We start from the raw sequence: 124,069 nt of genomic DNA on the forward strand, positions 1-124,069 counted from the left end.
TGATTAAGTTCTTGCTGAAGTCTTTTCCTGGATGAGTAGAGATGGGCAGAATGCAAGAGATTAGGAGCTGTGAATAAAACAATGCAAATTCATAATCCTTATCTAAATTTTCCTAGACATCTAGACAAAAAGAAATTCTGGAGCTGTGGGGATACCTTGCACTGTGGAATTTTTAATGATTCCTAATGTTCTGCTATTGATTGCACTGAGCTAGAGATGACTGCTGGGGATATTTCTCCTCAGAGACACCTTTGGCTCGCAGGCAGTTGCAGTTGGGCACTCGGAATGGGCCCAGGCAAAGCAGAAACTCAGTTTACCTCTAGTGGAAAAAGTTCAGGTGATGGTGAAGAGAAAGAGAGCGGGTTCTGCCGGAGGGTTCAGTCCAGAGTTTATTCCAAGGTGACAGAGTTCTGAATCTCAGTACTGCTCTGATAGACCCCGACTGACCGCATGTTTCCAGCACCTTTTTAAGCCCACAGGGAGGTGGGAGGGAGAGGATAGGTGAGCCACCAACCAGGTGGGGGGGGAGGGTCTCAGGGGACAATGACACCTGGACAGGCCAATGATCCCAGGTCTGAGAAGCATCTTTTGAACTTCTGCCAATCACACAATGCCCTTGCTGGAATGTGGAACTTGACAGACAGCAGTTGGGAAGAGGGCAAGGGGGAGGCAAGGAGGAAGCAGAGCTTCACACCGTAACATTCTGCAGATAATGGCTTTTCAAAATAGACACTCACTTGGAAGTATCCTAATATTCCATATGGATAAAATTTGTGATACAAAGGGGAGAGGGCAGGGCAGAGGTCCTTAGCTTGCACCATAACAAGAGGTGAGCAGTGATCATAAACTCAAGAGTCAAAAGCCAAAATATGTACCATTAACTTCATCTTCTATCAGAACGTTTTGTCTGTTATCTGCGAGTTTTGCATTCTTTTCCAAGAAATCCTTTATCTGTGCTATATTCTACCTGAATTCTCCTGTTCGAACCGCTGAATAACACCAGGCTGGAAGGAAATTCAATTACAAGATCAACCTAATCTTGCTGCATCTGACCTCAGGGCAAAGTGAGTAAACACAACCACCAAAGAGAACACAGATGCAGCTCAGAAGGAACAGCATGCAAATCATCTTTAAAGGCAAAATAGGTCTTATTTTAGGGAAAGGATTTTTGTCTTTCCAGTAGCTCTCAGAAACAGCTTCAGATAGCCCCTAAAATATTGCCAACTCTTCTCTTGTGAGGAAACAAGAGGCTTGCCATTCTTTTGCTTTGTATTCAGTCTTATATTCTCGTAACTTCTGAACTGCTGTTCTACTTCCCACACTTTTGCTGAGGATATGTGACCCTGTACTTTCGGAATTTAATAATAATATTTCAATAAGTTCAAACAGTTAGTGATTATTTTTGAAGGCAGATGTCCCTTGGCCCAATTTCACATCTAAAACTACTTGTCTGGGGAAAGGTGGGAACAAGAGAATACAGCTTTTCTTTCACAGCACTTACCTGGTTTATGCAAAAAACCCCCACAATTACAACCCTCAGAAATACAATAAAACTTCAAAGAAAATAAATTCCACAGACTTGTAGTTTTCTTCAGCTTAGGTGATCAATAATCTATAGAAGTGTTCTTCTGATTCACAAAAATTTAATTCTGACTTTTCAGAAGGAAGTGAAAACTGAAGGATTTGATACCTGGTCTGCCCTTGGGGGCATTTACCTGTGACTGACACATTTATCTGTGTAACTTGTATAAAAAACATACAACTGCTGTTCTGACTACTCAGGGTACTTATTCTCAAATGCCACACAAGGAAGGCATACAGTAGTAAATGGCCTAAAGATAGAAGGAGGTTCCACAGCAGTGAAGGCAGTCAGAGTTCTCTGGTTTGCCTTTCTTAGGGCTGCATTGAGAAGGCCCTGATGAAGAAGGAATGAGAAATGATGCATCTGACTCCATCATATCAGAAGGCTAATTACTCTATTATACTGTATTATTCTGAACTACATTACATCACATCTAAACTGAATCTGCCAAGCACTCAACTCTGCACACAACACTGAATCTCGTGACTGTCAGATGACAATCCTGACACAAACACACTTGGCCCTGATAGGCCAAGGAAACAAAACACCATCACTTTGGGCAAACAATCTCTATATTGAATTCTACTTTTGCACAAGCACAGGCACAGCAAATGAGATAAGAATATTCTTGGGAAGAATTGTGCCTTGCTTTTCTCTGTGAAGAGAAATGTGACTACACCTTCTCTGTGAAAATACAAGTGCAACAGTTGGGCTAGGATGAGAGAGAAAAATCTCTTTTAGTTTTGGGTTGAAGCTTAGCTGTGATCCCTCCTAAGACACATACCAGCCCATGCCTACCAACACCAAAAAAGCCTCAGAAACATAAAACATCCCTGCTTAAGGTTACATACATATTTTTGTGGTTGCAGCTTGGGCTAAACACACTTTGGGGTGATTAACTTCCTCAGTCATATTTTCAATGCCTAATGCAATTGTAGACTACATTGTACGGCTGAACAGGAAAGCTCCAATAAGTTCTTCATGAGGAGACACATGGAAATTCAACTTTTCTGAGCTCTGCTACAAAAACATCTTTTGCTATTTCATTACACAGGCGGTGCTTCCCTCTCCTTTTTCCTCCTGCCAAGCCCAGCAGGGACTTCTCTTCTACCTGTCCTATATTGTCCCTTTCTTCCTAGAAACAAAGTGGAAAAAGCATGGATGACAAACATAATGAAAAATAAAGGACTGTGTCACAGTCTGATAGAAATTAAAATTACTGAAAGCCCGGTTCTCCTTTAAGAATGAAAAGCTGTAATAAAGAAAACATCCAGAAACTATGCAAGCTCCAACTGTAAGTTGAGGACTCTGTTAGGAAAAATGACATTGGGATATAAATGCAAACATTATTCTTTGATGTCTGGACACAATTCAAAGCACTTAAAAATTACACAGAGTATTTAGGCATTAAAACCCATTTTTTAATAATACCTGAATTCTATTCAGTCACATTTAGACCTATCCAGGATGCATTAAAATGTGTATTTTATGACCATAGCCCATTCTACCATGTAAAGTTAATCTCAAAAGCAATTCACATTAACAACCATTTCCTTCTTGTATTAAAAACGGCTTACTAGTTCCAGTTTTCATTGCTTTCTAGGACTGAGTCTTTCCTTTAAAGTAGAAGAAATCTGTTTTCCATAGGACCCAGCTTTTCAAGCAGTTTTCTCCATCACTGCTTTGTCTTTCCAGGGCTTGGGCATGGGGACTCTGGAGTTCGTGTTCAAATTCTGATGTCCAGTTTTTTCACTGGAACACCCTCCAAGCTGCACTCCACCATCTGCACCACCTACTTTTTGTTTTGGTCTTCTCCTGGATTCCTCACTGTCCATTTTGACATGAATGGAGGAGGACCACAAGGTTTTCCTGAGCCTGCACATCTCCTGGGGCACTGGCTCTAGCTCTAGGTCCTCAGAAAAGACAAGTTCCAAGGAGGTCCTGCAGAGCATCTTGCTTTTGTGGCAGATTTAGAAAACAGCATCTCCATTGCAAGGACAAGAAGATGGACAAGAAAGAGAAGGCACTGTTCATCAGTTTTAAAGCTCCACCAGAAAAGGGAGATAGAGCTGAGCAATCACATTCTGTCCTCTCTTTGGCTCATCATTTCATTATCACAGTAGGCACTTAAAGAGTAACTTGGGCAGAATTTTGGTGTCCACAAGAAAAACATATGTTCCTTTAAAAGCAATTAATTTTACATTAAGACCCAGGATTGCACAACTTGAAAAACCAGAAACTGTGGCAAAGGAATTCAGGAGAATGGGGAGAGATGATTTTAAAAAGCTTCAAACATCCATCTCAAATGTTTTAGACTACACAGTGTGACAAGAACTGATTAAACTATATAGAATACTTTTTGGCTAACCGAAATGGTAACATTTCAGGAACTTGTTCAAAAATATCTTGCCTGATAAATGTCAAAATTTCCATGAAAATATTAAAAGGGTGCTGAAAATAAAAATTCACAGGCAGCTTATATTGCAAAGATAAGGTTCAGCAATTTTGAAATTTTCAATGGAAAAAGCCTCATTAAGGAACAAAACTTAATTCAAAAGGGAGAAGATAAGTCTGGACAGTTTGAAAAAAAATTGCAGCTAATTAAAAGAGAAACTGGCTACATGTAGATTTTCAATACCTTTCCCAGTGACCCATTTTTTAAAGCTCTGCAGTTACTCATGAAGATACTCTGTTTGAAAATAGTACTTCTGTCATTAAGCAACTTAAATTAAACCTAGCATTTCCCCCTCCTCCATTGTCTATTTTCTAATAGAGCCCAAATTGTGATTTGCTCCTGTCTCTGGTAAGTTATTTTGAGCCTTAACCACTACCTCAAGGGAAGGTAGTGCTGAGTGTTATGGGTCTGACCAGTGTCACACTCAGCTCAAACTCACCTTCAATCCCATCAGTTTTGGACTGGAATCTATTCCTTGAATGAATATATTGCTCATAGAAGACAGGAAACCTGAGCATCTTTGTCTTGTCCTCCAGGAGATTTATGTTTTTATTAAAGCTGGACAACTAGAAAGACTCCAGAGCTTTTATTACATTTCTGCAAGGTGATGTTCCTTTGGGCCTCAGAGTAGACTTTGGAATCATATGGACACACCTGAAAATACAAATGGTGTTTCTCCTCTCCCTGGAAAGTATGCTGCACCATGCTCAAGTGCAGAGCCATGTTGATAATTGCTGAAAGGTGCAAAATAGAGTTTAGGGAGTGAAACCCAGAGGAGCAGGAAGAGAGCTTGGGACAGCCTCAGCAGAAACCCAGCCCACAGGAATGCCACCAGACCACCTCACAGCATCTGTGGCCGGAGCATTTGGAGCTGCTTTTCTACTTGCCTTCAAACAAATGCATGTACAGAACCCTAAACAGTCTAACCCTAAGCAGGCATCAATACCTAGCTGGCAGTTATCCTCCTAAATTACCTGCGCTTATTGTTCTTAGCAACACTAGGATTTTATATGTTGTTTCACCCCAAATCATGTGTCAATCAATGTATCAAGTGGTGTTTTCATGCATTTAAAATAATCCCTTACAAACCTGGTCATTTTTTGAGTGGTAAAATGAACAAAATATTATTGCCTATAGAATTGCAAAATTGCCATATTTAATAAGAGTCGAACTCCAATTACCATCCTTGCCACAAAAGGGAATTTTAATAACATCCTGTCTCATCTCCACATTTGTTTTCACAGAAATTATGGGAGCTTCATATCCTAGAAATCAAATGTGTTCAAATTAATCATCATCAAATGTGTTCAAATTAATCCCTGATTTCTAGTTATTAGAGAGGAGACCAACAGATATGCTCACAGACAAACAAAATAATTCCCTAAGTCTCATCTCCTTAGGAATATAGGTTTTCAATTTATACTGAAATCAAGCCAATCAAGCAAGTTTAAAAAAAAAAAAAATATGTGGTAAAAATTAAGAAATTGTAGCAATTGTCTTGTGATGTGATCAGGTTGGAGACAATCTCGGTGTCTAATCTCACATTTCCTTCCCATAAAATCTGGCCCCAAGTTTTGGCCCTACTTCAAATACCACATGGGAGAAGATCATTGGGGAATAGGACCAAGTATCTCAGGATTTTTTCTTCAGTAAGTGCCCAAGAAAAATCCAGCCTTGTTTCAAGGCACAGGTGCAGGAAGAACACAGAGAGGTGTCTGCCATGGCCTCCCCACCGATCCAGAGGCATGACCACTGGAGCTCAGCCCTGCTGACCACCCTCCTCTCCTCCAGCAGTGTTCCCAAAGCAGGGGGCCTGGGAGACAAAATTGTTTGTGTTTCCAAGAGCTGCTCTGCCTGGGTGACACCACTGCTCCAGCCACAGCTTCAAACTCGGCTCTATAACCATGGAAAGCAAACCCTATCCCATTTTTAAGGAGCAATGAAGGTCTGATGGAGCCATGGAAGTGCAGATATGAGGACAAACACCAGAAACCTATGTGGGCTTACTGGGGAAAATTAAGACATTTGTAATCATGCACCTAAAACAAAGAGAACAACAGTATGTTTAAGATGGGGTTTGATGGAATTTTTTCCTTATATTTCAGTGGTTGGTAAATGGAACTATTGTATTTCAGCCATCTTAGTGGGATCTGAAAGAAAATATTATTAAAAGCATCATAGAACTTCCAAAGCTCGGGGCAAAAAGATCCTGTATTCACAGTGAAAATGTATTAATTTTGAAAAGATACAAACCCCAGTGTCTGAGAAAAATCAGGCAGTAGCAGCCACCATTTTTGCTGCTGGAAATTGAAACAAACTGGATTTTTCAGAGAATATGTTCAGAACCAAGGACTGTATAATACTGTATCTCCTGTCCATTTAGACCAACCTGTCTTTCCAGTCATCTGCAGTGGTCTTTCAATGGTGCTAAAAAATGCTATATAATTTCAGTAATAGGTTTCCACAACTCACTGGTTTACAGTCCTCCACATACACCCTAATTTCACTAAAGTATGTCCCTGGTTTTAGAGGTTTTGCAGCTGTTCCAGCTACAGCTGTCCAGTGTCTCTGAACATTTCTTGAGTTTTTGGGTTTTTTTTTGCCTAGATCTGCCAGGGTTAATTGTTACACAAAAAATCCATGCAGGACAGCCCTGGATGTAAAAGGAATACAGAGAAAAGTAGGAAACACCTCACCACAATGATCTCCCTCTTCAGTCAGAAGATACTGGCATGAACTCTCTCTCTCACAACATACCCACAACATGTTTAAATGTACCAGCACCACTAAACAATCATTTGCATTTATTATTATTATTGTTACTCAATTCAAAGGCTGATGTCAAGATGTCTGAGGCAAGGAAAGTACATGGTGCATTTTTAAAAAGTCCTCAATTTGATTGGAGTTTTCTGTTTTCCTTGGGGTTTCTCTACTTTTTTTTCTTTTTTTTTTTTTTTAAGCTCTGTTCTAAGAAAAGGAAAGCGGGGGATTTACTAAAAGCAAGGCAAGTCGGTTAGTTATGAGTCACCTTCATGACTTATAAAGGGTCTCAAGTTGTTTGGAGCGGGCTTTCTTCACCTAACTCATACTGAAGGGATATCAGGAGCCAGCCAGACCAACACTTCTCTGTGGCAACTATTCCTGACTCGTTTTCCATTTACCTTCTTTCTCTCTGTCTCTCTCTTTTGCTCTCTCTCTCCTTTAAAAGGAAAAAAAAAAAAAAAAAAGCCAAGCTGAGTGATCATGGTTAACCTGTGAGATGGAACAAAGGAAGTCTGTGGCCTTCTTGCTGCATTGGTTTTGCTTGTATCTCTGTGTGCAGACACTGCCTCATAGCAGGTAGGTTTTTTTAGCTTGGCTCTTTGGTGTTTGTTTATTTTTGCATGCGCTCTATTTTAAAAATGAGAAGCTCGTGTGCTAAAGGAGATGGGAGCAGGCCGAGGGAGGGGCCCCCAGGGCAGGGCTTAGAGGACTCAAGAGTCAGAGAGGCTGAACTTCAAACTTTTGCACACATGCAGAAGTACTCTAGCAGGCATCCTTATGGAATATGCCTGCAGCCATCCAGACTCACACAGCCTCCAGGGAAGGCAAAGGCAGTTCCTTGCTAGTTGTGAATTCACCTTCCTGGTGAGCTCATTGGCCAGGTGGGACAGCACACACAGCAAAGGTGCCTGCATGCTGCTTGTCAGCTCATGCTCTCCTCCTTTTGCTCTGAGGTCAAGAGTTTAGAAGACCATCCAGCATGGAATAGAATTTCTACAGCATTTCAGTTGCCTGCTTGGAAGAGTTTCATGATGCATCTGCAGTCCCTGTCTTGCCTACAGCCTGTCAGAGGCATTTTGAGGTGTGGAAAACTAACTGTGTGACTTTTTAAATTTTGACCAAAGAAGTAGTTTTGGATAATGTGTCAAGTTTTTGTCCTCATTTCATAAATAAGCAGCAGAGAAATGCCTTCTTTAAAATATACCCATTAGACTTGCATCATTTTCTATGGTTTGTCTTAATTCTTTTTAAAATTAACATTATTCAAAGGCTGATATAAGAACTCAACATAGCTTTCTTGAAATCCCTAATCATATCCAAAAAACAGGATCTCCATGCTCATCATTAATACCTGTCTGGTGAAAACTAAGGTTTTATTGGATGATAAAAATTTCCTCTGGATTTGCTGCAAAATTTTGGCAGCAAATATCTAGGATCAATAATTTATTCTACTAGTTTTTCAATATGGCAATTCTTAATTTACAAAGGAGCAAGCAAAGTAGCTGAAAGTTAGTGTTATCCAGCTACTGAGCCACAAAGTGGAGGCATGTTTTATAATACAGGAACATTTCTGGCAGAGAAAAGCTTCTTCTATCTGCATACACATCTTTGGAGCTCTTCCAGTATCTTAAAAACCTGAATTCAATATTTTTAAAAATGTTTTTAAAAGAACAGCTTTGCTTTCTGAGAAATTAGATGGGAAGCCTTAAAAACCTCCTGAAAATGTAAACAGGATATCTGAAAATGGATGGTTGTGTACTGTTCATATGTAACAGCCTTTTGTAGGTGATCAAAACATTCATAGAATTGTTAATTGTATTAACTCTAATTCTCTTTCAGTCAAAATTAGATTTTTGCTATTGAAAGCTAAAACTGGTACATTCCATTTTGGTCTTATTTTTTTACCAAAAAATGGGGTTTTCCATGAACTGCAGAACAATAAAGATTCAAAAGACACTCTCACACTACCAAAGCATCAGGCTTGGGGTCTACCACAGTCCAATTCTTCCAACATGACTGTGATACACACTTATACATGAGTTTATATACTTAGACAATGCAGATTTCTGGCCTTTGTGAACTGCCTTTCCTCCCACCAGAAAAGGACTTGGTAGATGTGACAGCACAACCCTAAGCATCAGCAGATAAGGCTTCCTAAAAGGCAAGTTCTGCATTATTTCTGCTGTTTGGAGAAACTCCTTTTATCTTTCTAAACTGGTTGAAGTTTGCAGAGTTGGCATTACTTTCCTAAGCTGCACATGCTTTTCATTAAAAAAAAAAATATTGGGAAGTACTACCAAAGAAGCTTGCATGTCTTCTTCCTATCAAGCCAGGGACAAAAAGTTGATTTTTATTCCAGATTTGTGACAAAGAAGCCCCTCCAGCTGGGCAATAAGTAAATGAGAATTTGGTCATTGGAGCTGGAGAGGCAAAACTGGCTAAGATTCACATAACCTGACTAATGAGCTAGACACTTCTAATCCTTCAGTGGGCTACTGTAAGTCCCCTCAGAGCCTTTAGGTACCACACAAAAATGTCCAAATGTACAGGTGGGGAAAGAAGCCTTTGTCACAGTTTAACTAAGTACTTTGAACTATACTTTTGATGATGCTTCTGAAGGGAATCTGACTTTTTAATTGGACAGCTTCCATGGAGGCAGTAGCAGTGAGAGCAGATATGAAGTCTGAAAATGAAAATAAAACACACACCTATGTGAGGTCACTGCAACAGATGAAGGAACAGAGAAGCAGATGAGTGGATGAGACCTAATGACCAGAGGTCAGCAGATAAGATGGGAAAAATCCATGTTTTATTCTGATTACAGGGGAAGAAAGACAGTGCTGGAACAGGGAAGAGGAAAGTCACGCCAGATCTTATGAGCTTTTTCTTTATTAATGTTGCAAGGGAAATAACAGAGGGGTTTTTTTTCATTATATTTAAACCTGAGGAGATGGTCACTGTTTCCACTGATGTCAAGGCCACATTTTTAGAGCTGTTTGAGAAGACAGCAGGGAGCAACACAGGTATTTGTTCATGTAGAGGAAACTTGACAGCTGTACAAAAGGCTGTTACAAAGGTTCAGCAAGAGGAAACACGTGTCATTTCTCACCACTTCCTGACAAAGCATGATTTGTATTTCTGCCTTTAGCACACAGAAGCCAGACAGTTGGCAGTGTTGGAGATGCTATGCAGCTTTTAAATCCAAAATTGAAATGCAAGTATAGCAGCCTAGCCAAATTATTCCATTACATAAATCCAAGATCATGGGAGTTGAAAAGCCCCAAAGTAAATTCTCATCTGTGGTTAAGGCCTTGTGCTTTTGCCAGGAAGGGCTGGCTCTGGAGTAAAGCTGCAGAGACCAAGTGTTGCCCAAAGTCTCTCACTTCTATCACTGCTCAACAACACTGCTGGAAGTTGGCATGGGCAAGCACAGCACTCATTCAGCTTCTAGAGAAACAATTATTAGATTATTTATGTGATCAGTTTCAAAACTATCTCTTCTCCAAGTCTGAACACAGGCAGACTGAAGAGAAAAGTAGTCAATCACAAATGGCTGCTGCAAACCACAGGCAAAATCATTTGCTTTTTAACAAAACCCATGTAAGACATTAAATAATTAGAATTTGAAAGCATGATGTAAAGAATAGCAACCTGGAATACATTTAAGAGAATGCAAATTAACAAACAGATTCTACAAATATTCTAGGGGCAGTAGACTTGGAGGTGACAGAAGTTTTTGGTATGAAAACTCTTGTTCTTTTGCCTAAAGTGATCTTTATCCAAAGCTTAATGAAGAGAAATTTAGTGTTTCCACAGAAGGAACTGATGTTTTGCATTGAGCCCTTCATACACACCTTTGCCCACTGGGTGACATCAAGTGAATAAGGACTTAGGGACTTAGAGACATTAAAAGCACAATAATAAAATTTGAATTCAAGAATAATTTAGATTAAAAAGATTCTCTGAAGATCATCAAATTCAAAGCTCTGCTCAAAGAAGGTTCAATGCATAATGAATTTAGGTAAGACAATAACCTTTTGTTGACAGAAATTACAGGTTTGCTTTCTTCCTTTAAAACAAACAAGCAAACAAAGTCCCAAACCAAACCAAACAAACAAAAACCCACTAAAAATTAATACCTTAACTTGGATCTTTTATCCTTCTCCCCTGGCCTTTGTCCCTCATCTTACAAACACATACCACAAATAGACATGCAACATTTTATCACAGGTTTAAAAACTGTTCACTTCACTGCCCACAAATGCAAATCTTACACCACAGCTCTCTGTGCCCAGCTTCAGTGGGAGTTTACTCTGAACACTCACCAGAGCTCTGAATCATCACTTTAAACCTGAGGTTTGGAAATTTCTAAACCGCTTTTTTTCTGCCTACCAAAATTTTGTATTCACCTTGGAATTTTTGCTTGCCACTCACACATTGCAGCCGTGCACGAGGCTGGTTTCATTTAGAGTGGCACAAAGTGAAAGGTAATTTCCCTAAAATCTCTAAATTAGATCACACTCTTACTATGACATTTTAACTTCCCCTTAAAACATGTGTTAGTAACAGTAAGGAAGTTATAAAAGTACATCAGTTTCTTTAAATTTACATACACAAAAAGATCTCACAAAACTGCCTCATATATAATGTCTCATTTCTCACACAAGCTTTCTTGTTACTTTTTGATTAAACAACAAAAAAAGTGGTGGGTGGTTTTTTTTTTTTTAAGCTGTTTCTGGGAGACCAAAGAAAAAACAAACAAGATTCAACTATTTATGAACTCTGCACAGGACCTGATATTTATTTCAGAAGGATAGATAAAGAAAAATATATTTCAATCAAGACATACTTAGCAGAAAACTATATGGGCATTGCTTAGGCCTTTTTAGAACTGCTTGGAAAGACTGTCTCAACAATTCAACCTTTTTTACTGATGTAAGTAACAGAAAATTGTAAAAATAGGTAGTTTAATATATAATTATGATTCTCTACCCTTGCTTTTACTGAGTGTATTTCTATTTCATTATGTGATTTCTTTGCAGATATTTGAAATTGCTGTTTTCTAAAACTGTATCTCCTTGTTTGTTTCCAGAGGAGAACTGGTAATAGGCTGAAATAAGTTAAAAAAGTGTTCAACTTTGGTCAAAAAGATTCAGCACATAAATTTTATGGTCAAAGCATAAGTTAATGGACTGGCTAATATTATGGAGCAATTAGCAAATGGTTCAACCCAGGCAATTATATTAATTCATCTCATTCTAGCATGCTGGTTAGAGGTAGGTATGTAGGAGCCCTGCATATGGATTCCAGACCAGCAACTAAATCTGTCCAAAAGGTTTTCTTTCTACTTGCTCATTTATACCAGAATCCAAAGGAATATTTGTTGCCTAATCATCGACCTTGTATACTGATGAAAGTATGATTGTGTTTTAGCTCTGTTTCACACATCCTGTTAAATAGTCAGCTCTCCTGAGAGGCATTTTTTCTTAGCTAAATCAGAATAGATCTAGTCATTTTTGGTTTTGGTTTTTGGGGAGTTTAAAACATTTTGAGGAACTGGGTTTGTATTAGAAGTCTTCATTAACTGATATCTAAAGGGATGCAAAATTAAGCAAGACCATGCTGCAATCTGTATTCTGCCTGCTCACAGCAAGCTCAATGCACTCACTGCTCAATGCACTCTGGTTCTCTCTCTAACTAAAACAATGGCAAGTTTGACTGGGTTTAAATGTACAGCAGATGGTTCCTGTGTATTTAACTGCAATAATTCCCTCTCTGATATTTCTCCATCCTCTGCCATAATTTCTTGATATGTATTTTTTTTTCCTTTCATTTTTTTTTCTTTTTTTTTCTTTAGGTATGTCAAGGGGAAAACCCAGTGCTTTGAGTTCTTTATGTCTCATACTCCAGTCTCTGGAGTTCTGCTGGCTGTATGTTGTTAATGCTAATCGTGATAGGGGTTTTTACCTATGACTGACTCCTACACGTTAGCATTAACACTGTACCATGCCTCTTACCAGAATTCACACGGAACAAACTGGTGCTGTGGGAGGAGAACAGAAATCATGAATCAGTCAGTGCTATGCTGGGAAAAACCTCTGCTCTACATGTAAAAACACATGTTGTTCTGCATACAGGCATGCTTGCTAGGTATAGAGTCTGGAAAAGCAGTGAAAAAAAAGCAGCTTTGTGTATTAGCAGGTCCTTACCAGGATGTCAAATGTGTAACATTTTCAACACAACAACCTGTGTTTTACTTTATCACTTTTTAGCTGTTTTGGTTTTACTTCCTACACAAATATTTAATTTCTTCGTTTTTATTTAGGAAAGAAAATTTATGGATTAAACTTCTGGCATGTACCACTTCTATTAATTTCTATAGAATTTGTTATACATAAGAGAAAAATTGACAGAAAATGTTTCTTTGAGATTCCATTGTCAGTTCTTTAGGAGAAATGGGTCAATGGGTCATTAGGAGAAAATGAAAGTATCTTTAGTTTACTTTAGGATTACCTGTGAATTACAAACTTCAAGAGGTCTTAGAAAATTGTAGAGAAACAGGAAAATATTGTTATACTTATTTTGTGGAAGGTCAAAATAGTTCCTGAATATCCACCATCACAAAACCTGAACGACAGAGTCAGTCCTTAATACTCTCTCTTATCTCTACTTAAATCTGCTTGGGGAATAGTTTAGCTATGACGGGAGAATTTGACGGGAGAACAAAAGGGAAAACTAAAAAACTCAAAGTACTCACCATAAATTAAGAAATATGGGTAATGTTTGTGATGTATCAATATGAACACCTCTTTCTGTTAGCAGTGCTCTGCCTGTGAATCCCCAGTACAAGGAATGATCACAGAGCACTTGAGACCACAGAAACTCACAAATCAATGGTCTCATAAAAAAGTCCCATACAAAGAGTCTCACTGAAAGTGATTTTTACATTCAGACAGAACTGCTGCAGGGCATAAATGTTTTCCAAATCAGGCTCTAGGTTAAGTGGCTCCCCCAGGATGCATACAGCTGAGGGGGCCATAACCACCAAAAAGGAAAAGCTACTTTTATCCCTTCCAAAGTCATAGCCATAGCTCTGAGAGGGAACTCTCAAAGTGGTGCAGCATATTTTGGTAAAGAAAAGCATACTCCTATTAAATTTTCAGAGAAAATGTCTTTAAAAGCAGGAAGAAGATTGTTGCAAAAGAGAGGAGAGTCCAGAGACAATCTCATTTCTTGGGTGACACTGAAGCTCAGTTGGATTTCCCTGTGCATTTGAGGCCACATTCAGCAGCCTTGGTTTGCTGAAGCAAAGATGATCCTAGAGCATCTATGCTGTATAGACACGTGTCAATAGAAGGTGTCTTAAGGAAGAAAACAGATCTTTCCCCTCACCATCCTGATTCATAGTCATGCCATAAAAATCAAGTATTTGTTTCCTCACATTTTCTCTCTTTAAAATGTGAGTAACTTGCAAACTTAAGAAATAGATAGCTGTTATAAATATGGTCAAATGTTAGACCAATTATGTGTGTTCTTTCTGCATAGCTGGTTCCCCAGAAAAGTGGACATAGTTAGGTTGTGGATATTATATTAGCAGATACTAAAACAATAGGTTTTCTTTTCACTCTGAAAAAATGTTAATGCTGTCCATGACTGGGGTTAAGTCTTGTGAAAAACCACAGCATGATAGCATTACCATTTTCAGATGGTTGGTGTTCTTCAAGAAATACCCACTGTCATCTCTTCCCATCAAACACCTTTAAGCTGCCAAGTTCCTGTGTCTGTAAAAATTAATAAAATAAATGTAGCAAGTTCACTGGCTTCAAACATAACAAAATATTGTGCTGAGTGGAGTAGTCCTAGATAAGTTACCAAAAAGCAGTAGAAGATTACTCCTTGACAGAAGTTAAAATTGAAAGGGAAACTTGTTCCGGCTGCTGTCATGAAAGGACTTGATGCCTACTGATGATTGTTTTCATCACTTGCATGTGTTCAATTTCCCAGGGAAGACCTTTACTGCCTGGTAAGAAAAAAAAAAAAACCAACTCTTTCTTAGAATTTAATCCCTTCTGTTATTAAATAAGTCATACTATATCCCAATTGCCTTTTCTATCTCCAAAATCCATGATAACATGAAATACAGAATATTTCTTTGGAAAAAAATTTCTCAGTTGGTTATATGTGTCAGCTGATACTTTCAACCTTCCTACTGCCACCTCTTTGGATCAAGACACCATGTAGCTTTAACCTTAATTTAGGGGTTTCTTTTTTTGGATAAAACCTGTAAAGAAAAGGGAAAAATTAAAAGTTTCAACTCTTTCAAACAAGATGCAGAAGGAGGAACAACTTGAATGTGAGAAGTCATGAAACTACTGCTGAGATGTGCAACAAGGAAGAAGGCTTCAGGCCTTGTCCCCTGTCACTATAGAATCCTGGAATGGGTTGGGTTCAAAGAGACCCTGAAGATCCTATTCCAACCCCCCTGCCACTGGCAGGGACACTTTCCACTACATCAGGATTCACCAAGCTCCATCCTGACCTTGAACATTTCCAAGGCTGAGGTACTCACAAGTTCTTTGAACAACACGTTCCAGCGTTGCACCACTTTCACCACAAAAAATTCTTATTTATTCCATATCAGAATCTGGCCAGTATCAGCTTCTGCTCATGTATGCTGGCCTAAGTGACCCTGCCCTCCCCTTTCCCCACTTTGCAGCATTGTGTCCTCCTAGATACTTCCTCACTTTTAGCTAGTTCTGCAGTTCTTTTGCTGAGTAAAAATGGCCTCTTTACACACAGAAATTTAATAAAAAGAAATAGCCAAGAAGGGGACTTGGCTAAATTCTGCAGTCTCTTTTGCCCATCTATCCACCCCTAATCCCTGCAGTTTCCTATAGCGTTCAGTATAGAAAATAACATCTACTTTCTTGTCTGTTTTTGAACTGATCAATGATGGTGTCTTCTGACTATTTCCAACAGAGAAGATTGGGCCAGGCCCCAGGGAGGGCAGGAGAGAGCACAAACATCCAGAATCCACACTCATTCAGAGCTTCACCATGCCCCTTTTGGTATTTTATATAAACCCATATCTTTAAGTTAGGTATACAGTGATAGTTGCAGGTATGTGTATGAGCACAGCCCCAAAGAGCCAGCCAGGCTGGAAATTCAGTTCAGCTGAAGTTCAGAAAATCTAAGTCAAAAAGAGAAAGGAAGCATCACTCTGGCTCACCTGCTGCTGAGCCTTCTCAGCAGACAATTTCAGCATTTTATGCACCAACAGTCAATGGTAAAATAAATGGACTTGAGCTCAGGGTGGTATCTCCCTGCTGCTCTGTGGCTGCTGAGGGCACTGAGCACTGCTTCCATTTGTTCTCATGTTCGTTTCAGAAATGTTTAGGACTTTTCTAGCAGTGCCATCACTTAATACAGATCAGGCAGAGAGTACTCAAAACACCATATGAGCCATCCCCCCAAAAACCACAGATGTTCTCTGCACATGTGGCTCTGAATCCCATATTGGCAGAACAGACTTCAATCTTCATTCCTTGTTTCAAAATCTGCTACGGTGAGAAAGAAATGAACACTATTGCCCAGTTCTCTGAACTATTGCTGTGCTCTGTGAGGATCCTGGTGCTTTTCAAAGGCACCCTCCAGCTACATCTCTCCCGAAGGAAGATCTCTCTTCTGGACTCCATGGAAGCCAAAGTGTGAGATAGCACAGAGTTCTATGGGAGTTTGAGCTTCCAACATTTTATGCACGACCTCCAGGGAAGGGTCTGCTACAGATGTCAACAACATTTTCAGTATTGTAGTCATGTGTGTGACTACACTTGCACTTGAATCCCCCTTTTGTGGGGATTCACCTGTGGGGTGACTTTCCTGCTGCTCCAACCAATAAAATTCAAACCCCAAATACAACAAACAAACAAAAATAAAACTCTCTCCCCAGCTGCCCAAAAAAGAACATGCCAGGAAAACTCTGAAATTCCAGAGAGGGTTAAAAAAGGATACTCCTAAGTGATAGCAGCCATCTCACCTTCCTCTGCAGCTGGTGGAATCCAGGAGGAATTTTGGATACTCAAAATGGCAAGCAGACATCAGGGGGCTTTCTGGATTGTAATAGAACAAGATTAAGTTTCAAAACAGACCACCTGGATTGGATCCCAAAATTCAGATTGCAAAATTTCACCAGTCTTGGGTTAATCAAAGATGGCAAGTACTGCATTATACAACAAACAAAAACCAACCAACCAAGCAAAACTAAAAGAAAACCACAACAAAACCCAAAAGAACAACACAAACAACAAATTTCTGTGTTTCTTAAGACCATAAACAATGCCTGCTTCTTCAGCAGCATTAGAACAACAGGTTCAAAGCCAAAGTACACTCCAGCAAGTTCAATTTAATGAAAATATACAGAATGTGTAAATGCATATGTGTGCATTGAAGGTAAACTTTGAATCAACAATCTTACTTAAAAAAATAAGCATCTGATACCATTATAAACAGTCCTCTGCAACATTAATCAAGAGGAAAAAGCACCATCCATTTTCCAAATATCCTGAGAAGACAAGGGTTATACCTAAATGTATTTTACTGAACTACTACCCTGCTCTCATAAAACTGTGGTATCAACTGATTAGGAACCATGTGATGCAGTTAATGGTAAAAATAATAATTGGGATGGAATTCAGAGAAAATATTTGCACTTCAAAAAGTAATAAAAATTTCCTCTGGTATAATGAGAACAGTCCTAATGAGTTAGGGATGAAAATACAAAACATCTGAAAACATCATCTAACAAAAGCCCCTTGCAAAATTTAATTGAAGTCACCATATTTAAATATCAAACAAAAAAAGCATAATAAATCTTACTACACTAGGAATCCAAGTAATGAACTAAATTCTTGGTATTATTCTGGAAAATTATCTTTAACAGCACTTGTGCAGCAGAGAGAAATCATTGAACTCCAAGAACTTTCTGGCTTTTACATTCTACTATTTTTGTATTGGTAAAGCAGGGGCAATTACACCTTTACATACTTTTAAGGGAATCTTTTTAAGATACTATTTGTCTCAACTTTTGGTTACAGTAGGCAGCAACATATGGATGGACACATGCAATTACTGTTGTCAAGATAAGGACAGGGGCAACTTGCAAGTTATTGCAGATAAAAAATTAACTTCCCTCCACTATGGGGTTCGGCTGTCCGTCTCTGCTCCCACACACGCTTAGGATGGTTCTGGCACTCTGGGCCTCAAAAGATGAGTCTGGACTCTAGGTTTTTTCGGTCTTCAGAATTGTTTATTGTTTCTTATCTACAAAGTCCCTTCTCTGCCTGATCTGGATCTGACCAGCACGGCAGCCAAAGGCACTCTGACCACCCCCGAGGCGGGCACATCTTTTATAACAAAAACTACGTATATCATATTTACTTTTTATCCCCAATACCTATCACCCTCATCACCAAGTGCACCCTCACCCCAGACCAATCCCCAAGTGCCAACACCACAGCAGAAGATGGACAACAAGAAGAAGAAAGAGCCTTGTGACATGCCCTGATTCCTCCATCTTGTCTCCACAACCCCCCTGTACCAAAACCCCAAAATCTGTAATTTACCCTATAACTATGTTTTCCCTTCACCATTCACACCCGAGTGATTCCCACAGGTTCCATCTCCTCACACATCGGTGGCACATCCCTAGATGGATCAAAATCAAGCCACCAAGTCCTTTTGGCAACATTCCAAGGATCCCGAGCCCACCCCAAGGGTTCTCTTGGTAGCTCTGGACATCAGGAGTGATGTGCTGAGTTCCCACACTCCACCTGCCTTTTTTTTCTTTAAGGGAACCTTTAAAATGGACTGAAACACTTTGTGTATGCCTGTGTCTATACTTATCTATGATTTATGTCACAGAATTCAAATTAGTTACCCAAGACATTTTTGTAAGAGGCACAAACAAGTCGTGTAAAAATACATGTTTTATTATGTACATTTAGAGGTTCAACTTAATTTAAATTGATACGTTTTCCTTCTTCAGTTCCATCTTTTGCCTCAAGACATTTTGCTGCTGTTTCCAAATATTCTTCTTCAGTGACCTGCAGAAAGATATCAATTTTGTTATATTTTTAAAAATTATTTCACTTTCCTTGATTCTGAAATTCCTCCCCTCATTCTGTCACTGTAACAAGAAAGGACAACCTACAAAGACTATCATCTTCTCCAAAATTAAACAACCCAAAGGACAAGAATATTCAAACTAAGTTCAGGGAAAATGCCATGGGGCAGGCCCAGAACATATCCATGGCTAACAAGCTTCAGAAGACATGAAGTACTTTTTTTTCTGTCTCTTGCCAAACAATTAAGTAAAATTATTGATTAAAAGGCTCTACCATAGCTGATCTTTAAATTCTTACAAAGACTTCCTATGTTTAAATATTTCTTGATAGTGGTTATTTGGTTATATGTGTGTTAAAATATCTTATAGTTCCATTTACCTTGAAGTATTTTTAATTGGACAAATCCTATCAATCAAATAGTGTACTTTTTTAAATGGCGCAATGCTTTTTAATAACAGACCTCAGAAACAGTGCTACCACATCCTTTAATAAACAAGCAGTTAGATTTCTGATTTCCATTCACCTGTGAATATTTCCATTCCTAAATATATGTTCTTGAGTATACTACCTACCACTAATCATTCAAAGTGTCCTCTAACACAGAATACCTTTGTATTTGGGAACCTGTACTTTACCACTAGTGAGACTTACCAGCCTCTTTGATCTTTCCAGCAGTTTGTGCCACACAGTGTGGTGAGCCTGTGTGAAATGTCATTAAATGATGTTAGCAGAGGTAAAAAATAATTTATCATAGAACAGATTTGACAAATGTATAGAAGTGATGGCACAAAACCATAATAATGCCCAGTTCAAATGTTCTGTTTTACCAACTTAAAATTCTGGTGTCCAATTTGCCCATTTTCACGTGGGGGACTTGAATAAATGTCTACCCATCACATGCGCCATCCCTGAAATGTTCATGGCCGGGTTGAATGGAGCTTTGAGCAACCTGGTTCAGTGGAAGGTGCCCCTCCCCAGGGAAAGGGAATTGGAATTGTATGAACTTTAAGGTCCCTTCTAACCCAAACCATTTTATGGTTCTATGATTCATCCACTGTGTGGAATCCTTCAGGAATTAACTGGCAAAAAAAGGAATTATGCTTAAGAAGGGAACACAGAGATAGCTGAGGAACCCTTGAAAACTCCCCAACTAAGACAATAGTACATGTCCTAGATCACAAGGTCAAAATCATGTAAGCAAACACTAATGGGAATAAAGACTCCTGCCTCCACCGTCAGTTCTTTGTTTAAGACTCATTAGAGTTAGGACATTTTTTGTCGTTGCTACTTTTTACTTTGCTGTCATGAAATTCTTTGAATGGTATATTTATCATGAGTATAAATACAAAGTTCTGCTCTTTTAAGCACTGTCAGTAGCTTGGATGTCAGAAGACTGGCATACACAACTTAGGCAAGCAGAATGAAATATCCATGCAGGAATTACACAACCGAAACAACACCTTCCATACTGAAAAATAACATCATGGGCCTTCTCATGCAAACTTTTCTAGTTCTGACTGCACATCCACAACTGTTTCAGGATAATGAACCCTAAATATCCAACACAGTCACCATCAGGGGCCCTCCTTTTCTACAGCCCTCAACTATGAACTCCATTTAGCTACCAACACAGCACCTAACAAAAATGGAAACACAGGTAAAATGCTCTAATTTAAAGAAAGAAAACCTGTGCAAAATGGATTACTTACCTTCAAATGGACTGGCAAGGACACACCCTGGAATCTCCTTATCAATTCAGACTGGTCAGTCTGAAGATTATGGGCTGCTGTTATCTCATACTGGAAACAGAAACTTGTCCTTGGAATATGAGGACCTTCACTGACATCTACAAAGTCACCAAACCTGGAGGGATGAAAAAAAACCCAGTTTATATGCCAAAAATATTTCGAGCAAAATACAAGGAGATTAGGTTTTATTTTTGATTAGCAAATTCCAATCAACAGAAAGATAATTCACAAAAATCCCAAACCAAATCTAAACAAACCTCCAGCTCAGCATTTTGAAGTTTCCTAAACCAAAAGTACAGGTCACACAATTTCCTTAAATGAACTTCGAAAATTTAAACCTAAAGTCTAGTAAAGGATCTTAGGTTTAAAAAGTCTTTGCTGCCATGTTGGCTCTAAAACTGGGATGTCATTTGCCAGAAAAAGATTTGTCTCCAAGATCACCTGTTTTCCACTGTACAGTGCTTACAACCTGCACAGTTATTTCCCTTTCCAGCTCTTGGAAAACTGCAAATCAATTAAGAAAAGAGAGACAGCATAGTACAGCAAAGAAATACTGAGAATGAACCTCTCCCAGAAAGCCATGGGTAAGCCCATTTTCCCCTTTATTGAGCAAATCAGAATGGGAGGAAGGAAAGAATGACACAACATTGTTCTAGAACTTCAAGAACCACCACTGCAAAGACATCTGTTCCTTTAGATAGATGATGCCTCTTAAGATAGAACAAAAACAAATTAGGAACTCTTTAGACATGTACACAACTGAATATCCTATAACAGCCTAAGACAGAGAACTGCCTGAGATACAGGCAATTACCCTGCCTCTGTATCTTACACTGAATCCCCAGGATGCTGCTCTATTCTCATCTCCACCACTACAAAGCAGTAGATTGCAAGTTAGGAAGATCTTGACAACTTTGAAAGAAAAATCCATCATACAATGCTAACTTTGTTTTCAAACCAGTATTTGGTTTGTATTTTATTTAGACTGTCAAGCTCTAGAGATTTATTTAGTTTTCATGTAAAAGCAAGGAAACACTAAGACTTCTCTGGCACTTACTACCCTTAACATAACCAGAAATAGAAACATACTATCACAAAGTATCACAAAATAATGGTTACATTTAAAAAACCAAGGAAACAAACCACACTAACTTAAGATAGCCCACAGACAGTAACGAATACAAGGGATCTTTAAATTTAAAACCATCCCAAGTAACTTGCTCTTCTCACTTGCAGAGAGTACTTGCAATATACTCAAATGTTCCAGTGAATTGTTACAGAATGAAAGTTCAGTTTTGCTTACCTATGTAATGGTACAATTCCTTCCATATTCTGAGAAGATTTTCTTTCTATCATCTCCATTTGTATCTGGACAAGAAAAGAAAAATTATTTTAAAAATCTTCACCTTTAACACCTTGCTCTTATAAGAGCACTTCAGAAACTAAGTTAATTCATTTAAAATTCCTAAAAATCATGCTTGTATTTATGTGAGCTTTGAGACTGGTTTTAATTCCTAGTGAGAACACATATTGAGAGGCTTCATTAACAGACCTGTTAGTTAACCTCAGATCACGGAAAAACTACAGAGATTTTACTGAGCACTACTGAAAGGCACTTTAAAAATAGTGCAATCATCAGGCACAGTCAACACGGGATCCTGAGACAGGATGTTTGGAAATGGTTCAATGCTGTGCTGGGAGGCAGTTCAAACTGGACATGAGGAAGCATTTCCTTAGGGGACAGTGCTCAAACACTGAACAGGCTTCTTGGAGAGGTGGTCAATGCCCCAAGCCTGTCACTGATTAAGAGGCATCTGGGCAATGCCTTTAATAACTTCCTATAACTTGTCAGCCCCACGTCAGTCAGCCAGCTGAACTAGGTGCTTGTTGTAATTCCCTTCCTAGTCAAATATCTACTCCAGTCTATTCTGTGCATATTTTATAGGAGGGCTATGCTCCCACAGCAGTTTTATTCAGAAAGATACAATGGAGCTACTACTACAAATAAGAGTTTTTCAGGTCACCTGTAAGACTAGAAGACACCATGACACCACCTAAACTGACTTGATGCAATGTGCAACCCTTAACAGCTGGTTGCCTGCAATACAGGTAAGTGTTCTCTGTGCTTTCTACACACAAAATCTATAGGGACCATCAAAAGTCAGCTCCCACCTGCTGTCAGTGCAGCCAACAAAGTGGAGATGATGATCCATAAGTCACATTAAAATTACCTGCAGCATAAAGCTAAAAAATTTGCTACTTTGCAACTTCAGCTTCATTGTAGTTTAATTTTGGTTCACAAAATGATAAATTATTTCTCATTTTCCCCTACATCTCTCCAACTGCCAAAAAGCTGAGAACTCAAACATGGCTGAGGTATTTTTTTCAGCAAAAAAGACGCACCTTGAACACCTTTGAACAAACCTTTTTTTAATAGCACAGACCAAAGCATTTTACCCATTTTCCCCTGCACAATTCAAAAACCGCATTTCATTAAATCTTCATTTGAAGATACCAGGACATGAAAAATATACATTTCTTTAAATATGGAAGCCTTTCAGAAAAGGCTACCATGTCAAGGCTAACCACCAGAGTTTCAACTTAATAGCAGTGGAATCTTGAAGCTCACTAGTGAACAAAAGAAGTCTCAGTCTTTCAGTTTGTCACAAATCTACATCCAGTAAAGGTGCCTGGTGCTGGCCTCTGAAGAGAACAACAAGAACTAGGTAAATTGGCGTGAGTAAGTTGGTGGGAAGAGAATGGAGGCAGACTCATTCAGAGCAGTGGGACAAGTACCTTTTTACTTTGCTGTCACATTTTATTTTAAATTTATAAAACCAAGCAGAGATTTGCCTTGATTTCTAATTTCCTCTTTGAAAGAAAGGCAAATTCAGACACTCACTTATTATGCTGAAACATTTCACGTGCTACTTTTGCTTCAACATGCAGTGTTTCAAAGGGCAGGTCTTGATGGATTAGCTTTTTGGCATCCCTTGTAAGAGAACAGAAGTTGTCCTAATAAAAGAACATAAAAACTGTAACCATCTTTTCACAGCTGTAGTGAACAGAAAAGCAGAGCAAACCCTAAATATTATTCAAAGCAACAAAGATTATCTACTATAAACCCTAATACAGCAATTTTACTGTAGGAGTGTCTTACTAGTATCATAAGAGCACTACAGATCATCACTGTTTTAATGGACAGACTCAGTGCCCAGTCATTTCAATGAGAAATAGTCATTTTCCATCAAAAACAATATGTATTAATTAAACTGCAGTTTAATTAATAGGCAGTAGGCATGTTTAATAGTAGGTTTTACCTACATGGTACTACAAACACAGTCTTGCTACTGTTGAATACTCATCTATAAATCTTGTTTCCCAGGGTAGAGTCTTCACTTATAAATAAGCTCTATTATGATAGATCAAAGTGAAAAAAAGGTAATGAATATTTAATAAATAAAAATTTGCCACCTTGGACAAGAATCTGAGGTTCTGCATAATTCAGATTTACTTGTAAATAATAAATTGGTATGAGGTGGAATTACATTTAAAATGTCACGTAGAAAATATTTCTAACTAAATTACTTCAGCCACAAGATCATATTGAAGAAAAATTCTGCATTGTACCAACATTGCTTTGCTAGCCATACACCCCTCTGCTGCTTTTTGGGCATAAGAACAAGAATGGCCCCAGATGGGTAAAACATTTGTGATCACAAATGGTTGTGAGATTTAGAGCATTGAGATTATTAGCTTTACTGCAGAGCATGAAACATAAGCAAGCTATTAAGGAGAGCTGCAGCTGAATGTGCTCACAGATTTGATTCAACAACAAACTGATTCTGCTGTAAACCACCAAAAAATATGCCTTATACACACTTTTATTTTCAGAGACTCTACTCACACAAAGACTGTGGCTGCATCTACATTACCAGGCAAGAGCAGCTGAGGAGGAACAGATCTGTACAGTAACAAATATGGCACTGAGGTCCCAAAGGCCCCATCAACTGTTTCTGAACTTGTACTTCAGACTAGAATTTTCTCTAGCTCCACAGACCTAAAGCCTGAAAGCATGTGGAAGACAGCACAAGGTTTATTTTTGTCTGAAAGGAAATGTGAGAGCACTCTGCCATAGCACCAATGTGTGGTAAATGCAGAGATCAGCTCCCAAAGACTACTCCAAATGTGCACTAACAGAAAGGGAAAAAAGCTCTGTCTCTTCTCCCCTATCAAAAAAGAACAACTGGACAAGGACACAAGCTCTAGAACTTTTTGGGTTGATGCCTGAAAAGTGCTTACGTTTGTTGGTTTCCAGTCATTCAGTTTATTGTCCAAAACCACATCATAACAGAAAGCTCCAGAGATCACTGCAATTCCAATCCAAAGAGAAAAATATTCATGTTTGTAACAAAGTATGCATCTCACAATCATACTATATTCTTACAACAAAATAAATTAGAAGAAAAACAGAATTACTTTTAGAAATTCATCATAAAACAAAAGTTTTCAGCTCTGATTATACTATAGAATGACAGATTGAACTTGTGTTGTTTTAATTTCCCTTCATTGAATGAGAAAGTAATTTGAAAGGAGTTTTACTGCAATGTCAATATAAGAGAATCCCAATAAAGAGGGGAAAAAATAAACTGCTTCACGAAGCTGCATCTAACACTGCAAAAAAACCCAAAACCACTCACTTCAAAAATACTTCACCATTTTTCCATTGTATGTCTCATACAATAAATATGAGCTATTAAATAATAAAGAGGAATTTTCTGGATAGAGAAATCAGACAACATTAGAGCTGTTTATCCATGACACAAGCAATGCACAAGTTTCTGGTAAAGGCAACACAAATTTATCTGACAGTTGTTAGAACACTCTTTTGTGTATATTGACTTATGGGTATTTAGAAATCAAATACATGAACCCAGTAAGATCACACTATTTCTGTACATACAGTATAATGATATAGCTGAGTATATCCAAGATTATTCCAAACTCTGGTAGAACTGAAATATTTATCTGTACTTACTAATTACAACAAATGCTAAAACTGCTAAAAAGAGAAGCAGTTATAGCATTCCACATGACCAGCAATCAACCTTCTCATATATTAAATGCATAATTATGCAGATTTTGTTATTGAAACAACCTCTTCTCTTGGGCATTTTCTCACTTTTCTAAATCTTAAGTCAGATCACAGATGAGCAGTTGTTACTAAGCTTGTTTGTACCTCAGTAATCTTCCAATTTGGTGTAGACATTGTCATTTTTAGAAACTCAAGTGATGGACAAAGTTATGCAGTTATTAGAGCAAATTCCACAGAAACATGTCTCATCACATCTAGAAACCTTGCTCATGTCACTTCACAATACAGAGGCTTAGTTACTAATTTCAGCTATGAAATCCTATGGTCTGAAACCCAGTGGCCACACAGACCTATTTTCTGAACATTGATAACAAAATTGTTTTCAGTGTGGTTATTATAAATTAAAGGCAACTACAACAGCATAAACATATCAATGCTAAGTACCATCAATCATTGGAAATAATTTTTTCTAAGTTTTCACTTGAGAAGCAGCAAAAGACAATCAATATAAAACACTTTTACCACCTGGCACTTCTGGAGCTTTAACTAGGTTGACTGAGTATTCATCCTTGAATGCTCTCTTTAGCACACACGCCATGATCATGGCACAGGAACGCCAATATGCCTGCAAAGAGAATTTCAGAACAGGAATTTAATGCCTAGAAGCTAAATATTCAAAAAAAATCTCCCAAAGCTTAACTGGATGATGCACAAACCTAGCTGCCAACCCAAGCATTTCACCCCTGAAGTGTTCAAGGCCAGGGTGGACAGGGCTATGAGCAACCTGGTCTAGTGGAAGGCATCCCTGCCCATGGAAGGGGGTGGAACTGGATGAGCTTCTAATGTCCTTTCCAACCCAACCTTTTCCATAATTCTATTATTACTTTCTTTAGCACTTAAATTTCTATTCAGAGATGATTCTCCAAACAGAATCAGATAAAAAAAAAATCAAAACTGCACTTAGAATGCAAGCCAGATGTAACCCTGGAGATATTTAAATCTGAAATTCCAGAATAATACAACAGCTGAAAGGAAAGCCAACAATTCACCTACCCACACTCTAGTCCAGCTAATGATAGCCATGGTGCACCATTAAAAAGACATTAAGAATGTCTGAACTTTAATGACAACAAAGTTCAAGAAAGCAGACAGGCATGGAACTGAAAGGTGCACACAGAATCAAGAGGTCATAATTAGGGTCACCTACAATGCAACATAATAATAACTTACCTTGTTTACTGCCTCTGGATCTTCGTCTTTGAAGGTAAGGAACTGAATTTCACATGATTTGGTCAGGGGTCTGTACATGTCCCAGATTTCACCATCCACAGAAGCCAGAACAGAGTTCTTGCAATGCCATTCACTTAAATCTGAAGAAAATAAAGAAACCCTAAAGTATTAGTTAGTTATTAACCATATTTTTCAGAATCAGCAGCTCAGACTGCTGCATTTCTAACAACTGCAAGTTTCATATTTGTAAATGACCTGGAAGGATGAACTGTGAAATAAGCCTCCAAAAATTAACTGTTTCTATTTCAACTGGCAGCACAACATTCACCATGAGGGGCAAGTTCAGAAGCCCATCCACTTACGCATGGCACAGTTATACGGCGTGGACAGAGCCTTGTTCATGACAAACACACTGCCAGGGTGCAGCTTCCCAGTGTATTTCACTTCAATCTTCTCAATCCGTGGGTGAAGAGACAATTGTCTCTCTTTCTCTTTGGTGAAGAGCTCATTTCGCATCCGAACCACCTCATCGGGCGTCAGCCGAGAGAAAGCTGGCGTGGAGATGTACCCTGGGGACAGGAGAGACACTGAGTGAGCAATCATCCCAGAGCAAGCAACCCTGGGGTGAGTCCCCCAGAGCATCCCTCCTGTGAGGAAAGCCTGAGGGAGCTGGGGCTGTTCAGCCTCAAAAAGGGATGAGTGAGAGGGGACCTCATCAGTGTCTGTCAGTGCCTGCAGGGAGGGGTCAGAGCAGGGACCAGGCTCTGGCTCAGTGGTGCCCAGCAATGGGAAAAGAAGCAAGGGGCAGAAACAGATGCACAGAAGTTCCACATCAACATGAAGAACTTTCCTGTACAGTGACCAAGCACTAGAACACATTGCCCAAAGAGGGTGTGGAGTCTCCCTAACTGGAGATATTTCAGAACTATCTGGATGCAATCCTGTGCCACATGCTCTGGAATGATCCTACTTGAGCAGAGCTTGGACCAAATGGCCCACTGTGGTCCCTTCCAACCTCAACCATTCTGTGACCCATTCTGTGTTTTCAAGCCTCTTTATAAGGTTTTGGTTTCTACAACACTACCGATCACCCACCTGTCTGTCTCAACATGTGCAAGGTAGCACTTCTGCAGCTCCAGCACGCTGGGACCCTGCACTGCCTGCCCAAAGTCACAACACGAAACTGAGGCAACAAAAGGGGTCAAAAAAATGATGAGGGGTCTCAAGCATCTCTCTTTTGAGGAGGGACTGCGGGAGCTGGCCCTGTTTAGTTTGGAGAGGAGAAGACTGGAAGGAAATCTCATTAATGCATATAAATATCTCAAAGGCAGGCGCCAAGAGTTTAATGCCAGACTCCTATTAGTGGTGACCAGCAACAGAATGAGAAACAATGGCCATAAACTAAAACACAAATAGTTTCACTTCAACATGAGGAAGAAATTCTTTCCATGGAAAGGGGCAGAGCACTGGAATAAGCTGCCCTGGGCGGGTGTGGAGTATCTCCCTGGAGACATCCCAAATCCACCTGGACATGTTTCTGTGTCACCTGCTCGTGGTGACCCTGCCCTGGCAGGACTAGATGATCTCTAGAATTCTCTTCCAGCCCTAAATACTCTGGGTAGTTGGTCCTGTTAATGTCGCTCCCTGGCTGCAAAGACCCTTCCCTCAGACAGGCCAACTCCCCCGCGGCCTAATGAGGCCCCTCAGCCCCTGAAAGCGCTGCTGCAGTACGAGCCCGAGCTCGGCGCGGCCCCGCACTCCCGGCTCCCGACTCCCGCCCGCACTCCCGGCTCCTGGCTCCCTCCCGCACTCATGGCTCCCGGCTCCCTCCCGCACTCCCGGCTCCCGGCTCCCTCCCGCACTCCCGGCTCCCGGCTCCCTCCCGCACTCACGTTTCCCGGCCCGCAGCCCGCGGGCGGCCCACGGCGCGGCCATGCTCCCGCAGCCCCGGTGCCACCTCCCGCGCTCCGGCAGGAACACCGGCCGCAGCAGCGCCGTTCCGCCGCTGTCCCGAGCGCGGCCGCCGGGCGGCGGGAGCCTCCGGGTCCTGGTGCTGCCGCCACCTCCAGCAGCCCCGCCGCAACTCCGAGCCACAGAGTGTATTCTGCCTTGGAAGGGACCCGCAGCGATCATCGGACGATCTCATCCTGGTGGGTGAGAGGCTGGACATGCCCTGGCAGTGTGCTCTGGGAGCCCAGAGCCCCCCGAGTGCTGGGCTCATCCAGAGCCCCGTGGGCAGCAGGGCAGGGAGGGGATTTTGCCCCTCTGCCCCCTCTGCTGAGAGCCCACCTGCAGGGCTGCATCCAGCTCTGGGCTCCCAGCACAGCAAGGACAGGGACCTGCTGGAGCCAGGCCAGAGGAGGCACCAAGGTGATCAGAGGATGGAGAACATCCGCTATGATTTGGAAAGGCTGAAAAAACTGGCATTGTTCAGGCAGGAAAAAAAAAAGCTTTAGGGTGTCCTAGTTGTGGCCTTCCAGCACCTGAAGAAAACTTACAAAAAAGAGAGGCAAGACTATTTACCAGAGCTTGAAGTGACAGAAGAAGGAAAAATGACTTGAATTGAAAGAGAGTAGGTTTAGATTAGATATAAGGAAAACATTCTTCCCTGTGAAGGTGATGAGGCCCTGGTAGAGGTTGCTCAGAGAAGCTGTGACTGCCTCATCCCTGGAATTGTTCATAGCCAGGTTGGAGGGGCTTGGAGCAACCTGGTCTAGTGAATGGTGTCCCTGTCCATGGCAAGGGATTGAAACTAGATGACCTTCAAGGTCTTTTCCAACACAAACCATTCTGTGAATCTATGACTGTGATTCCAGTCCAGCTCCTGGCCCTGCACAGGACAACCCCAAGAATCCCACCACCATGTGCCTGAGACAGAGGTTGTGGAGTCACACCATGTTTGCTCAGAGAAATTCTGGAGTCTCTCTCACTGGAGATATTCCACAACCATCTGGACATAATCCTGTGCCATGTGCTCTGGCATGACCCTGCTTAAGCAGGGAGGTTGGACCAGGTAGTGTCTCCCAATTCCATTCTGTGATTCTGAGAGCATTGTCCAAACACTGTGTGAGCTCTGACTGTCTTGGTGCTATTTCCTGGAGAGTAGTTCTGAGAATTACTCTAGGCAGGAACATCATCCCAGAATGTTGTACCTCCACCACTGGCTGCCTGCTCCCCTTTGCTAACACTGCTCACCTGCATGGCTAGGCTTTGGGAAGATGTGGCAGTTTCAGTTTGAAATTGGCGGAAACACCAATTTCGTGTAGTGGTTTAGGTTTGCTAATTTGAGATTTTTCGGCCAATGCACTAATTAGTGTGGTGGGTTCAGTGCTGGCCAGTCACTAGTGTACTCACTAGAATGTACTTACTTGTCTCCTTCTGTGAGGTAGAATTAGAAGAAAGGCAAAGCAGGCTCAAGGCTTAAAAAGGGTATAAAGAAAAATTTGTTAACAGCAGCTAAAAGAAAGAGTAATAAGGATCAGAACAAAAACCTTCATGACAATTCTACTCCCCCTACAACCTTTTCTTTCCCATTGACAATGTAAACAGACAAGCTTAAAATTTTCAGTCTGTTTACCACCAATAAATAGTGTTTCTTCAGTTCACTTAGGGAGAGAAGTCCCTCTTGTTAACATTATGGGGACTTCTCTGCAAGAAAACAGTTCTCTTGTGGCTCTCAATTTCTATGAATAGCAGCTGCCCAGCGACATCTGCAATCATGAAATCACTCCCATGTTCCACAAGCTTTTCCTACAGCTGCGTTTATGGGCCATGTCAACTTATGGGGTACTGATCTAAAGGTGAGCTGTTCAAATGCAAAGGTTCTTATTATCTATCTCTGAAATCATCTTCATCTCTAGGAACAGAGATCGTCTTCTTCTCTCTCTGGGGGTACAGGATCTTCAACACTTTTCACTCTTTCTCTATTGGAAGTTCTAACTTCTTATAGAATCACAGCTACTTTAATATCTATGTACTTTAGATGGGGATCTTTGCTTGATAGCTATACTTTGAGCACTTTAATCTCCCCATACCTTCATGCATTATAAGGAAAAAGGAGTCCTTCTCCATAGCTTTGCAAGAAGATTTCAGCTTAAAACTAAAGGCATCTCCTCATCCTTCCCATCTGGATGGGAAGGATGAGGACTTCTTGACTTCTTCACTGACATCAGCATCTTCATGTTGTTTCTGTACATGTCTGCACTTTTGTCTCGTTCTCTCACTTGAGGGAGGATTGAAGCATTGCAAGAGATAATGTCCTGCCTGGGGCCTGCAGATGGTCACTAACCTGGGTGGGCTCTGTAGCTTGAGGCAGGAACTGTGGCTGGGAGTGACTGCAACCTCAGCAGGCAGCACACATGGGCTTCTCCTTTCCCCTGCCTGGCAGCCAGAAGTGGGGCTCAGCAGGGGCCACCTGGCCTAGCCTGGCTGAGACAAGGGCTGGGCCAGCCCTGTTACCTCTTTGGTGGCCAGGAGAGAAAAGAGAAAGTTAACAGGTTTCTTTAATCTTTAACATGTGTTTTTCACAGTGGCCCGTACAGCTTTCCAGTGGTTCATCAGATTGTCAATTCCCACAGTCAACCACTGATTGGTTTTCTATCAGACATGAAAGAAGCTGCCAGCAGCCTCTCCCAAAACATCACTTCCATGATGCAAAACCAACACAGGAGAAGAGCAGGGGAGCTAAAGGGGAAGACCCCTGTATTTTTATGTGAGAAGATATCAGATACACTTTCCTGGTGTCCAACAGAGCCAATGCCAGCTGGATCTAAGGCAGTCCCACTGCTGGCCAAAATTAACCATCAGTGATAGTGGTAGTGCTCAGGGTTAACAGATTTAAGAAGAGAAAAGAGTTACTCTTCACTCTTCAGCAGCAATTGCAGGCAGATAAGGAGGGACTGAGAATGCATGAGAGGAGCAGCCCTGTAGACATCAAGGTCAGTGCAGATGGAGAGGGAGAACGTGCTCCAGGGGCCAGAGCAGAGGTTCCACTGCCCACATTGGAAAAGTGTAGGTTCTCCTCATGAGGACCCACAGCAGGAGAGACGTGTGACAGACTGACTGCAGCCCTCATTCCCCATCCTCCTGCGCCACTGAGGAGGGGAATGAGGTACATTTGGGAAATCAGGAGTAAAGTTGAACCCAGGAAAGAAGGAAGAGTTGAGAGAAGACTTGTTTTTATTTCTCAGTTCCCTACTCTGATTTGTCAATAAATTAAACAAACTTTCCTCAGTTTAGTCTGGTTTGCTGGTAATGGTCATTTGTGAGTGATCTCTCAACCCGCAAGCCTTTCACTATATTTTCTCTTCCCGGTGCAGTTGAGGGGAGTGATAAAGTGGATTGGGGAGCACTTGGTGTCCAGCCAAGGCCAACCCCTCACACCTCCCAACTGTCCTTCCTCCCCAAAAGATTGAATGCAAGTAGAAGCTAGCTGCTGCCCATGTAGGAAAACCATGGTTCACATTAAAAAATAAATTTATTAAATAACTGAAGAGTTCATTTTGATGCTTTACAGTTTAGCTGATGATGGTCTTCATTACAATCCTCAGCTGGCAAAGATACAAGTAGCCATCATGTCAAGAAGCCAATGTCAGACAGTCACACTGAATTAGTGTCATTAAGAGCTAAAGTGTGTAATTAAACTCAACTTCAAAAAAAAAAATAAAAGACATGGCATTTTCCACTGTGGAAACACACAAGGGGACAGCTGGGTCCCCTTGGTTTGGTACCTGCACTGGCTTCCATCTTTACCTGGGCTCTCATCCATAAAACCAGGGGTGTGAGTAAGGTAGCTGTTTGTGCCTTTGTTTACATTATTTGATAGATTAATAATTTCAGCAACTCAATCATCCTGCTTCCTCATTTTTAAAATTAGTTAAATACAAGTTACATAGAGTGATGTGATGCCAGTATTTGCATAATTACACCTCAGCTACACCATTTCTTCTGTTAACTCAAGGAATCATATGCAGTCAATGATCACATGACATAATCATTTTGGTTTTAAATGGTTAAAAAACCATAAGCAAAACAAAGTTACTGGAGTAGGGTATAAAAGGAACACTTCTATTCTATAAGTAGATAATTCAGAATGTTCAGAGAATGGGAGACAGAAACAACCCTGTTCTGTCACTCAGAGGGAGTATTGAATGGCAGGAGTACGGTCCTACTTAATACTGCACATTTTATTATACATATCTATATTAAACTGGCACTTCCTAATCTCTAAACCTTCTTTTGTACAAATATCTGCAACTTTTTATTCAGCTGAATTTTCAGAAAAAATGATGGTAGGATATCTGCTCTGTCCTTTTACATGTTTGGTGTAGTTCTGGAAGCAAAATGTAGATTTAAAAAAATCTGGGATTTGTAACACACTGAAGACTACAGAGAGGAGCAAGGTTATCTGCCTTTTGGTAACCCTCAGCCAACAGAATGACAGTGCAAAGCTGTCCCATCCAGAGAAAATCAAAATACTTCCAAAAGTGCTGGAAATTTCACCCAGGGTTCATTGAGAGCAGCTTTGTGTAGAAGGACTGAGGGATGATGGTTGATGAAAAACTGAACATGAGCCAGCAGTGAGTGCTCAGAAAGCCAATTGAGTCCTGGGCTGCATCCAGAAGAGCCTGGGCAGCCCACCCTCAATGCCTAAACAAAAACAAAGAAGAGATCACTCAACAGAACTGTCCAAGAATAATTACAACCTACCAGTTTCTGTAAAGCCCTTTAACTTTCAGGAAAACCATGTCTATTATTTTATAATGGTAAGAAAATATGAGGTTTCCCTCTGAAGCAACAGGAACCCTTTAATTGCTCTTATGCCATGGTATGTGACTCCACAGAAGAGTGTAAGCAACAAACCATGACTGTTAATCAGCCTCATGGTCCCAAAGCCAGTTCTGAGCTCACTTAAAGATGGCTTCAAAAGTAAAATTGGCTTAAAAGTTCCTGTGCCTCCCTTTGCCTTTCTTGGCTGTTTCTCTCTGCTCAGCCTCTAGGTAAACAACTGTAGCAGCACTGTACAAGGCACTGAACGCAAGGTCGCTGAAGTGATACAATTTGCAGGATGAGTACTGCTGAAAGATAATGTTTTATTCATACGATTAACATTATTTCTTATATTAATTTTCATGCACAAGCAAAGTGAGAGCAGTAATCCATGGCCAGAAGCAGCAACAGCCTTGTAAGACAACATGCAGTGTAACTACATCTTAAGAGGTGTATTCTTCATAACACCATAGAATTATAGAGTCATGGAATCATTGAAGTTTGAAAAGACCTCCAAGACCATCAAGTCCAGTCTTTAACTGAATACCATCACATCTACTAAACTCTATGACAAAGTACCACACCTGCTTACTTTCTGAACACTTCCACCACTTCCCTGTGCAGCCTGTTTCAATGCTTTACGACCCTTTCTGTGACAAAATTTTTCCTAACATCTAACTTGAACCTCCCTTGGCGTGACTTAAGACCATTTTCTCCTGTTCTATCAATTGTTACTTGGGAGTAGAGACCAGCCTGGCTACACCTTTGCAACCAAATTTAGCAGTTCCAATTTGTTATACTGATTTTTTTTTGATGTTATTTTACATCAGAGCTATTGTAGAAATCATAATGCAAAACTTAGAAGAATAAATCTAGAGAATTTTTGTTCCCCCTGCAAAATAAAATATATTTTGAGTGGAGAAATCACCAAAAGGAGGATTCTCTTAATATAACTTAATTTCTCTTTATTCATTCTTAGCATCCCACAGCTAGGAAAGATAAAATGTTTCCCAAGTGAAGAGCCAGAGGCTTATGGTCTTTCATGGAATTTTTACAAATTAGTTTTCAAGACAGTTTTTCTGTTAGGTGAGGATAACAGAACTCTTCTACAGTATGTCACAGAATGAAGTGGTTCATGCCTTAAACATTGTTATAAAGGAGTTTTTCCCTTTATAGCAAAAACTGTATAAAGAAGTTACAACCTCAGAAGCCCATCCCTCCTTGAAGATGCCTGACTGGAACTTTGGATTGTGAGTTAAGCAGCCTAGATAAGATAAATGCAACATTATGTTCAATCATCTCAAGTCTGGGGAGAAACAAACAAGGCTGAGAGAAATTAATTCATCCACAAGAAAGCCAAATGCAGCAGAGAACCATCCCTGGCTGGCTTTGGTCTGGGGGACACCACAGAGGCCAGGTTTGCACAGACTCACAGACTGCCCCAGCCGAGGGGTGAGGAGGAGGTTTTGGATGTGAACACCCATCCTTCCTTACACAAACCAGCCCAGCTGTGGAACCTCAAACCCCACAGGCCACATCCATGGGACATTTACATGGGAGGCAGCTGAGGGGGTGTCATAATCCATCAAAGATCCTGAAAGTGTTCCCCAGCACCACAGCACTGCATGGATGCACAATGATGCAAGAGATCCAGAGTCTGCTGCAAGAGGCTGCCTCCTTCCAGGGGAGGTACCTGGGCATTCTCAGCTGGCCTGGCCTGAGGGTACATTAATCCATTGGATTCTATGCTTTTCAGGGGGGACTTTCACCACCAAGAAGAGCAGCTGGAGGATGATCAATAGAACATTGTTAGGATTCACACAGTAGTGATATTTCCTTTGATCTGTCTCTCATTCTCTTTCTGTCCCCCACCTCTTTTCTATTTCTTTCTTTCTCTCTCTCCTTCTCTCTTTCTGTCTCGCTCATATTTCTAATTAAATAAAACCCATATTATTGTCTTTGGCATATGGTCTTGTTTGCCCCTTAATGCAAGGAGAGGCATTTCTAATAACTCTAAAAATTGGACCGTAGCACAATGATCGTGCAATAAGAAAAGAGGTAAACTCATTGTTAGAACAGATTATCATCAGCACTTCACATTTGCAATAGAAAGTTTCATTAAAAAGAGGAAGAATTCCACTGCAATGTAAGAATGTAGATTTATCTAAAATATTGCCTAATAAAAGGAGAGCAATCTTTCATTTTATTAATTCCTGGGATTGCTACAAAACATCCAAATCTTGAAATCATGTTGCAATTACTGTCAATTTTTCAAGGCTTTTCTATACAAAGAACTTGCCTAGAACAGCTATCACAAAATAAGATAGCTATTCTTGACTCACATTTTGTGTGCAGATGTTAATTATAGACTATTTTTATTATTCTAAAAAGGAGTGTCTGTGGAAAGTTCTCCAAAAATAACTGTTAAACTGAGCATCTCAAACAAATTCTTCCATTTTGGGCTCTATGTGTAATTTAATGAAAACATTTCTACTCCAACTTTAAAAGGTAAGAAATATGGATTAGCAGTCTTGTGCCCTTCTAACAAAGTACTTAACAGTATTTTTAAGAATACAATTGTTGAGCAAAGTACATAGAGAAAAACTGTATCTATTAAATATTAAAAACTGTATCTATAAATATTCTTTCTATACGTATCACAACCACTTTTCCAGTAATTCTGTAACTGCCTTCAAAATACTTACATTTAACTCCTGATGTTTCCTGTAATTGTATAAAGCAAGTGGAGAAACCATGATCTAGTCATTGCTGAAATAAAAAGAAGGGAATGGAAGGAAAATATGAACTGTACTAGAAAAGTCAAAGAAATGTGGGAGAAACACTAGGAATTTGCTCCACCTGCAAGAGAAACAAAATAGTGAACAGAAGAAAGGAACTTTAGTCTGACCTTATGCTTGTATAAAACCTTTTCATTTAAATGGATTTACTATAGTATAAGAGCTGTATTAATGAATCACAGAATCATAGAAAGCTTTAGGTTGGAAGGGACCTTAAAGTCCAACTCATTCCATCCCCTGCTATGGGCAGAGACATCTTTCATTAGACCAAGTTGCTCAGAGCCTCATCCAGCCTGGCCTTGGACACTTCCAGGGATGAGGCAGCCACAGCTGCTCTGGACAATCCATGCCATCATGCTCTCTGTAAAGAATTTCTTCCATATGTGTAAACCTAAATTTTCCCTCTTTCAGTTTGAACCCATTATCCTGTCACTACACTTTCTGATGAAGAGTCCCTCTCCTGCCTCCCTTCAGATACTAGAAAGCTGCTGTGAGTTGTCCATGCAACCTTCTCTTTTCCAGGCTGAACAGCCCCAAATCTCTTAGCCTGTCTTCATCGGGGAGGTGCTCCAGCCCCCCATCCCCTTGGTGCTCTCCTCTGGACTCTCTCCGACAGATCCATGTCCTTACTGTGCTGGGAGCCCAGAGCTGGATGCAGCCCTGCAGGTGGGGTCTCAGCAGAGTGGGGTGTAGGGGCAGAATCCCCTCCCTGCCCTGCTGCCCACGGAGCTTTGTAGGCAGCCCAGCACACGGCGGGGAGGGGTTTGGGCTTCCAGCACACACAGCCAGGGCATGTTAGTTTTTCATCAGCCATCAGTATTAATAACATCCTATCACCTATCCTTTAGTTTAATTCCATACTGCCATTTCTTAACACTCTCCACGTTTATAACTTTTCCACCAGACTCTTCCCATATTTCAATGTTATATCAAGACAACATTTCCATCACTGTCTGACTAAATAGTAAAACAGTCCTGCTGAAATCAATGAACTTTTGTACTTGCCTAAAGCTATGATGTGCTGGGACACACAAAAAACTTTTCTGTTTTCACTGGGACAGTTTCGATTTTATTAAATGCATGTCATGATGCCAGTAATATATACTGGACATACATACATACATACATACATACATATATGTATGCAGATTTTTAAAAAAATATTACTTGTGTTCTGTATACATTTTTTCCACGTGAAAAATAAACTAAGAAGATTTTGCTATGAAGAGCATCATGCCATCCTACTTCCTTGCTCTCCATTAAAATAGCTGTTAGAGATTTTATATATAAATGATCTTTCTTCATTTTGTTGCCCTCTAACAAAATATAGCCGACATTGCTGTTCTGATTACCATAAAAAATACTTGTGATACTTGTTATAGAACTGTTTTACAACAGTGGTAATGCATTTTTAAGATGTCATTGGAAACTACTAAGATTAACTTTCAAGATGAGTAATTTTCCTTGATTCATAAATTTAAAGAACCATTACACCACCTGTATGTTTAACAAAAAACTCTCCTAGTCTGGTATAAAATAATAACACAATAAAAATGTTTTGAAGGTCACCGTGTGACCCATCTCCTGCTGTAGGTGGGATTCTGTCCAATCCAGCTGTACAGAGAGGCACAAGGAGTCACTGTGACTTCTTTCGCCTTAAAAGAGCGCCTCGCCTCGCCCTCACATGGCTTTCTTGTTAGCCGGAATATCCAAATGTTTGTTCCGTGATTTCACTCCGTTATCCCCACTTCCTCCCTGGGGGGATTTGCCTGAGGGAAACGCACCAACAGGGACGCTCTTCTTGAGAAATTAAACGCTCTTCTTTGAGAAATTAAATCTTTTCCTAACGAAAAGTTTATTCTGTTGCAAAAAATGTCCTTGAGTTTATGAAGATGTCCCCGCTTAAAAACAAATAAATTAACAAAACGGAGAGAAGAACTTCTGGATTCAACACAGCCCAGTCCCCGGGATGCGCGGGGGCATTGCGGGGGCGGCAGAGGAGAGGGATGCTCTCGGCACCGCAGCCCGCCGCGGCTCTCCGCTCCGGGCGGGCGGGCGGGCGGGCTGGCTGCCAGGGCACATCCCCGCCTCAAGCCCCGGCTCCTGCGCTCCGAGCGGAGAGACGCCTCCTCGGACACGTTAAAAGTTTGGGGCGGCTCCGGCTCCGGAGGAGGCAGAGCGCGGCCGGCCGCTGTAACAGCTCCGCGGGCGCCGAGCCCCCGGCCCCGGGCACCGCCCCACGCCGCCGCCGCCGCTGGAAGATGGCGAGCCGCAGCCTGCGCCTGCTGCTCCTGCTTTGCGTGGGGCTCCTGAGCTGTAAGTGTCCCTGTCCCGCGGGGCTATCGCGAACCGCCGCCTCGGGAGGCTCCCCGGGCTTCCCAAGCCTCTCCGGCGCTGGGCTGCGGGGGGACGGTCCCCGTGGAATCTCTGTGTGTGTTGAGGGATTTGGCTCCCAGAGGTGCCGCTTCCCCTCCCTCATCCCGGAGCAAGAAGAGCCAAGTCGCGTCTCCAAGAACGAAACGCAAACGAGCGCGTCCCCCGCCACAGCCGGGGCGGTGCGCGCTGATTCTTTCCATGTGTCTTTCCATGTTTTCGGGCAGATGTAACCTGTTTAAGGCCGGCCTGGTTAAGTGCAAGTCAGCGGCCGTCTGCCGCCGTGCAAACTTTAGGATGCGGGCTGCATAGTTTGTTTTTCTGTTGGCCTTTGCAAGGTGAATGAACAAGGGGCGGGAGGGCGTTTTCTGTTGCCAGCACTGGATGCTGCATCTTCGGAACAGACTTGAGTTTCCAGTATTTTTATGCTCCTAACTCCTTAAAAACAAAAGGGTAAGGTTAGAATAAGTTGAACAAAGATTGCCCCGCCGGAAAGCACGCATAAATAATAGGATAAAGGAGATATGTGCAGCACACACCTACAGAGAACCACTGAATTAACACTAATGTTAGTAGTGCCAGTTGTGATAAGGTTGTCACTTTCAGATCATGTCTTACAGTGCTTCTGTTCTATGTTTTTTGTGTCCTACTGATGTTTGGGGAAAGGGCTGTACATGAAAATAGTGTTTTGAAAAGAGTTACGTAGCGCTGCCTTGCAATGAAATGACCAACCAGGACCAGCCCAGAATGGGTTCTCAATCCATTGTAGATGTGGAACATCCATGGTACTGATGCTGGGTATATTTTGAGGTTTACCTTTCATTCCTCTTAAGAGAACGCTACCTAACAGAAAGCTCTGTGTGTGCAAACTCCTTTTTTTTTTCCAGATCCCTGCAGTGGAGATACTTGAAGTAATGCATGTCTGATAGGTCTTTGGCTTGGAATTTTTTTTTTCTCTGTTTTTTCTCCTACAAGACCATATGGAAATGTTGAGCTGTTAAATGAGCAGCTAGTGCAGAAATTATCTTTCACATAGTAACTAATAATAATAATAATAAACTTGGGGGGGGTTAACTTCTTTTCTTCTTATTTGCATGATATATCTGAGCAGATGAAACTGCTGTGATTTTTTTTTTCTGGTGACAGGTTTCAGTGTGTTCAGGCTGCTCAGCCTTCTGGTTAGTTGTCTGTTGGCAGTGCTGGCTTTGACTGCTAAGGAAATGATAGAGCGTGCAATACAGTACATCAAAGTCTGGTGCCTAGATTGTTATCAGACTTAGAGGTTTCTTCTTGGTGGGCTTTTTTCCCCTTCCTGTCCCAATTCCAAAGAAACACTAGGTGGAAAGCAAATTTACAAGCAAGGTGCTGATAAGAACCTTTCTTTTCATGAAGAAAGTGATTGTAGGTGCATGGGTGTGCAAATGCCAATTGTTTGTGGGAGCCAGAGGTAACCCAGGAAGAAATCCGGCAACCAGAAGTCTGCTGCTGCTCCTGTGGCTGGAGTGTGTTTACATGAACAGTAAGGCTGAGTAATGCAAGTGTCCAGGGCTGAGCAGTCTCTTTTGTGGGACCCATATGCTCTGGAGATGGTGGGGAATGGGCAGAAACTAGTGAGGAAAAGGAAGAAGTGGTGGATGCCTCACAAGCAGCATAGGGGTTGGCCTCTTCTCCCAGGCAACCAGCAACGTTGCAAGAGGACACAACCTCAGGCTGAGTCAGGGGAGGACGTCAGGAAGAACATGGAAAAGGTTGTTAAGCATTGGAATGGGCTCTCAGGGAGGTGGCAGGGTCACTATCCCTGGAAGTGTTCAAGAAGCAACTGGATGTGGCACTCAGTGCCCTGGTCTAGTTGTGAAGGTGGTGATTGGTCAAAGGTTGGACTCAAAGATCTTAGAGATCTTTTCCAGCCTAAATGCTCCTGCAATTCTGTGGTTAAATTGTGGAGCAGGTATAGAGAACTTTCTTGGTAGCTGAGCTGCAGATATCAAAAGCTGTGTGAGCTGGTCACAGGGCATCAGCATAGCCAAGGCAGATGATGTTTGAATTGCTTTTCAGTGAGAAATTGCTAAGAAATATTCATGATGTGCAAAAATTGTAGTTTCTGCGAGCTAATCTTCCCTTCCACCTTTAATTTAGGGAAAGTAAGGGAGCTGGGAGTCTTTAATCATGTTCTCTCTCAGCACAAGCTTCTGGAATTGACATCTCAAAGTTGTAAAAGGTGCCACAGCGTAAGACTTGTGAGCTCTGTTGGCAAGACAGAAAATGTACAGAAATTGTTATTAACCATGATGGCTTCATGGGAGGAGATAGGCCATTTGGTCAGCACATACTTTCTGAGGAGCATCTAGGTGTGATTTTTCTTAATATTAGTGCACATTGAAATTAGACTTCAGGTGGTGATGCTGGAAGCAAATGCAGTACAATATGTGTGTGTGAGGACAATGCAGAGACAATAAATAGTAGTCTTACCTAAATATTTGATGGACCTCACAGGGGTAGTTTGAGCAGGAAGTAAGGTGATATTTTGTTTATTTGTTTTGACTCAAGAAAACCCCACTCCTTATTTTTCAGAAATCTTTCACTCAGATACAAAGATTCTAGACCAAAATAAACTTTTGTTTCTTTCCCTCCCCCAACCCTGACCATCATAAAGCATGACTGCATTGCTGTAGGAATTGACAGTGGAAGTGTTTAAACTATGCTTTCTTGACTATATGTGATACACAACTGATGTACTCAAAATTGAGACTATTGTCAACCCTCAGCCTTTTGTTTGAATCCTGTTTGTTTGCTGGTTTAGCTTGGTAGGAGCTGATTTCTAAATTAGGCCATATTCAGGTGAGATGGGATTTCTTAAATTTGTAAGACTGCATACTTCTCTAGTAATATCTGTTCAGCATAATGCTATAAAGCAGACAGCCTGGTTTCAGAGAAGGAGTGGGGGAAGAGGCATCAACTGAATGTTCATCCTCTTGCTGGTCTGGGTGAGAAGCAGTATTTCTTTGCTGAAGGCTGTTCAAGGTTTAGAAACATGTACAGACTCTTAGACACTACAACATAAGTTGTAGGAGGAGAATAAACTGCTAATATATAAACAAACAAATAAAAACTAGGTACAGAAAAGCAATGTTTGTTTCTGGTCTCAGCCTAACATTTTCCATTTATGACTGTGGTGAGACTGCACAAGATACACATATGCTTCTAAAACTGACACAAATTGACATGGCAGTAAAGGCTATTTCTGTCTTTAAAAGGGATACATGTTTTTCTCTAGCTTTTTAAATAACCTTTACAATTTCACCCTCTTACTTAGATCCTCATGCCTCAGAAGAAACTGACTGTGAGTTACTGGTATGTCTTGCAGAAATCATGGCTTTTGCTGCATTTCAAAACAGCAAGTCATGCTGTTTTCCTTAAACCTGCATGCTGCTTAGAAGGGGCTCTGTATTCCTGAGAGGGCCCATTCACAAGTGTTGCTGTTCTGTCTCCCTCCTGTCTCTCTCCAGCAGAGAGGAGGCAGAGACAGCTCTTCCTTGGTTGGCCCTATAGTATCACTCTTCTAGGCTGCTGGCCCCACAGACTACTATTGAATGTTCAAAAGAGAAGATGAGGGTGGCTGTCTTCCCTCACTGTATGGAGGAGACAAGAAATATGCCCGGAAATGTTACATCAAGACAGTTGCAATTCCTTGTTTCTTTTTTAAGGTGGATGAATGCAAGAGGAGGATTTGGTTTTGTAATTGCTTGGCCTCTGAGGTCCTTTCTTTCAAGTTGCAACAATTCTTTGTTCATGTTGTAGGATACATATTTCTGGTGATTGTGAATATCACAGGGCATCTGGTATTCATAATGACAATTAAAACTACCACTGTGAGTCACAGATCTAATTGAGCCTGGATGAGGTCTTCCCATTGGCTATTTAACTGAATTACACAAAGATATTTATGTGATTATTTCCTGTATTACACCTGTTATTCCTGCTGCAGCCTATTTTGGTAGCTGCCAGATTCTGTTCCAGAAACTGGCTGATGCCAGTGCAAATGATCTGGTGAGAATACAGAGGTAGCTGAATTTTGACATCATCTTTTCAGTTGATTGATTTAGCAGAACGTCTGGTTTCATCTTTCATGACCTAGAGCAACCGAACCTGTCTGTGTTCACTGACTAACTCCAAATGTTATTTGGGGTGTGTGCAGACCTGTTTTTAAAGAAGTGAACTAAAAACATTACAGCACACACTTACCCTTCCTCCAAGGGTGCCCCAGGTCCTTTAATTTCTTCTCAAGTGCTGGTGGTCACTAAGGAGAAGTCTGTAAGACAGAAGTCCTCTTGCGAAGTATGGGAGAATCTTCTTGTACATCTGATATTAAGAAAATTCAGTTTCCTCATAAATTCACATGAGTAAATAATAGTAGAATTTCTTCACTGAAGATAGTGACATGCATGTGAACCTTCTGCAGCAGCAGTAAGCAAGCTTCTTTTGTTCGAGGGGGAAGAGATTTGGGTTGGTGGTGCTTTTAGAGAGCCAACAACAGCTAGTAATATAGTTCTGCAGTTGGGATGTAAAAGTTTCCATCTGGTATGATCTACTTAGAATCCATCAACACTCAAAATGTAATCCTTGTGTTGGAGCACTTCTGAAGACACTTGCTCCCTGCACGTGGTGAACCCTTTTAGGAACACTTTCCTTAAAGTAAGGCTTACTGTCATAGACTTTCCCTTAGAAATGCTAGAGGTGACTCCAGTAAAAATGCTTATGTAAAGGAAGGTTACTTAGAAAATAAATATCTTGTATATTAAAGCAATTGAAGCACAAGGCAGACATATGTATTTGTCCTTGCAGACGCTTTGCCAGGGCCATATGGAATGGCTGAACTCCCTTGAAGTTATATAATGGTATCAAGCAAAACAAAATTTGCATAAAATAGTGTCCTTGTGGATGTGTACAATGAGCTGTCTTACTGCTGTTTTTTCTTGTTTTGCTGGGTTTTTTTTTTTCCCCACCATGTTAACTTTGTGGCAGTTTTGTATATATGTAGGAAAAGAGGTGGTTTACAAGTTCTTGCTGCCTAGTTCAGGGGCTAGTTTAGTTCTGGTTCAGTACCATGGGGAGAGCGCTTTAATGGAAACTGAGGGAAATGTTATGTGGAAGCTGTTTATTTTATTGCAAGTCATTCATTCTGTTCTGGTTAGCTCACCCCCTCTCCCACCCCACTTTTGTTAAGCTAACTTTGTAACAGTTTTACTTTCTAGCAGGTCTTCTGCCATCCCCGGTACTTTTGAAAGAACCAGCAAAGCATTTCTGCAGAAAGGCCAGTCACATCTTCCTCAAAGCACTGTGATTGTTCTGTAATTCAACTTCAGGAAGCTTAAAGCAAATATTATGGTGTCTTGTAATCAAGACAAATTATTTGTTTCCTTCATCTAAATGCTGGGTTTTTTTAGAGAATGGAATATGTATTTCAGAGAAATGAGACAGCAGATGAGGCTGGAGAAGCATTTGGATGATTGCCATTGCTTGCGCTCACCTGTATTTCCAAAGTCACTTTTTTTCCTGGAGGATTCCATCTAGTTTTGTGACCTCTATGCTCACAATATATCATCAAGCGCTCGAGTGCTTACATAAAATTTCTTTAACTGGGCAGAAAGTAAGCTTGGCAGCTGAACATCTGGTCCTGTTCACTTGTTGGTTTCTAACACAGTGGGAGGTGGAGGAGCTTTTGGAGAAAGAAGAAGAGGAAAATGGCAATTTCTGAAAAGAGCAAGTCATATAACAGTCGTAGTTGTTGAACCACTAGTAAGTCTGTAAACCTTTCTAGTTAATAAAAATTAAAGCAGGCATCCAATTTTTCCCAAAGATTTTTTTGTAGGGGAAAATCATGGAAAAAAAAAATCTGGTACTGAACCTTTTTGAATTATTCCTTTTTAGAAGTTCAAAATTTAGCAGTTTTCAGTAAGAGATATGAAAATAAATCTTGAATTAAAATAGCTACAATTTGATTCTGATTGCTTAAAGAGGCACAAAGTGGTGAGATTTGAGCTGGAAAGAACAGACCCTACAAGTATGAAGTTTCAATAGATATATTTCATAGCTCTTAGGTGGATTAACATGTTAAGGATTGAAAATGCTTTTGACCCCATCCAAACCACTGGATCAGATTCAAAGGGGGACAAAACATATTACTGTCTGGATGGAAAAATGATTTATTATATTTTTTTATACTAGATAATTTTAACAAAACAGGCTATATTTGTTATTCACAAACTTCTGATATACTACTTGGAGATAATGATGGAAAATTCCTGAGAAATTACATTTGCTCAAATTAATATCATATACAACCCAAAATTATTGTATCTCAGCCTGCAGAAAGTGCCCAGTACGAACTGGGAGACAATCCTGGGGGTGTTATGCAGACCTGTGTGTGTTTGTTGGAGTTGGACAAGCATTTGTGTTTGGCATACTTGTAAAAATATGAGGAAAATATATGCAGTGTGAGAAACAACGACTCACTTTAAAATTTCAAAGGTTTACTAAACCTTAACAAATACAAGAAATGACTGAATAAGGAGAAAGAGCAGCGCTGGGGGCATGGAACTAAACCACCCTGTACTCACCCACAAAATGGCTGCTCTACCTTTTATACTGCTGGTGTTGCATCAGGTAACCCCAGCCCCTCCCAAAGTCCGTCAGTCAGCTCTTCTCTGTCCATTGGTGGAGTCTCCTTTCTTGCAGTCTGATGGAAGGTCAGGTGTTGTCATGCTGTGCCTGCCCTCCCCACAAATGCCCTGACTACCAAGGCCATCCCATGACAACAATAAAATGGGAGGGGAAAGAGCACTATGGGGAGAACACATCACAATAACATAACTATACATCAATAAAACTTCTTAACATACGCATAACATTAATGTCTTAATTGTGAGGGCCAACCATCGCATTACCCATCTATAACATGCAGAAAAACAGCAATTTAATGCCTATTATATGAGGCAGACAGCAGCTTGCCACTAGAATGTATAGCCAGTACTTGTCTCTGGAGGCCCTGTCTCATAACTGAAGCCTTCTAGTAGCTAGCAAAAATGAGTTTAAAAAATGTTGGAAGTTAGAATTTTTCCTTTTTTTTTTTCCTTCTTTCTCTCAGGGAATTTTCTTCCATTTGTTGCCTAAGAGATGATAATGATGATACTTATGAGACAAAAGATGTGGCTGGGAGGAGGAGGAGTGGGGGGAAGGATGCAGTTGGCCACCCTCTTAGCTGGGAGGCTTTCTCTTGGGAAGAGCAGAGATACCATGTAGTTTTGGCTGGTCACCGGAGCTAGGCTCAGCTCCTTGCTCTCTCTCACCCTCGGGACAGAGAAGAATGGTCAGGCTGGTGCTGCTGCGGGGAGAATTTGCTGCTTCCACAGAGCTCTGTCCCTCATGTCCTTCACTGCTTCTCTTACTGTGGGCGAGGCTTTGATCATAAGAGGGGCCATTGTACTGGTACCTTTTCAACACCCGACCTCGCTGGAAAGCACCTTCACCATCAGCTTGGGTGCCTTAGCAGATGACCCAGGACCATTGTGGAGGAAGCATCTCCTGGCTTCCATGTGCAGCTCCGCTGTCTTCTACCGCTTTTTGCTACACTTTAACCTAACAGCCCGTGGTGCCTGCCCAGACAGGCCGCAGCTCCAGAGCTTTTGCTACACCTTGTTTTGTCACCCCAGTTGTTCTTGCCTCTGCTGTTCCAGCCTTCTGCTCTGAGGTTCCTGCTGTAGTCCATATTGCCATCTGGAGGCACACCGGGACTGGCTGCCACAGCCCTGCCATGATTTTTTACAGGAATCCCCTTTTCCATCTCTCCCACCAGCCCACCCGCCATGGCTGTGCACAGAGGTGGCCGAGCTCACGCCACAGCGCCCCCTGCAGCTGCGGAGGAATCATCGCACCTGCGCGGCCAGGGGCCAGCAGCACCCCTGCTGGCTGTGACTGGAACTGCACCAAAGGGGAAAGCGCTTGATGGACTGAGGCTGTTATTGGGTCTTGAGGGACTTTTTCTGTTTGCTGATGATGATGTTGTTGTTTGCATTTGTGAGAAACGACTGCTCACTTTAAACATTTGTAAAGGTTTATTTCAACCTAAACAAAAAATACAACAAGAGGACTAAATAAGGAAAACCAGCGCTGGAAGCCGCCCCGTGGCTGGCTACCATGTGGCTGGCTCTTCTTCAACATGGATGCTTCGTCTTTTATATCTCTAGCCACTCCTAGAACCTTGTCAGTCAACTCCTTCCTTGCTGTCCAGTGGTGGAGGTCACTTTTTTACATTCTAATAGGAGATCAGGTGCTGCCATAGTAACAAGCCAACCTTCCCAAGTGCCCGGATTGCCAAGACCATCCCATGATAACACATGCTGGGGGGGACACATTGCAGTAACATAACTATACATTTATAAAACTTCTTTTAGCATACATGCAATATTCACCCCTTAATTGTGAGAGCCAACCATCTCATTACTCATCCATAACATGATGTTTTATATATATACGTCTATATATATATATATATATATATATATATATATATATACTTTCCAGTAAAGAACTGTTATTCCTTTTCTCATATCTTTACCTGAAAGCCCTGTAATTTTGAAGTCATAATAATTTGAAGGGAAGGGGGTCATATTTTCCATTCCAAGGGAGGTTCCTACCTTGCTTGGCAGGCACCTGTCTTTCAAACCAAGAGAAAAAACATCTCTAAAACTAAATCTGTAGAATGTATTGGTGTGTTCAGGTGCATGCTCTGGGTCACTTTTGTGCTCTAGTACCCTTACTGTTTCCATAAAATGGTCTTAACAGTAAATATTGATTATTTGCACTTTAAACTGTTGGGCCATCTAAGCTGATTTTTCTGCCCTTTCTCCAGTCTTTGAGGAGGTCACCAACAAAGGAGAGAAATTCTCTTCAACTCCTGGCTTTTTTGTGTCTCTTGTTTAATGTACCCCTGAGCCAGATTGACTGGGATTTTGGGAAGTGTGACAGGAGACTTTGGTTCAGCTTTGATACTGTCCAAAACAGTGGTGCTGAGCACTTCTGAAACTGGGATTCAAGCAAGCTGTCCAAGCTATTTAATAACAAAAGGCAATATTCTGTATTTGGGCAGTCTGTTTCCCTGCCTAAATAGAGAAAAGTCTGGGTGGGGATGAGAAGTGATGGCTTTGGTGTGGCCGGACGTAGGAGCACTGCTGGCCAGGAATCCCTGCAGTGCTTCCCTCTGAGGATGGTGAGGCCCTGGCACAGGTTGCCCACAGAAGCTGTGGCTGCCCCATCCCTGGAAGAGTCCAAGGCCAGGTTGGGTGGGGCTTGGAGCAACCTGCTCTAGTGGAAGGTGTCCGTGCCCATGGCAGAGGGGGTGGAACAAGATCTGGAAGAAGGTGTATTCTTTAATAACTTCCACGAGGTAAATACCTATTGTTCATTTGCTTGAAACATATAAGTTTCCAGTCAGGAATTTATACTGCACATGAACAACTCCATCTTGTTTGAGATGTTTGCAACACTTTTAGGAATGATTAAATAGAAGAGGATTATCCCTAAACCCAAAGTATTAGATTATAAAAGAGAGACATCTCTGATGTAAAGTAGGGAGATACATCTGTAGTGGAGATATGGTTAAATATCAAAAAGTGGCCTTTTGGGCTGAAGTAGTTAATGGTTTTGTTACTTGCCAGTCTTAGAAGCCTTCACATAATTCCACTTCTAAGTCAATTGCCTTTTTTTCCCCCTCCCTTTCATAAATAAGATCTATGTCCTGGATATCAGCTAATGCCCTTTGAATCATGTGATACAGAGGTTTTCTGAAATGTATTAGGCATAAAGAATAAATGGAATTATTCTCTACGTGTTCAATGAAGTGTTGCTGAAATGATGGCTCAGGGGTATTTGCAAAAGGTAATGTACTTGTCTTCTATAACAGTTGTCTTCAGACTCTTTCAGTTGTCTTCAGACTCTTGTTTTGGGGGATAAAAAGTCATCTGGGAAAGCTCTGTCAGCAGGGAATCAGCAATATTTGTAGAGACTGACTAACAATTTTTTCAGCTTTGATTTTTCCCTGCCACTGCACACTGTTTCTTATTTCATTTATGTTTCAGTTGTATCTCTAGCTGTGTTGTCAAAACAGGAACAATCCACACACAGTTACTCCTCGCTTTCCAGTTGTGTTTAAGTTCTTAGCCACCTTTCTAAGGGATAAGAAGGGAGGGAAAACAGTGCTACAGAGGTTTTGCCCAGTTGCTGAAAGACAGAGGCTTTCTAACATAAGCAGCTGTTGGGAGGACTGATTTTTGTGAGAGAAGAATGAAGTGATGCTTCTGTAAACATTTGCACATATTTAAAGTTTTTTCAAAGCTTTTGAAAGCTATGTGAAAGAGAGCAGAGAAAGAGGAGGGAGACAGCCAATTCTTTTGTAGGTACGGACTTTCAGGTGCAGAACATATTTCCTGAGCTAGCTCTGTCACAAGGCACACTCTTTAAATAGTATGTTCAGTGTAGATATATTAGTGACTTAAACACTGTCAGTTTTGGAATGAGACTAATCAGTTTTGAAATGGGAAAAATTATCTACTGCTTTGTGTTGCTGTTAAAGCTGCAATCTTGCATCTGTGTGCTGTGTTTGAATCCCCTGTACCTTTATGGAGCCCTGCTGAAATCTTGCATGTAAAAAAAAAAAACCTGGTTATTTTAGATTGCCAGTTGTGTTGACTGAAGGGTAGACAGTTCATTCTTAAGCTGCCTCTGCTGTGGGATGGGATACATTTGCTGTATTGTACATTTGCTGGACAATAATCTCCAAGGAAGTTTTATGGCTAAATAGGACAAGAGGCTTTGTTATAAAATAGACTCTTTAAGTAGAAGATATGTGTAGACTTGGCTATGAAGAGTTGCATACAAAGAGTTGCATTACATATCTGTAAACTCTGAAGTGGATAATCTTTCCTGTATAAGAGTAATTAATTTTGTCCTGTAAAGAACCCATTCCGTTTCTGCCCAAACAGAACAACACCTGATGCTCATAAACAATAAAAACTTACAGGCTTATTTTTCAAAGGTTCTTTCAGCAGAACTGTTGAACTTTGGCTGAGTTGGCAATGAGTTTCTCTTTGGGAAGAGAAATTCTGGTAGCAATGTATTATTCAACAAGCCATCTTGTTCCCTTTCTTGATATCTTGGCCACTCATAGAACTGCTGATGCTCTGTACCATCCAGGCTCATTGCAGTAAGTTCAGCCCTGCAACAACAGTGGGAATAAATCTGTAAATGTGCTAGATCCTGTTATAAAAACAAAATTGTTCTGTGAATTTAGAGCTGAACTCTGAAGACCTTATTTTGTGATCACAGTATTTATGCTGATGCCTGAATAAGTTGTTTCCCAGTATAGTCCTTGGACTGTTCTTCAGTCACAGTGGTATTATTTTGTCTTAATGTAATCAGGACCAGGGCAATGATTGTCATCCTGTCCTGGGCACTGGTGAGGCCACCCCTCAAATCCTGTGTCCAGTTCTGGGCCCTCACCGCAAGAAAGACATGGAAGTGCTGGAGCATGTCCAGAGAAGGGCAACAAAGCTTGGGAAGGGTCTGGAGCACAAGTCTGATGAGGAGCTGCTGAGGGAGCTGGGAATTTTCAGCCTGGAGAAAAGGAGGCTCAGGGGGCAAGTTCTCACTCTGTGAAACTCCCTGAAAGGAAGGTGTAGCCAGGCTGGGCCATGCTCTTCTCCCAGAGAACAAGTGACAGGACAACAGGAATGGCCTCAAGTTGTGTCAGGGAACATTCAGGTTGGACATTTGGAAGAAATTCTTCTTGAGAAGTGATCTCAAGCATTGGAATGGGGGACCCAGGGAAGTGTCCAATGAGTGGCTGGACATGGCACTCAGTGCTCTGGTCTGAGACAAGATAGGGATTGGTCACAGGATGGACTTGATAGTCTTGGAGGTCTTTTTCAGCCTTAATGATTCTTTGACTTCTAAAGGAAACTTAAGCAATAATTGTGTCACCCAAGTTTCTAGAGCATCAATATCCCATGAGCAGTTGGTTATAAAGGGAATACAGGCAGAAGAAGGCAAAGTACATGACAAAACATTAGCTTAAAACAGCATATATGCTAATACGGCAGACATGGCTTAATAACATATGTTGATCTATTGACTCTAACAAGTATTCTAGAAATGTAATGTTGATTTCTTCTAATCAATCTTCTCCTTTGAGTGTGAAAAACATCTTCTGTTTGTTCTAGCTTCTCTAAGCATGTGTTAGCCTTAATGAAATTAGAGTGGCTTCAATCTTGTTCAAATGTGCCAGAAGAAGTTTCTATAAAATTTGGTATTAAACAACTAAATTGATGATATTATATGTGTTATTGAGGTTTTGCAGACAGCCACTTTAACCACCAGACTTTTAAGCACGGAAGTTGTGCTGGAGATAGTAGTGACACAGGGGGCAGAACCCTTAGTTACATGTGGTTTACTCTAAAAAAAAAAAATCATGGCTTTAAAAAATATTTTTATTGTCTTTTTATACAATTGCAGGATTGCTGACATTTTTATTTTGTTTTATTTCTGTCTCAGTTTGAGACGATTTAAAGAACACTGGAATGAGTTGCCTCCTCTAAAGGATTCCAGCAATTCCTGTTCAGCAATAGAAATGAATACTAATAGATGAAAATAAAAAAAACACACAGCAGTTTATTAACAAACAGAATGCCCTCAAGGCAGGGGAAAAAGTAAATAACTGCTAGATATCAAACTGTTAGATTTCACCCCCCACACGCTGGAACAAAGACCCAAAATTCCAGAGATTACCTGCTCTCAACATGGAATACGGGATGGTGTCAGCTTCTGTCTCGGGAAGGCAGAAGCTCTCACGGAGCAGTTCCAGCAGCAGACGGAGGCCTGGTGGCTCATCTGGCATCAGCCTTCTCCCCAGGATAAAGTACAGCAGATGACAGCAGGTAAAGCAGCTGGGCTGGAGCCTCTCAGTGTGTTTTCTTCCCAGCTCGGCATGGTTCATGGAGTGTGGCTTCCATCGGAGCAGGGCAGCTCTGCTCCTGCTGACACAATGTCCCTGGTCTCTTACCAGGAGCTGCTCAGGTCACCTTAAGGCAGCCCAAAGGCTGCTACTGCAGCATCTCTGAGCCAAGGAAAGGAAAAGCTTTTTGGCTGGGCCAAAAACCAAACCAGCCCAGCAAAACCCACGCTGCACAGAGCCATGAAAATTCTGGGCAGGAGCTTTTAAAAATGCTCACACAAAAGCAAAACTCGTCATCCTCCTGGTCCCCCACACACCAGGTCTTGGGCTACAGGGTCTCAAAGATACAATCCCCATTTTTGGGCACAGACCTGAGGATTGTGAATACACTATCATAATAAATCACTTTAATACAGTTTTGCAACAGTGAAACAGCTTAGTGTAAGTACCTGCAGAGAAGATCATCAAATCTCATTACATGAAGGAGCAAACCACTGCATTGTGAATATTGGCTCATGTACTGAGCTTTGCCTTCTTCTGAGGCAAAGCTGTAAACTGTTTTATCAGGGAAGTACTTTAGAGGATGTGGCTCCTACAACATCTTTCCTGTGGAAAGCTGTGATGATCACTGAGTTAAAACTTATGCTTGATTTAAAAATAGATAAGACATGGAGTTTGTTTATTCCTGTTTCCTGACTAACTTTCCAGTGTTGTTCTAATGTTTTCTAATCTGAATACCTGTATGCTGCTTTGCTTGTGTAGCTTTTACTGTGATGAAGACTGCAGTGTTTTGTAGTTGGGTGTTTTAATTTTCTAAGTTGCCTTTAAGGAAAACTTGGCACCTCTTATACTGTGACCTATTGTTCCTAGCTCTACCTTCCGGAGGATTTCTTCTAATCAACCTTCTCCTTAGAGCGTGAAAAACATCTTCTGTTTGCTGTAGCTTCTCTTGGTATGTGTTAGCCTTAATGGAATTAGAGTAGCTTGTCTGGTTCAAATATGCCAGAAGATGTTTCTATAAAATTTGGCATTAAACAACTAAATTATCTATTAAAGGCCTGTAGAATTAAAATTTAAAATATGCATTCATACTCTAAACTACAGAGTTGATTGAAGGTGCTGGTCATCAAACATGGCTGTTAGTTGCTTCTGCCAGGAAGCAACTAACAGCAACCTTGGCAATGTAAAAGAGCAACCTTGGGCAATGTAAAAGAGCAATGTAAAAGAGCAACCTTGGCAATGTAAAAGAACTTGTGAATGAAAATGGGATGAGCAATTTGGCCATTGCATTTGGATTTTAGGAAGGGTTCACAATATTCTTTTAGCTGTGAGAACTGGTAATCATGTTCCCTGCTCATATTGGCAAAGAACCTGGTCTTTAGTCTGGAGGACAAAAAGCTTAAAAACTAAGTTCAGTGCTGTCTAATAGGATGCAGTCCTAAAATTCATGGTTCAAGTGACATTTACACAAGTGAAACCACCACTCCCACCCCCAGTTACTGGAAACATCTCAGAAGTCCTAAATTCACTAAGCATTGCACAAGACCTTTGCTGAATGTTTAGAGAGCAGCCTACTAGTGTTGGAGGACTTTTTGTTTTCTTTTAAATGGGCATGCTAAATAGAATGAAGTCATAGTAGTGTGTCCCAAAGTCAGAAAAATTAGAATGAGAAAAAGCACGTGTAACATGCTTTTTAAAAACTCACCTCAAGGAGCTACACACATTGCATATAGAAGAATATTCTAGGTGAATATTGGCTTCAGAGAGAATGGGTTTTTTTAAAAAAAATTAAACTCTTTCAGATGTTTTATCTCCTTCATTCGTGGAACATAGTAGGATATAAGGTGGCAATGCTGACTTAGAAGCCAGAATTTAATACAGTGTTGTATGTACTCATCCTCTGCAGTGTGTTTTGTAGAAATATTGAGATTAATCAAAAAGGTGTTGAGAAGATCCATTTGAGAGGGACTGAGGATGGCAGACAGGTTGAAACTGGATGATCTTTATGGTTTTTCCAACCCAAATCTTTATATGATTCTATGATGCACAAGAAATTTGGTTCCACTTTAAATTAATAGGACTAACTACAGGATGAAACACCCCCTCACTTTACCAATTTATGTACTTAGAACAATTTTAAATTATACAGTTCCTCCTAAATATCTGGAAACATGCTCCAACAGTTTGGCAGCCTGTCTGACTTTACTGGTTCTGAATGAGCAAGGACTCCAGTTTCATACTGAGTATACTGGAATTGTAAGTAATACTGGTTGATACAGTTGGAAAGTAAACAAAATCTGTGTTCAGGATTTTAAGATAAATAATGAGTGTATTTATAGGTTTATAAATGAGATTACTTCATGAAAGTGTTTATTCTTTCCAAATTGTTTGGCAATTCCAGCAAAAGTCACTTAAAGGTTGTGGGAGACTTCACAGATTTTTATCACAAACTAGGGACCAGAATGGTTGTGTTCATTTGGGGAGTGGTGGGGTATTGTTTGTTTCTTCTGGTTTTCCAACTCTCTTGTGCTTCAGAGCTGATTTTACAGTTGATGTAAATCAGTCTTGGTATGACTGACTTCAGAGGAACACGCTGGTTTGCCCTGGGTACCAAGCTTTATTTTGCAAATTTAATAACATTATGCAGTTTCACTAGGTGTTTGCACAGGGAAGTGTTTCTGCTGGATTGTTACCCCTAGAAATGCAAAGGGAAATCTGTTTGTCCAGCTTCAGCTTTGCCCTGTGTGGAATGAGGGGGGTGGGACAGCAGTGGTAAGGGGCTTCTACGCCAATGGCCTATTCACACAGTCTATTGAAAAATGGTGGCACTAGACACATGTTCTCAGCATCCTGATGCATCTTAAAATAGGCAACAGCTGAAGCAGCTATAGGCTCTCACTGCATTTACAAGCTGTCTTTGAGCTGCCAATGAGTTGCTGTGGAAACCATTGCTGAGCAGGACCAGGAGATGGCTGGAAAATAGGCTTTTTTTGAGAGCCTGACTAGTTTAAACCCCCATCCCCCATTTGCAGAAGCTCCCTCTGAATTGCCATGGAGACAAGAGGAGTACTGGTGTTGTGAGACTTGTAAAAGTGCAAGCTATAAATATTTATTTGGCTAACAGCATATGCTTTCTGTGTTGTCTCTCTGTTGGAATAAACTCCATGCTACATTGAACCTTTGCAAGTTGTGCATTCTGTGCATTCAAACCCTTCCTCTCTTCTGTGAGTAGAAAAGAAGGAAATAATATAAACATTGAAGGGAATTAAATTTTACATTTTGATTATTAATTATAAAACTTTAAATTATAATTTTTTCCTCAGTATTTCCCCCTCTCATGCAGTTCTCTTTCAGTGTTTGGGACTACTGAAAGCACTCAGGAGGCTGTTGAGTTTATCTAAAATTGTTGTACTTCTGTGTTCAGTTTTTCAGAAAGGCTGACCTAAATAATCTCTTGCTTTCTTGCCCTGCGCCACTTGACTTTTTTCCCTTCCACTTTCTTCTTTACAAGCACTTCAAGTTTTGTGTTTCCAGAGCCAACTGTCCTTGGGGCTCTGAAATGAAATTAACCATTAACATGACCTTAAGTTCTTAGGACTCCCAGTGATAACTTTAGATAATTGGCTCTGAAAACTTCAAAAGTTTTAACAAAAGCCTTTTGTTACTTTTACTTTAAAGACTTCTTCTTTTTTTTTTTCTTTTTCTTAACTTGAAAACTAAGACTAAAACACCATGACAGATGTGCTGGCTTTCCAGATTTCACTTAACAGTCCCCTTAACAAAGCTAAGGATTAAGGTAACTGAGTGACTGAAATTCAGGGGATTTTGCCTATTTTCCTCCCAGTGATGTGGGATAACTTCCTCTAGCCCTTGTTCAAAATTTGAGGTCTTAATGCTGTGTTTATGTTGTTAACTTAATCACATGGTCACAGAATGGTTTGGATAGAGGGGACCTTGTTGAAGACTAAAATGTTATGGTTTATGGCTTAAACATCTTTATGAAATACTTTTGCCCATTACAGCAAAGGTGTATAACCACAACAGCACTGCACCAGCAAAGCCCACCCTGGATGGGCCTCCTGACTGGAAACCCTGAACTGTGGGTTAAACCACCTAAGGCAGATTGAGATAAAATGACATTATTGTGTGAAGCATCTGGAAGAGCATCCACCACAGGGCCCAGCCCAGCACCTTTGGGGTAGAAGCCCCAGCCCCAGGTTTTCCTGCTGCCAGGCTCGCACAGATCCCTACACCAAAGCAGGGAAGGAGGAGAGATTTTGGGTGTGTGGCATGGCCTCTGGCCAGATGCAGTGAACACCCATCCTCCACTGGGCAGACTGGCCCAGCTGTGGGGCCTCTCACCCCTGGAAGGCCACATCTGTGTCAGGGACAGCTGAGGGGGTGCCATGGCTCATCCAAGGCCCCTCACCAAAGGGTCCCCAGACCCTGCACTGCACGTGATCCTACATGATGCAACAGATCCGCAGTCTTGCACGGGACAGTGTCAAACTTGCCCCCTGCCCACCAGGAGGTACTTGTGTGTTCTCACCTGCCCAAATGTATATTATCCATTGGATTCTACCACTTTATGGTGGGGGACCCTCATTGCCAAGAAGACCAGATGGAGGGAAGCAGGGAGATATCACTGGGGACCTTGGAAGGGGTGATATATTTCTACTGGATCTCTGCCACTCTCCCTGTTTCCCACACACTTCCTTCCTTCCTTCCTTCCTTCCTTCCTTCCTTCCTTCCTTCCTTCCTTCCTCCTCCTTCCTTCCTTCCTTCCTTCCTTCCTTCCTTCCTTCCTTCCTTCCTTCCTTCCTTCCTTCCTTCCTTCCTTCCGTTCCTTCCTTCCTTCCTTCCTTCCTTCCTTCCTTCCTTCCTTCTTCCTTCCTTCCTTCCTCCTTCCTTCCTTCCTTCCTTCCTTCCTTCCTTCCTTCCTTCCTTCCTTCCTTCCTTCCTATCCTTCCTTCGCTTCCTTCCTTCCTTCCTTCCTTCCTTCCTTCCTTCCTTCGCCTTCCTTTCCTTGTCCTTCCTTCCTTCCTTCCTTCCTTCTCCTCCCTCCCTCCCTCCCTCCCTCCCTCCCTCCCTCCCTCCCTCCCTCTCTTCCTTTCCAGCTGTGAATACTCCCAGTCTCTCTCCAGCATGCCTGCTGGAGGTTGGCATTCACCAAGCAGAGATCATGGAAGGGGAAAGCTGCTTAACACAGACCCTGACAGGAGCGTGGGTGGGGAAGAGTGGTGTGTCTGAGCCCTGGGTGCCTGGAACAGCTGTCAGAGTTAACATGGTCCAGCCTGCTGGTGCCACTCCAAGCAGGGCTGGTAGCCTTTGGGTTGTAGCAGCCACATCTTGGACTACTAAGAAGAATGGGAGTTACTAGTCTGGCTGTTTTTTGATAATTCATAACTAGTGCTCTCCAAAGGTAGGCAGCTTTTCCTTCCCCTTCCCCTTCCCCTTTTATGGATTATGTAGTCTGTGGGCTACTTCTAGAGAACTGCTGAGACACTTGGGTGTTCATAAATCCATGGGACCAGATGGGATCCATCCCAGGGTGATGAGGGAGTGGCAGATGAGCTTGCAAAGCTGCTCTCCATCATTTACCAGCAGTCCTGGCTCACTGGGGATGTTCCAGATGTCTGGAAGCTGGCCAGTGTGATGTCCATTCACAACAAGGGCCAGAAGGAGCATCCTGGTAATTATAGGTCAGTGAGCCTGACCTCAGTACCTGGTAAGGTTATGGAAGAGTTTGTACTGAATGTCATCACACAGCACTTGCAGGATGGCCAGGGAATCAGACCCAGCCAGCAGGGGTTCAGGAGGGGTAGGTCGTGTTTGACCAACCTGATCTCCTTTTATGACCAAGTGACCCACCTGGTGGATGCAGGACAGGCTGTGGATGTTGTGTACCTGGGTTTCAGCAAGGCCTTTGACACTGTCTCCCACAGCACACTCCTGGAAAAGCTGGCAGCCCAGGGCTTGGACAGGGCACTCTGTGCTGGGTTAGGAACTGGCTGGATGGCCGGCCCAGAGTGGTGGTGAACGGTGCTGCATCCAGCTGGGGCCAGTCACCAGTGGTGTCCTCAGGGGTCAGAGCTGGGGCCAGTTCTGTTCAATGTTTTTATTGATCACATGGATGAGGGATTGAGTCCTTCATTGGTAAATCTTCAGATGACACCAAGCTGAGAGTGTGTGTCAACCTGTTGGAGGGTAGGAGGGCTCTGCAGAGAGAGCTGGAATGATTGGATGCATGGGCAGAGTCCAGTAGGATGGAGTTTAATAAGCCCAGGTGCTGAGTCCTGCATTTTGGCCACAATAACCCCCGGCAGCACTATAGGCTGGGGACAGAGTGGCTGGACAGTGCCCAGGCAGAAAGGGACCTGGGGGTACTGGCTGACATGGACATGAGCCAGCAGTGTGCCCTGGGGGCCAAGAAGGCCAATGGCTCCTGGCCTGTGTCAGGAACAGTGTGGCCAGCAGGAGCAGGGAGGTCATTCTTCCCCTGTACCTGGCACAGGTGAGGCCACACCTTGAGTGCTGTGTCCAGCTCTGGCCCCTCAGTTTGGGAAGGACCTGGAGACACTGGAGCGCGTCCAGAGGAGGCAACGAGGCTGGAGAGGGGCTTGGGACACAAACCTGTGAGGAATGACTGAGGGAGCTGGGGGTGTTTAGCCTGGAGAAAAGGAGACTCAGGGGTGACCTTGTCACTCTACAACTTCCTGAAAGGTGTCTGGAGCCAGGTGGGGGTTGGTCTCTCTCTCCAGGCAGCAACTGACAGACAAGAGGTCACAGTTTCAAGCTGCATAAAAGGAAATATAGGCTGGATATCAGGAAAACGTTTTTCACAGAAAGAGTGATATAGTACTGGAGTGGTCTGCCCAGGGAGGTGGTGGAGTCGCCATCCCCGGATGTGTTAAAAAAAGACTGGATGTGGCACTTGGTGCTGTGGTTTAATTGAGGTGTTGGGGCATGGGTTGGACTCGATGATCTTGAAGGTCTCTTCCAACCTTGTGATTTTATGATTCTGTGAAATATGGCAAAAAGGGAGCCAAAACAAGTGTGCTTAAATAACGTGACAATGGCAAAAGCCCAGGTATCATTAGAGTGCCTTGTGGTAGGTAGTTTCATGGCTGAGAAGTTTGCATCAGCACCTAATTCTGTAGCTGAGGCTTTACCCTGAAAAGGTCACGTCTGAAGGATGCTAACACCAAACAGATGTCTGGTTTCCTATTCTCTTTTAGAGACTTCAGTAACAGAATTGGCTTTATTCTTGAGATGCTGGACTTCCTAAATTTACAGTATCCTCAGAAACCCTTTGTTAAACTTTCCTTTAGACCACCTGTTGTTTAGAACTTGGCAAAACAAATGCAAGACTGTTTTTTCTCTTGTACTTATAACTTTGTTTTGATTCTGTTCTCATGTAATTTCTTCCAGGCACACTGTTTCTTTTGATTTGATTTGACTAATATGTTTTTCCTTAATGATTCATCTAGCCAGTAGTTTCAGTTTACAGCTGTGAGTGTTTATCAAATGGAAAGTGTGTTTTTTTGGAGTTTACTTCTAAACAAACATAGCTACTGACATGTAAAAGCAGCTTTTTTCTCTTTTTTTCTCTTTTTTTTTTCTGGTCTTTAAAAAGCAGCCTGAATAAAAGGTTTACTGGTACAGTAATATGTCATCTTTTTACTACTGCTCTTTATAAGGTGAATTAAAATCCAAAGCTGAAGACTTGGATTCTGAATATTTGGCACAGACATTTCTTGAAGGATGTCTAAGAGAAGAGATACTCTAGTTTTAAGGACCTCTTCTATCTTTCTGCTTGATCAGAATATATAATGGTTTTAATATAGTCAGCTGTCTCTGCACCATGTTACATTACTGTTTGAACTTTACAGCTTCTTAAAAAGGGCCATGTATATGTTGGTTTGTGTGTGTGAGGAGGAGGGCTGTATGTACACTGAACTTCTCTCTCTCCCTATCTCCCCCTCTTTCTCATATTTTTCTCCTTAATTGTATTGTATAATAGAATCTTCATGTATTCTATAAATCCCTTGATGTAAGGGTAAATATGGACTTTCTGCAGTTGCAAGCTTCCAATAAAAAGCAAAGTAATTCTGTAATAACTTCCATAGTGGAAGGTAGATACCATGGTCCTGCCCCAGAAGTCATAAAATGCGTTTTCCTTTTGTGGCTTCATATTCTGTGAATATTTTGATCATGACAGTGAGCTGCATGAACACCTGTATTAATGAGAAGCAGAGAAATTTCCAGGCCCATGAAACAGAGAATCTAATACAGTGGTGAATTGCATGTACTCGAGCTGTTTTGTGTCCAGAGAGAAGAGGCTGATGAGGCAATAATTTATAAATGGTTTTATCCACACATTGGACACCTAGAAAGGCTTCCTTTTAGTGTTATCAAGCGTTAGCTGCTGGCAGTCTCAGAATAAAATGCTCCTCCCCATCATAAAGGAAAAAGTAATTTCAATAGATAAATGTGATTTGTTAACTATTGCCATCTAGAATAGGGGGGAAGAGGGGGCAAGGGGGAGGTATTGTTCTAGAAATATGGTTTGGGTAAAAGTCATGCATTAATTTTTTTTTCCATAAATCTAAATAGGACCTAATATGTTAAAAAGAAAATTACTTGCTGATTCCAGGCTATTCTAGACCTAGACTGATCAAAAAAGAGCTGGGCTGTGTATGGACTTGCAGGAGAAATGGTTGCTTTGGGAGGAGCTGGAGAAATGTGTTCCTCCTCTGGTTTCAACAGGGTGTGAGGGGGCTTATACAGAGGATTTTTAAAATTTCTTTCTTTAAAGTTCAGTAGGAAAGTTTTCTTTTCTTGGAGGGATGGAAAAAATTTCCAAGTGCTATTTGTAGTGCAAATATTCTTTTGCTATTTCAGTATTCTCATTGGCATTGCTAGAATTCTTCATGTCTTATTTATTTCATATTATAAACTTCTGATTGTAACTTTTGGGGTAACATAAAGTGGATAAAATTGAAACATATGGCAGACAGGATAACTATGCACAATTTGGATCTTTTGGTAATGTGCACACATGAAAATTCACTTTACACTGTCAGGTGAGGCTGTGTTCTTTTAGACACAGGAATTGTTGGACATGTATTTGGAAGGGGATGTGAGATAGCATGAAAGCACCACAGAGAATCCATGTTGGAGCAGGCTCCTGGCAGTAACTCTGACCTATAGAAAGCAGCCCATGCTGGAGTACAGGAGAGCATGCAGAGGAAGGAGCAGCAGAGAAGAGCACATTCCCACAACTACTGCATTTACTCTGTTTTAAACTGGCAGTAAATTTAATTTTTTTTCCCTAAATTTAGTCTGTTTTGCCTGTGATGGTAACTGCTACCTAAACTCCCTGATTCCCTGTCTTTCTATTGACCCATGAGCTTTTTAATCCTATTTTCTCCTTGGTCATGTTGAGGAGGAGGAGCTGCGTGGGTGTCCGGCAGCCACCCAAGGTCAAGCCACCACAGTATACAGTGAATGAATGACTGAACTCTTGGTACAGTGCCAGGGCCTCAGATACCATTTCTGAGTGTTGCTCCATGCCTCTGAGGCAGTGGTTACAGATACCTGTAGAACTGTAATTGTATTTTTAAAGGATGCTGAAAAAAATCTCTAGAAAATTAAGGAGGAAAAAGGCCAAGGGAATAGAATGAATGAAGAATTTCCTCCGTTGTGTTGGACTTAAACTGTAAGGAATGATCTTTAATGGAGAAGAAACCTATGATAGGGTACTCTGGTGTATGGGATCAGTGCTGTTTAATGTCTTCATTATTGACATAGACAAAGGCACCAAGTGCACCCTCGGCAGATTTGCTGACACCAAGATGAGTGGTGCTGTTGCCACACTTGAAGGATTTGATTGTCATCCAGAAGGACCTGGACTAGCTCAAGAACTGGCCCATGGGAATGTCATGATGTTTAAAAAGACTGAATTCAAGGTGCTCCACCTGGGTCAGGCCAACCCCTGGTACCAGTCTAGGCTGGGGGATGAACAGAGAAGCCCTACAAGAAGGACCTGGGGGTGCTGGTGGGTGAGAGGCTGGACGTGCCCCGGCCATGAGCACTGGGAGCCCAGAGCCCCCCGTGTGCTGGGCTCACCCAGAGCCCGTGGGCAGCAGGGCAGGGAGGGGATTCTGCCCCTCTGCCCCCTCTGCTGAGAGCCCACCTGCAGGGCTGCATCCAGCTCTGGGCTCCCAACGTAGAAAGCACAGGGACCTGTTGGAGCAAGTCCAGAGGGCCACTAAAATGATCATGGGGATATGGCATGCCTTCTGTGAAAATAGTCTGAGAAAATTTGGGTTGTTCACCCTATGAAAGAGAAGGCTCTGGAAACACCTTATTGCAGCCTTTCAGTACTTACAGGGGACTTATAAGAAAGATGTGGACAAACTTTTTAGTAGGGCCTGTTGTGGGTTAGGACAAGGGGTAATGGCTTAAACTAAAACAGAGTTGATTCAGACTAGATACAAGGAAGAAAGGTTTTATAGTGAAAGTGGTGAAACACTGACACACATTACCCAAACACAGAGTGGGAATGGATGCCCCATCCCTGGAAACATTCAAGGTCTGGCTGGATAGGGCTCTGAGCAACCTACTCATGTTGAAAATGTTCCTGCTCATTTGCAGGGAGCTTGAACTAGATGACCTTTAGAGATCCCTTCCAACACAAACCATTCTGAGATCCTGATGATATCTTCAAACACACAAAACTTTGAGCACTGAAAGCCCAAATGGACTCACTCAAGGCAGAAGTGAGGCACTAACTTCAACAAAAGTAATCAACTGCTAAAAGACAGCCATAAGAATCAAGAAATTGTTAATTTGTTTGTGTCTTCAGGTCAAGACTAGATATTCATCTGCTAGGGTGTGTGCAACTCTTTCCCCATTAAGCAGGAGAAAGAAAAATTATTTTGGGATGGATGAAGGAAGTCTGTGTGCTTAAGAGCATCTAATCTTGCTGTTTTCCTAGTTTCTGTCAGTCAAAAGAAGATTGTTTTTAACCAAGTCAAATTTCTAAACATTGATGGAAACAGGTTCTCAGTTCTTGTCCATACCCACATATAGCAATTGTTCAGTTGGCTGATGCAGAGGAAGGAAACAGACTGCATTAGAAGTGTCTGTGCTGTCTTCAAAACTAGTACTAAACCAAGAGAACCTGAGATGCTTTTGGGGGAAAACAAAAAAGTAGACCTGTGTAAAGAACTGTGTTCAGTTGTTGTTAAGCACTTGCTAGCCTGACGTGGATTAATTGTAATACCCATGCCCAACTCCTGGGAACTGGGTGGGGGTTGGTGTAGGCCTAGTGGTTATTTCACTTGTTCTTTCTGGAATTTCAGTGTTCCCAATACATGAGTGTGAGGAACCAATTTAATTTTGAGTTCTGTCTCAATATTGTTTGAAATTACCAGAGGTGTGGGGGGGAAGGGGGTTGTACAAGTGCTCCTTGCAGTGTTAGTTATGGATTAATAGATGTCTCCCCAGTTATAAACAGACAATACCATAGCATAAAATGTTTACTGTTTATGTAGAACTTCTTACATGTTAATATCATTATGCCATTGTAAAAAAGAATTACTTATTTTTTACAGATGCCAGAACCTGGAGAAAAAAGACGAACTGTTCAAGGCCAGCCCTGGTCTAGCTCTTAGTTTGTACTCTTTCTCATAGGCGATGTCTTACTTGTACAGTGTGAGCAGGTCTCAAAAATATTGCTTGTAGCTGCCAAAGCACAAGCAATGTGCTTTGTGTGAAATCACAAATGTTTACTGCTGAATTGTCTTTTTCTGCTGTCCCCTTGCAGATCCTGATGTGTCTGGAATCTCCATTGAAACAGATAACAAAAATGTAAAAGCAGAGGAGTTCAAAGGTACAGTATGGGCATTGTTGTGATAATTTTTAATATATCCACAATACATGCAAACTGGGTATACAGAACCTGTGCAGCTGTTGATGTTTTCTTCCTCTTTCCTGAGGAGTCTTGTGCCTACTCTCTCCACTGATTCTGCCTTATCTTTGTCTTGTTCCCATTTTCTCTTACTCAAGGTGGGGTTGACCCAGGTGGACCCCAGAGATCCTTTTCAACCTCACCTGTTGTGTGGTTCTATGACTTGTTTGTCAGTCCTGTAACTTCTGCCTGGTCTCCTTCCACACAATATTATGGGAGCTGATGGAAAGGAGAAACATTAAATATCTTACAAGACAGAAAAGTGAAGGACTAGAGAGAACAGATATAAGTTAGTTGTTTGTAAGTAACAATAATTTAATGGCTATTTTTACTTGTCAGTAGCTGTAATGGCTATTTACATAGTTATATATGTACTCATATATGTGTCATATATAAAATAGCAAATTTCTTCAAATAATGGGGTGGAGAACTTACAGAGGCAAAGAGGAAAACCTATTTGCTGGGTAGATGAGAAAGGGGAGTACTGCAGTGTGAGGTTTGTTATGTGGGTTTGTTTTTTGTATTTGGTCTGAGTGAAGAGAGGTGGGAATTTGGGATCAAAGAAACTGTTCTCTGAGCTTTAAATCTTATTTACCTTTTTGAGGTAATAATCAAATATTTTAGAGGTCTCTAAAACTGTCATCTGGACTTCTGTTAAGTATTCTTCTCTTGACAGAATGCATTTAGAGCTCAAGGCAGGCGAAAGCAGAGAGAAATGCTGCAGCTAATATTAAAGCTTGATTAGGTTCTGTCTTTTTATATTGTGTATGGCTTGCATTTTTTCTTTTGTTATTTGTACATTGAATGGAATCAGTTTAGCACAGCCCAGATGCCGAGCCAAGTTCTCCCTGTGTCGCAGCACTAAGGGGTGGGTGGTAGGGCAAATAGACAGTTACTCCTCTGAGTGCAGCTGGTCTGAAATGCATTTTCCTTTTCTCCTCTAACTCCTCTTACTGTAGAGGAGGATGGTCAGGCACTGGGACAGGGTTCCCAGGGGAGTGGCCATGGTACCAAGCCTGACAGAGCTCAAGGAGCATCTAGGTGACACTCCTAGTCATGGTTTTGTTTTAGTAGTTCTGCAAGGAGCAGGGAGTTGGGCTCACCGATTCTTGGCATTCCTTCCAACTTGAGATATTCTATAATTCTATCACCAATTATAACCTCCAGACCAGATGTAAATCCAAATGAAATATTGTGCAGATCTCTGCAAGATTCCTGAAGGCTTTTGCAGGCCTAGCAGTACCAGTGCTGATGCACAGTATCCTGTGGATCTACCTTAATGCAAGTCTGAAAAATACCTCTCCCTGACTCCATTATTATGGGGAAAAGCAGGAGAGGGGAGCTATAACTAAGGACACCTTTATTATGTTGTCTCTGTTCTGTGCACACTCCCTTTCTTCCATCCATTCCTTTTCTCTGAATAAGATTAGTGGGTGGGCATCAGTGCTAGGGTTTTTTCCTGAAACAAAAACATGTGGCATGAGAGAAAGGGACAGCTCATTTGAGACAGAGGTGACTTGTTCAGCTGAGAACACTTCAGCTGAGCTGTCTCTGTGTCAGCTAATAGAGACCAGCTCATTTGACAAGCCAGCTGTCACAAGGCCAGTAGCAAAAGCAAGCTGAGCTCGACTGATGGTTTTTCTTTGTTAGAAGGATAAAAAACAAAATGGGAAGGAAACTAGCAAATCTTAAGATTCAGGAAGCCTCCACCCATACACTCAACCTGAAGTCAGGAACCTCAGACTTCCTGAGCGTACAGTATGTTTTTCAAAACAGCCAGTGCATGTGTAACATGTTTCTGGCAAGGAATGCCCTCCTGCCTCAATTTTTCTTTCAAGTCTGGATATTTTTTTCCCCTGTGAGGTATCACCAAGGCTACCAGTCTGGGCTTTTGTTTCTTTTCAGAGCAGACCTAGGAAATCAGACTCTGAAAGGCAAGGGAGTAGATCTGTCTGTAGCTCCTAATTACCTTCCAGCCTCATTTGTTTAGACTGGATAGGAGGATGATGGTTGATTATGTTTCAGCAGTGCATGTTGGCATTATGAAAGCTAGACAGGCCGTGTCAAAACTATAAAGGCTTTTGCTCTGGATATTGTGGCCTGTATTGGAAAATTAGTAGTTTACAGGTAGCAAGGTCTATATTGCATTTGTTTCTTTAACCATCTTACTGAAATATTTTTCATCTCCATTAAGTTACACATTTAAACAGAAAAGCTATTGAGACTGAATTCAGAGTGGTAATTCAAAAAATATGTTTGTAACAGGGTCAGAGTCCCCTTTTTTAGGGGTGATCTGCTCAGAAATGTTTAAAATGAGGGTAGTAATAAAGAATGTAATTGATAAAGTAGATATTCCCATATTAGATGGGCAAAGTAACAAACAGCATGGGAATCCCCAGCATCTGAAGTTTGACCTAAAAGCCACTGAAGTATAAGAACATTACTGTTTTCTTTTTCCCCACTGTGTTAGTGTAAATCTGGAGAAGCATCACTTTGAGAAGTAGATCTGGCCATTGCTGACTGTACAAGTTCTTTTGAAGGAGGAACATGAATTTCAAGGAGCCTGAATGTATACCAACACAATACTGAAATCTCTAATTTTCCTTTTTGTCTTTATTTTTTTTTCTTCCCTCTAGAGGCTATTCTTAGTTGCAAACACAAATTTTCGAAAGGGATGAGTTTAAGAATAGAGTGGAAGAAAATCCAATCTCAAGGAGTCTCATTTGTCTACTACAACAGTGAATTTACAGGTACAGTGCTGCAAATGGACGGTTTAACATGTCATTCTCTAGCATAGCTACTGACTCTTTCTTGGGGAACACCACCAAGAATAAGACTGAACAAGAAAGCTCTTGGCTGTTCAAATAGAAGAGCTGTCATTTTGAGAAAGAGAATTGTTCTCTGGGGGGGGGGGGAAGGCATTTTTTAATAAAATCATCAATTATTAGTTACCTTTTAATTAAGTTAAATAGAATAAAATTAAAGACTAAGATATGGTACTGCAGATTTCTTGGGATTTTTCAACATGCGGATGTAAACGCCCCTGAACTACTGCAGGCTCTGCACTCCTATCCTAAAAAGATGTTTCTGAAGCCTCCTGTAAAGCAGGAGGCTTAGATATGAATAATGCAGCATTTTTTATATACATAAAATATAAACTCAGCTGTATATTATAAATTATTTGTATTCTTTTCAGAAGTAGACTTTCTCATTGTATGTTTTAAAAGGGAGTTACTTAAGCTCTGTGTGTTGGAGAACATATGGGTCTCTCTTACACTGTACACAATAAACAAAGGCTGAGAAGTAAAATAAAAGCACAGAGATTTTTGTTAGTTTGTAGAGCTTGCAGATGTGTTGACCTTGATGAACTTGTTTTTTTCCTGCATATATCTAATTTAGAGAAACACGGGAACTCATGCTTCTGTGTGTGTATGTAACTTTCATAATAAGCTGTAGAATTAAAAAACTTCTTTGTTGTTAGAAGGCAGTATTTTTGCTAAATCCATCAAGTTTTTCTTGCCAAGTTAAAATGTCAAATATTCTGCTGTGGTCACACAACTTTTTCTTTAAGGTAATTAAGTTAGTGATTGCCATGTGAGTAGTGGAAAGGGGTGTCTTTCAGTCACCTCACTACTGCTGTACATATTTTCTTGAAACACCTGCAGAAAAATGCATTCCATCTTCCAAATGAATAATGTATGGAGGTATTTTGAATTGAGGGTGGTTTTTTGGACTAAATGGAAGGTTCATACTGTATTGAGAAGGGGATTACATATTGCTCTTTGCTGATAGGTAGCTAACACTGAACAAATGAGCCATAGTTTCTTGTATAATATGACATAAAATATCAATAAATTGTACATGATTTCAGAATAAGCCAATGAGCCATAGGTATTTGCTTCAGAGTGAAAGAGGGGAAATTTATGTTAGATATGCAGAGGAAATATACAAAGGAAGTTCTTCCCTGCGAGGATGGTGAAGCACTGGCACAGGCTGGCCAGAGAAACTGTGGCTGCCCCTGCCTGGAAGTGCTCCAGACCAGGTTGGATGGGGCTGGGAACAACCTGGTCTAGTGGAAGGTGTCCCTGCCCACAGCAGTGGGAATGGAACAAGATGATCTTCAAGGTCCCTTCCACTCCAAACCACTCTGTGATTCTATGATTCTCTAAGCAAAGAGCAGAAACCTCTCTGTCTGTTCTCCCTGAAGGTGATCTTCGAGGCCGAGCAGAGATGCTGAATACAGGAATCCGAATTAGGAATGTGACCAGAAGGGATTCTGGGACTTACCGCTGTGAAATCAGTGCCAAGAGTGAAGAGGGGCAACGCCTGGGAGAGGCTACTATTACTCTCACAGTATTGGGTACAAACTTTATTACTTAGGCTTTTTAAAGAAACTGGATGATGGCATGTTGGGATGTTGAAGGTAGGGTTGTCCACACAGGGTGTGGCTGCTGGGTTTTTGGGTCTTCTTCAGGCTGGTTTTATAGACACACTTGCACATGAACATTCTACAACATCACAAAACAGCTTGGCAAAAGTCACACTTGCATTAGAAAGGGACATAACTAGGGTTTTATGAAATCAAAGTGAGTTTCAGTTCTCTAAACTGAAATCGCTCAGTGACTGAGAATCTGGATAAGATGATCATGGTGTTTGGCACTGGAAAGTCAGCATCTGTCAACACTTATCAAATATTCATAAGCAGAAGTTTGTTCCAAGATGCTACAGTCTCCTCCTGGTTTTAAAAGGAGAGAGTTTTTGTGCAGTGACAGCCAGAGAGCTGGCAATCAGTGGACTTTATTTACAGGAGAGATGGTCGTGCCTGCTGGGGAGCAGTTGTTCTTTGTGGGTCTTTGTTTTCTTTCCCAGTTAAGGAATTGATGGAAAAGAATATTGAGCACATTTTTCTCACGTTGGGTTTGGTATTTGTTGCACTGAATGAGTGGTAGAGGCCAATAGTTTTCCTTTTTTACCTGTACAGGAACAAAAGAAAATACTTGCTTTTGTAGATTCTACATTTGTCCCATTAAAACTAATAATTGGTCATTAAAAATTATACATAAAGTTTCTATGTTCTTCATAAAAGATGATAAACACATGAACTTCTGATTGGCATCAACAATGAAGTAACCACACTTTCTTCTACTCTCACAACAGCTTTCCTGTTTTAAATGTGGCTTCTTAATTTAAAGTTGAAGTCTTCGAGGTCAAAGGAGAAAGGGTGGGGAGGCAGCATGTGTTGCTTACAAACCTTTTTGAAAGTTAATGTGAATTAGCATTTCATTTGGTTTTCTTTATTTCTGCTTTTTATCTTAAAATCAACCAAGAAAAAACAATCAATACTAGTTAAGGTATCAGTTGTTCTTTTAATGTTCCATGGATGCCTTTTCACCATTATTTTTCTTCTATATAATGTTAAGTACCAAAAAAAAAAATTAAGTTTCTTTTCTGTTCACATTTTAAAAATCAAAAAAAGATATGTTCATCTTCATAGTAGAAGGAACAAACAGTTCTCCTGCATGTGAGTGGGGGAATGTTCATTTTTAATTTAAACTGGAATGCAGTAACCAATTGAATTTGGTCCTCAGACTGGGGTTTATAAAGTGCCTATGATGACTGCTGATGTCTCGGTGAATCTTTCTGACATTCACTTCTCAAAAATTTACTCCTTTTAATACAAAAACTCTTTTTCCTCTTCCTCACTTCTGTTTCTTAGTACTAGGGTAGGGAAGGGGCCAATTGCTGGACTACAGATTCAAAGTTATCCCATCTCTTGCATATAAGAAACAAAGTGAAACAAACTCTCTGGGGTTGGATGAAAGTGAACAGATTGGAGAGAGGATGACACAGCATATGGTGGGGGGAGGCTGGCAGTAAGCACCACTTTCATTTTTAGCAACTCATAAATTTTACTGTGCTCTCAGTAGCAGGGTTGTGCCTTCCAGCCCTTCTCCTACACTTCATTTCATTGATGTAGTAATTATCAAGTGCTCACTTCCTCACAATGACTGTCAGCCTGCTGTCATGTTGTCATGATCCCATTAGCAAAGTTCTTAGAAATGCCCCTGCCCAAATCAAGGTGCAAACAAGACCAAATGCCAGTGACAATAGTATGGGGTTTATTTAATAGTAAATATATGAGAGAAGAAGAGAGAGAGAAATAAGAAATAGCTGTGAGAGACAGAGAATAACAGGGACAGAATAAGGAAAATCCCAATGATGTTTCACTGATCCTCTCCAGCTGGTGTTCTTGGTGGTGAAGAAGAAAAGCATAGAATCTGATGGATTAATATACACTCAGTCTGGGTAGGAAAACCCAGGTACCTCCCTTGGGGGGCAGGGGGAGTTTGCCATTGTCCCTTATAACAGACTGGGTTCGTTGCATCGCATGCAGTCCTGTGGTGCAAGGCTTCAGGAATGACTCTGGGGAGCACTTTAGGGGGTCTTTGATGGATTAAGGCACCCCCTCAGCTGCCTCTCACATCAATGTCCCATGGATGTGGCCTTCCCAAGGTTGTGTAAGGGAAGATGGGTTCCCTGCCCCAGAGCAGAGGTTACAACACACCAAAACTTTCTCCCCCCACCTTGGCTGGGGGGGATCTGTGCAAACCTGCTCCCAACAAATGGTCTACTGTGACAGCTATAGCTGTCCTATAGCTGCACAGATAATTAGGCCACAACAGATACCAACTCGACCAGCCTAGCTCATTAGAGAATAAGCAGAAAACAAGTCCCCAGGTTTTAAGTTGATAGGCTGAATTCAAGTTCAAACAAAGGGACCCCAGCCAGTCCCTTTGAACCAGGAATGCACCTGTATCACTGGCCAGTGAGCTGGGCAGAGTTAAGACCTGTGACCAATAATATCTGTAAGCATGGGAAATTCAAAGCCCACACAAAGAGGGTACACATCAATAAACTCTGGCTGTTGCTGCATGAACCTTGCTGTGTATATGTCACATTCCTGTCCCCACCATCAGTGACAGGCTACAGCCTCCCTCACCCCAAAGCAAGCCCAAGATGATTCTTAGCACAGCTGCTAGGTTTGGCTTACATTCTTTTCCTTGTTTACTTGCTTGTTTCAGGTGATTGAAGAACGAGTTTTCACTTTATTTAATCTCAGCACTTTGACTTTCAGTCCAAAGTCCCAGTCAGGTATCTTCAGAGAGGCTTCTTTAGTTGTAGCTTCTTTATACAGTTTTTGTTATAATGGGCAAAACTTTGTATCAGTGTTTGAGGCATGAACTATTTCAGACTCTGACAGATGTGGACAGTATAAGTACATGTGTAACAAGTTCAATTTCGCTGTCCAGTTGCTCCGACTACTCCAGTGTGTGAGGTACCCAGCTCCGCAATGACAGGAACAGTCGTGCAGATGAGTTGTAAGGAAACTGAGGGCTCCCCTCCATCGGAGTACCAGTGGTACAAGAATGGTGTTGCCTTGCTGGAGAAGACAGGAACAGGCAGTGCTAGAGCAGCAAACATAACTTACACCATGAATAAAAAGTCTGGCACTCTGGTAAGTGTAATAACCAACTCTGTCATAGACAGCTATCAAGGAGACCAAATTTACTGTTCAGTAAAATGACACACAGGGGTCTAAATCCGAAAATTCACATGGTCTTTGTTGGAGGTCAATGTCATGCTGAAATGTGCTGAGGAATGTAGAAGGTGGTTTGTGCCTCAAACCAGTGACAGGCCATAGACATTTAATGATACACACAAACTGGGGGAGGTGCAAGGCTGCAGTAGTGATAACTGAGTCTAGAAATACATGACAAATTTTGCCTTGTCAGTTGGTAAACTAGTGCCAGGTAACAATGAGGTTTTGGTATGGCAACAGAGATATATTTGACAGAACCTTGAATTTGGAATAGTAGCTTCATACACTTCAAGGGGAGTGCATCACTCAGGGCAGTACAGAATCTCTGCAATCCAGTGCCATTTACAAATTCCCATTCAGCACCTGTGAAGTCAGGGGGAATGAGCTGGGACTGTAAGCAAGCTTAGTTCTTCATTTTAGTTGTAGTTTGTTTTGTGGTTTGTGGTGTTGGGTTCTATTTTCCTTCAGAGCTGGCTGTCTCTCTCATTCTTCCCCCATTAGCTGATCCTTCAAAAGAACTTGATGCTACTTAAGGAGCTGAGATTTTGCAGAAGTAAAGAGCTGTTCTAAGAACAGTACTCTTGTGCAAAATCAAACATGGAAACAGAAGTATGACTAAGCATTCAGATGTTCTGAAAACAATCACGGAAATCAGGCAGACTAGTCAAACTTCCAAATCACTTCTGAAAATATCAAAGTATGGCATACATTAAAAAGAAACAGTTAACAAGTCTAATAATTGGGAAATTAGAAATACTGGAACTGACGAGGTCAGTTTCTATCTATCTCCATGTTACAGATCAAGTGAGAGCTTTAGAAAAGCCCTGCCTTAGGCTTAGACTTTTTGCAACAGCTCTACTTAGGTGACCTGCACCTAAATCACTCTGGCTCACAAGTTCTTAAGAGTGGACAATTTGTTCTATTATAAAACAAAGGTATAGGGACAGAATTTTATCATTTATTTCTTTCTTAAATATCCCACCATAGCTTAGGTTAGACAATATTAAAATTAAAACAATGTCCTTGTTCAGGAAAAACTGTTTTCCTGTGAAACAAATGGGATTCCTTGTGATAGAAAACTGCAAAATTTTGTAGTTTTAATTCAATAAGTAACTCATTATAGAGTTTTGTACTCTATAATGAGTTACTTATTGAATTAAAAGAAAGTAACAGACAAGAGGCCTTAAACAGTTATTTATTACACAGTGTAAAATAAAATAACTACTTGTGGATTATATAAAAGTGCATGACATTAAGGAACCTATATTACAGCTAGCAAGGAAACAGTATAGGTTAGGAGTCAGTGTAACTCACCACCGAATTGCTGATAGCATACACATTGTCCTTACACTCAGCCCCCAGGAGAGGAACCACAAAGTGGGGTCCTGACTTTGGGGGGGAGACCCCACACATTTCCAGAGAATGTGCAGAACATTTCTGCTTTGTGAAAATATGGTGTAGCTTTTATAATTTGTAAAGTGAAGTGTATGTCAGTCAGAAATTCCAGCTTGTCTTTCCATATCTGCTTCCACAGCAAGATGTTTACTGTCAGCTGGAAGCATCAATCCCATGGCAATGAAATGATTCACTGCAAGATAAACTATCCTGATTGAGTTACTTCACCAAGGCTCGTGTGAGGCTCATGTGAGAGCATGATGCTCTGAGTTATTGCATCAACTAACAAGCAACAGATAAGCTCTTCTCTGGTGAGGGAAGATGTCCTGCCACAGTCTCATTTTCATTTCATTTTCATTTTTACAGCAGTAGTACTTGATAAATAGTATGGTTTAGCATTTCTCTGCTGGAAGAAGACAAAGTGCATTTTTGGAGGGTCAAGAACCACCCAAACAATTCCTTACTTCTGAAAAATTTCAGTTGACAATGCATCGTAAGTAGTATGTGTCATGTTTTTTGAAGGATCAGTTAATGGGGTTGTTGTTTTGATAAAATGAAGAAACTGTTTGATTTCAGGTATTCTGAAATTAGAGCATATCTAAAAAAGTGGATATTATTGGAAAGTTCTGGTCCACTGAAAATTAATTTCCTTGTAGATATACTCCACTGAGTTAAATGTCCATCTAAAGGAACCTCTTAAGCAATAAGCAGAAGTTGAAGAACCAGGGAATGTAACCAGGGAGCTGTTACAAGGTTGAAATCGACCAGAATTTCTTGCCTTCAGGTTTTTTTGGGTTTCATTTGTTTAAAACAAACAAATCTACATTGACATGTGAAAATTTCTATCCTACAGGATTTTTCCCCCTGTTCTGACAATGGTTTTGGACTCTTTCTTAACAGCTGTTTAATACAGTAACAAAGAATGACACTGGAGAGTATTTCTGTGAAGCCTCCAATGGGATTGGATTATCTCAGAAATGCTCAGTGAAGCGAATGCAAGTTGGTATGTGTGAAAGAAAATAATGGTGGAAAACAGTCTTGCAGTAGGATTTATGTCATTACATGGTACAACTAAGAATGTAAGAACAGATTGAATTAAATATTTTTATTTGATTGTGGCTTTTGGGAGGAGGGGAAATAATAAGTTCCTTATCACCATAATTAGGGTTTAGATTGCTAAACACTGAATTCACAGAAAATCATCAGCCATATGAGAGCTTTAATATTTCCAAATGCTTTTGTGGAAGGCTTACAGAAGAGTGTGCCAGTCCACTGGGGTGTTTTCTTCACATAAAGCCTCCCTTTTGGGATTCATTCATGGGAAATCTTAATGTAACAGTCTGTAACAACCCAAAATGTGTGAGGGTTTTTTTTGCAAAATATACAACTGGTTCTTGCAGATATCATAGGAAAGCAAGTGGTAACAAATCCTAATAACTACTGCAGGGAAGATCCTGGTCAAGTGCTCCATAAAGCAGCACTCAGAACTGCAAAGTTCCATATGGTGCTTTCATGGAACTTAGCTGAAAATCACTGTGTCATGGCTGTTACTGCATTATTGGTGGATTATGAGCAAATGTTCCTCAAGCTATTGAGATACAATCACTTTGTGAAAATATGCACTAAGTCCTAAATTGCTGTCACCCTAAATTGTGCAAACATTTGTTAGGTTTTGGGGTAAAAATCCCAACCATATATTAAAATATGCTTAAAGTTAGGATCCAAATAATTGGAAACATAACAAAAACCTATGAAAATGTTTCTGGTTCTTGATAATTTTGGTTTTCCTAAAATATATGATATTCTGAAGCTCTTAGTATATCAGGATATGGGTGTGGTCTTTGTCATGGTTGAAGTCAAGCCATCACCTTAAAAATGGCCAGATGTTTCAGTAGCCTGCTGTAGAGTTTAACTTCAGGCAACTCAGCTTTACTGTGTTGTATTTTTAAAGCCTTGCTATTTAAAAATGTAAAAATCACTGCATTTCAAAAAACTTATTTGAAGAGTTCTTTAGAAGTGGAACTCAATTGCCATCAGCTGTTTCAGTTGTGTTAAGCAAATAACTATATGAAAAAACTTGCTTAACATTTACAAAAATTTCAAGATGTTTTTCTTCAGAGACATGTGACTTGGGTAATACTTATCTGGGGTAGATATGATAAGGAATATGTATCCCTTGGTCTTTCTTATTCTTTCCTTACTTTTGACCCAAACGAAGCAGTTGATGCATACCAAGCACTTCTGTTAAAGTGGCTGTGGTACATTAGTGCTCTTTTACTGCTTAAATACATCTAACTGTTGCTAATTAACTTATGCATCTTGGGCCAAAGCCCACCTATAGATACAAAAATGTCTGTGGTAATTAGGGGAAAATCCAGCCAGTGGAAATTTTTACAATTTAGAACATAGGACTTCTGCTTTATAATTACAGATGACCTTAATCTAAGCGGTATCATTGTGGCTGTAGTAATTGTGGCTCTGGTGATGGTGCTGTGTGGCCTTGGAGTATTCTATGCTCAAAAAAAGGGCTACTTTGCAAGTAAGTAGAATAAAATCACTCCTTCCTTGAGTCAGAGAATGTCTGTCTTTAGCAGTGTTTCCATGACACTCTCTCTTGCCTAGAGAAGCTGTGGGTGCCCTGTCCCTAGAAGTGTTCAAGGACAGGTTGGAGTCCTGAGCAACTAGATCTAGTGCAAGGTGTCCCTGCTTATGGCAGAGAGTTGGAACCAGATGATCTTTAAGATCCCTTCCTACCCAAACCATTCCATGATTTTATGATTCTGATGATGTCCTCCTTTCCATGAAGGTTCTAACTCCATGGTACTGAAGCTGGAGAGCATTAAAACAGCAATATTTTGTGCAGATATTTTTATTCTGTCAACATTTACTGCAAAAGGTACTTTGCAAATGACACGGAGATGTTTGTGTAGTTGCTTAAGGCTACCAAACAACAATCTACAGAAAGCAACGAGCCTGACTCTGGTTCTTGGAACCTGTCCACCCTATTTTTGATAAGGAATGCCTAAGAAAGACAAAATAAAATTAAACCTGTTTTAGTCAACAGTGCCTGACCAACTAAGTTCTGATGAAAGGGAAACTAAATTAACTGTCTTCTTCCTCTGGGTCATGGAAAAAGTTTGCTTTTAGGGATTGCTGCATAAAGCCTGACATCCAGCAAGCCTCTCTGTAGCCTTTACATTGGTACCTATAGGCTTGAGCACAGCAACAATAGATGTCAAACATTGGAGTCTGAAAAGGTCGGCTGCCTGAAATTACCAGAGGCTGCAGAGCTGCTCGTTAGAGTTCACTTGGAGCTTCATTGACCCTTGAAACCTAATCTTTCTTCTGCCTAAACTCACTACACCAAAAAGAGACATTTGGTTCAGAAACTCCTTCTAGAAACTGAAGAGCTGAATATTCTAGAAATAACTATTTCAAAGAACTTTAAAACAGCTAAGGAAAACTGTTCATGTGCTAATTCTTTTTTTTTTCCTTTCTTTTTCAGAGGAAAGTTCTTCCCAGTAAGTATGCAAGTAGTACATAAATCACTGCAAACCTCATTTACATTTCAGATGACTTAGTAACTATAATGATTTTTACAGCCTTTCTAACATGATTCTTGTGCAATAGCTTTCTTGACACTGAGATAAACCTGATCCTACACACTAGCTGGTGTCCTTAATAGAAACCAGCGTGCTGGTCAGAATGTGAATCATTACATTGCTGTGGTAAATACACAGAGATGTGTCTTTTTACATAGTTACAGCTTACACTTCTAACTCAGCTATTCATGTGTCTCCTCTTCAAACTACACAAAAGACAATCAGAACCAAATTGAACTGCTCTCATATCTGTATCTACAGGTTATTTCAGGAAGTGTTTTGTGAAAACATAACTGGTAGAAACTTGCTGACAGTATCTGGTCTATTCCTTTGATATGGATTTATTTCACTCAAATTTCTTAGTAGCGAGTCAGAATTCTTCAAGCTATTTTAGTTCTGGCCATGAGCTAGACAAAAAGTGTAACTGGAAGACTTGGAAAGACGAGCTAGAGAAGGAGTTTGGCAGTGGTTTATGAGATAATGACTGATATCTAAAACCATTCAATGGATTTGTTATTGTAAGTTTTTTCTAAGAGGAGAGGAAAAACCCCTGAGGATTGCTGGAAATCTGGAGAAATGCATTCATATATAAGGCTTTCAAAGGGATAAAGCCAACCCCAGAAAAGTCACTATTTAACCTGTATTCCTTTCCTGCTCTATTAACAGAAAGAAGACAAACTATCAATCTACAAGTGAAAAGGCAAGTCTTTTGTGTTCACTAGTGTGTTTTAGATATCTTCAAAGTTCCTTACATCTGTAATGTCTTTCCACATGTACACAAACTCCTCACTCCTGCTGTGCCCGTACCTGGCAACACTATATCTGCATTTACAGCTTCCTGTTGCATGGTGTTAAATGCAACACAGGTGCAGCACTTTGCTGCGTACTTTGCATCTTCTTGTACATATTGATTAAGTAACTGAGACACAGTCCAAGACAGCAATGAGAGAAAGACTGGGCCCTAACTCTTCTAAGAATAATGTGGGTCAAAAGACTTAACTAAATATGGAAGCTGAATTTACTACTTCACCCCCACTTCCTTGAGTCGGCTCAAAGGGCTTTTACTACATCCACAACTTTCCAGCTTTTCAGAATAGTGCAAAAAGAATAGAGTTCTAAGTAAAATTTCAACTAGGAGTGACTTAATATCACTTAATATCACAGCTTAAGGACAAGAGGAGTTAAAGTAGCATAAGTAAAACTGATATAACCTTAAAAGATCCCTGAACACCACCCATTTTCTTAATCAAAACAAAACATACTAAATTGCATAAGCTTAATCCTTGACTTAGTATGTATATAAGAAACTTCCTGAAACCAACTGTTTGCTCTGAGTGAGAAAGATAAAGCTTTGAAGAGCTATGGTATCTGTTTATCATTGTTAATGCAGTTTAAAATCTGTTGCTCTGAACAGAGCTGTTTGATACCTGTATTTAGGGATAGGTTGCTACTTCTGTGTTGAGTGCATTTTATAGACCTCCCATCTCAGAAAAGAACATTTTCTAACAGCACATCAGACACATTTCTTGTCAAGCTCAGTGCCTTAGTTCCTTCTGAAATGTACACTAATATTAACCTGCTTAAAATCTTTGAGCTATTTTTTATTGTAACTTTGTTTGCTTCATTTAGGATTTCAAGCATACCAAGTCCTTTGTTATTTAGAAGATTTCAGCCTCTGTGAGGGACATCAAATTACTACTTGTTATACAAAAGTATCAATGTCCTGGTTTCAGCTGGGATAATTTTCTTCATAGTAGCTGTGTTTTGGATTTAATATGAGAATAAAGTTGATAACACACTGATGTTTTAGTTGCTGCTGAGTAGTGCTTACTCCAAGTCAAGGAGTCCTCAGATTCCCATGGTCTTCCAGTGAGGATGTACAAAAGAAGCAGGGACAAGGCACAGCTGGGACAGCTGATCTGATTTGTCCAAAGGGATATGCACAGAATCACAGAATCATTGAATAAGCTGCGTTGGAAGGGACCCATCAGGATCATGAAGTCCAACTCCTGGCCCTGCACAGGACACCCCAAGAATCACACCATGTGCCTGTCACATTGTCCAAACATTTCTGGAACTCAAACAGGCTTGGTGCTTGGTGACTGCCTTCACGCCAGAACATCACACCCAGTATTCAAACTGGGGACCTGGACCAGGAGGAGCCAACTGCTGCTGGGGAACAGGCTGGTCATCAGTCCATGGGTGGTGAGAAACTGTCGTGCATCATTTGCCTTTCTTGGGCTTTACTCCTCTCTCTCCTTCTCACTACAATTCACATTATTGTTGTTTTTATTTATCATTAGTATTATTAGTATCTTATTTTACTTTGTTTCAATTATTAAACTGTTGTTTTCTCAACCCACCAGTTTAACTTTTTTTCCCCAGTTCTCCCACTGGGCTGGGGTGAGCGCAGTAAGCAAGCAGCCACACGGGGCTGAGCTGCTGGCAGTGCTTTTTGGCATCCAACAAGGCACTCAAAAGGTTGAGATAAAACCAGATCTGACTAGAGCATGTTAAAACAAGTTTGTTATATGCCTTCATTGTATTGGTTTAATAGCTGCTGGTCACCATATTGATTCATTTACTCTAGGCCTGGGCTAAGGTTATCACTGTGTTGTTCTGTGTTGTACTGGTTTGTGATATGATAGAATGGCTGGTTGTGAGCCTGCCTGGTGCGTGTCCCCACTGTCCTTTGGGAGCCATCTGCTGGAAACTATCCACAGTTACATCTACTGCCTTTTACCCTCAGAGAGCCAACCCATAGGAAAAACACCTTCCTTACCCTCCAGGATGATTACAATAGCATTTGAGAATTTTAAAGACTTTGCTTATCCTGTGACTACCCTTGAAACCAACCTGGTCCTTTTGGTAACCATCAGTTTGTTGCTGCATATGGTTCAGGCCTTCTTTAGGGTTAGGAAATGATCTGAGACAATCGAAACCCCACTGACATGTACTGTACCTACACAAACTTCAGTAACAGGACAAGAGGCAGCCAGTCAATCCTTATTCCTGAGTGAGCTGCAGGATATATATAAATATTTCAGCTGTTGTCCTGATGAGCACACTACCACCTAGCTCTTCCGATGCTGGGATAACGGGACTAATGGATTGGAATTAGAGCATAGGAATCACTTTCTAAGAAAGCAAGCATTGACAAGGTGATTGCAAGAGAGACACAAGTGCCCAGCCTCTGGCAGCGACTCCTGTCAAGCCTGAAGGAAAGGTATCCGTACAAGAATGATATTACATGTCACCATGCAAGTGGAAAGATATCCAGTACTTGAGGGAATTAGCCACGCTAGAGATTTATTTTGACCTGGACAATACAAGGTCCCCCACAAATCCAGACCAATTCCTTTGCACATGACCCATGTGGTGGAAGTTTGTAGAGTGTACCAAGAGTACACACCAACCCACTGGCAACGATAATCTGAAAAGACATCACACCACAATCTGTGGATAGAGTGGCTTACCATCTCTGGGAATTTGAAGACAACCTCTCTTCCCCTCTCATCTGTGGAGAAACTATCAGATAAACTGTGCCAGGAGTTTCATCAGTTCAAAGAGGTTATGTTCTATTCCTCACCTCTACAGACCCATGCTAATGACAGTAAGCATTTGCACAAGAGGGAGGATATGGAAGGGACACACCATGGGATACCCTGTGGGTTTAGCTGAGAGACCACAGAGAAGGCGTGAAGAATTGGGATGGGAGACCTACCGCGACCCTCAAGACACGAATTGTAAGGAAAACAATCCCAAATGGGTGTTCTTCCAGGAAAGCTGCTACTCCCATCTCCACTGGATGGTTTCCCAGGCAGAGTGGAAGGGCTGAATTTACTCCTGATCCTATGGAAAGAAATTCTAATCCATTTCTTCAAAATGTAAGCTTAGATGTGGGTTTTTTGAAAATGCAGATTCCAAACTAGTCTGATTGTAAGCCCTTTTTATCAAGTGATTTAAAAGAATGATTTCACATGGGACCCTGAGCGACACCAAGCTTTTCAACAGAATAAAGTAGAAATACTTGAGAAACACTTAGACACTTGGGCCAAGGAACATGGCATTTATAGAGGAACATGGGTATATTGTATCATGCACCAGCTGAGAAAACCACATGATCCAATGGACTGTTAGACTACACTGAGAGAAATGGCCAGGGGGAACCTTCAAACATTGGGATGCACATTGGCAAAGGCCATCTGGTGAGTCAGCACTAATTTGCCAAGTGGGCTGGCCCTGCCCCATCAAAACTTTTACTGTAGAAGAGAATAAAGTTCCCGTAGTGCACATGAAAACTGTGCTGTGGAAGACAGTCTGTGTTGTTCCTGCCTTGGGCAAAGGCAAGCTCATCTGTGGGATTGCTTTTGTTCAAGGGCTTGGGCACACTTGTTAAGACGAGAGAATGGGCAAGTCTGGTTTGTGCATTGAGTGGATTTCACTGAATAGCCACTGCATTGTGTGATATTAATTGCTGTGAAATGCTGTGTATTAGCACTTGTACATCAGATGCATGCCCACCATTGTACCAGGCACCTCATGGTGCCTGTCTCCACACCTCCAGCTTTGGGGATCTGAACCCAGCTCCCCTTCAACTGCTATATTAATGAACTTTGTTGTAACTGGACAAGCAGAGCAGTGACAGAATCAGAACTAGCTTCAACATGCAACAATCCAACACCAGACACCCTCTTTCCTGCCCTGAAAGACTGTTTATGACACTCACAAGTCACGACTGTAAAAGCCAAAAGTCATGGACTGAATTAATTCAATGGACTTCTACAGGGATTGTCTATAGATTAAGGAAATGGTATCTGTGTGTGCATCTATAAAAAGATGGGGAAGGGCCTGGTATATCGGGAAGTGTGGGATTCAGTATGGTATGGAGTAAGCAGCTGATACTTTTCTGGTTTCAGCTGGGATTTAATTTTCTTCCTAGTAGCTGGTACAGAACTGGTTTTTTTAATTAGTATTACAGTCATGTCAATAACACAATAATGTTTCAGTTGTTGCTCAACAGTACTTACCCCGATTCAAAGACTCTTCAGTGTCTGATGCTCTGACAGTGAGAAGGTGCTCAAGCCACGAGGGAACAGGGCCAGGACCCTGACCTGAACTGGGCAAAGGGATGTAACATCATGCCCAGTATTTAAACTGGGGGGAAGTTGGCTGGGAGGGGCCATTTGCTGCTGGGGAACAGGCTGGGCATCAGTCAGTGAGTGGTGATGAGCACTTGTGCTCCCCATCACTTGTGCTTCTCAGGTTTTCTCTTTCTCTCATCCTCCCATATTACTACTTTGGTTCAATTATTTAAGTGCTTTATCTCAACCCACGAATTTTGTTTCTAATTCCCTTCCCTCCAGTAGGGGGAAGGGACAGGGTGTGAGCCAGAGGCTATGGGATGCTTAGTTGCTGGCTGGGGTTACACCACAACACCAAGGGATCTTTTGGCCTCTGCTCTGTAAATATTCCATGTCTTACCTGCTGAGAATAGAAACTGCCAATATTTAGTCAACCTAGCTGTGATAGCATTTCAAAAAAAACCAACCCCCAAATAAACTTGAAGACAAATTATCTTGTATATTCAATTTAGTTCTGTGTGAAAGCTTCTCATTTTGTTCATACATAGATGCAGCAATACAAGATTCACTCTTGCAGCTTGGAACAATCTTCAAATAATTTTCATAGATGATCTCACTACTTGTGTCTCAACCATTGTCAAGGGCTCAATTTCTCCTGCAATTCTGATTTACTAGGACTTAAAGAGATGATTTTGGCAAATCTGATACAATTTCAAAGTGTGTAGAAGTAAACTCACTAGGCTGATGAAATAAATCTTCCTGTAATAAAAGCTCAAGCAGTGTTTTAGTGTTCAATGTGGAAGTCTCTGTCTCTGTAGACTGCATATGTAGTTTCATTCTGAAGAAAAATCATGTCAATACAATTCAAACTGTAGTATGAAGACTCTGTCAAAGTGTTTATGTAGTTTCTCAGATATGATTATTATAAATAAATAGCTCCTCAGAAGCTAAAGTGTTTGTGTCAATAGTTCAGTCGCAGAAATTCACACCTTACAACCTCTTTAGCAGATTTCCTTTTCTTCTGGAAGATTAACTTCATCACCTTTGTGTTCATTGATGCAGTGTAGAATTAGGGTATTTGTGCCTATGCTTTTGACCTCCATCACTACTGTAGAGCTTTGCTACAGACTTAAGGTTCATGAAGATTTTTTTTTTCTGCAGAAGCTTTTTGGATAAACTCAACAGAACAAATAGTTCCTTCCTGGTATATCATTACAAGTGTTATAATATCTAAGCATTAAAACATAACACACAAAGGAGTCTTCCAGTTAACACTGAGCCTCACTACTCAGCTGCCTCTGTCATGTGAGAGTTGATGATCACAGCTAGCTACACTTACCATGCAATTAAGAGCTTCTTCACACCACTGAAATCAAACTGAAGTACTACATTTATTAAATTACAATAGGTGCCATGTTCAGCAACTCCATGGCTGTACATTGCTGTCTGGTGTACAAGCTGCAGAGATCACTTTGGAGTCTCCTCAAACTTGGGCTCTACAGGAGGAATGGGAGAGAGAAAATTCCTATTAGTCTCTTTTTATTCCATCTTCAAACACCACAATTAATTTGTAATTCAAAGAAAATTAACCATTACTTTGGCAAGCTAAAGCAGTACATTACAGTCTACACTCCCCCCTGACTGATTAAATGTGGGCAGCAGTAACCAGCAACTAGGCTGGAGACAGGTCTTTTTCACCTTGTGGGAGTTATGTATAAAGGCTAAGCCTCAGTAATATTCTGCCTAAACAGCTTTTAGTGACACCTGGGATAGGGGAGAAGGCAGCAGAGAAAATGAAGAAGTCAACCAGAATGTTACTGGACAAGTATTTCCAACATAGCTCTAAGAACAAGTAATCTCTCTTCTCGGCCTTTCATTAGTGTATCATCAGTGCACATTAACAAAGAGGAGCACACAATTTCAACTCAACTCAGCAAGATACTCTTCACATGCAAACACTTACTGAGGAGTTCTTGATGTCAAAGGTACAGGCTCACAAAGGTTAGGGCTTTGGGCACTTGGGCTACTAATGCCTACTGTCTTTAATACGAAGTCTGAGAGGCAAGGGTCAGCTTATAGTATACATCCCTAAGGTAAAAATATTGAGGTCCCCAAGGTAAAAAAATTGATGTTCCTACTCATATAATTGCTCATATTAATTACAATTTGAAACCTAATTGAAATTATATCAAGGACAGGCAACAGGTAGCAAGAGAACAAAGTCATGTTGTGTCTGTGCTTTGCTCCGTTCCTATGGTCAAACAAATTCTTTTTCCTTACAAAAACAAGTAAAATTTTAATAGGCATAGTTTCACATACGACACAGAAATAAAACTGAATGTAGAGAAACTAGATCCCTAAAATTGTGGAAAAATAAACCATAGATCCTACTTTACAGGTACTCTGTTTTATCTGCACCACTAACAACCTGACCCCAACTTTGCCCAACAGAAATACTACCAAAACCCAGAACATTTTCAGGAGTGTTCCAAGTCTAATTAGAACTCCCAGACACTCTGATCAGAACTACAAGTTGCTGACTATGGTTGCTTGGCCTTGGCTGGCTTCCAGATACCCACCAAGCCTCATGCTGTCTGCCCTTTCCCTTCCACGCTAAAACAAATTTAGAGCAGTTAAACAGAAATCATATCCAAATAGCTGAAGAAAAAAGGTTTAATGTAATTTAGCCACAAAATATTCATAAGTAAGGAAGTTAAGTCCTATGTTAATTTTCTGAAATCAGTGACTCTCCAGAGGAGCTTACAAAATCAAAAGTCATAGTTTGGATGATGTTAAGACTAACTGATTTTCACATTATAGTCTGCTGATCTTTTTGGCAAGGTGAGAAAAATACAGACCCTAGGCTATTTCTATTTGAGCTCTTTCTTAAGAGTGTCTGAAGGACAATTAAAAAAAACCGACCTGACTGTAAGTTTTGATAATCATTAGCATAATGAAGACCACATCCCTGCTAGAAAAGGCAAATAATCAAACCAGGAGTCACATGGAAACAGATGTGAACTGTGCAAAAGTGTAAGATTCCCAGAGGGCATTTTACACCAAATTAACAGTACAAATATAAACTAAAGGGGAATTTAAGAAACCTGGGAGTGAACATGTCTCTACTTGCAATTAGAATTCAGTAAGATTGTTAACTCACCCTCAAATTTAAATTCTGGAAACTTGGTGAGATCTCCTTCACCATACGCCCGTTGGAGTCTTGCAAGGGATTCATTCATATCTTTTTGAAACTCAGGTCCTGCATCAACAGGCCCTCCAGCTTGCCTAATAAACATTAAAACTTGTGATTAATGATTCAGTTCTAGTATTTCACATGGAAAATTCTACGTTTTCAAGCCCATTTATAAATTAAAACCTTTCTAACAGCCAGCCAAAGGAAATAATTTAAAATATTTCCAAAACTCAATATATGACACCTTAGGGGCCTCCTTACCTTACACACAAACAAGATTCTCAGGGTAAAGGTTTTCTGCTGTCAGTGAAGAAAATCCAATTATTAGGGATGAAAATCCAAGCCTTTTGAGACAAAGGGTGGTCTTATAAGGCAAAACACTGATGAGTATGGAGGTTCTCCAGCTTTTAATTTTGTTTGTTCCAGGTGTGAATTCCTAACAAAACTGTGATTTGCACCTCTTTTGTCTCTGAACTAGTTATCTCAGTTAGTAAAGCTTAACTGTTCTTACCAAGAAAATGCATTTTGAAATAGTAACTCTTTAGACTGCCAGCACTCAGTTGTACCGGCAAAGGATCCATGCTTAGAATTGGTAAAACCACCAAATATCTGCCTCCCTACACAGATGGGTTTGTAGGTAGGGATAGACACAGATACCAGTAGAGCTAAGAGAATACTTCCCAAGAATAAATTACACAGAATTACTATAGTTTTCGTTTCCTGGTCAGCAGTTCATTCAAACATTACAAGAATCTAAGATTCTATTTAAAGGAACTGCTTATTAACTTAAGATGCTAAATGGACCATCCTGATAATCCCATTAATTCTCAATTGGTTTTGAAAGCTATTTCCATTCAGCTTCTGGAAACAAGACTACAGAATAACTGTTTTCCCCAGGAAAAAAAAAAAAAAAACCAAAAAAAAAAAAACAACACCCAAAAGAAAAAGAAAGAAAGGGTTTGTTTAGTTTTTTCCCCTCTATTTATAGGACATGTAGATGGGTAAAAATTAACATACCAGTACATTCATGCAACGTGCAAGAGATCTTAACTGTGTGGCTTAACTGCCCAAGAAGAATGGCATCAGATTTTTTCTTAAGGGGGAAAAAAACCTGGTATTTTCTATTAGATATGCAAGAACAACCTTTCCCACTAGTGATACCGTAAGTGTTGCAGGAAAACACACCTTAAATATTTACAGACCAGCCTACAGAAGTATCAAACTGTGAAAAATCAAAACACTTCAGGTCTGATGTTTTTATGTCAAAATCAACAGATCTTCCCCTTTTGCCATCAGCCCCCTCCTTAAGACAATTTCCTTTACTTACTTGCTCTTCGTGTTGTACTCTCTGATCTTGTCCACGAAGAGCTTCTGGACGGGGTCGAGCTCTTTTGCCTTGTTGAAGACAATCGCAGAGAGCCCAATGTTCCTGCGCAGATGAACGGACACAGCGGAGTGGAAAAGGGAGGAAAGCCGCAAGATCTGCCGCAGGATCATGGTGGCACTGCTACTTTAACCATTAATAAAAAACGAAAGGAGGAATAAAAAATTAGTCACAGAGATATAATAAATGCATTAAAAAAGCAGGGAAAAAATAGCTCGGAGCTGAAACCAGGAAAGTGTTTAAAAGAGATTTCCTTTAAGATATTATTAAGATAAATGCATAAGAAGAAAGAAAAATGTACTTTGGAGCTAAACTTTAAAGCAGAGAGTTAGCCAAAGGTTATTTAAAACAGCATGGGGGGGAGGGGAAATTCCAGCAACCACTGAACTCGAGGCCACCGTGATCCCAAGGCTGCAGCTCCGCGACCCCTTCGGTACGGAACCGCGACAGAACAACCCAGACAAACCGTGAATCCTGCTCTTCGCCTTGTTTAAGTAGGAAGAAAGGCGACACTTCCAACCCCAGAGTCACCTTGGCCGAGCCGCTGCCTGCGCTCGGCCCCGCCGCCCTCGCAGTGCGCGCCGGGAGCCACCATCCCCCCCCGCCCCCTCCACCCGCACACCCGGGGCTCCCCCATCCGCACACGCAGCCCGGCCCCGCTTAGCGCTCACTGGGACCTGGCAAAGCGCGGGAAGAGCCGCGGGAAGAACCCCGGGACATCCCAGCACTCACCGTCCCCGCACAGAGCTACTTCCAACTGAAGCCAAGAGGCTCAGGGCCTTCCGGAGCCGCGGGTGCCGCCGGGAGTGGTAGTTCGTGCGGGGGCGCGGCGGTGTCGCGCGTTTCCCCGCGCTGGGCCTGCGCGCCGCCCCGATTCTGGCGCAGCCCGCTCCTGGACCCGCTCCCGGAGCCGGTCCTGGACCTGGAGCTGGGGGAGTTCCCGGACGCGGACGGACGGCGGGACGTGTCGGTGCGGCGGGCGAGCGGACGGACGGACGGACGGACGGTGGCGGCGGCGGGTGAGCGCGGCCCGGCCCGTGTTTTGTTTCCGTTTCTCTCCCGGCGGCTCCGCGGTCCCATTTCCGTTTCGGGTTCAAACAACGACACGGAGGCGCCGCGGGAAGCGGGGCCCACGGGGAGGTTGCGCCTTGGCGGCCGCGGGGAAAGGCCCCGGGGATCGGGAACCGAGGGCTCCCGCCGCGGTGATCGCGAGGCCTCCCCGGCGCGTGGAAACTTATCCCCGCTCGTAAAAACCTTGTTTTGGCTGAAAACTTAACAGGATGTGTGGTGTCTTGTGGTTCTCCCCTTGCAGTGGTGAGAAGCCCCTCGAGTGATGTGACCAGTTCTGGGCCGCTCTTTCCGAGAAGGACATTAGGGGGGCTGGAGGGAGTTGAGAGAAAAGCAGCGGAGTTGGGAAAGGGTCTGGACAAGTCTGATGAGGAGCAGGGGGGACTCACCTCGGGGAAAAGGAGGCCCAGGGAGCACCCTGTATCTTTTTACAATTCCCAGACAGGAGGTTGCAGCCAGGTGGGGTTGGGGCTCTGCTCCTCTGCAACCCAATAATAAAAGAGTCTTAAGCTGTGCCGCGGGAAGTTTAGGTTGGAGAGTAAGAGGAATTTCTTCACTGAAGGGGTGATTAGATATTGGAACAGGCAGCCCAGGTGGAATCACCGTCCCTGGAGATGTTAAGGACTGGACGTGGCACTTAGTGCCATGGTCTAGTTGACGTGGTGTTCAGTCATGATGATTTTGAAGGTCTTTTCCAGCCTAATTGATCCCATGATCTTGTATAGTTTGCTTCCTAATCTTTGACCAGGTACATGCTGCACAGCCACAGCTCTCAGTTTGGCTTTATTTTCTCACTTCAGGCTGTTAGGGGAGTTAAACACATCGCATCTGGGGTGTTTTTCCCCCACCCTGTTCACTGCTCCATTGTCTCCATCATAAAACTGAATTGGTTCATGAGTTGTAAAAGCTGATCTGTAAAGGACAGGCTATCTGCTTTGTTACCTGCTTTGTGTTGGTATCTATAATTTGGATAATACGGATGGATAGGAACCATGTGCTGCACGCACCAGAGCTTCTCTGGGGCACAAATGTCTCCAGTGACTGGGTTTCAATATCAGCTGATTATGTAAATGAGCTCCAGAACTGGACCCCATCTTACAATTACCTGGTGGGGTAGCAACAATTCTACTCGTAGAGTTTGGGCCCATTTCACAGTGGGCTCATTCCTTGCTTAACTCCTTGTCTTCTAGGGAAAAGATAGATCTTAAACAGGACAGGGGGACTACTCTCCTTACTATAAAAGGTACTGGAATAGCATTGGGCTGTAACATGGGAAGAAGGCTCTGTTGACAGATGCCTTCGTGTATGTTAGTGGAGGTCAGCTTTCTTCTTGGCTAACAGGTAAGTCTTAGGCTTGTTAGGAGAAAGTAGAAAACAGAAATCAGTAGGCTGAATCCTCCAGGAATCAACCATAGGTTTTATGTTCCTTTGAACAAATGCTGCTGTTGAAGTGTTCTTGCCACATGAACCCTCCATGAAAGCCAGGCTCTTTGAGCCTTCTTGTCTCTCAGTACCCTTCAGGGAAGGGGCAGGCAGTTCAGTCCCATCTGAACCTATATTCACTTTCAAACTCTGCATCATCCTGTAGGAACAAACTCCTAGACTTCATGTGAGATGTTTATATTGTAAGAAATCTCTTTATGCTAGTATAGGGAGCACTGAATAATTTTCCCCTTTAGGCCTCTATGAACTTTAATGAGTTTAGGTGTTTACATTATGTTGTTATTCTTTATAGCCATCTCCCTTCTTTGTATCTGTGCTCAGCAGAACTGTCTCTCTTTGTGTGGCTGCTCTTTGTGCACCTGCTTTTTGTGCCTGGGTTCCTCTTTCCCGCCCCTCCAGGGATCCAGAAATATAGCAAGACCTGAGAGATTCAACCATGAGCTGCCTTTGAAGAGGGAGTGAGCAGTTACTAGTCCCAGCTGCCAGTTTGGAGTCCAATCCATAGGGACTTCTAAATGCCTTAACTAATTCTGTACTGTTGCTGTGGGCAGTAATATTTTCTCACTCTGCGTCCCTTTGCATTTGTCCATATTGAATAATTCCTGCCAGAAATCTATCAAGGTGCTGAGTCATTTCTGTAAGTTTGCACTGTTTTCTCCATAAATAACATATGAATATGTCAAAGAACACAAATCCCAGCCTAACCCCTTTGTGACCTTACTGGTAAACTCCCTTCATCACAAAAAAAACCAATTTACCTTTGTTTTCTGGTTTTAGTCTGATTGCTAATGCAGAAAAGACATTCACCCCTTTTTTATCATATCAGTTTGCTTCTTTGGGAGTTTTCAACAAGAGACATTGCTCAAATCTTGGGTTTGAAATATTTTTTAACAGTCTGACAGATCACCTGTAAGCATGTGGGTGTCAGTGCATTCAGATATTTAAGCCTGTCTGCGTTCTTCAGAATTTGTGTTTCAGTCCTTCCCATTTATCATGACAATAATACATAAGATTAAGTGATACAGGAATTTGCCTATGAAGAAATATTTGCCTATGAAGAAATCATGCATCTTCTCCCCAACTGCCTCCTGCAGCATTTCATGTAAAATTCTGCTTACATTTATAAGCATCTTTCAGCCATGCTAGGAAGGTAGTTTGAATTTTCAGGTGTGCTTTGCTGTAGGTGGCCTGTAGCAACAACAAAAAAAAAATCCATAAATTTGGGTGCCTCCAAGAGAATCAGGCTTTGGGCTCTGTGCAAATGTCTTAATAGTCCCATGTTTGCTTCTAGAATATTTATTTGAGAACAGGTATAGTAATATATTTTGTAAAATATGAATTAGGTTTTGGATTTTTTTTTGGCTTTAAAAGGCTATTCTGGTATTTGATTTTAAAAATGTGTGATAGGGTACAAAATATTGTCTAGTCTTGTTGGTCTGTGACTTACACAAAAAATTCTTTTCTGTTCATAGCTCCGTTCTTAAAACGTTGCAGCCATGACTAAGAGAGAGGCAGAGGAGCTGATAGAAATTGAGATTGATGGAACTGAGAAACAGGAATGCACTGAAGAAAGGTATGTACTGTCCTTGCTTTTTGGGATCCTTAGGCAGCAATTAATTGACTAATTCATTTTTCTGTTTCTTGTCTAATTAAATGGTGGTTTTCCAGAAGATGTAGCCACTATAGGAAATCAGCTGTCATGTTCCTCAGCCTTTATTAGCTAAATCCCAAAATATTTTGCTTATCTCTTGCTATTTTATTAGTACTTTACTTTTCCTATTTTCATGTCTATAGTAGTATGTCTGTGTGTGTGCTGCAAACCTTTCAGCTTCAGTGGATCCTTCTGTAATTGAGATAGACCTTTCTATATCTCCAGTCCTTTGCTTTACTGTTATACAGGATTTGTACAGGATGATTTGTTTTTAACAGAGCAGAAATGATGCTTGGTATCTACTATACTATTGTTAGGGCCATTGAAACCATAAATACTGACGTAGGATACCTTCTGATTTAATAACCTCAACCTGGATTTTTAGTTTTGTATGCTTCCTTTCTAATTTTCACTACTGTGTTTGGAGGCTCAGAGCATCAGTTAATGTGTATATAGTGATGCAAACTGGTCTAAGCACAGAAGAGCAAAGAAAACTAATTCTCTGTGAATAAAACAGATCGAACACAGAAAGGAATGAAATCTAACCCAAAACTTAATTAAAACCAAATGAGTTTAGATGTTGATACAAAATAAAAATGGATATATTTTATTTAATACTAAAAGAGAGAAAGAGAAAAGAAAGAAAAAAAGCAATAGAGGTGGGAGGCGGGGTCAGGGAGTGTGAAAAATATTAAGCAGAAGCATGTCACCCTTCCAAGGGTCCCAGCGATATCTCATCGCTTCCCTTCATCTTGTCTTCTTGGTGCTAAGGGTCCCTGCTGAAAAGTAGAGAATTCAATGGATAATTATACATTTGGGCAGGTGAGAACATACAGAGGTGCCCACTCTTGGTGGGCAGGGGGCAAGTTTTACACTGTCCCTTGCAAGACTGCGGATCTGTTGCATCATGTAGGATCACGTGCAGTGCAGGGTCTGGGGACCCTTTGGTGAGGGGCCTTGGATGAGCCATGGCACCCCCTCAGCTGTCCCTGACACAGATGTGGCCTTCCAGGGGTGGGAGGCCCCACAGCTGGGCCAGTCTGCCCAGTGGAGGATGGGTGTTCACTGCACCTGGCCAGAGGCCATGCCACACACCCAAAATCTCTCCTCCTTCCCTGCTTTGGTGTAGGGATCTGTGCGAGCCTGGCAGCAGGAAAAACCTGGGGCTGGGGCTTCTACCCCAAAGGTGTTGGGCTTAGTTCTTTTGTGATAGATAAGTAATGCGATGGTTGACTCTCATAATCAAAGGGCAAATATTAGGTATATGTTAGAGAAGTTCTATAGTTATGTTTTACCCCACCTTGCATTGATATCACGAGGTGACCTGAGTAGTCAGGACATTTGGGAGGGTCAGCTTGTTACTATAGTGGCACCTGACCTCCAGTCAAGATGTAAAGAAGTTAACTCCATGCTGGACAGCGAAAAGGAGTCAATGGTCTGTGAAAAAAGAGTCAATAGACTGAACTTTGGGAGGGCTAAAGGGTTAAAAGGCGAAACATCCATTGTGTAGATGAGCCCATGGCAGGAAAAATCCAGGCACTGTAATATTTTGTCTATTCAGTCTTCTGTTGTATTTTTGATAAACCTTTTTTAAGGTTTAATAAACCTTTTAAAATTTTAGAAGTGCATATCATTTATCACACTCGTGTGATATTCTTTTCCCCCCAGCCCAGACTTAGGTCACTTTATTTTATCTGTCTTAACTTGCAGTTGAGGGCCTCAAGTCAGGAGGCCCATTCAGGGTGCAGTGGTGTAGTTCTTGTTACCCACTTTTGCTATAATAGGCAAAAGTCCTTCATAAAGATATTTAAGCCATATACCATTTCAGTCTCTAACAGGTATTAAGAACTGAGGCTGGTTAGGTTAACTACTCTTTAAGTACCTATTCTGGAGAATTGACTCAAAGCCACTTACTAGTTTCTTACTGTTCTAAGTTCCTTGTATATTTTTACTACTTACAGACAATGTTTGTGTACATTCTGGTTTCCTTCTGTAAACCAAGAGACTGTGTAAGGTCATTGTTATAAATGTGTCCCATAACAATGACATTTCCGAATGCTTGTGCCAATACTGTCGTTGTAGTGTTGGACAACCATGTCACGTGACTGATAGTTCCTTCAAGGCTCCATGTTGCTGTACTTCCTTCTGGTTGTTCCTTTTGTTCTTGTACTGACCAGTGAAAAGACATGGAAAGTTGCTATATATGAGTGTGAGCATTTTTTTCCTTCTATTTTCCCTGTCTGTGTTTCTGTGTTTGCTTTTAACTTGAATATCTTTTAAACACAGTCCAGGCAAAGCAAATAAAATTAGTTTACTCTACATGCAAGTTAACAACATATGATATGCTAACCATGGCTTACTGTCTTGAAAAATGTGATCTGAATCTTGGTATTTACCTGAGCTTTTTAGTGGTGACAGGGCGAAAGAAGAATTACACAACTGTAAAATTAATGAGACCAAATTTAGTAACTGACTCTACTCAAATGAAGAGTACTCAAACTAATACTGCATTGTCAGTTTTCACGTCAAGGGGGATCAGTTTGGCTAGCTCTGGATAGCGGCGATGCCAACAAGGACAAAAGCAAAAGGCGAGAGGCACTCTTTCTGCTCAGGACCAAAGTCCCACAGCTTTAATGTAGAACAACTCTGGGAGAGAAAAGAGGGAGCCTGGGAGAGGAAATGGCATCTGGGAGAGGAAAGAGACCGGGTACCTCATGGTGGGAGATTTTAAACCCCGAGGGAGGAAAGAAACTACAGCCAATGGGTACAACTGATGGGAGGGGTGAAGGGAGGAACCAGCCCGGGGGAAAACAACACCCCAGGACTTGGGGGGGTGTACAGAGCAAACCCTGTGATACAAAACAAACCACTCAGTGCAAAACAATAACTGAATAAACTACTCAGTGCAATACACTACCTCCTCCTTTTTTTTTTTTTTTTCCTAATAAAGTTAAAAGCATTGGGCCTGTTCTGATTCAGAATATGAATTTGTCCATCACTTTTGATTTGCAGGATAGTTAGATTGCTTTTGATCCACAAACTCTGTGTGGTTGACTTCTGAGGTAGCAGGGATTAAACTGTCTATGGCTTTTAAAATTAAGCAACATAGAATTCCAAACACTAACACAATTAGGAGAAAAACAACAAAAAACAACAGAACTGTTTTAACTACTGAAGTTCACCACCCCGAGAGTCGCCAGTCCTTGAACAGTCCGCTGAACCAGTCTTCAGATTCTTGCTTTACTTGTCTGATCAAGCTTTTCATTTCTTGGAGAGCTGTGTGGACATTGGGTGCTTTCGAGGTTAAGTTCAGACAACAAAGTCCTTCAGATTCCTGGTCCTCATGTCCATACAACAGCAGGAGGAAGTCTATGGCTGCACGATTTTGGAGTGTGGCTTGCCTGGTGATCTCCTCGTCCTCTAGGAGGGAGCTGATTGCAGTGGATGTCAAATTCGCTTGTTTGACCACCTGGCACTCTAGGTGACCCAGTACACCTAGAGCTTTGGCTGCTGCAACTCATGGAAGGAATAGGGATGTAGCAGTTCTTTTTGACTTGGCCCAGTGAAAAATTTCTGAATTGCAATTTGGGTCCAGATTGTCAGTGCTTCTCTTTTGAATTTTGTTGGCCAAATTGCTTTTTCAATCCATTTGCCAGTCAGGGTTTGGTTGGTTCCCAGCAGGGACAACAACCCAGTGGTACATGGCCCTCCTAAAAGCCAAGATGGGATTCCTGCTCATCCACAATCTCCACAAATCAGGAACAGACCCCTAGAGAGGTTTTTGGGATGTGAATGGTATGGATTGTCTGCTGTAATGTGGCTTAGAACATTATACCACCTTTTGGCAGTGAACTCTTCTCGATACTGCAGTAGGTTGTTAAAGGCTTTAGTGTTAGATAATGGGCTGAAGATAAAGTGAATGCAGTATGGTGCTGAAGAGGAACCCAGTAGCTCTTTAACTCTTGGGGTTCCTGAGCTTTTCTGGGCAAATTTGGTAGCCACTCCTCCTTGGGGTTCCTAATCATTACAGCCCACTGCTCACAGGTTTTGTTTGATTTGGGACCTGGGTCAGGCATAGGTGTGTTAAAACTGGCTGGATAGTCTCCATCTTGCAATGGAATTCCCACCCAGCAGGTAGACATAGGGTCTCTTGTTGCTGCAGTGGATAGGTGTATATTTTCTTGTTGGAGCATCCATGCCAGGGTCACCCAGATGTTTTGGCGTGGCTGAGAGATCCACACGGCTGTCAGACTGCTCAGCCCCAACAGGATGACAACTTGCACAAGGCTCATCATGAGGCTGAGTGGGAGGTAGGGTTTTTTTTTCCTAAAGTGGAAAAACAAACATTTTAAAGCATATTTAAAATTAGGGGTCTGCTGGAATGTAACCAGATTTTTTTTTTTAAGGTTTTCTCTCCTTTTTCCAGCAGCGTCTTCTTTTTGAAGCAACATCTACTTATTTTTCATTCCCTTCTGGTGGCGCCGGATTTTTGGGGACGAAAGGTTTTACCCACTTTTGGGGTATCCAGTGCAGGCCTGTGGGGATGGATACACATGTGTAGCCACGCCACAGGTAACGAGCTCAGAAGGACCTTTGGTTTCCCAAGTTTCTGGGTCCTTATTTAGGACTGGTGAACCCTGTGACAACTTAAACTGATTATTGCTGTGCAAGTGACATACTACCAGAGGACTCATATTTTCAAACAAACAATTCGGAAAATTAATTGTAAACATGGCTTTGCAGAGTTTTTGTTGTGGTGGTATCCACACTGTTGAACTGCTCTTCCTAGCCAAGACTTGTTTAAACATGTGGTGGGCACGCTCAGTTACAGCTTGACCTGTGGGGGAGTCAGGAATGTCTATCTTATGCTCTATTCCCCACTGCTGGACAAACTCTAGGAACTCTTTGAATGCATACTCTGGGCCATTGTCTTGATTTCCCTAGGGATCCCCAGCACTGAAAAGGCTTGCACCCGGTGTTGTTTGGCATGCATAGCCCTTTCCCCTGCATGGGCAGAGGCATAAACCACACCTGAACGTGTGTCAATGCTTACATGCACATATTTAAGGCAACCGAAACTAGGAATGTGTGTGATGTCTGTTTGCCACACTTTGCAGCTCCCGAGGCCTCGGGGGTTAACCCCAATACCCACCGATGGCATGGCCTGGAGCTGGCAACTGGGACAGGTAGCCACAATGGTCCGAGCCTGACTTTGTGTTAGTTGGAACTGATGGATTAGACCCAGCACATTCTGAAGGTACTGCTGATGACTTAGCTTTGCTTTTGGAAGACGTCCAGAAGGTGTGCCATTTCTGCTGGGACAGCAAGGGAATCTGCTTTACAATCACCTTCTGCGATTTCACCTGGCAAATCAGTATGTGACCTCATATGCATACATAGAACAGATGCTCTCTATGTGAAACTAAATAAATTAGTTTTGAGAGCAACCTGAAGAGATGCTCTTTCTTGATGTCTTTGAGACCTTCCTGCTCTGCCCTGGACACTACATGTAGGCTAGTTGGTGACCAAATTAATTGGCTCCAAGAATTTCTCAAAGGCTCTCACGACTGCAGTCAGTTCAGCGACCTGGGGCGACCCCTGCACAAACTCAACATCATCTTCCCACTGCTGAATCTGGGGATTTCTCCAAGTCATCACCAACTTGTGGGACGCCCCAGACACTGTGAGAGCTTTGAGCAGCCTACAACTCCTTTTCTCAGGAGGAATGAGGTGGAATTCCTCTTTAAACAATTTGTGTGATGGGTGTGGACTGATATTTGTCCACTGTAGCTATCCAGAGATAGTTGGAGGTTGGCATTGTTCTGGAGCAGGTGCTCAAACATCTCTTTGGTCAACCTCTCAGGAGAGTTCTTTCCCTCCTTAGAAAGTTTGACTGAGAGGTGAATACACCTAAAGTCACAACCAGCCAGCTCACACAGTCTCATCCCGGCTTTCCGGATCAGCTGAGCTATTAGCCCTTGTGGCTGTTTGATGGTTTTGGATTGCTAGTGGGAGAAGAAAACCCACTCTATGATTAAGAGTGAATCCTGCCCTTCGATCCATTGGAATATCAAGCCATGCAAATGTGGCAACTTTCCCAGGGCAATGAATTTGAAGGGCAGCTTGGCTGATAACGACAGGCCTGCCTCTCGGCCAAAGCTTTCTGTGCTTTTTGGATTGTGGCTTTTGCCTCTGGGGTCAGTTCCCTGGGAGAAACCAGCTCTGTCCCCCCCTTCAATAAATTGATGAGGGGATCTAGGTCCTCATTGGTGAGACCTAGCCAGGGCCTGACCCAGTTCAAAGACCCACACAGGGAATGAAGATCCCTAGGGTTTTGGGATCACTATCAATTTCCAGTTTCTGCAGAACAATGGTCCGCGTAGTGATCTCCAAGCCCAGGTACTTCCAAGGTGGCACCCTTTGAACTTTGTCTTCCTGCAGTTGGAATCCAGCTGAGGTTAAAATTTTAACCACTAGGTCAAGTGTGTGTTGAAGTATAGTGCTATCGGGGGTGCACACAAGCACATTATCCATGTAGTGGAGGATGACAGCTTCCCTTTTTTGGTGTGGACCAGGGACAGCAGTGAAGCCACGTACCACTGGCAAATGGAAGGAGAGTATTTCATGCCTTGAGGCAATACTTTCCAGTGGCTTCTCAGTTGATGGTAGGAACCAAGAAGGCAAACTGTGAGGCATCTTCCGGGTGTAGAGGAATTTGGAAGAAACAGTCCTTGATGTCCAGGACAGCCAGTTGCCAATTTTGGGGAAGCATCGCTGGGGAAGGCATCCCTGGTTGGACTGACCCCATGTCCTCAATTACTTTATTTCCTGGAGGTCATGGAGGAGCTGCCACTTATCCTTCCCTGGCTTTTCTTATCACAAAGACCGGGGAATTCCAAGGGCTGTCTCTTCTGTGTGGCCTTTGGCCAATTACACTTCTATGAGCTCCTCAAGCACCTTAATCTTTTCCTTGCTGAGTGGCCACTGACTTACCCAGACTAGGGTATCATCCAGCCATGTTAACTTGTGGGTAGGGCGCTTCACAGTGGCTGCCTCTAAAAATCCTGGGGTGTCTTAGGGATAACTAATTTGATCCCCCGCTGGAACATGGTGTCTCTCCCCCCCCATAGTGGAGCTTTGTAGTTGGCAACAAATGGATGGACACTGGCCAGTTTTCTGTCCGGTCCCTCAATTTGTATGATGCTTTTTGAGATTTTTGCCAATGTGACTCCTCCTATACCTTGGATTTTGCCAGCCACAGGTTGCAAGTCTCAGTGTGACAGCCACATCCTTTCGGGTATGATTGTCCCTTTAACCCAGTTGCTACTCCCCGAATTTCACGTTCTGTGAGTTTCAAAGATGCCCCCCACCCCTACCCCATCCCCAAAATGGCAGCAGTCACATGGCTGAGATCCAAGATCACATGAACCACATGGTCAGGATCCAGGACAGTGACAGCCACACCACCGTGCCTCCAACACAAACCCCTCCAAGAACGGGCCTACACCTTTCCCTAACGCCAGAGATAACCCCTACCAAAACCGGGGTTGCTTCTGGGTCCCCTCTACCACTCGCAGGGGTTACTTACCCCTCCTGGGGGCCTTGGCTGGCTGGAATGGCTGCAAGGAATTAATTTGTCCAGAACTGACCCATCTTTGGGCTCGGAGTGGGCTTGCCAGTCCTACCCTTGTGAGTGCTGCTGTACAAAAGGCAGCAGCAAACTCCAGGGGAGCTGACGGTCCAAAAGGCTGGTAAAATCCACACGTGGATAATCCAGCTGCTGTGTGGGGTCTCTGACATTGCGGGAGGCCCCACGGTTGGACGCCAGTTGTTGGATTTCACCTTGTGGGGGATCAGTTTGGCTAGCTCTGGATAGCGGCAATGCTGACAAGGACAAAAGCAAAAGGCGAGAGGCACTCTCTCTGCTCTTTCTGAGTCCAAAGTCCCACAGCTTTAATGTAGAACAACTCCTGGAGAGAAAAGAGGGAGCCTGGGAGAGGAAATGGCGTCTGGGAGAGGAAAGAGACCGGGTACCTCGTGGTGGCAGATTTTAAACCCTGGGGGAGGAAAGAAACTACAGCTAGTGGGATACAACTGATAGGAGGGGTGAAGGGAGGAACCAACCTGAGGGAAAACAACACCCCAGGACTTGGGGGGGTGTACAGAGCAAACCCTGTGATACAAAATAAACCGCTCAGTGCAAAACAATAACTGAATAAACTACTCAGTGTAATACAACACTGCACGATATTAAGATTTCAGAGTCAGTATTACTTTTTATCTAGTTTACTTCCAACTTTTATTAAGCCTTCTATACCTGCTCTATTAACATGTAAGTAATTATTGATTATATTAATTTGCTATTTAAGCATTGTCGAGCAAAGCTACACCACCGCAGAATTTGTGAGTCAGGCTATTGACATCAGTGAACCCATTGGAAATCTTAAGAAGTTGCTGGAACCCAGACTGCAGTGTTCCTTGGATGCACACGAGATTTGTCTGCAAGATATCCAGGTAAATTGAAAGGTTATGAAAGATTTAACTTTGTAATGGAGAAGAGTTTTACATACTTTTTCCGTTTTTTCCATTGTCTGTGGAATTCATGTGGAATATTAACTACAGTTAAGAGTTTGATTTCATGTCAGGTTCATTATCATCAGAGCATTTAATATATGCACACTTATTCAGTGTGAATACAATCAAAATATTTTTGGAGTTCCTGGTGTGAGGTTAAGAAACCACCTTGCCAGTGAAAGAAGAATGAGGGCGATGACCATACTACTTTCTCTTGAGGTAGCCCACATCATTTGTTGCTGCCAGAATTTCCATAATTCTAATCTTGTTTTTAATCTAAATGAGAAGGTTTCTGTAATATTGAGGTATAGAGGTAGCAAAGCATTACTCAAGAAATCCCCCTGCCCCATTTTTACAGGCGTTGGCACATGTTAGACAGTGAACTGTTTTGTGTTTTATTTGGAGTTACAATCAGACATCTGTGGCTTTTCCAGAAACAACAGGAGAATGTTGGTATAAAGATAAGAATTTTTATGAAGGAGTTAAAAACTCAGAGAAGGAACTGTAGGTAGTTTTCAGGTAGTGAAGGTACCTCCTCCTATTGCATTACTTCTTTTAGGTCAAAAAATGTTCCTGTAGGCAAAAATATCTTAAACAGAACAGAGTGGCAAGTTGCAAATACGATCAAATTTTTTCTGTTACGCACTATGTCTAGACAGTACTAAAAATATTTGCATGCTTCAGAAAATTTGCTGCAGGCACCCAATGTTTCTAGAATTTAAAGGAGAGTAAGTTTATTGTATCTGTGAGACTAATACATATTTTTAATTTTTAATGCTTTTATCAAGCTGGACCCAGATCGAAGCCTTTTTGATCAAGGAGTGAAAACAGATGGAACAGTGCAACTCAGTGTACAAGTAATATCTAGGCAAGGTAAGCAGTTACATTTGTCTGTTGTACAGACAAATTTGTGAAACAGTTTGTTTCACAACAACTGTTTGTTGTACAGACAAACTTGCACAAATACTTGTGAGCAAGCAAACCTAATCTCCTATTCCTAGCTGTAAAATTGAGAAAATCAATGAATGGTCACAGAGCTTCAGAATGTCTTTTTCATTGTGTACTGTAGTTCTAAGTAGTAAAATTAAAATAAATGTCATGCACTAAGTAATTTGAAATGTTTTTTAAAGGAATTTCATATTGTTTTTATAAGTAACAAAATTAAACACAAATCCAGAACCCGAACAACTCTTAGTCTAGTAGTATCAGTTACAGTATGGGGTTTTCCTCAAGGTTGAGTAGTTACTCATATCAGACCAAATATCGATGCAGGCAAAAGATTTTTGTGTAGGTAGGTGGCAGTTTCATCCCTGTGAGGTGAGTGAGCTTGTGTGCTTTAGGAACAATTACATTTTGAAAGCAAATGTAGCTAACTGAAAATTCTTATCAAGGTCCATGATCACTGTCCATTGCCTGTTTTCTTTGGATGAGAAGTCAGAATAAACCATTGTGTAAGAGGAACATTAAAGTTGGATACGGATTTGTTAAGGCATAGTTTTTATTTGTATTATCTGGTATGACAGGAGTTCCCCTTGTCAAATTCTCGGGAACTAGCAGTTCATTGTTTACTTTTTGTCCTAGTTTTCTGCTTTGCCCCCTCAATATGTCCTGAGTGGAAGGACAGCCAGACAGCCACCACTCTTTATAGACAATGTACATATTAGGCTGTGGGATCAGCTACAAGTGTTAATTTCTCTATTTTTAAACAGAGATGAGTTTGTACAGGAGTAGATTAGTTATCTGTTTTGAGTTACACCAGCAAAGCAAATCAGCAAAATTTGGGGTGCACTTTTTGTTTCCTTTTGGCTTCATTGTAGATTAAACAGAAGAAAACTTTTCTGTTTTGTATTAACAGTCTTCAGTAAGACAATTTGCATTTAAGGCTGAGTGTCAGGTGGCTAGTGCTAAGTTGAGTCCTTAGTTCTCCATATGTAATGGGAAGTGTACTACCTTTCTACTTATAAAATAGAATGGAAATGTCCTTCAGGGAACTAGAATAACTGCTCTTAATTCATGCCCAGTAACTTCTATCAGACTTCCATTTTCAAAAGGATGTGAGTGATAAATATCTTTACTATCATCTTCCCTTTTTGTCATGGTTTCACATGGGAGACTTTTAGAGAAGTGATGCAAAGCTTCCAGCCACTGGAAAGCTGGATGTGCCTCTGTGAAAAACATTTAAAGACAAAAGAAGTGCAGGAACTTCTTTCTGTTCCAGTCTTCGAAGAGGTAACGCGCCCCGGCCCCTGTCTCAACCAGGCCGGCCCTGGGCAGTCCTGCCCACGGGGCTGGGCCCCTTCCTCCTGGGGCACCTGCCGGCCCCCCGCCATCAGCTCCCAGGCAGGGGAGGGAGTGCCCTGGGCCAGGCCAGGCAGGCTCTGCTGTGGGGCCAGACCCCTCTCCGGGTCCAGGGGGCTCACCAAGCCCCGTCCTGCCCGGGCCGGGCCCCAGCAGCTGCCAGGCAGGAGGGCGGGGAAAGCTGCAGAGCCCTGGCTGGAGCAGGGCCGGGCCGTGGCTGTGAACATTTTGCCACCAGGTCCCCTTCCCCCACACGGCCACCACAAACGAGATCAAGCGGTGAGACCGGGGCAGCCCTGCAGCCTGTGCTGAGTGGCCCTGCAGCTGGAATTGAATGCAGAGAAAACCAAAGACCTGCCATGAGGCCAATCCTGACACAGCCCCAGCCATAGTTTCCACCTCTGGCACCCAGTGACCATCTGCAGGCCCTAGGCAAGATGTTAACTCTTTCAGTGCTTCAGTCCTCCCTTGAGAGAGAGAGAGGAGCGAGATGCAAGCATGTAAAGGAGCAACATGAAGAACACCAACGTCAGTGAAGAAGAAGTCAAGTCCTAGATGGGAGGGGTGAGGAGATGCCTTGATCTTGGAACTGAAATACTTTTGTAAAGCTGTGGAGAAAAGACTCTGTTTCCCTGTAACACATGAAAGCCATGGGGAGATGAAGGGTGCAATTTGATATCAAGCAAAGGCTTCCAAGCTGAAGTAAGCAGATGTTAAAGTAGCTGTGATCCTATGAGAAGTTTGAACAGAGAAGGAGAAAAGAGTGGTCCTGTACCCCCAGGAGAAGAAGAAGACCTCTGTTCCCAGAGATGAAGATGATTTTAGAGATAGATAATGAGAATTTTTGCCTTTGATCAGCTATTCTTTAAAACAATGCCCCATAATTTGACATGGCCCATAAACACAGCTGTGAGAAAATATTGTGAAAAATGGATTGCAGATTTGCCTGGGTGGCTGCTCTTTGTGACAAATTGAGAGCCATGAGAGAACTGGGTTTTTTTCCTACATGGAGAAGTCTCCATAACCTTAGCAAGAGGGACTTCTCTCCCTAAGTGAGCTTAAGAAAGACTATTCTGGAGGTAGTAAACTGAAATTTTAGGTTTTGTTTCTTTATACTGTCAGTGGAAAAGGTTGTGAGGGGAGGAAAAGTGTTCTGAAGGGCTTGTTTTGATTCTTAATACTTTTTTTCTTTTAGTTACTGTCAATAAAATTCTCTTTATACCCTTTTAAAGTTTTGAGCCTGCTTTGCCTTTCTCCTAATCCTACCTCACAGCAGGAAGTGAGTGCATTGGTGGTTGGCCAGTGCTGAACCCATCACACTCCTTGGTGCGCCACCCGGGAAATCTCAAAATTGGCGAACCAAAACCACTACATTAAATTGGTGTTTCCACCCGGTTTCAAACTGAAACTGCCACAATGTTCTTCCTGTGTTTACTTTTTTTCCCTTTAATGTAAACTGAGGTTCATGATCACATAACGCAAGGAGCTTCTTGCTCCATGCCACCATCACACCTTGTCTGTCTCCCTCCCTCCTCCCTGCCTGCCTCCCATCTTAAAACAAACACTTGAATATTAAGTACTTCTGCATCATTTTGGAACACTCCTCACTGTTGTTTTTCAGTGATACTTGATACTTTAGCAACTCATAAGGTACCTGTTTGTTGAAGGCATGTAAAATATGGCAGGGCAGAATATCAGAAAACAGTATGCATATAAACAAAAGGAAGATACTTGGATCACTAACAGGAAGATGGACTTGTTACTCTCAACCACAGTACCCCTTTGAGCCAGATGGGAGAAAAACGGCTTCTTACTCCATCCTCATATTTTACCTGCATGAACGAGGTTTTGAGAGATTCTCAGTTCACTTGTGTTTATTTTCCCCTCACTTATGTAATGTATAGATTTCAGCTAAGAGCAATCATTGATGCTAATCCTTGTGGTGGATTGGACTCTCTTATTTCTTGAAAGAAAAGCTGCTATGTCTGTTCAAATGTTCTACCAAATTTTGATGAGCTGGCTTTAAATTCAAAGACAACAGGTGAAACATAGTTCTTCTATAGTTGAACTTGACTGTAGTTCTTTTATAGCATTTCATTCTACAGCAGATAAAATACCATTCCTATTTTTTCATTTTACTAGTACGACGCTTACAGCGCTCTGCCTTGCCCTAACTCATTTCCTCTGATTGGAGGAATGGGAGCCTGGAACTGGTCATCTCTTATGGGTAGGTAAAGGGAGAAGAGATGTGAGGAGAGAAGAAGGCAAACCCAGGGAATTACAGTTGTTTTAGTGTTGCAGTAAGTTAGATGGCAGATTGTTAAATCACATTTTTACTTACAAGGTAAAGTTTCCTCTACAGAGACTCATTGCTTTGATCTCCATGTTTGTATTGTGGACGAAGTACAATGTTCTTTTGACATGTAGCTTTATGACACACAGCAAATTATTTTGTTGAGCAATAATGAACTGTACCTCTTTTTTCTTTACTTTCTTTTTGAAGATCAAAAATAGAATCTTAACCCTTAGTAGCTTCCTTACCCATTTTCATATGATTTTGAAAGAAGCCTGTGTTGTGCATATTAATTTTTCATAGCCTAGATAAAACACTTTCCCAAGTAAGAAGAAAAAAGTAATGAAGAATTTCATTATATTATGAAGAATATTTGCTTCTTCATCTAATCAACCACTTACTGGTTGTCAACATCTGTTTTTACATCCTTGATTTCACATTGCTGAGTTTTGTACTCTAGGGTCTTTATAGTATTTGTTCCCTTTCTAATATCTTTTTCAATAGGCTGAATGCCTATTAAAATCTAGAGGAATACTTGTCTGAAAAAGACTTGGTTTTTCTTACTTGTAATACAGGTACCTACTCCATTTGTTTTCCCTTACAAAGTATGACTGGATTGTGGATTTAGCATTTAAGGCTGTTACCTGCAGAACCATCTCACGCTGTGCTTTAATATAGATTAGACAGGAAGGACACAAAGTAATATCTTTATGGTACAAGACACTGAAGGTGCTCTGGCTATATGATGTTCTCTGAATCTGACTTTCATCAGCCTAACCACAGTCAAGGTTTTACAACTAATGATAAAATAGAATTGTAAGGATTCTTTTTTTATGTGAAAATATGTTTGATAAAAATCTCTTAAGTGTGGTTGTTTGCATTGTAATGAAAATTGTATGTTTCAAAATTTGAAATAATTTTGAAAAATCTTCTGTACAATGTATGAAAATTGGTGACGCACCAGTTGGACAAAACACCTCAAGACAACAGAGAAAGTGGTGATACAAAGCATTAGTGAATGTGTTCTTTCTTGCTGCAGAATAGATGCAGACCTATCTTGTTAGCTCTATGATCTAATACCTGAAATGATAGACAAAAAGTCAAAATATTAATAGCTGATGAATCCTAAGATGAGAAGAATTTTCTGGGTTTCTTTTAGCTTGCTGTTTAACACATTGCCTGCTTCAGAGTACTGAAAGAAAATGTTAACTGCTTTGTGTAGACCCCAGAGATATCAGGGAAGTATTGTAAAGGCTGAAAGAAATGTCTTATGGTTGGAGTATAGCTGGATACTTGTTCTGGGTCCTTTTGGAGGTTGCTTTTTCTATTTGTTTTGGGGTTTTTATATGGTATATTTCTCACAGACCAAAACACTGTACTTAATGCTCACATGCTGACCATTTTGTCCAAGATCTGTGAAATAGATCACTTAAATAGAACAGGAAGCTGTAATACTGGGGGAAGAAGGAGGGACAGCTTTGTTATTCATCTTACTAAAGTATATGCTCTATAAGACTGTATCATTTTAATTTAGGACACTCACAGAAATTTGATGACACTCCTGTGTCCTGCTTCTTTCCTGAGTTTGCTAGCCCTACTAATCAGAAAGCTTTAAAACAACATTTTTGTCATATTTGCATTAAGTTTGCATTAAGTTTTGTGATGTTTCCATGCTTAGGGATAGAGCCCAAGCTGAACATCCTGGAAATCGTGAAGCCTGTGGAGACCGTGGAGGTTGTGATTGATCCAGATGCTCATCACGCAGAGGCTGAAGCTCACCTTGTTGAGGAAGCTCAAGTGATAACCTTGGATGGAACAAAACATATTGCAACAATTTCAGATGAAACGTCTGAGCAAGTGACGCGGTGGGCGGCAGCGCTGGAAGGCTACCGGAAGGAGCAGGAGCGCCTTGGAATACCTTACGGTAATAGTGCACAGCTGTGGGTGCATTCAGCTGGGGCTGGTCCCTTCTGTTCTGTGTGGGGTTGGTGCTCAAGGGCCTTAGAGGAGGAAACCTGTGGTATGGGTTAGTTAATGCAGATATCTGCATAAGGGAATTGTAGAATCGTGGAATGGTTTAGCTTGGAAGGAACTTAAAGACCATCTGGTTCCAATCCCCTGCCATTGGCAGGGACAACTTCCACTAGATGAGGTTGCTCCAAGCACCGTCTAGCTTAGCCTCAAACACATCCAGGAATGGGGCAGCCACAGCTTCTCTGGGCACTCTGCCAGGGCCTCACCCCTCTCACAGGAAAGAATTTTTTCCTAATACCTAATCTAAAAACCAAGGAGAAGTAAAATGAATGCTCATAATAGTTTCATTAAATGAGTGCTTTTGTGCCATAACTTCCTTGTCAATGCAGTTTTTAGAAAGCACTTTTCTTCCTGCCCTCCTTAAAAACGTGTGTGTTAGTGATAAAGCTCTTCAGGTGTGTGTGGAATTTAACAGACTCAGTATTGGGGCATTGCCTGTAAAGTTGCTGAGACAAATTGTTCATGGACTGGAGGATGCTGAATATTCTATTAAATTAGATTTTGTATGAGAAGCTGTGCTAGAGTGGAGGAAGATGATTCAGAACTGAAAAGGAATACTTTTCTAGATGATCATCTTTTTTTGAATTAATGTTGTTACTTAGCAGGTTGCTCTTTTAATGTTAGCTTAAAAAACATCTCCAAATGGTTAAGATTGAACTGGAACTGTGGGATGTAGACCTATAGCATGTTTGGGACATTATCCAGCTGAATTTCTTCTTATGACTGGCAGAAATGTACTGTCAAGACATATTCAGGAAGCTGTTCCATATGAGCAGACCTGTAAAACTGGAATATATTTGGCTAGGGAGAAGTTTTGAAGGATTTAAGAATTCCAGTCAAGTCACAGGTCTTTGCAGGACATGCAGCTTGCCAATATTTTGAGCATTCTTTTGATAACTAAAGCAAAAGCTTTTTCATGGCTTTTTAGTTTTCTCATTTGTAAGCACTTCAAAAATAGTTTTCCTCATGTTATGTCTGCTGATAATCAGGGATTTAATGTGTAATGTTTGAAAAAAAAAAGTGGGGGTTTATCAGAAGCAGACTAATACTTTTCATCATGCTGTCACATTAATATTGGAATAAAATTATTTAAACCAATGTTGTTAGGTTGAATAATATTTTTAATAAACTTTAATAATGTTGATGCTTTAAGAAAATCCTATAATCCACAACTATGCCTTCAAAAGTTCAATGATTTTTCGGCCATAGGAGTGCAGATTTTTCAGGAAAATCATATTAGTTCATTATGACAGAGATCCATAGATTATGAAAAATAGTGTTCTCTTGATATAAAAAATATGTGCCAAATTACACTCCTAAAAAAATAACATTTTAGATGTTTTCTGAATAGACATTACAGGGACCTGGACTGAAATAAGGTGCCCCTAGGTTCTACATTATAATCCAAAATTATTTCTTGAAGCTTTCCAGAAGACAGGATGCATTGATGTTAAGAGTCAAGGCTAGTCAATAAATAATTATCCAGAAAAGTAGAGGTCCAATGTCTTCATCCTTACAGGCTTCTCTGGTTTGCTGCAAATGAAAAACTAGCATTTAGCAGGTTTTTAAAATGTTGTTTTATGTCTGTGTTATGTTTTGGGTAGATTTTATTAGAGATCATAAATATTTTCCTGTTACAAGTATTTCTGCTATTAGAATCCAAATATTTGGTACCTAGAAGGAAGGAAAATAGTAATTGTTATGAGAAATAAATGCAGAAAACAGAGCCAGCAGAAAGGTTGGAAACCACAGAAGGGATTAGAGAAAGTAATGATTTTTGTTTCCTTGCAGATTGTGATTTCTAAATGAGAACAAATTAGCAGCTTTTTGATGGAAGCTCACTGCTGCAGATGTTTGGTAGATCAACCCTCTTGTGGTGTGTCTTTTGCCACAGGATTACATTGCATTGTTTTAGGTAGCATTAGTGAAAAATGATACCATGTAGCTGTTCTTTGTTAACCAAAATTAAATTTGTAGCTCCTTGATAACTGTTTTTAGACTTAGGATACTTGCTTTCTCTAAATCTTAATTTTCTTAATTTTTCTTAATGCTTAATCATATTTGTTTTAAATCTTAAAATAAAAAAATGCCAAGGTGACATTTGCTTGGGATATCAGAATTTAAAAATATGTAATCACTCTGCTCCAGTGAAAAGTAGATGTCCCTACTTTAGTTTCTTGTTCTTAACCTGTTGACGTATTTTAATATGTTGTATACAATGTTAACATCCCAAAACTTGATGGTCTGGCTGAAAAGGTCAGCAGAAGCACTCACTCACCTCCAGTAGGCCAGCACTCAGATCAGCTCTATACAAGGGATACTTGGCAAAAGCTTGGTCCTCAGTTTTATTGCACAGGATTCCCTGTAGTGTGGAATATGCCTTTGGTCAGTTGAGGTCAGCTGTCCCTCCTCAGTTTCGTGTGCACCCCCTGTCTACTCGCTGGGGTGGCTGAATGAGAAACAGAGAAGGCCTTGCACTGGAGTCCAATAGTCTGTTCTTCCAGATACTCCATGTGTGCAGGTGTAATATGAATATCAGATTTACTTGAAAAATTATTGATATTACATGGGATTTCTGGTTTAGTAGAGTGATACAAGGTACATTAAAACCCAGCACAGAGGTAAGATATACTTGAATGAATACAGCAGTTTCAGAACATTGCACAATCCCAATCCCTTTCCCAACAGGATTCCTGATACAGGTGTTTATTACATACTCACCATCACAAGGTTAGGTGTTCCTAATGGCCAGGAAGGAGAACATGGGTTGCAGCCAACTCAAGCCCATTGTTCTCTTCGAAATTCTCTTGCTAGTTTTCTGGTTTATGTTCTCTGTGTTGGGCTAAGCCACATCTTTGTGGCCTCTGCAAGCGCTGCTCAGCAGTGGACAAAACATCTCAGTGTTAGTAATAGTGGTTTGGTCACCAGCCTAAAGTACAACACAATAGGGGCTTCTGGGAAAAAAATTAATCCATCCCAGACATAGCCAGTGGTGGTTTTTATCAGCAGAAACTGAGATGGTGTGAACGAGTTTAGAATGTAGTATTTTGTCATAATCACAAAATGATCAACGTTTTTGAAGGAGAGTATCCTTCTGTGGGAGAGGGTACTCTTTTCTTGAAGCTAAAGACCTGTGGAAGAAGAAAATGCTTTTGTTTTTATGTTTGAGATATGTCAGACATAGATCTGATGTAGAAACTTTCTCTAAAGAAAATCATTCTTTCACCCTTTCTGTCACCCCACCACCCCCCACCATTCCATCACCATTTTAAGTGCAGTCACCAACTTTCCATGTAGATTTGGTCTCAGTAACTGCTTCTTGATGTTGTGCTTTTACTCTTATGGAAGTTATTATATAATAACCTTGCAGCATATGACGAGGTGATTTGCAGTTTCATCCATCTTTTCCAGACCCAGTTCAGTGGTCAACAGACCAGGTGCTCCACTGGGTGGTGTGGGTGATGAAGGAGTTCAGCATGACTGACATCGACCTCAACGCACTCAGCATTCCTGGGCGGGACCTCTGCAACCTCAGCCAAGAAGATTTCTTCCAGCGTGTCCCACGGGGAGAAATCCTCTGGAGCCACCTGGAACTTCTTCGAAAGTGTATGGCAGTTTGTTGGTTTTTTGTTTTTTTGTAGACTTTTTTCTTGAACTATGACACCAGTTATGAGCAGTCATTTTTCCTTTACTTGATGCTGATGGTAAAAATGAGGGTATCAGTACAAGATAAAAGAAGGTATTAGAATGTCTGCTGCCGTGAAACGTTGTCTGCATTCTAAACACTGCCTGTCTTTTATCAAACCTCATAACTGGTAGAAGGTAGCAAATGATTGTTCCACCTTTGTTTTTTATAAAGCTTCATAGTTAGTGCATCCACTGAATTTGTTAGTTCTATAATTAAATATTGATTTTGAGTTATTAAATATACATTTCTGTGTCATACTGAAGTGGAGATTTTTAAGCACAGCAAGTGAAATCCTTATTTGGTACACAGCACAGCTGCAAAGTGATGCATTGTATGTGCAGAATACAGTAACAGTAAATATATGTGCATTTCAGATGTACCATGCTTGGAGGTAACTTGCCAGACTAATAATTAATTCTGCCTTCATTTACATAATATAACAGAAGGTTTTTGGGGGTGGAGCTAGTGAAAATTTGCCCATGTACACCCTTTTAAAAATGAGTGACAGATCTTAAATGTCTCCACTTGTAAGACCATGAACTGTACACGTCTCTTGCAAACTGATACCAAATTTTTATTTCTTTCCTCTATGAAATAAGAAAGTTTTTGATCTTCAGATGACTTACTATTTATAGGTTAAATCTAAGCCTGTTGGGTTTTTTTCCAATTTGTAGATGTGTTGGCTAGCCAAGAACACTCTGGAGAAATAGCAACTGTTACAATTGACCAGCGTAAGTACTTCTGTCAGCATTAATTAATGCAATTCACTGTGTGCAGGTTTAGCACTGTACTGTGGTTCAGAAGTATGATAGTACAACATTTAGAAAATCACTTGAGAGAGATTTTCCTTGGGAAAGGGAGGAGGACATATTTTAAACTTCAAAAGTTTCTCTATATTTTGTTACTGGCTGAAAGGTAGTGTTTGACCTGAACTATGGAAGTTTATGACTTTCATTTTGGGTGGTAGATTTTTCACTTTCTTGAAAAAAGCTCTCTATGATACATATTTGAGGTTTTTAGTTGTTTCAGGGCTCTAGGTTATATATTGCATTAATGAATGGATCTGTTTAAATATTAATTTCAAATAAAAAAGTGTTTCCAAAAATTGAAGGGTTCTGTGGAAGAGATGACTTGCTTAGAAACCAGTATTAGAAATAATACATTAAACTCATTGAAACTCATTCTTTCATCTAAGCAGTGTCATCAGTTATTAAAATGAATCAATTTTCAGATGATTTATAAGCATTTTATATGTCAAATAGACATACTGTTTCTTACATCCTGTGGTTGTGTCTAGTTAAAGCCAGCTTGACTGGGGCATCTGTATCCTCCTACACCATTGCAATAGAAGGTGTTTGCTGTTTGAATATCAGGTATGAGGTTGTGCAGTGACTGTAGAGAAAAGGGCATTAGGGCAGATCATGTGAGAATAGCATGAAAATAAAACAAGGGCTTGAGAGAGTTTGTATTCTTTTTGTGGAAGCATGTAATACACATAATAATAAATTAAAACTGGTCTTTTATTTGTAATATGACACTTCTGCAATGAGTCTAAAACTGCAATTTTCATATAAGAGGTAAAAAGGATTTAAATTATACTCAGCATTGTGACTTAATGCAGTGTGCCTTTTTAGCAAAGGAAAAAACTAGCTTCTAGATGTTATGATAATACAGGTAATAAATAAAACATGCCTATTTCTGTGCAAACAATTTATAGTTGATGTTCTGCAACATTCTCTGCTCTACAGCTGTGCAGATTATACCAGCATCCGTTCAGCCTGCTACCCCAACCACCATCAAAGTGATAAACAGCAGTGCAAAAGCAGCGAAAGTACAGAGAGCTCCAAGGATCTCTGGGGAAGATAGGAGTTCCCCTGGGAACAGAACAGGTATTGCCTCCATTATTTTACATGCTAATGCACTGAACACTGACCCATTCTGTTGAATTACAGTTTGTGAGATGTGTCTTTGTAGCTCCAAATGAGAGGTTTGTAGGGGTCTGTGTGAAGGGAGTGGTGTGAAGGGAGTCACATGTACAAAAATCTGTCATAAGCACAGGCAGGTTGGTCAGCTCACACAGGCACCATGTCAACATGACGCTGCAGTTTTTCCATCCTGCAGCAAATAAAATGGATATATTTCCCTATCACTTAACAATCTGTCCTCTCAAACCACTGCATAGCATTTATTCAAGCTTTTAACATCTTTCTATTTGTAGAAGGGGTAAAAAATAAACTCTATGTTGTAAAATGTAGCCTAGCTGCTACTTGCCCTGTCTGTTGTGCTCCTCCTCCATTTTTCCCCAGTCTGGTGACTTCAAAATTTATAAAGTTTTATATTTCTTTTTTAGGTAAATGAATGTATATCTAGAAAACTGTGCACTAAATTTGCAGTTTAATTTTGGAACTACTGTTACTTGTACATACTCTTTGATTATTAATTTCTTTATTTTTTCTTTCTGTCATTTTTGTTTTGCCTCTCTTTATTGTTGTGAATTATTCTGTTAAATCCTTCCTTCTCTTCCTTCTTGAGTTTTTGTTTTAGACTCTATAAAGGCCTCTAAGGATGTCATTCAGAAGGTCAAGGTTTTATTGGCTGACATTAGTGAGGAATACTGTGTGTTTCTCTCTTTAGTCATCAAGTCTGCTCTCTTTATCTCGTTGAGAATTTAGGAATTTTACTGTGGGTACTAGAAAAAAATCTTAACTATTGGATGTGAAAGATGCAACCTTGATGAAAAATGAAATTTGGGGGTTTCCTTTGTGTTTCTCATATTTCATGCTGAAAACTTGAGACTAAATTTTTCTTTAAAAAACAGCTATTGCACATATATGTGTGTATGTGTGAAGAGGAGTTAGCAGCTCTTGATAAATCTGTTCTATTTTAAAGACAAATATGCTTCTAAATTATTATATTGGGGGAGTTGTGTTTTTTTAAGTTCTAGAGCAAGATTTGTGTGAAATCTTGATTAATTTTTTCCTGTATTCATAATTTTTTTAATAAAAAATGGTTACTGATGACTTTGCAGGAAAATGTTTGCAAAACAATCATTAGAAGGGATTAATTAAGTGGAAATTTTCCTTCCATCATATAGTCTATGCTGGTCTGCCTTAATATGTTGGTTGCAAGTTTTTAGGCATGAGTGGAACATGAAAAGGACAAGATGAAGTGAAACTTCTTATTCTTTTAACAGGGAACAACGGCCAGATCCAGCTGTGGCAGTTTTTATTAGAACTTCTCACAGACAAAGATGCTCGGGACTGTATTTCTTGGGTTGGTGATGAAGGAGAGTTTAAATTGAATCAACCTGAACTGGTTGCACAGAAATGGGGACAGCGCAAGAACAAGCCCACCATGAACTACGAGAAGCTTAGTCGGGCTTTGAGGTAAGGACTTAAGGAACTCATGGGGTATGATTTGCTTTCATTTGGCTTCCTCATTTTTAATTAACATAATGCAAAACTTGCAGCTTTTTTAGTAAAGGCATATCTTCTGAAGCTGGTCCTTGCTATGAGATCCTGCTAATCTTAGGGGAGAGGTATTTGCTGGGCTTTTTGATAGTAGAATAACTTCTTGAAAATAGATTTTCTTTTTTCAAGATCATTAATTTGGGTTGCTGGCTTCCAGAAATATGCCTGTATTTTATTTATCTTCAATATTTATACTTTTAGTAGCATGCCAAACAATATTGATTATTGATGAAAGATACAGAAATATGTGAATTATTAACTTATTTTTATGTTCTACTGTCCGTGTTCTTCTTGCTCTTGTTATGGAATAAAGCAGATACTTTTCTGTAATTGTTAGTGATTTTCTGTATGTAAGAACCTTTTCTAACTTCCAAGTATTCATTGTTTCGTGTCATTGTTCTTATTGTGTGGATCTTAAATTGAAAAGTACAGTTGACAGCTATGTTCCAACAGTTGCAATTCCAACATCATAGTGATCTGAAGAAATGGAAGTGTTTCAGTATCTTCATTTCCTTGAGATTTTTTACTTTGACATTGATAAAAGGGACTTATATTATTGATTCCCTGTGGCAGAGGTACTTGAGGAGGAGGAAGTCTGCAAGTACCTGAATTTTAAACTACTTTTCTCTGATTATTTTAGCCTCTGGAATCATTTGAAAATTCATCCACATTCTTTGAAATCGTTGAGAGTGAACTTCTGATTTCTTATTCTGATATTGTTAAATATACTCCTCTTGGTTTGTTTTCAAGAAAGATGTTTTTTGCCTAATCCTGCAAATTATTCAAGCAGGTTTAGAAATTCTTTTTGTATGAGTGAAGTTGCATTTTGATTGAGGGTCTGTGTTTTACTTACTAGCATTTTCACTTCTGGATTCATGTTGTTTGCTTGATTGTTTTTTTTTTTAAGTAAACTCCTCTAGCATTATATAAAAATACCAACTTCTGTTTGAAAACACCTCTGTAAGAAATGATGGTAAAGTATCATATTCTGGCTTTCTTTACCCTTTTAGAGAGTGTTTAAGTAGCATTTGACAGGCATGAGATACACAGCTAAACTCCACCCTTTTGCTTGTCTTAGAACTTCTGTAGGCACAGTACTGCACATGCCAGAATTATTTTATGTGTTTGACAGACAAGTGGAAAAATGAATGAAAACAAATATTTTGAACAATATTAGGTATTGAAAGATGCATTTTATGAGAGTTCCTGAGCCTCAGGTCACTAAAAGCAGCGAGAGCATTGGTAGATGCTTACTGTCATGCTTTTCCTTAAGTCTCTTGGAGTCTTGTCTCTTGTTTCATTCTCTTGGAGTCTATTCCTGTTCTAGATGGATCTTTAGTCTGGTATAACTGTTCTTGCATTATTTATATATTAATGAGAATGTTAATTTTTTTCATAGAATCACAGACTCTCTTGGGTTGGAGGGCTGGAGGAGGTTTCTAGACCTTTCTTCCCCAGCCTGTATTGTTCCAATACCATTCCCAGGTTTCCAACCTGTGTATCTGTGAGTCTGTGTACTAAAGGCATATGTGAAAACCTTCTGATACATAAAAATTTTGCTGATGTTTTTGGGTTTCATCAACAAGCTCCACAGAAGATGCCAAAGGCAGCTGAAGGACTTTGGAATAATGCTCTTATCAGTGTGATATTAAACACCAGTTTGCATAAATCACTATTAGAAAAGTTTCACATTTATATTTTAGTCACAGAATTACAGAAATCACATTTGTCAAAGTGGTATCATTTTGGCAGCTGCATCAATATTGATGTGTTTTCTAACAGTTTAATGTCTGAAGGGATGTTAATGACTCTTGCTACTCCTGTGATAAGCACTGATGCCAAGCTGATGTTTAATAAATGATTATATGTTTTGTTTACTAATGTATTGAAATCACTGTGTCAATTATTGATTAATACAGGAAATTATGTTTGTATTATTGAGAAATATGCTGGCTCTTCTGCCCAGCTGTAGGAAAAGCAGGCATATAGAAACTAGGGCAGAGGGGCAGAAAGGGAAGAGCAGCTTTTTTTTGTTATACATATCTTGGTAAATATTCTAAAAATCCAGGTCTGTTTAGTTATCCAGTAGGGAGGTGAGACTTGAAGAAAAATAATTCATCTCCTGTATTATTCTGAAACAAAGTTTCCATGTCTCTTGGAATGTTCCAGTAACTTTGTGAACTTGTGTGGGTATTTAATTTTATGCATTTTTAGCTTTCTATATTTTTGAGTAGGCAAATGCTGTAATCAGAAATGCATTCAACATTGTATTGAAAATATCCTCTCACCACATTAACTGATTTTAACTTGAGTGTTTTGAGCATGAGATGGGGGAATCTTGCATGTTTTTGGCCTTCATATAAACATGATCTAATTTCTTGTGATCCTTTTCCTTTCTGATCCTATCAGTAATGTGGGCTAAGTCATTCAAAGTATATTCAGTCTTTTAAAACATTTTTTACAGCATTTTTTGAATGCTTATATGGATAGGAATGATTATATGGCATTGTACAATAAATGGAAATGCTTGCACAGAGTTAACAAACTTTAAAAAAATGATGACCACTGCCACTGGACATATGCCATGGCCACATATTGCAAACTTTGTTTTTCTGCTTCATATTGCCAAGTGAGCAGAGCTCAGTTTCTCTATGTCCTCTACCCTGTCATGTTCAACATGAGAGTCTGCCCAGTGTTCTCACACTGAACCCAGTGTTCCCTTTCACACACAAGGGACACACCAGGTCATTGCTCATCCTTCTCCAGTTCTGCCCAGTACTACAAGACTCTGCTTCAAAGCTGAACATAAATTATGATCACACCCTCATGTTTACAGAGTTCATTCAACTAAACTCAGGAAGAAGGCTGAAAGTGCTGGACACCATTCCACAGCAGTTCCTTCAGCTGGTGCTGAGATGTCTTGGAGGACAGGGCTGGCATGGAAAATTGCTGGGTGGAAGCTGTAGTAGCAGCCAAGAGTAAGCACAGAGATGCAGAGAATGAAATGGAGGAGTTAAGGGAGGCAGGTGGTAGTTTGAGGGGTAGAATGAGGAGAAGGACTGAAAAGGAAGCTTTTTTATCATTATGTCATTCAGGAGAAAGCTGAAGGAGAGCTGTAGTAAACACACCACACTGTTTTCACCCACAGAGCAATAATAAGCTACTCTGACATCTCCTGTCCTCCATGACAGACCTCTGCAGTTTCTTGTATGATCTCAGTGACCAAAAGATTTACCAACATTGTTTTCTACACAGCCAGTCTCTCATCTGTCTTTGGTCCTGCTGCTTAGGTCCTGATCCCCAAAAGTAAGAAATTAAAAGGCTTTTTTTTCAGAACTTGAGATGTCTGAAGAATTTGCTGGGATTCTTAGTTACTTACTTCTTCTACTCTAGAGCTGGGAGTCAGAAGTTTGTGTTTTAAGTGACCTAATTTTGCTACTGAACAAGAATCATCTTTGCTTTATGAACATGTCACATGATTGAGTTTTAGACAGTCAAGAAATCTAGGTTCATTTGTTCTATATTTGGGTGATGGTTTTTAGGAAATTATATTGTGTGAGTTGTGTTGGTTGAGTTTTTATTATTTTCCAAATCTATCATAAGCTTTCAAGCTCATCAAATTCAAGTTACATCCCAGTCATTTAAGCTTCCTTAATGAGAAATGTGATACACATTTTATTAAAGCTTGTAGTGAGAGTAGAACAGCAACAAAACTGCAAAATTCTAACTTCTGTTTTATTGCTGTGACCTAAACTGGGAGGGCCGTTGAGGTCATGTAGATCTTGTTATCTCACTATATTTCTGCCCACTCTGATAATTCTTTTGTCACACAATGTAAAAGATATTTATAGTTAGAGAACTCACTTTTAGTCATAAATAAAGGCAAAGATGTAGTTTTGTAGTTTTTTTATAATTTATATGCTAGCATATTAATTATGATAAAATAACCCCAACCAACAAAAAACAAATAAAAAAACTAAACCAACAAAACCCCACAAATCCAATCCATGGCTTTATACTTTTATTTCCATCTTTGAAGACAGTATGGAGAGAATAGCTGCTTTCATATCATAGAAACTGCTTGGTAATTTTCAACCTATTTCCAGCATTAATTTTTTTTCTTCAGAAAAGCAAAGCAAAGGACCATAATAAGGGGAAAGATAGTATTTACTTATTAAGGCAAAGCACTACCTATAAGACATCTTCCCCGCCAAGCTGTTTTTAAACTGCTCTAAGACTTACTCCTGAACTGGTGCTTCCAGTAGCCTGTAAAAGAATTGCTGTGTTTTATTTCTCTGTAATATACCAAGGTACAGAGACAATTTGCAACAATTCCCTTTTCTCATATAAGAAAATGTCTAAGCAATGTCTTGGAATATGAAATTATGAGAGTCTCAGTGAGAAAAAGAATAATATTTTAGCCTCTGGTGACCTTAAGTAAGTAATGGATGCATATGAAAAATGCAGATGCTAAAATTCTCTGTTACTGATTTCTGTTTTGCAGGTATTACTATGATGGAGACATGATCTGCAAGGTGCAAGGCAAGAGGTTTGTGTACAAATTTGTGTGTGACCTGAAGACTCTGATTGGGTACAGCGCAGCAGAGCTGAACCGCTTGGTCACGGAGTGCGAGCAGAAGAAACTGGCCAAGATGCAGCTCCATGGCATTGCACAGCCAGTTACAGCAGTGGCACTGGCTACAGCATCCCTGCAAGCAGAGAAAGATAATTAAGCACTGGGACCTGTAAGTGGGAACCTGAGGCCTTTCCTCTATAACCAGAGCAGTTGGTGCTCTTACCTTGATCAGAATTGGAAACGTCTTTTGTTTCTTGATTGTACAATATGGAGCATGAATTTCTATAAAGAACTCAGACATGCATAAATTTGGATCTTTTAACAGCATATATTTTAATGTAATTTAAGGGATCACCCCAACTTCTGCAGCTAGTGAGAGGTGGAGCCCGTGACCACAGCTGTGCAAAGTACTTTCTGCAACACTTGGAACAAAAATTAAGTCCCTGTAGTCCCCAGGCTGATCAGTTGTGTGAATGCAGCCTTTTCCAGTCTTTTGTTCTCTGCTGAACTACCAAATAGCATTTGATGCTTTCAAAGTTTACAATATATTCTTTATTCTGTTAATCAAGTGGAGCTGAAAGACATGTTAAATGTTACAAAGCATCAAGTTCTTAAAATAGCTTCTGTGTTTAAAAGCAAAGGACACTTAAGACTAGACTTAACTGGAGATCAGTGCTGAAGAAGAAGATCCAGGTTTAGATATGGCTTAGGTGAAAAGCCAATTATGAGTATTTCATTGTAGTATGCACATAATATACATATATGAGGGCAAATACCTGTTTTGAAATACATACTTGATATAAGCCATTTGGCAGAAAGCAAAGGTGAACTTCTTCCCCCCATGCCATTCCCCATCAGGTAATTCAAAAACTTGAAAAAACAGCCCTCACCCAAAGAGTAGATTGTTTTGGTGGGGAGTATTAAGGCTGTGTTCTGCAAGGTGCTTATACCTGCATGGTAGTCAACCTTAGTATCCAAAGACTTAAGTTAATCACAGTCAGTAGTCCCTGTTAGGAACAGAAAGCAATTTGAAAATAGTTTTACAGAGAACTGTCGTTTAGTTTCCCAATCATTGTACAGTCTAACGTATATTAACTACAAAGAGGTACTTTTTATTTAAAATTAAATTCTCTTTGAACTTCAAGTGATATTTTTGAAGCTTCTTAAGCCAAATGCATGCTCCACAACTGGGTGCAATTTGAAGTCTGGATGATGAGTCAGAAATAGTTGGGTTGTATCCTGAATTCTGAGCTACTCAGTGCTTCTTGCAAACTTACACATGCAGTAAAAAGTAGGCTTCAGCTTTTGAGTTTCCATACTGGTGTCTGTTAGACTGCTTCTTTTGATGTCTGAGAACAGTATGATTTGGGGGTTGCTTTTGCCTCTTCCTGCTAATAAACAGCACAATTACTATGTCAGCATTGATGTTCACCAACTTTTTATAAATTAAACCCCCTCTGGTAACACTTAACAATTACAAGGGAAGACCTTTAATTCTGTTAGGGATTGAACTACTCATAAACCTTAAATCTGAAGTCCTTGAACAGTGAGATTCTGAACAAAGTGTGTTTGTGCTGAGCAGTGAGAGCACTGGGCTGCTGCTCTTGAGCCGAGCAGGAATGGTTACACTTGCAGACAGAAAGCAGAGAATACAAAGACTTGTGTGTATCCTAAAGATGTGTTGAGGACAAGGTTTTTTGTAGGTGGATGCTCATCTGCAGATAGTTTTTGCTTGACTAGAAGGTTTGCATATAGTTCTAACTTGTGTTTTTTCATCATTGACATGATTATAAAATCAAAGGGTTCTTGCTGGATTCTTTCTGTAACTCTTGCTGTTGTTTTCATCTTTGAGTTCTTATAGCACTCCATCTGCTGAGCATGCTGATGTCATTTTGCTTTTAAAAAAATTGTAAGCCCTGAGCAAAATGTAAATGTATCTTTTATGAAAGGTCACCATCACCCCTTTTCTTGCTGTTAGAGTTGATGTCACTGATTGGCAAGTGTTGGAGACATCTTGTGCAGGAGATGCAAGTTTGCTTAACCAAGAATTATGTGAAGTTGATGTTTGAGGGCAGCAGCTCTGCTTGTAACAACATTCCGTGACTAAACACAAGTCCAGTACAAGTCACTAGTTCTAGATAGCAGAGTTCTTGAGAGGCATTTTTAGTTAAAATGCAGGATAAAAAGAAAAGAAGCTTAAAATACCAGCTTTCTATATCAAACTGGACTGTGGGTAAACACACAGCAAAATTGAAAAGTAGTATCAATACTTCATTCCCCTGCCTCTTCTTGTTACATGGTAAATCTGATGGGGGAAAACTTCTGCTCCCATCCTTTGTTTGTGATTACATCCTGTTGTTGCTTTGCAGCCTTTCAGTAGGAGTCATGGTCCTTGGGGTTCTTTGTTGTGGCTCCATCTGCTTTTCCACCATGTTCTAATTAGTAAAGAAAGAATCTCTCAAGTGGTATCAAATTATTATCACGCTGTCTGTAGTTGAGGGAGAAATCTGTGACTAACTTGATGTCTTCAGTAAAACAAAAGATGTAGAATATATTGTCAAAGGATTTTCTGTTACTGCCAGAAGGAAAACATAGAATATTCCCAATTTTTGTAAAACAGAAGGGGTTTTGCATACTTTTTACTCTTTAAATAAAGACACTTATACTCTACTAATTATTACAAATTTCTTTGTTTCGCCTTTTTTTTTTTTGTAATTTTCCATGAAACAATTATTTTCTATTTTTACTCTGATAAGTATTTGTGGATAAAATGTCAATATAGTAAAATAAAAATGTTATACAGCTAATTTGCTTTCTTAATTTTTCAGACATTTGTAATATCTTTCAGGGACAAGCAGTTCAAAAATGCATACTTGCCCTTTATTCGCTTTTCTCTTAAAGTCAGAAGCTCAGTGCAGAAAGAAGGTAAACTCAGCTTATATTCTGAAGATGCATCTTCTTTGACTCAATAATTGGCTATGGGTTTCTACTTTTAAACTGTAACTCAGTGTCCTTTATTTCTGTAGCAGCTTTCTTTAACATCTTAATTGTAAATCTCAGAATGGTGCTTAGATTAAACAAATGATGAAAACTCAGTAGTAGGACAGAACGGAACCCTGTGAAATTATTCTGTTTATGCTTTTGTCAGTGTTTAAATCAGAAAGGTTCATGTTGACCTGTAAATATTGGACTTTTTCATTCCTGCAGATGGCCCCATTTACTTCATGTGGCTCTGCTAGTACTGTCCATGTTAAAAAAAAGATAAAATTCTGATTGTACTGCTCTTTATTTTTACTGAGACACAATTTAATAGTATTCTCATTGTCTTCCACCTGGACTGCCAAATTCAAGACTGAAATATTTTTCATCTTTATACCTACCACATCACTTGATTTGAAAATGTTTATGTTAAGCTTAGCACCAACAACATGCAATTGATGGAAGATACTGGTTTTCAGACATTTCAGTAACTTGTTGGACCTGATGATCTTAGAAGTCTTTTCCAACAAAATTAATATATGATTTTAAAGTTCGCTTACAAGTGCTCTGGTATCATATTAATGGAGGACCTATTTTTCGGCTTTATAGCTATCAGCATCAGTTTCTTTTGGGATTCCTACCATACAGAAATTGTTATTGAAACAACGTAGGGAATTACAACTAACAGCTTGCAATGTCTTTCTTAATTGAGATAAGCTGACTTGGGACTCTGCTGCCTGATCAAGAAACTGTTATATGGTCCATTAACACAGGTTTGGGGGGAATATTTTTACTGACTGGACTGGGATGTCTTGTTCTTCAAGGTCATACATATTCTTAAAGGTTGTGGTTTTAATATTGCTATGTCAGGGCTGTTAAAATATATTTTCATTGATAATGTTTAATTTTTTTCCTTTGGAAAAGTAATTCTTAATACGAATGATGCTAAACAAGAGATTAATTAAAGGAAAGGAATTAATGATTGACTGGTTTTGAGGGTTATAACATGGAACCCATGCATTAGATACATAATTGCTCCATTACATTTTGCCTCATTGCTTCATGACTGGAACCCAGGGAATCTAATCACGCACCAAACTGAAATTTTACCGTCTTGCAATTTTAGAGTATTGACATCTTACCCATTCAAAACTTGAAAGAAATGTTAAAAAATTATGAATAGGGAGAAACAAATATTGTCTGATATTGCAGGAGTCTAATTTTAGTTAAAATTGCCTTTTACTTGTGAAACTGGGCTTCTGAAAACCAAAATGAAATGCTTCTAGTGGCAGTTGTATCAGAAGATGGGTCTGGGGGCTGCAGAACAGTTCTCATTTACTTTGAAAAGACAGAGGAATCAGTTGTTGTGTTTGTGGTTTGTGGCACACAATGTCCATATCTTTTTGTAGGCAGTGTCACTGTAACCAGCTGTGATGGGAATAAAAGAATCCAAAGTAATTGATCATAGTTTTAAGCAACTTACTTGTGCAGCTTCTTAATAAAAATGAAGTCAGTTTAAAAGAGAAGATAGCTATAAAGAAATGATTGGAATCCTCATGTGAATAGTTACCAGAAAAAGCTAAAAACTAAGCTAAATAAAACATTGGTTTTTCATAGTCCAGCAGTTCTTGACTTATAAAACAACTACTAGACATAAAATATTTTAAAAGATCAGTTTTTAGTAATTTTCATGTTGCAGGAGTTGAAATATTTGTTCAGAAAAAAACAGAGAAAAGGCTTGTTTAGTTTAGCACAACTTGGGGGAGACTGAAAATTTGTCAAAATCTTCCATTTTGTCTACTGAATTGCTTCAAGTATTTGTTACTAATTATCTAAATGAGCTCACATAATAAAAAACTTAAACTGTCCATCCATAAGGTCTGAAATCTTAAGACTTTTTTTTTTTACCTCTTCCACCTCCCTTTTAACCTAAATGTATGAAATTAGGATTTAGAAGCTGTATTTCTAGTCCTATAGGACCTACTTCTCAGAATTCACTAATCAATGTAGAATGCCCCCATCTCAGGAGATGAAAAGCAAATTATAGGAATTATATATAAATATAATCAACTACTGATTGTAATGGGAGGAAACATGGATGGCACTAAAAAATCTGTTTCTTAGAAGATTTATTGTTTATTTGAAATTCCTCCTGGTTAGGGAAATGTAATTTAGGATGAAATAATGTGAGTTAGCTGCTTCCCCCTTCACCCTGATAAGATTTGGTTTTTCAATATTCTCATTTTCAAGGACTCTGCAGGAGCTGCTTCATATGAACTGGTTTGCATAAACCTTTGGCTACAGAAGACAATGGGAAACCAGTGCGTTTTATACAAATCTAGTCAGGGTGAAAGCTGGAAACCATGCATGGGAAAAAAATTAGTCAGGAAGAGTGAGAATGCAAGAGATGAGATTTAATGAGATTAACTAGAGATTAACTAGGCACCTGCAGGGTGCAGTTCTTTAAACTTCAGGGTTAGGATAGATAATGGATTGGGCTTTTTTCCTCCATGAAAACAGTGTTTTATTCCAGAAACTCAGAGCTGTGTTATTCCCATATCCTATGGCAAGCCAGCCTGTTGGGCTTCAGTGAAAGTGCCCTGTGTTGAAATCTCTAGTACCCACTTTGATGTCCACAGTGAGAGCAGTGAGAGGAGGTTAGGAACAGTCAGGATGCAAAACTCACTGTGAAACTCGACTTGTGTCAGGATGGAAAAGCCTCAATTATTTTAGAAAACAGGTTTCAACAATTGGTTTAATTGTTACTCCTGTAATATTTTGTCAAAAGGAGGGTAGTTCTTCAAGGAGAGGCAGTAACCAGACAGAGCACAATATCATACCAATAGCTGGTTTAGGGTACTAAACTGGCATCAAACTGGAAATAGCAATATGAATTCATATTATTAAAACCAGACAGGTGGCAAGAGAGTTTTGCCTTAGACGAGAAGGCAAACTAGACTGCATTGGTAGGTACAAAGAAAATAGATGACCTCTGCTGAGGTAGTGAAGGGATGTCCAAGACTGATTGGTGTTGAGGGACCGAACATGTCCTGACAGAAAAATGCTGTTGCAAGTTTATAAAAATACATAAATACATATATATGTGCAGGGCAAGGGGTGTCCCTCCAAATTTGCTTGGTCAGATAGTATTACTTGCATTGGACTTCACCAGGCAGTAGAGAAAGCTGAAATGGGTGAGTGCTTTAATTTTTTGTTTATTCTTAAGACAGACCTAGCTGAAGAGAGCAAATGGAGGGAAGAAATAAAAACTTCCTTAGAGGTGCAAAGCTGCTCAGAAATGCCACCTGTCAGGCTGGAGGACTTGTTAAATAGACCACATATAAATGCAGGTAGAGTACTGATGTTGGTTGAAGGTGCAGGCAAGCCAGAAGGAATGGAAACAGAGCCATCACTGAGAAACAAAAATGCAGGGAAGCAAAGAATTGCCTGATTCAGCCCAAGCAGTTCTGAGAAAAGCTTAGTGAGAGCTGGAGCTGCAGGTTGGGAACAGCCTGGCGTGCCAAAGGACTGTCTTCTCTTGGCTCCCTCTCTCACAGAGCCTTTCTAACTAAACCAGATGGTGTCAGGGTAGTTCTTGGTTTTTTTCTCACCAGCTGCTGTCTGAAGCAACTGGCATTGATTATCCCCTTGGGCTAGGAAGTAAATAGATAAATGCAGTTTCTCCTATTACCATTTCCATCAGTGGACACCTAGAAATATGTATTCTGTTATTATTTGTGTTTCAATGAAGGGGCCTGAAAAACCTACCCTGATTAAACTTTGGGTATTCTATGCAGAATTGTTTTCAGTATCAGCTAACAGA

The 124,069-nt window shown here is 40.8% G+C and overlaps 4 protein-coding genes across 10 annotated transcripts; 2 read left to right on the forward strand and 2 right to left on the reverse strand.

Moving 5' to 3' along the window:
• Positions 1-18,766: 18,766 nt before the first annotated feature.
• On the reverse strand, positions 18,767-28,986 carry MRPL39 (mitochondrial ribosomal protein L39). Its single transcript, XM_050979101.1, is given in 10 exon segments — positions 18,767-18,901; positions 19,574-19,621; positions 20,632-20,785; positions 21,974-22,038; positions 23,569-23,685; positions 24,973-25,040; positions 26,291-26,390; positions 26,996-27,135; positions 27,358-27,564; positions 28,888-28,986. Coding segments are annotated over 10 exon segments (1,032 nt in total). The 5' UTR covers positions 28,931-28,986; the 3' UTR covers positions 18,767-18,811.
• A 9,798-nt stretch (positions 28,987-38,784) lies between these two features.
• On the forward strand, positions 38,785-82,547 carry JAM2 (junctional adhesion molecule 2). Its single transcript, XM_009098885.4, has 10 exons — positions 38,785-38,877; positions 63,771-63,836; positions 66,551-66,664; positions 68,122-68,274; positions 71,225-71,430; positions 73,810-73,912; positions 75,341-75,448; positions 76,415-76,430; positions 77,178-77,211; positions 78,141-82,547. Exons 1-10 carry the CDS (start codon positions 38,823-38,825, stop codon positions 78,171-78,173), a joined length of 888 nt encoding a protein of 295 aa, XP_009097133.1. The 5' UTR covers positions 38,785-38,822; the 3' UTR covers positions 78,174-82,547.
• A 420-nt stretch (positions 82,548-82,967) lies between these two features.
• Positions 82,968-87,047, reverse strand: ATP5PF (ATP synthase peripheral stalk subunit F6). Of its 6 annotated transcripts, none has more exons than XM_030235174.2 (4): positions 86,905-87,047; positions 86,116-86,295; positions 84,756-84,880; positions 82,968-83,091 (listed from the first exon to the last, which is right to left on the reverse strand). In XM_030235174.2, the coding sequence occupies exons 2-4, from the start codon at positions 86,283-86,285 to the stop codon at positions 83,063-83,065; spliced, it is 324 nt and encodes a 107-aa protein (XP_030091034.1). In that variant the 5' UTR covers positions 86,286-86,295; positions 86,905-87,047; the 3' UTR covers positions 82,968-83,062. The 6 variants fall into 6 exon arrangements, with proteins under 6 accessions (XP_030091034.1, XP_030091035.1, XP_030091036.1 ...); XM_030235175.2 differs by having other exon boundaries at positions 86,116-86,298; XM_030235176.2 differs by lacking the exon at positions 86,905-87,047 and adding an exon at positions 86,850-86,871.
• Positions 87,043-119,951, forward strand: GABPA (GA binding protein transcription factor subunit alpha). 2 transcript variants are annotated; one of them, XM_030235173.2, is made up of 10 exons: positions 87,043-87,191; positions 90,156-90,256; positions 98,704-98,848; positions 99,697-99,781; positions 105,178-105,423; positions 108,945-109,139; positions 109,896-109,952; positions 110,970-111,110; positions 112,415-112,607; positions 117,196-119,951. In XM_030235173.2, exons 2-10 carry the CDS (start codon positions 90,180-90,182, stop codon positions 117,422-117,424), a joined length of 1,368 nt encoding a protein of 455 aa, XP_030091033.1. In that variant the 5' UTR covers positions 87,043-87,191; positions 90,156-90,179; the 3' UTR covers positions 117,425-119,951. The 2 variants fall into 2 exon arrangements, with proteins under 2 accessions (XP_030091033.1, XP_050825909.1); XM_050969952.1 differs by lacking the exon at positions 87,043-87,191 and adding an exon at positions 87,262-87,486.
• Positions 119,952-124,069: the final 4,118 nt, after the last annotated feature.

Source organism: Serinus canaria, chromosome 1 (genome assembly GCF_022539315.1).
Source record: "Serinus canaria isolate serCan28SL12 chromosome 1, serCan2020, whole genome shotgun sequence".
Lineage (NCBI taxonomy): Eukaryota > Metazoa > Chordata > Aves > Passeriformes > Fringillidae > Serinus > Serinus canaria.

Excerpts from the sequence above, each read along its gene's own strand:
- JAM2 (XM_009098885.4), top strand. The coding sequence starts at position 38,823 with ATGGCGAGCCGCAGCCTGCGCCTGCTGCTCCTGCTTTGCGTGGGGCTC. Across the intron at positions 73,913-75,340 it reads AGTGAAGCGAATGCAAGTTG|ATGACCTTAATCTAAGCGGT; the intron begins GTATGTGTGAAA and ends TTATAATTACAG. Across the intron at positions 77,212-78,140 it reads ATCAATCTACAAGTGAAAAG|GATTTCAAGCATACCAAGTC; the intron begins GCAAGTCTTTTG and ends TGCTTCATTTAG.
- GABPA (XM_030235173.2), top strand. The coding sequence starts at position 90,180 with ATGACTAAGAGAGAGGCAGAGGAGCTGATAGAAATTGAGATTGATGGA. Across the intron at positions 98,849-99,696 it reads TTTGTCTGCAAGATATCCAG|CTGGACCCAGATCGAAGCCT; the intron begins GTAAATTGAAAG and ends GCTTTTATCAAG. Across the intron at positions 112,608-117,195 it reads AAGCTTAGTCGGGCTTTGAG|GTATTACTATGATGGAGACA; the intron begins GTAAGGACTTAA and ends TCTGTTTTGCAG.
- ATP5PF (XM_030235174.2), bottom strand. The coding sequence starts at position 86,285 with ATGATCCTGCGGCAGATCTTGCGGCTTTCCTCCCTTTTCCACTCCGCT. Across the intron at positions 84,881-86,115 it reads GAGTACAACACGAAGAGCAA|GCAAGCTGGAGGGCCTGTTG; the intron begins GTAAGTAAAGGA and ends AATGTTTATTAG. Across the intron at positions 83,092-84,755 it reads TCCAGAATTTAAATTTGAGG|AGCCCAAGTTTGAGGAGACT; the intron begins GTGAGTTAACAA and ends TTCCTCCTGTAG.